The following is a 144179-nucleotide window of genomic DNA, read 5'->3' as shown; positions in this document are numbered from 1 at the left end:
GCCACCTGTCCCAAGGGCAGATGGACTTGCCCCAAGGTGCCATACCCGGAACTCGCAGAAACAACACCATGGAGAAATGGGCAGTCAGATGCCGTCTTCCACCAATATGTGGCAGTGTAGTGGGTGGCAGGGGGTGTGCCGGGGAAGGAGTTCAGACAGTCTCCCACAGTCCCCATCCCAGTGCTCGGGCCGTGTGTAGTGATCCTGTCGCCTCCTCTCTCCTGTAGTTAAGGCACTGGCCTAGACCCCGAGTCTGCCTGAGCGCCTGAGCAAAAGGCAAAGCCTTACCTAAGCCAGGAGATGGTCATAGGCATAGAGTGTCATGCTAGGCCACGCACGCTGCTGCAGGGTTGTGACTGTGTCTGCTTAGTTCGGCTTAGCAAGGTGAACCCAGGGCGCGAACTTGGGGCCTGGGAAAGCAAGGCCCAAGAGGCACCAGCTCTCACACAGCTCTTCTTCCCTGCCGCGACAGAGCGAACGACCAAAGCCTTGCTGAGGAAGCAGCAGCGAAGTGTGGTTTGCGCCAAGCTGAAAACCTCTGTGTAAGCAAAGCAGTCGCTGGGAAATCAGAGTCGGTTCTGGGGGCTGCTTTTGTTGCTTGCCTTAGCCTAGTATTCCCAGCACGATGGGAGAAACCCGCATAGAGCGAAAGCCTCTTTGCCGGGGCATCCCCTCTGGGAAAGCACAGCATTCTTTGGGAAATCAGAGTCGGGTGTGTGGGATGCTGCCTGCTGCTTGCTGGAGCTAGTGTCCACAGCACAGTGTGATAAACACACATGGAGCGAAATACTCTTGCCTGGGCATCTCCTCAGCCAGAGAGTGAAGCGTGGTGGCGCCTGTGGTAAGCCGTAAGGAAAGGGACACGTCTGTCACTGCAGAGCGTTGGAAGACTGGCTGCTAAGGAGACATGAAGGGAAGATGAGGGTAGGGGAAAGGGCTCCACTCTGAGGAAGGAGTCTGGGCAGAAAGCCTTTGGCGTCAAGGAGACAGCAGCTCCTTGGCTACCTGTCCGTGGTGGAGACATGGGCTTGGTACCAGGCGCCTACCCTGAAGTCGAGAAACAACTCCCAGAAAGAACTGGCGATCAGATGCCGTCTTCCTCCTGGTTGTGGATGCTTGGAGGAGACACGGGACTTAAGGGGAAGGGGGGGGGACAGTCCCCCAAAGCTCCCTATTCAGTGCAAAGGGCAGTGTGCAGGGATCCTGTCACCTTCCTTTCCTGTGGGGAAAGCACTGGCCTAGTCCGCGAGTCCTCCTGAGCGCCAGAGTAAAAGGCCACAAGCGATGCCTCCACCGGGAGAAGGTAGTGTGCATAGAGTGCCATACTAGGCTACGCACGCTACTGCACTGTTGTGGCTATATCTGCTTAGTTCGTCCTGGCAGGTTGAACCCAGGACGCGAACATGGAGCCCTGGAAAGCAAGGCCCAAGAGGCACCAGCTCTCCCGCAGCTCTTCTTCCCTGATGCGAATGAAGCCTTGCTAAGGAAGCAGCGGCGAAGTGATGTTTGCTCCAAGACAAAGCCTCTGCGAAAGCACAGGATTCGCTGAGAAGTGTTCTGCGGGCTGCTGCTGCTTGCCCGAGCCCAGTCTCGCGGTGGGAGAAACCCGCATACAGCGAAAGCCTCTTTGCCTGGGCATCTCCCCTGGGAAAGCACAGCATTCGTTGGGAAATCAGAGTTGGGTTTGGGGATGCTGCTGCTGCTTGCCTGAGCTATTCCCCGCAGCACGGTGGAAGACACCCGCATGTAGCGAAATACTCTTTGCCCTAGCATCCCTTCTGCCTGAGAGAGAATCGTGGTCGCACACGTCAGTCACCGCGCTCCCCAGGAGCAGGGTTGTGACTGTGTCTGCTAGTTCGGCTTAGCAAGGTGAACCACGGGGGCAAACTTGGAGTCCGGGAAAGCATGGCACAAGAGGCACCAGCTCTCCCACGGCTCTTCTTCCCTGCCGGGACAGAGCGAACGACCAAAGCCTTGCTGTGGAAGCAGCAGCGAAGTGCGGTTTGCGCCAAGCTAAAAACATCTGTGAAAGCATAGCAGTCAATGGGAAATCAGAGCCGGTTCTGTGGGCTGCTTTTGTTGCTTGCCTTAGCCTAGTATTCCCAGCACGATGGGAGAAACTCGCATAGAGGGAAAGCCTCTTTGCCAGGGCATCCCCTCTAAGAAAGCACAGCATTCTCTGGGAAATCAGAGTTGGGTTGGGGGATGCTGCTGATGCTTGCTTGAGCTAGTCTCCGCAGCACGGTGGAAGATACCCGCATGGAGCGAAATACTCTTTGCCCTAGCATCCCTTCTGCCTGAGAGAGAAGCATGGTCGCACACATCTGTCACCACGCTCCCCAGGAGCAAGTGTGGGGAAGGCGCCGCACGCCGCCTCCGGGGAAGAGAAGGAGCTGTTGGCCTTGGGGTCGGGAAAGCTTCAGGAAGCAGGATAGCCTGCTGTGCACGAACAGCTGGCCAGTGGCAAGACAAGTGTCACCCGCTCCCTGTGCGGAGAGATGGAAGCCTGGCTGCTAAGGAGACATGAGTGGACGACTAGGGCAGGGGCGCGTGCTCCACTCTGAGGAAGGAGTCTGGGCAGAAGGCAGGCCTGTCCTGTGCCTCTGGTCCCAAGGGGACAGCAACTCCTTGGCCACCTGTCCCAAGGGCAGACGGGCTTGCCCCCAGGTGCCATACCTGGAACTCGCAGAAACAACCCCATGGAGAAACGGGCAGTCAGATGCCCTCTTCCACCAATATGTGGCAGCGTTGTTCGTGGCAGGGGGTGTGCCGGGGAAGGAGTGGAGACAGTCCCCACAGTTCCCCATCCAAGTGCACGGGCCGTGTGCACGGATCCTGTCGCCTCCTCTCTCCTGTAGTGAAGGCACTGGCCTAGATCCCGAGTCTGCCTGAGCACCTGAGCAAAAGGCAAAGCCTTACCTAGGCCAGGAGATGGTCATAGGCATAGAGTGCCATGCTAGGCCACGCACGCTGCTGCAGGGTTGTGACTGTGTCTGCTTAGTTCGGCTTAGCAAGGTGAACCCTGGGCGCGAACTTGGAGCCCGGGAAAGCAAGGCCCAAGAGGCACCAGCTCTCCGACGGCTCTTCTTCCCTGCCGGGACAGAGCGAACGACCAAAGCCTTGCTGAGGAAGCAGCAGAGAAGTGTGGTTTGCGACAAGCTGAAAACCTCTGTGAAAGCATAGCAGTCGCTGGGAAATCAGAGTCGGTTCTGTGGGCTGCTTTTGTTGCTTGCCTTAGCCTAGTATTCACAGCACGATGGGAGAAAACCGCATAGAGCAAAAGCCTCTTTCCCAGGGCATCCTCTCTGGGAAAGCACAGCATTCTTAGGGAAATCAGAGTCGGGTTTGTGGGATGCTGCCTGCTGCTTGCCGGAGCTAGTGTCCACAGCACAGTGTGATAAACCCGCATGGAGCGAAATCATCTTGGACTGGGCATCCCCTCTGCCTGAGAGAGAAGCATGGTGGCACCTGTGGTAAGCCTTTAAGGAAAGAGACACGTCTGTCACGGCAGAGCGACGGAAGCCTGGCTGCTAAGGAGACACGAGGGGAAGATTAGGGCAGGGGAAAGGGCTCCACTCTGAGGAAGGAGTCTGGGCAGAAAGCCTTTGGGTTCAAGGAGACAGCAGCTCCTTGGCCACCTGTCCGTGGTGGAGACATGGGCTTGGCACCAGGCGCCTACCCTGAACTCGAGAAACAACTCCCAGAAAGAACTGGCCATCAGATGCCGTCTTCCTCTAGGATGTGGAAGCGTGGAGGAGGCACGGGGTTTAAGGGGAAGGGGAGGGGACAGTCCCCCAAAGCTCCCTATTCAGTGCAAAGGGCAGTGTGCAGGGATCCTGTCACCTTCCTTTCCTGTGGGGAAAGCACTGGCCTAGTCCGCGAGTCCTCCTGAGTGCCAGAGTAAAAGGCCACAAGCGATGCCTCCACCGGGAGAAGGTAGTGTGCATAGAGTGCCATAGTAGGCTACGCACGCTACTGCACTGTTGTGGCTATATCTGCTTAGTTCGTCCTGGCAGGTTGAACCCAGGACGCGAACATGGAGCCCTGGAAAGCAAGGCCCAAGAGGCACCAGCTCTCCCGCAGCTCTTCTTCCCTGATGCGAATGAAGCCTTGCTAAGGAAGCAGCGGCGAAGTGATGTTTGCTCCAAGACAAAGCCTCTGCGAAAGCACAGCATTCGCTGAGAAGTGTTCTGCGGGCTGTTGCTGCTTGCCCGAGCCCAGTCTCGCGGTGGGAGAAACCCGCATACAGCGAAAGCCTCTTTGCCTGGGCATCTCCCATGGGAAAGCATAGCATTCGTTGGGAAATCAGAGTTGGGTTTGGGGATGCTGCTGCTGCTTGCCTGAGCTATTCCCCGCAGCACGGTGGAAGACACCCGCATGTAGCGAAATACTCTTTGCCCTAGCAACTCTTCTGCCTGAGAGAGAATCGTGGTCGCACACGTCAGTCACCGCGCTCCCCAGGTGCAGGGTTGTGACTGTGTCTGCTAGTTCGGCTTAGCAAGGTGAACCACGGGGGCAAACTTGGAGTCCGGGAAAGCATGGCACAAGAGGCACCAGCTCTCCCACGGCTCTTCTTCCCTGCCGGGACAGAGTGAACGACCAAAGCCTTGCTGTGGAAGCAGCAGCGAAGTGCGGTTTGCGCCAAGCTGAAAACTTCTGTGAAAGCATAGCAGTCACTGGGAAATCAGAGCCGGTTCTGTGGGCTGCTTTTGTTGCTTGCCTTAGCCTAGTATTCCTAGCACGATGGGAGAAACTTGCATAGAGGGTAAGCCTCTTTGCCAGGGCATCCCCTCTAAGAAAGCACAGCATTCTCTGGGAAATCAGAGTTGGGTTTGGGGATGCTGCTGATGCTTGCTTGAGCTAGTCTCCGCAGCACGGTGGAAGATACCCGCATGGAGCGAAATACTCTTTGCCCTAGCATCCCTTCTGCCTGACAGAGAAACGTGGTCGCACACGTCAGTCACCGCGCTCACCAGGAGCAAGAGTGGGGGAGGTGCCGCACGCCGACTCCGTGGAAGAGAAGGAGCCATTGGCCTTGGGGTGGGGAAACGCTCGGGAAGCAGGATAGCCTGCTGTGCACGAACACCAGGCCAGTGGCAAGACAAGTGTCACCCGCTCCCTGTGCGGAGAGATGGAAGCCTGGCTCCTAGGAGATATGAGTGGATGACTAGGGCAGGGGCGCGTGCTCCACTCTGAGGAAGGAGTCTGGGCAGAAGGCAGGCCTGTCCTGTGCCTCTGGTGCCAAGGGGACAGCATCTCCTTGGCCACCTGTCCCAAGGGCAGATGGACTTGCCCCAAGGTGCCATACCCGGAACTCGCAGAAACAACACCATGGAGAAATGGGCAGTCAGATGCCGTCTTCCACCAATATGTGGCAGTGTAGTGGGTGGCAGGGGGTGTGCCGGGGAAGGAGTGGAGACAGTCCCCCACAGTTCCCCATCCAAGTGCACGGGCCGTGTGCACGGATCCTGTCGCCTCCTCTCTCCTGTAGTGAAGGCACTGGCCTAGACCCCGAGTCTGCCTGAGCGCCTGAGCAAAAGGCAAAGCCTTACCTAAGCCAGGAGATGGTCATAGGCATAGAGTGTCATGCTAGGCCACGCACGCTGCTGCAGGGTTGTGACTGTGTCTGCTTAGTTCGGCTTAGCTAGGTGAACCCAGGGGGCGAACTTGGAGCCTGGGAAAGCAAGGCCCAAGAGGCACCAGCTCTCCCACAGCTCTTCTTCCCTGCCGCGACAGAGCGAACGACCAAAGCCTTGCTGAGGAAGCAGCAGCGAAGTGTGGTTTGCGCCAAGCTGAAAACCTCTTTGTAAGCATACCAGTCGCTGGGAAATCAGAGTCGGTTCTGGGGGCTGCTTTTGTTGCTTGCCTTAGCCTAGTATTCCCAGCACGATGGGAGAAACTCGCATAGAGCGAAAGCCTCTTTGCCGGGGCATCCCCTCTGGGAAAGCACAGCATTCTTTGGGAAATCAGAGTCGGGTGTGTGGGATGCTGCCTGCTGCTTGCTGGAGCTAGTGTCCACAGCACAGTGTGATAAACACACATGGAGCGAAATACTCTTGCCTGGGCATCTCCTCAGCCAGAGAGTGAAGCGTGGTGGCGCCTGTGGTAAGCCGTAAGGAAAGGGACACGTCTGTCACTGCAGAGCGTTGGAAGACTGGCTGCTAAGGAGACACGAAGGGAAGATTAGGGTAGGGGAAAGGGCTCCACTCTGAGGAAGGAGTCTGGGCAGAAAGCCTTTGGCGTCAAGGAGACAGCAGCTCCTTGGCTACCTGTCCGTGGTGGAGACATGGGCTTGGCACCAGGCGCCTACCCTGAAGTCGAGAAACAACTCCCAGAAAGAACTGGCGATCAGATGCCGTCTTCCTCCTGCTTGTGGATGCTTGGAGGAGACACGGGACTTAAGGGGAAGGGGGGGGACAGTCCCCCAAAGCTCCCTATTCAGTGCAAAGGTCAGTGTGCAGGGATCCTGTCACCTTCCTTTCCTGTGGGGAAAGCACTGGCCTAGTCCGCGAGTCCTCCTGAGCGCCAGAGTAAAAGGCCAAGCGATGCCTCCACTGGGGATGGTAGAGTGCATAGAGTGCCATCCCAGGCTACGTACGCTACTGCACGGTTGTGGCTGTGTCTGCTTAGGTCATCCTGGCAGTGTGAACCCAGGACGCGAACATGGAGCCCGGGAAATCAAGGTCCAGGAGGAACCAGCTCTCCCGCAGCTCCTCTTCCCTGACGCGACTGAAGCCTTGCTGAGGAAGCAGCGGCGAAGTGCTGTTCGCTCCAAGACAAAGCCTCTGCGAAAGCCCAGCATTCGCTGAGAAGTTCTGGGGACTGCTGCTGCTTGCCTGAGCTCAGCCTCACAGTTGCAGAAACCCTCATACAGCGAAAGCCTCTTTGCCTGGGCATCTCCCCTGGGAAGCACAGCATTCCTTGGGAAATCAGAGTTGGGTTTGGAGATGCTGCTGCTGCTTGCCTGAGCTAGTCTCCACAGCACGGTGGAAGATACCCACATGGAGGGAAATACTCTTTGCCCTAGCATCCCTTCTGCCTGAGAGAGAAGTGTGGTCTCACACGTCTGTCACTGCGCTCCCCAGGAGCAAGTGTGGGGAAGGCGCTGCACGCTGCATCCGGGGAAGATATGGAGCCGTTGGCCTTGGGGTCATGAAACGCTCGGGAAGCAGGATGGCCTGCTGTGAATGAACAGCAGGCCAGTGGCAAGACAAGTGTCACCCGCTCCCACTGCGGAGAGATGGAGCCTGGCTGCTAAGGAGACATGAGTGGACGACTAGGGCAGGGGCGCGTGCTCCATTCTGAGGAAGGAGTCTGGGTAGAAGGCAGGCCTGTCCTGTGCCTCTGGTGCCAAGGGGACAGCATCTCCTTGGCCACCTGTCCCAAGGGCAGACGGGCTTGCCCGCAGGTGCCATACCCGGAAATCCCAGAAACAACCCCATGGAGAACGGGCATTCAGATGCTGTCTTCCACCAATATGTGGCAGCGTTGTGGATGGCAGGGGGTGTGCCCTGGAAGGAGTGGAGACAGTCCCCCACAGTTCCCCATCCCAGTGCACGGGCCATGTGCAGGGATCCTGTCGCCTCCTCTTTCCTGTAGTGAAGCCACTGGCCTAGGCCCCAAGTCTGCCTGAGCGCCTGAGCAAAAGGCAAAGCCTTACCTAGGCCAGGAGATGGTCATAGGCATAGAGTGTCATGCTAGGCCACGCACGCTGCTGCAGGGTTGTGACTGTGTCTGCTTAGTTCGGCTTAGCAAGGTGAACCCAGGGCGCGAACTTGGAGCCCAGGAAAGCAAGGCCCAAGAGGCACCAGCTCTCCCACAGCTCTTCTTCCCTGCCGCGAAAGAGCGAACGACCAAAGCCTTGCTGAGGATGCAGCAGAGAAGTGTGGTTTGCGCCAAGCTGAAAACCTCTTTGTAAGCAAAGCAGTCGCTGGGTAATCAGAGTCGGTTCTGTGGGCTGATTTTGTTGCTTGCCTTAGCCTGTATTCCCAGCACGATGGGAGAAACCCGCATAGAGCGAAAGCCTCTTTTCCGGGGCATCCCCTCTGGGAAAGCACAGCATTCTTTGGGAAATCAGAGTCGGGTGTGTGGAATGCTGCCTGCTTCTTGCCGGAGCTAGTGTCCGCAGCACAGTGTGATAAACCCGCATGGAGTGAAATCCTCTTGGCCTGGGCATCTCCTCTGCCTGAGAGAGAAGCGTGGTGGCGCCTGTGGTAAGCTTTAAGGAAAGGGACACGTCTGTCACTGCAGAGCGACGGAAGCCTGGTTGCTAAGGAGACACGAGTGGAAGATTAAGGCAGGGGAAAGGGCTCGCTCTGAGGAAGGAGTCTGGGCAGAAAGCCTTTGGACTCAAGGAGACAGCATCTCCTTGGCCACCTGTCTGTGGTGGAGACATGGGCTTGGCACCAGGCGCCTACCCTGAACTCGAGAAACAACTCCCAGAAAGAACTGGCCATCAGATGCCGTCTTCCTCTAGGATGTGGAAGCGTGGAGGAGGCATGTGGTTTAAGGGGAAGGGGAGGGGAGAGTCCCCCAAAGCTCCCTATTCAGTGCAAAGGGCAGTGTGCAGGGATCCTGTCACCTTCCTTTTCCGTGGGGAAAGCATTGGCCTAGTCCGCGAGTCCTCCTGAGCGCCAGAGTATAAGGCCTAGCGATGCCTACACCGGGAGATGGTAGTGTGCATAGAGTGCCATACTAGGCTACGCACGCTACTGCACTGTTGTGGCTATATCTGCTTAGTTCGTCCTGGCAGGTTGAACCCAGGACGCGAACATGGAGCCCTGGAAAGCAAGGCCCAAGAGGCACCAGCTCTCCCCCAGCTCTTCTTCCCTGATACGAATGAAGCCTTGCTAAGGAAGCAGCGGCGAAGTGATGTTTGCTCCAAGACAAAGCCTCTGCGAAAGCACAGCATTCGCTGAGAAGTGTTCTGTGGGCTGCTGCTGCTTGCCCGAGCCCAGTCTCGCGGTGGGAGAAACCCGCATACAGCGAAAGCCTCTTTGCCTGGGCATCTCTCTTGGGAAAGCACAGCATTCGTTGGGAAATCAGAGTTGGGTTTGGGGATGCTGCTGCTGCTTCCCTGAGCTATTCCCCGCAGCACGGTGGAAGACACCCGCATGTAGCGAAATACTCTGCCCTAGCATCCCTTCTGCCTGAGAGAGAATCGTGGTCGCACACGTCAGTCACCGCGCTCCCCAGGAGCAGGGTTGTGACTGTGTCTGCTAGTTCGGCTTAGCAAGGTGAACCACGGGGGCAAACTTGGAGTCCGGGAAAGCATGGCACAAGAGGCACCAGCTCTCCCACGGCTCTTCTTCCCTGCCAGGACAGAGCGAACGACCAAAGCCTTGCTGTGGAAGCAGCAGCGAAGTGCGGTTTGCGCCAAGCTGAAAACTTCTGTGAAAGCATAGCAGTCACTGGGAAATCAGAGCCGGTTCTGTGGGCTGCTTTTCTTGCTTGCCTTAGCCTAGTATTCCTAGCACGATGGGAGAAACTCGCATAGAGGGAAAGCCTCTTTGCCAGGGCATCCCCTCTAAGAAAGCACAGCATTCTCTGGGAAATCAGAGTTGGGTTGGGGGATGCTGCTGATGCTTGCTTGAGCTAGTCTCCGCAGCACGGTGGAAGATACCCGCATGGAGCGAAATACTCTTTGCCCTAGCATCCCTTCTGCCTGACAGAGAAGCGTGGTCGCACACGTCAGTCACCGCGCTCACCAGGAGCAAGAGTGGGGGAGGCGCCGCACGCCGCCTCCGTGGAAGAGAAGGAGCCATTGGCCTTGGGGTGGGGAAACGCTCGGGAAGCAGGATAGCCTGCTGTGCAAAACAGCAGGCCAGTGGCAAGACAAGTGTCACCCGCTCCCTGTGCAGAGAGATGGAAGCCTGGCTCCTATAGAAATGAGTGGACGACTAGGGCAGGGGCGCGTGCTCCACTCTGAGGAAGGAGTCTGGGCAGAAGGCAGGCCTGTCCTGTGCCTCTGGTGCCAAGGGGACAGCATCTCCTTGGCCACCTGTCCCAAGGGCAGACGGGCTTGCCCCAAGGTGCCATACCCGGAACTCGCAGAAACAACACCATGGAGAAACGGGCAGTCAGATGCCGTCTTCCACCAATATGTGGCAGTGTAGTGGGTGGCAGGGGGTGTGCCGGGGAAGGAGTTCAGACAGTCTCCCACAGTCCCCATCCCAGTGCTCGGGCCGTGTGTAGGGATCCTGTCGCCTCCTCTCTCCTGTAGTTAAGGCACTGGCCTAGACCCCGAGTCTGCCTGAGCGCCTGAGCAAAAGGCAAAGCCTTACCTTAGCCAGGAGATGGTCATAGGCATAGAGTGTCATGCTAGGCCACGCACGCTGCTGCAGGGTTGTGACTGTGTCTGCTTAGTTCGGCTTAGCAAGGTGAACCCAGGGCGCGAACTTTGAGCCTGGGAAAGCAAGGCCCAAGAGGCACCAGCTCTCCCACGGCTCTTCTTCCCTTCCCAGACAGAGCGAACGACCAAAGCCTTGCTGTGGAGGCAGCGGCGAAGTGCTGTTTGCCTCAAGACAAAGCCTCTGGGAAAGCACAGCATTTGCTGAGAAGTGTTCTGCGGGCTGCTGCTGCTTGCCCGAGCCCAGTTCTCGGTGGGAGAAATCCGCATACAGCGAAAGCCTCTTTGCCTAAGCATCTCCCCTGAGAAAACACAGCTTTTGTTGGGAAATCAGAGTTGGTTTTGGGTTGCTCCTGCTTGCCTGAGATAGTCTCCCCAGCAGGTTGGAAGATACCCGCATTCAGCGAAATAATCTTTGCCCTAGCATCCCCTCTGCTTGAGAGAGAAGCGTGGTCACACATTTGTGTCACTGCGCTACCCAGGAGCAAGTGTGGTGAAGGCGCAGCTCGGCGCCCTCGGGGAAGAGAAGGAGCCGCTGGCCTTAGGGTCGGGAAAATTGAAGAGCCCCATGCAGAAAAATGACATTCCATCATTTTCTTACACCATACATGAAAATAGACTGGAAATGGATGAAGAAGTATAATGTGAGAAAGGAATCCTTCAAAATCCTTGAGGAGAGAACAGGTAGCAACCTCTTTGACCTCAGCAGCAGCAATGTCTTCCTAGGAACATCGCTAAAGGCAAGGGAAGCAAGGGCAAGAATAAACTTTTGGGATTTCATCAGATCAAAAAGCCTTTGCACGGCAAAGGAAACAGTTAACAAAGCCAAAAGATGACTGTCAGAAGTTATCTGGGTGAAGATATTTGCAAATAACATACCAGATAAAGGGCCAGTATTCAAAATCTATAAAGAGCTTATCAAACTCAACACCCTAAGAACAAATAATCCAATGAAGAAATGGGCAGAGGACATGAACAGACATTTCTGCAAAGAATACATCCAAATGGCCAACAGACACATGAAAAAATGCTCCACATTACTCGGCATCAGGGAAATACAAATCAAAACCAGAATGAGATACCACCTCACACCTTTCAGAATGGCTAAATTGAACAAGTCAGTCAATGACAGATGCTGGCGAGGATATGGAGAAAGGGCAACCCTCCTACACTGTACGCAGGAATGCAAGCTGGTGCAACCACTCTGGAAAACAGCGTGGAGGTGCCTCAAAAAGCTGAAAATGAACTACCCTATGACCTAGTGATTGTAGTACTGAGTATATACCCTCCCAAATGTTTATAGCAGCAATGTCCACAAGAGTTAAACTATGGAAAGAACCTAAATGTCCTTCAACAGATGAATCAATAAATAAGATGTGCTATATATGTACAATGGAATACTATGCAGCCATCAAAAGAAATGAAATCCTGCTATTTGTGATGATGTGGATGGAACTAGAGGGTATTATGTTTGGCGAAATAAATCAAACTGAGAAAGACAACTATCCTATGAGCTCCCTGATATGATGAAGTAGAGATGCAACATAGGCGGTTTCCGGCGTACGAAAAGAAAAATAAAAGAAGATGGGATTGGGAGGGAGACAAACCATAAAAGACTGAATCTCACAAAACAGACTGAGGGTTGCTGGGGGGAGGTGTGTTGGGAGAGGATGGTGGGAGTATGAACATTGGGGATGGCAAGTGCTATGGTGAGTGATGGTGAGTGCTGTGAAATGTGTAAACCTGGTGATTCACAGACCTGTACCCCTAGGGATAAAAACACATTATATGTTTATAAAAAATTTTAAAAAACAATTTTAAAAATCCATTAAAGAAAAAACACATATTGCAAGCCCAGAGCTAATCTCATATTCAATCAAAAAAGTTTGAAAGTTTTCCCCTTAAAGATCAGAAAAAAGACAAGTGTGTCCACTTTCACTACTCTCATTTGACATAGTACTGGATGTCCTAGCCAGAGAAACAAGGAACACAAAGAAATAAGAGACTCCAAAAAAAAAAAAAAAAAAGGAAGAAGTAAAATTTTCTTTTTTTGGATAACATGAACTTACATGTTAAAAAATCCTAAAAACTTCACAAAAAAATTTGAATAAACAAATTTAGTAAAGCTGCCAAATACAAGATCAATATATAACAGACAAGAATTTTGTTTTGTTTTATTTTTTTTTTAATATGGAATGCTTCCCAGTTTTTCATGTCATCCTTGTTCAGTGATCACGCTAATCTTCTCTGCATCATTCCAATTTTAGTATATGTGCTGCCAAAGTAAGCACAAAGGAGCATTTTAACACTCTAATGATGAACTATCTGAAAAAATGAAGAAAACAATCTAATTCACAATAGCATCAAAAATAATACAATACTTAGGAATAGATTTAACTAAGAAGATGAAAGATCTGTACTCCATAAACTATGACATTGATAAAGCAATTGAAGGAGACACAAATGGAAAGATAGCTCATATTTATGAATGGTAAGAATTAACATTGTTAAAATGTCCATACTACCGAAAACCATCTGTAAATCCAATTCCTATCAAAAATCCAATGTTAGGGGCGCCTGGGTGGCTCAGTGGGTTAAGCTGCTGCCTTCTGCTCAGGTCATGATCCCAGGGTCCTGGGATCGAGCCCCGTATCAGGCTCTCTGCTCAGCAGAAACCTTCTTCCTCTTCTCTCTCTGCCTGCCTCTCTGCCTGCTTGTCATCTCTCTCTGTCAAATAAATTAATTAAAAATCTTTTAAAAAATCCAATATTATTTTTTTACAGAAGTAAGTAAAGAATCCTAAAATTTATATGACACCATAAAAGACAACAAATAATCAAAGCAGTTCTGAGAAAGAATGAAGAAGAGAAATTACACTTCTTGATTTGAAACTATACTACAAAGCCCTCATGCTCAAAACAATAAAGTATACTGGCATAAAAACAGACCAATAAACAAGTAGAACAGAATTGAGAGTCCAGAAATAAATCCTTTCATACAGTCACCTAATATTTGACAGGGGCCAACATATATAATGGGTAAAGATAGTCTGTTCAATAAATGATATTTGAAACTGAATAGTCACATAAAACAGTATGAAACTGGAAACCTTATATCACTCATAAGTCTTAACTTGAAATAGATTAAAGACTTAAAGGTGATGCATGAAACTACATTTCCTAAAGGAAAATATAGGAAAAATAATCCTTGACATTGGTCTTGCCAATAGTTTTCGGGATACCAGACCAAAAACACAAGCAAAAAAAGCAAAAATAAATAAATGGTACTACATCAAACTGAAGTTTTTGCATTGTCAAAAAAAAAGAGAGAGAGAATGAAAACACAATCCACAGAATGTAAGAAAATACTTACAAATCTTATATCTGAAAAGAGGTTAATAACCAACAGATACAAATAGAAAAAATATATATAATTTAAAAAATAGCAAAAGGATCTCAATAGACTTTTTTTTTTTCAAAAAAGTTATATACATGACCAACAGGAGCATTAAAGAGTGCTCAACGTAAAAAACTCAGGGCAAAGTCATTATGTTTTTGTTATTTACCTCTGAAAAACACAGCAAGATATTACTACCTATTAGAATATATACTACCAAAAAATTGAAACTAACAAATATTGGTAAATACTGGGGAAAATGGGAAACTTATGCACTGTGATGGGGATATAAATTTGTATGGAAAACAGTATGGAGATTATTCATATTATTAAAAGTAAAATTACCATATGATTCAGTAATCCCACTTCTAGGTATATATCTAGGGGAAACGAAGTCACTGTTCAAAGACATATCTGCACTCTTATGTTTATTATAAAATTATTAACTCTAAGCAAGAGATGGAAATAACTTCAGTATCCATTAATGGATGAATGAGTAAAATAAGTATGGTAAATATATACTATGGAATACCACTTAACCATGAAAAATTAAGAAATACTGCCATTTACAACAGCATGGATGGATCTTGAAGTTGTTATACTAAGTGAAATATTTCAAAGATTTTATGTATTTTTTTAATTTATGTATTATGATATCCCTTACATACAGAATCTGAGGAAAAGGCAAACTAATGGAAACTTAGAGTTGAGTTGAGAAGGGGTGAACCTGGGGTGGAGTAAGGTGGTCAAAAGGGTGCAAACTTGCAACTATAATATGAAAAAGTTCTGGGGATCTAATGTGCAGCATAATGATCATAGTTAATAAAATATACATACTTTTTTAAATTGTGCTTCCCTTTATTAAACTTTGCATATATCACATTCTTACAAGTTGAAAGTTTATAGCAATCTTGTATAAAAGAGGTCTGCTGCCACCATTTTTCTAACAACATTTGTTCATTTTGTCACATGTTGGTAATTCTTGCAATATTTCAAGTTTTTTCATTATTATTGTATTTGTTATGGTGATCTGTGATCAGTAATTATGACCCACTGAAAACTCAGAACTAGTTTACTTAAGGTATATACATTGTTTTTCTTTAAAAACATAATTCTTTGGAACAGTACAGTATAGTGTTTATTTTTTATATGCACTGGGAAACATAATTTTTTATATGCACTGGGAAACCAAAAGAAATAATAATGATTTGACTTAGTTTATTGAGATAATCACTTTATTGAGGCAGTCTGGAACAAAATCCACAAGACCTCTGAAGTTTATCTCTACTATACTATATACATAAAAGTTGCTAAGAGAATAGATCTTAAAATTCCTTACGATACATGCATAAAAAACAGTGGCAACCATACGAGATAGTAGATGTATTAACATTTTTATGTAGATTATATTGCAATAAAGATGTATACCAATTTATCAAATTGTACAAAATTTACACAATGTTAAAAGTTTGCAATGTTATAAGAAATCATTTCTTACATTTACAAATTATAATATGTCGAATTTTTCAATAAAGCTGGAAAAAACTTTTTGTAGAATTAATCTATTTTTCAAAAAAGGAAGTAAGGAAGTAGAAACTGCAACTAACTCTGAAATAATAGAATATAAAATCCATTTTCGTTATATACACTGTGACAAAAACTATTACTTAGTTTACAATGATGGAGTACTTATGAAGCATGAAGGATGGTCTATAAATAAGGCTGAAAGAGCTCAGTTTTAAGGTTTAAATTTAAAATCTTCTTTTGAAATACTAAACTGACCACCCAGTTTTCCAAACATAAATGTCTTACCTGCATGAATTTATTTCATACAACTCTATAATCTAGTTTCATAAGAAAGCAGCATGCAAATTTTGAATAAGACAGACTTGCTTAAGTTTCTTTATGTTCAACAGTAAAGGATACTTCCCTAAAAATAAATAGAAGAGAAATCAGCATATTTATTATGATAATTATTATTCATAATGAGATTCATATTGAATTAGGGAATATATATCCTCAGAGGGGGTAAAGTAAAATGAAATTTATTTTGGTAAATGTGTCTGTGAATAGTCAATACAATGCCTCAATAGAAATGAATATTACCATTTTGAACAATTTAATTACTATTATTAGAATTATTATAAGTATAAAAATAGCTATCATTTTAGCATGGAATTTGAGACTCTCATGCTCCATTCTTCATCACATCCACACAACAACTCTGCATAATAAGTATTATCATCACCATTTCATGGGTGAAAAAACTGAGGCTAACACATTTAGATAACTGGTTTATGATTACATGGCTAGTAAAGATGCATCACACTAATTTAGGCTTTATGATTTCAGAATTGTACTCTTTCCACTGCACATTCTATTACTCTGTAAATACTTGGCCTGTTTTCATTTAGTTCTTTAATTTTATTCATGGGGTGATGGCTTAAAGCTTCATTTAAAGGAAGCTTAAAAAATTCATTTAACCAAAAGCTCCCAAGAATTAAAAATGTCATGGATCTAATGTAGACATGGATATCATTGGTTAATGGGTAACTATATATTTTCCACTCTAGTGAGATAACAATCAGAGTATTTTTCTAAGTTTTAGTCTCTCAGTGTTCAAAAGGACTTTGTTAAAATAGAAATATTTAGACAAAGGTGATCAAAAGTCTGGATCAGGTCACCTTAAGATAAATATTAGGAAACTGAGGAAACAAATGGAGATTTGAACACTGAGCTATGGTATAATGAATGGTTTAAAGTATTTAGTAGAGTATAGAAAAGCCCTTTAAAGCCTGGTCTTAGCCTAGCATTGCAGCTTCTGGGATATCTGTCTATCTATCATCTATCTATCTAGATATAAGTTTGAAAACTTTTTTAACTTAAAGATTTTGAGAAATAGAACATAATCAGCACCATAGAAGATCTGTTTATGATAACAACCTAGCCCCTCCTCCCAGTATGTTAATATTCTCTCTTATTTAATGTAACATTGTGCAAATAGACCACTACTGATCTGCTGTTATGAATGAAATAGCTATAATCATCTGTTTGCATATCCTGGTGAAAATATTCATTTAGTTCCATGTTGTATTTCTAGGAATGGACCAAATCTTTATTTCAGTTTTTTTTAAGTTTTCTAAATATTGTCCAACTTACCTCAAATGTTTTTATTATGGGCACTTTCATTCTTTCACATTCTTGCAAGACAATATGGTAAGTGTGTAATAGTATGTCCTTTTAGGTTTTAATTTATTTTTAATTTAATTTAATTTAATTCCAGATTCATAATAAAGATAAACAGTTTTTATATATGAGTGGCCATTTGGATTACCCTTTCTGTAAAGTACATGCTCAAATCTTTTGATATCTTAACATGGTGTCATACTGACTTCTTTAATAGTAGATTTTCTGAATGAACTTTTAGCTGTGTAGGTCTTCTCTATTTTATTTTGAACTTGTTTTCATTTCAAAATCTTTATATTTATTTTCATAATCTGCTTTTATTTTGCTTTGTCTATTATCTATTTATCTATCTATCTATCTATGTATCATCTATCTATTTATTTGCAAGCAAGAGAGAGCGAGCAAGTGAGAGCGCAGGGAGGGATAGAAAAAGAAGGGAAAAGAATCTTAAGCAGGCTCCAGGCTCAGCACAGAGCCCAACTCTGGGCTCTATTTCACAACCCGGACATCATGACCTGAGCCAAAATGAAAGAAATAAAATACAATTAAGGCGTTAAAAAAAAAGGAAAAAGAATTGGAGGTTTAATTAAGTGAGCCACCCAGGCCCCCCTGTGGTATCTTAAATTAGCTTTCATATCTTTAAAGTTCTAGAGTATCCATTTGGTTCATTTATAAAAACTTTCTCAATATCATTTTTAGTTTCAGGTTTTTGTTCAATTTGCTTCCCCTCTCATTTCTTTGAGCAGAGTAACCAAGCATTTTTACAATCTTTATTGATCATTTTAACATCATACTTAATCCCATTTTGTCTATCTAATCTTGTTTATGGTTTTTCTTTGTGTGCTTTGTTACATTTTGCTATGTTCAAGACATTATATTTGAAACTCTTATTGAGTAGGGATAATTAAGAGCTATAATAATGGTATGGTCCTCCTTGGCAGGATTTTCTCTTATATCTGAGACTCTACAAGACAATCATACTCCAAATTCAGTGATTGACTTTCTCAGTTTACACAGAAGGCAAGGTAGGCTTTAGTCTTATTTCTGCTTCTCCTTGCGCTTTGGGGATCTCAACTTAAATTTGGGTTGTACCAAAGTCCTCAAATTTGCTCCTGGATTTTGAATTTTGTTTCTCTAGTATCAAGAGTCTATTAACAACACAGCTCAGTGTGTTTTAGCAGTTTCAAATGCTCTCATAGCTAAAATGGCTTCAGGGCATATATCTCTAGGCTCTCATTGTATTTCGTATTTTGGCCCAGTAATCCCACACTTAATTTTTATAATCATTCTGATATTTTTAATTTTGAAAGCTATTTTGTCTGGATTTTTAGTTGTCTTTAGTGGGAGTTTTTAGATCACCATTACTAGAATCAACAACAAATATACATGAAAATGTCTGCAGTAGTTTATCACAACTTTATGGCTTTGAACTTCCATAAGCTGAGGCATCCTTCTCTAATCACTTAGGCAAACTCCAATTTACCCTTTAAAACAACACAAGAATTGCTTCATTTAAGAACATGTTCAGGGATGACTCTTCCCCACTGTTCTTACCAACATTCCCACACACCCTTTTCTACCCACACCTTGTTTATGAACTTTCATTAGGTATATCAGCGTGACCAGAATTTTGCTCTATTGTATTTTTGTCCTTTAGAGCTTTAATTAAATATGAATTCCATAGAAAGTCTGTCCCTTTTCTTTCAAACCTGGGTTAGTTATTTCTTCTCATTCTTTGTCAGAAGTTACTTTATTAGAGAAACTTTTAGCTGTATTGTGACTTTGGAGCCTTTACAGTTTTTTGACTGGAAAAATCACCCATCCCTGAGATTTTTACGCAGCTTCCTAGCTGATATTATTTAGAAATTGTTCAAAACAGACTTTTTCAGGGAGGCCCTTTCGGACCACTCAGTTAAAAAGCCTCTTCTCTATCACTGCTCTTTTTAAAATGTGCTTATTTAGTTCAAATATGCATCACTATTAAAGAAACACCGGTACGATTTTTTTTTTTTTATGTTGCCTTACCTATTATCTATCTCTCCCACTAAAATGATTCCTCTGTGCTGGGGTTTTGTTGTGCTCATCTTAGGCCAGGCACTCAATACATTGTCTCTGAATGATTGAATTGTTTGACTCCCTTGCTAGATTCTCAACTTCATGAGGCCAAGGATTGTTCTATTCAGTCCTTCTTTATCCTCAATGTCTGTTATATTGCAGTCACTTACGTGACTAATGGGAAAAATCACAGAAAGAAAAGTTAAAACTACAGAAAAACCCTGTAGGTTCAATAACACAAAGCTTTCTAAAATTATTTAGCCCAGGAATTGAATACTGGCTGCACTTTTGATTTTTTTTAAATGGTATTGAATTTAATTTAAATGGAAATACTTGAATGGTAGAATAATAAAAAAAATTATAAAAGCAACTTGCTCCTTAAAGTAAGAATTATATAGGGCATCTCTTCTAGAAGCAAAATTTTCAAATGTCAAACATCTGAAAGCATAGAAGGAGAAGTAAGAGTGTGAATTGTACTTCAATGCTCTTTTCTTTATATTCAGCAAACAGCTTCATTCACACCTTTCCAATTTTTTCAACTCTTTTGACAAAGCCTTCAGAGGAGTTACTGCTGATGACAACCATCACAGCCTAACAGGAGAAATTTTATAAAGAAAAATAATAGCATGTTTTTCCCAAGTTGTTAAGGATATGGTGAAGCTCTGTCGGATTCAAAGGAGGAATGTGCAATTCCATGCTATATATCATAATAACTTATTTTAATAGTGGCTTTGCAATTTTTTCAGATATATCCTTTTACTGAAACCACTATGAAATAAACAAAACAAACAAATTAACAGGGGTTCGAGACAGAAGTTATCTAATCTAAAAATAGCACATGTTCACAGAATACACAACACATATCCCAAGTACTACTATAGGTTTCAAGTAATAGTCAAAACAATAGTAAACATGATTCAGACCCTACCAGTCAAATCATAAATGGGACCTTAACTGTAAATCCTTATCTTTAGATCAAAGCGGGTAATTGGGTGCTGAAGATACATTATAGAACTAATATGTTATAGAACTCCTCTGAAATGAGTCATTTATTCCATCACTTTTCCTGCACAGCTGCTGACCCATGTTTTGGTTCCTGGAAATAGCTGCTCCCCTGTCATACTTCTTAAAAGCACATATATTGATAACTCTACTCATTCCTCCATTCCTCTGTGACTGTCACTGTGTTAAAATGTGGAGTCAGCTGACTCACTTGTGGTGGTAATAAAGTAGATGAGTTTGCAAAGTATTTTGTTATTTCTAAAAATGCAAAAACCAAATTACATTGAAATCATAAGGGGTGTTTCAGGGAGAGCTGTAGGATGTGGTTTCTTGTGTAATCCACAGAGATTAGCTCCAACACATATTTAAACTCTCCTCTAGGAGCAACCTTAGTGGTAAAGCAAGAAGATAAACAGATGTATACGCACCCTGGCACAAAATTAGCACTTATGTTTGGCTTCCTAGTCTCCTCGTGTTACTTATTTATCTTAACTTCTCTCTGAAATCAGGGAACACAGAATCTCAATCAGTTGACATTTTTCTACTGAATTACCCAATAGTCTGATCATACCCCTAAGACTTTTTAAAATTATTTCACTCATAATCCCAAATCTGCTTTGCTTCCTCATCTTAGTACACTGTAATTTGATTTCAAAATGGGGACAGTTGTCAGTAATGCCACATTCATTAATCTATTTTACAATTCCATGTACTTATAACTATGAAGATATGTTAATAACATCCTTTCCAATAAGCCACCCTAAATTTATTATCATGAAACAAGACCTCAAGAAAGAGAATTCAAAATCATCCATGTATTTGCAACTTATTGCAATAAAGCCTTTATCAATAGACTTCCCTGTGCACATGGTGTTCAAATTGCTGGTGAAAACCAGCCAGATCTATTACAAGCTTTCTCATGGCTTCTAGGTAACCCAAGTGAGCCTTTATTGATACTGGGAAGGGATAAAGCAGGGAAGGGATAAACAGTGGTGTAAGAATTGGCTAGACAAAAGTAATGACTCTCCTTACAAAGTGAGTATTTTAAAGCAAAAGAGCCTGTTGGGAATATTGTTTTATAAAATAGTGCTTTTTTTAATTAACTTTTTAAAATTTAATTAGTTAACATATAGTGTACCATTAGTTTCAAATGTAGATTTCAGTTATTCATCCATAGCATATAATAGCTAATGCTCAGTACTTACTGTTATAGCTTCTTGAAATCAGAATTTTAACCCACTGAGCCACCCAGGCGCCCTTGAAAGCAGACTTTTAGATCACATTTTCTGATTACTTCCATGTAGTACAACACTTTCCTGCTAGCAACCTTCAAAACATACTGTTTGTTAGAGGAATTTCTTTAATAATAAATAAATAGGAATTTATTTAAATTTATAAATATATAAAATAAATAGGAATTTATTTAAATTTATTTAAATATTGCACACTGTTTCATTGTTCATAAATAAGGTGATGATATTATAGCCATTAGTTGGTAGCACTGATATATCACTTTCTTTTTACTTCTCAGTGCATTCTCTTTACACAAAATAGATATATATTTTAAAAGAATCTGAATCTGTGGCAAACTTTTAAAAAACCCTATACAGTAAAGTTTATCATTTTAAGTAATCTCAATTATCTTCCTCAATTGTGATAGTATAATCTTCTATCTAGGCCAGATATTGTATGAGGGATTTGAAGAGACATACTTTTCTAAATTTCACTTTTCTCATCTGCAAAATGCTTATCAGGATCCTACAATAAAATACACTTACAATTTTTTGATGGAAATTTATTTATTTATTTTAAGATTTTATTTCTTTATCAGAGAGAGTGGGCGAGAGAGCAAGCACAGGCAGACAGAATGGCAGGCAGAGGCAGAGGGAGAAGCAGGCTCCCGGCCGAGCAAGGAGCCCGATGCGGGACTCAATCCCCGGATGCTGGGATCATGACCTGAGCCAAAGGCAGCTGCTTAACCAACTGAGCCACCCAGGCGTCCCTTTTGATGAAAATTTAATCTGTATAAACAATATATTTGCTGTAATGCGTGGTTCATGGAAAACATCTTATTTAATTGTAAGCAACAACAGTATTAGAAATTAAGTAAATGTGTCTATAATATTTAAAGTTTTAACACATAATTCCAGTGCTTTGCCTTATTTTCTCAAATCCCTTTACCACTTTCACTGACAGAGTCAAATGTACTTTTTCTACTAGTAGCCAGCACTTTGTCTTTTGTCAGAAAGATGCCCTTGTGAATTATTTATAATAGAGATATTAGCAATAATAATAATAATAATAATAATAAGTAGCAATGAAAATGTTAAAAAAAGTTTTCTTAACTAATCAGGGTTCTTAGACATCAATTAGAGGAACCACCTCTGGCAAGCAAATTAATCTGCAAAACATTCCCAGAATTAACAAGTCAGTCAGATACAGGGTTGTCCGTAGACTGAAAGGTGAAGCAAAAGGACTAGGTTTGGAAAATAGGTAAGGACAGTGAAAAAAATGATCAAATTTTGGGGCAAAATAAATTCTTAGGTGTCCTTTCAATAGAGTCCTGGGCATTATGTAGCAGAAACTCTGGAGATTATCTCAATCCATTGGAGTCACCCCGTTTATTAGCTTGCTATTGACAAAGTTATTTACAAACTGTAGAGCAAGAGGTTGTAATGTAGAAAACTGATGGTAATGCACAAGATTCTTATTAACAATAATGCAAGTTAGTGATTTTTCATTAGAGAACATAAATTCTATAACCCAAATTATGGGCCCAGAGCACTTCTGCTGCACAACTCTGCTTATATCCCAAATAACCATGTGAACTAGTTTTAATATCTGCTTCTCTTATTAATTTTTGAATAAAAATTCTTGACACAAGTATTTTATAATTGTGTGATAATCATGCATTTAATTTCTTGGAGAACAAAACACACTTTAGCATAGCTAGGTTCGTTCACAGAACCAGCCTTGATAACACACTTCTATATGTTAGAAATGATGTAATAAATGTAGAATATTGGGCACTTGTTTGGTATTCTTTGCCATGTTTTGCACTATCTAAAAAGAGATCAGTGAACTTGGACTGGAGTTAGTAGACATGGAAGAAAATAAAATATTACAGAGAAGAATACTCTGTGGTCCACAACCTAAACGGGCTGGGATTCCCATCATTTGGATCCCTGTAGCTTTACAAAAGTCAATTAAATTTTTGTATCTCCGATTAAAGTTGATCCCCCAGTACTTTTTCAAACATCTCTTGTAAAGTATTGTTTCCCAGAAAAAAAGGGATTTTGCCTTTGTCTCTGCTCATGATCTCAGTCAGGATCCTGGGATCGAGCCCCATATCGGGCTTCCTGCTCATTAGGGAATATACTTCTCAGTCTCTCTCTGCCGCTACATCCCCCTGCCCCACTCATGCTCTCTCTCTCTCTCTCAAATAAATAAATACAATCTTTAATTTTTTAATTAAAAATAAGATAAATAAAATAAAATAAAAAGTCTGGTCTTACTGCCCCATTTAGCTCCTTTTTTTTTTTTGAGTTGTCTTTACAGCAGCATGAGAGAACATGAGGCTCTCAAACTTAAAAAAAAAGGAAAAAATTGAGTTTTGTTAGGATTTAAGATCTTGTCTGCTAGACAAAAATGTTGGCTTTGTTAACATGTGAAAATTAACAAAAGAGAATAAGATAGAATTCTAATAAGTTTTGTAGAAATTAAAAATTTCCTCCAACCCAATTACATACAGACCCATTAAGTAAATTCATTCCAATGTCCCAAACCGACCTTTTCTAATAGTAATGCATCCTTGTAAACAGGGTCAACCCAAGGAATAAATAAATATTATTATTTTTTCCTGTCTCTTCCACAGTCACATCTGGGTATATTGGTAGCAAGCCAATTATCTATCTTATAAGACACGATTTCATAAGGAAGAGTATTCTGTCGATTTGGAACAACTGAAAATCATTGTAATTTTATCTTGGTGCAGTAACTTGAGATGGCACAGTGTGGGTTATGAATATATTTTATTTCTTTTTTACTGGGAAGAAGAGATTATAGAGATATTGGTTATCCAAGAGAGACTGACAGGTATTGATATTTGCCAGGTCAATATCCATCTACTTTTTCCTTTAATATCAGAAAGCACTGAGGGATTGACAACAAGGAAACTTAAAACAACATCAAATATTTTATTGTCTCTTTTCTAGTTACATTGTAACCATATGACAAAGTATCAGTCGTACAAGATATCATTCTCTTTTACCTCTATCTTTCTGCCAGAAATGTGGACTTAATAGTGAGAACTCCAACAGCAATTTTTGCAACTGTGACTAAAAAGCCATGAAAACCTCTAAGATACTTCACTTGACTTTCTTAAGACTCTGAACCAACACCAGAAAACACTCTCTGTAGTCTTCTTGTTAAATGAAAAAATACGGTTAAACCACTTTTGACAGTCTACTACCTACAGCAAAATGTAAATCTTAATTGAAATATGTCCTCTCAGCTGTGCTTAAGCAACTGAGTCCTGAGCTTTTCAGGTTTTCAGTCTGAAAGAGTACACCTCTGGTGCTCTGAAAGGGAAGAGAAAGGACACCCTGTTCTCCATATAAATTAAAGAAGAGAAATCTGTGCATTTAAGTGGGCCATATAAAATTTATCAAGCAATTATCTCCTAACTCCTTCCTATCCAAATTACCTGATATGCTCTCCCTACTCCTTTAATCCACGTTACTGCCTTTTCCAGGATTCTGTATCACATCACAACATGTCTTCTGTTATTTCCTTCTTGCAAGCTAGTTTTGTTTTCTCCATCTAAAAAAGTCAACAATCATTGTGTATTTCAATTCCCATTTTCCTCAAATGCATTGATTCTTCTTATCTATTACTCTTTTCTCATACTCAGTGTCTTTGTCTTTATGGGGTTTGTACTTTGCTTTTCCCCATCCTTTACTGCCCTTATATAATCAAATCTAATAACTTCTTAGAGAAAGTTAAAAATTCCTGCATAGCCACACGTGAACACAAAGTCACTGATTTTTAGCAAACCTATAAGATAGTCAGACATCCATTCAATTTCTTTTTTTTAAGATTTTATTTATTTATTTATCTGACAGAGAGAGATGACAAGCAGGCAGAGAGGCAGGCAGAGAGAGAGGAGGAAGCAGGCTCCCTGCTGAGCAGAGAGCCTGATTTGGGGCTCGGTCCCAGGACCCTGGGATCATGACCTGAGCCGAAGACAGTGGCTTAACCGACTGAGCCACCCAGGCGTCCCTCCATTGAATTTCCTAACTGAGTCTCAAATGCATCCTGAGTTCTAACCTAAACCTAAGTTCTACTTCTTACACATTGTTCTATGACCAAATTCTTTCAGTTCAGTATTTTGTAACCTTTAAATATTAATCAATTGATGCTTTGTTTGTGTATTTCTATGAAAATAATTTGAATACTGTAGATTTATTGTTATATTTGTAGATTTATAATCAAAGTTTCATCAGTTGGAGTTTCTGGAAATTTCAGATATAATAATTAACCTAAAATGATACTGCCTCAAATCCCTCTGATATCAAGGCCCAACACCTGATTATAGCCAAACCTGTGGTGGATAGTTCCATGGGAAATTGCAGTTACTTAACACTGATAGCATCTCATGTTCTCTCTCTCATTTTAGAATGTCTCCAACACAACCCAAAAGTGTAGGAGAGTTAATGTCCTCTGAGGACAGCTCTCAGTGAAGTGGAAATAAGAACCATAGGTAAAATTGTCAGTTTTCAGGTCTTCATGAGGACAACTTAAAGAAGTTTCTCAGGACCTTTCAGTAAAAGCAAGCCTTCATTTTCTATCCACAACAATTATATCAACAATGTACCTCTTTGACAAAGTTGCTTCTTCACTGTATCACTTTCCCATTCTTTTCTACCTTGGGTAATCTCCCAGATAAACTAACAGTACTCAAACCCTTTGTCCTACTCTTTGCTCTCAGGATAAATGGAGCCAAAAGACTTAGATTAATATCAAGTTCTGAATGGGATCTTAGAGCTATTTCTGTCCAGATTTTCATAAACATAGGGACCTTTGAATTATCAGGCTATAAATAAGTTCTAAATGGAGGGGGCAAAAGCAAAAAGTAGAAATTTTTATGTTTGATTTTTAATCATGATTAATTGACTTTATTGATTATTAAAAATACTAACATTATAAAAGTGTGGATCTTTGTAAAACAATGTCATCATGTAAGAAATAAGTTGCCTAGTCCTTTGGAGAATATTAAACCAAGTGTTCAGGTGCCATCTAATTTCTTGTTTAATCCAGAACTTTGGTGTGCATTATCTTGAGGAATAGGATTTTGAAGTCCAGACAGACAAACAGAAAACTGATCCAAATGTGTGTGTTTATATTTCTGCTTTTGTTGTAAAAATCAAAGTGTGATTGCTGGTTTAAAATGGTAAAACTAATAATGTTCATGGACTCTATTATAAATTTTCTAATTGTATGTGAAGAATCCAATAAACATAGAATTAATTGATTTGCAAATCCTCATAGAGCTACAGGATCAGGTACTGGTATGTTCTGATTTAACAGCATCATAATGCAGCATTTTATATGTGTGGCTAATGGATATTTTCATGAATGTTTGCTAGCTAGTCAGCCAATACAGAGAAATATTAGGTAGGGTAATTACTCACCGTTGTGTTTAATAAAATGAGAGAAAATTATCAAATGACACTAATAATAATAATCCTATAGCAGGCTAAATAATTCAATGATAATTACAAGTATTAATCCAGCTTTCTTCCCTGATTATGACTCTTCTCTCCTTTATCTTAATGGGAGTAGCAGATTGTCTGCAATGAATTGTGAAAACCCAGCAGTGACGTTGGCATTGAAGGCCTCCCATCAATTTTGATAGGTTAAAATGATTCTGGTTGGTCTTGAGCAAATGTGTCAATTTCTTTTTTCTGTGTGTGTCATAAAAGAAAGAAGCAATAGTAAATTCTTGCTGTTATTCCATGGAGCCAATAAAATCATACTGCCAACAAGAGGCTGTTGACACCGTAAGTGTAGTTAACTATCTTGAAATACTAGGCCAGGAAATAAAATTCCAATATTTCACATAAACTCTTTTTTTTTAAAGAAAAAAACAAAACAAAACAAAACAACTATACTGCTTACATATAGGGCCCTGCTGTTGTGTAACTATTTTTGAACATGTCTACTGTAAGTGTATATATATATATTTTTTTTTTTTCTGTGCAATAAATTTATTTAGAGATAAATTTGGATTGCAAATTATTTTGGGGGAGGCATGGTATTTGTGGCTAGTCTTACAAGTAAAAAGGACTAAAAGAAAGAAGAAAAACATTTTTTATTACAGCATATTTACATCTGTCCAAAGTACTTATTTACTATAATACTGACTAATGTATAATACTGTACACAAAGAAAGAAGTTAAATGAGTTATAATTCAGTCGAAGTATAGCTGGCCATTTTAAAACTTACCACTGAATCTTTCTGGTATGAAATGTGATATCTGGCAATCTGGTCCAGTTCATTACATCAGGTCATTTGTATGTTCTTATTACCATTTTGATAGCATAGCACATTTTATAACCCAGACATTTTACAATGGAACTATGATGCATGTATTTTCAAAAGTATAGACATACATGAAGCTATGAGGTCAAAAAAGATGAATGTCCGTAGTACCATATAGACTCAACAAATAAAAGTGTCCAAGGCTCTGAGTGAGATTTATGAATATTGTATAAGATTAGGCCAACATGTGGTTTTGATATAAATAATCTGTTCTTAAATTAGAATTACAATCGTTGAGTACAGTGTTGAAAATGGCAGATAGATTTTAGCTATCTTTGCTCACTAGGGAAAATGGAAAAATTTTGAGTTTGGTCAGATTTTCACTTAACTTCTGAAAAATCTTACGTTTGAGAGAACCCTTCTGAAACAAGAATCCTTAAAGACATAACCCCTTTGGCACAAGTTTTCAAGAAACTTGTTGGTTGTTGTAGACAATTATATGGCACACGTACTGTTCTAGATGTTTCATGCCAATAATATGTAAGCCATACCAAGGCTACATATACATATAGAGATGTTCCTCAGCTTACAAGGGGGCTATGTACAGAGAAACACATAAAAAATTGAAAATGCATTTAATACCCCTAAACTATCAAATATCATAGCTTGCCTTAAGCTTATTTAAACATACTCAGAACACTTACATTTGCCTGCATTTGGGCAAAATCATCTTAAGCAAAGCCTATTTTATAACAAAGTATCAAATATCACATGCAGTTTATTAAATATTACACTAAAAAAAAGAAGAATGGTTATATATAGAATGCTTGTAAGAATATCAGGTGTTCACCCCTGTAATCTTCTAGCTGACTGGGAGCTGTGGCTCACTGCCGCTGCCCAGCATCACAAGATGGCACCATACCACATGTCACTGGCCCTTTTTATAAAGACCCAAATTCAAAATTCAAAGTACAGTTTCTACTGAATCACTTTCACTTTCACATCATTGCCAAATATATCATAAGTTGAATCATTGTAAATCAGGAGCCATCTTATTTGAAAGGTAAATCACAGTCACCCATATACACACAAAAAAAGGCCTTCATGTAGGGCCATCTATGGATCTCTAAACAACATAGCATGACATATCAACAGCAAAACATGGACGTGAAGGGGACAATTGCTCTGCGTCAGTACTCTGAGCAGTGACATACATGGCCTTACTCACCTAGCAGAACTCCAGAGCTAGCTGATGGCAAGGAATTTTACAAATGTTTGCTGAACAGATTAAGCACTATTCTTTTTAAATTAGTGTGCATATCTGTTTTCTAAAGATATGTTAATTTATTTTATTGACTTATTACAAAACCAAATAATTTCCTCTTATTTAAGTGGCAGGTAAATAGAATTCTTTTTAATTTAAATCAAATGGCTTTTTAGGGAAAATATACTAAAAATTCTGAAACTTGTATTGCTTATGAATCTTTTATTGGAATCCTTATCAAGTTGTATTTTTCAAGTTTTTCCTAAATAATCTTCAATAAATTGAAAATATTTTTTGGATTTTATTCAAGGCTATTAACACACAATTTCACTTTGTTAAATATAGTGCTAAACTTTCAACCAAAACGTTGTGTCTTTTTTTTTCCACTACCACATCCTCCATCTACTGACTGGATTCTCTCCCCAACTAGCACATATATACCATTGTCTATCTTTAGGATAAGTAAGGGTCATCTTTTGTCTTTATTCTATTCTTCGTATGCTTCTGAACTTGTTGAATTTTAATATAGTCACACCATAAGCATCACATATTTGATTCCCCTTTAAATAGTAAACAGTGCACAACCAGAGCATACCTTCAAAGCTATCAATATACTTACTCTGACATATTATTTTTGTATTTTTGTAAATTAAAATAATTAAATTATAGAACAAGAGTTTCAGGTGGTAGGTATTGTAAGTTTTACCCAAACTGACTTTTGTCAAACTCGTTTCTCTCATCATATATGTCAAGTAGTTTTCTCGGGTTTATTTTTAGAATCTCCTTGTATAATGAATATTTACACTGATATCTAGTATAAAAATCTTGCAATTTATTTTAGAAACATTAAGATATTGAAAATCAATCTATTTCTTTAATTCATTGAAGACATTTTTGGCTTGTTTCCAGTACTTTCTTACTGGTTAAAAAATAAATTTGAAGTAGTCTGAATTTCATTATCATATGGCACTTTCCCTTTGATGAATACAAAGACGATATTCTATATTAGCTATCTGAGAAGAATTTATTTTTTAATTTTATTTATTTGTAAGAGAGAGAGTGAGAGAGAGCACAAGCAGGCGGAGCAGCAGGGTGAGGGAGAAGCAAACTCCAGGCTAAGCAAGGAATCTGTTGCAGAACTGAGTTCCAGGACCCTAAGATCATGACCTGAGCTAAAGGTTCAGGCGTTTAACTGACTGAGCCACCCAGGTGTCCCAATCTGAGAAGAGTTCTGTATGTTATTCCTATTAATATGCAGTTTAAAGTCTCGGTAATTAACTTAATATTTTAGTGGCTATTACTTAGAGAGCATTATGTTCCAGGCAGAGGGTAAGAAAGAAATATTAAATCAACCATATTCTATGCATTCTAAATGAAAATAATTAATCAATCATAATAAATCCTTCTATTTATGGAATATCAACTTATAAGCTTTCCTCCATATGAACAATGCCAAATACCAGAATAAAGGGTCATCTAATACAAATAAAGGATAGAATTAAAGAATTCTGGTAAGCCATTTAATTTTGAAAAATGGTGTTCTATTGTTGCTGAGTTGTGGTTTTCAGTTACATAATATCTGATCAGTGTAGAAGTAACATGAGTGTTACGTGAGATGAGAAATGGTATATAATTAAGATATTTTTAAATGTACAGATAAATACAAATTTGTGAACGTAGCATTATGGAGGAATAAAAATAAATGATAGCTACACACTCTAAAGTGAATAAATCTTGGAAAGCTAATAGAGAAGTAAAACAAGGACAGTGCAAAAAGTATGGTACATTTTTATGAAGTTCAAACAAATTCTGTGAAACCATAGATGGACTTAAAGATACTATTATGTATCAAATATTGTAAAAATTAAGCAAGGAAATAGCAAACATAAAATAACCAAAGCATACAAACTTGGGTAGATACAATAGGTGTGATCATGTTCTACTTCATAAAGAGATGAGTTAATAGATAAATAGAAGTAACTAGACTTTTTAGAAGTTAATAAAACTTTGCCTGGTATTTCTTAGTAATATAAAATATATGGTTTTCTAACAAAAACGTTTATCTTAAAAATATTTAAAAATAAATTTCAGGATTCTCATAAGGTTATATTTACTTTTCCACTGAAGGAAAAGCTGGTTGTTGTAGTTGTAGTTGTTTGTTTGTTTTAGTCTCTTCCTAGTTTTTATTATTATAATGTGGAATGAGGAATGTTAGATTGAAAAGTGAATTATTTTATAGACAAAAATCATTACTTGATTCACCTCCTGGTACAGCAGATGGAACTCCTGAATATATGCCCTTTTGCCTTATGGAAGAGTAACAGTTATGCTTACTTCTGAAACATACTTGGTGGTGGCCCTAAATAGTGACACCATAGCAAACATTTTGAATATTTGCAATTAATTTTTATAGTCATAGAGCTCCAAAAGGCACTGCTGGTATCTTAGCAGATATTTCAATAAAGCTAAAAGTTGCCTGACTGTTTAAAAATATTAACAAGGCACAAAACATGGCAGAAGTATTGACCTCAGATATTATTTTTTCCATATGCTCCTGATTCCAGACATGACAAGTTATTTTTAAAAAATGTTTTTAATAAAAATTTTATTTATTTATTTGACAGAGATCACAAGTAGGCAGAGTCAGGCAGAGAGAGAGAGGAGGAAGCAGGCTCCCTGCTGAGCTGAGAGCTTGATGTGGGACTCCAACTATCCTGGGATCATGACCTGAGCCGAAGGCAGAGGCTTTAACCCACTGAGCCACCCAGGCGCCTCCATGACAAGTTATTTTTGATAGATATATATACAATATATTTTCCACTTATAAGAAAAATGGTTCTGCTATTTTTAACCTTTTTTTTTAATTACATAATTTTTAATTAAAATTTTATTTTTTAATGTTTTACTTTTCTTTTCTTTTGTTTTTTAAAGATTTTATTTATTTATTTGACAGACAGAGATCACAAGTAGGCAGAGAGGCAGGCAGAGAGAGAGGGAAGTAGGCTCCCTGCGGAGCAGAGAGCCCGATGCGAGGCTCAATCCCAGGACCCTGAGATCATGACCTGAGCTGAAGTCAGCAGCCCAACCCACTGAGCCACCCAGGCGCCCCAATGTTTGACTTTTCAATATACTACTTAGAATATAAAACCTATTCCATTGTGTAAGAAGTTTAACCATTTAAAAAATGGTAATTTTCTCATTGTGTCTTCCCCTTACATTGCTTTATTTTGAATAAAAAATTTCACAATAAACATAACTGATGCTTTCCTTCTGATGGTCCCTCTGTAGGTCATAGTGTATATGAGCCATGACAATTAGTTTTACAAAATTTATTGATGTTTGTTGATATGTTTTATCATAACTAATTTTCCCTCCCTTATCTAAATTCCCCAGCTTTCAGACAGGTGGACACTTCAATAAACCATACCCAAGGGATATATCAAGTACTTCTTAGACATTCTCTCAGATCCTTGAGGTCTCATTTTGCCTAGGGATTTGCAATAGGTTCTGCCAGAGGCACAACTGTGACAACTGATGTCCATGGTCTATCTCCTGCTAAGCTCAAGAGGTCACTGGTTTCCAAGTTTATCTATACAATTAATGCATTCCAGCAAGTTCTTTTTTTTAATATTAACAAACTTATTTTAAAGTTTATATGGAGAGGCAAAGACTCACAGTAGTCAACATAGTGTTGAAGGAAAACAAAGACTGAGGACTGAATTCAAAGTTTACCATAACGATGGGGTGCCTGGGTGACTCAGTGGTTTAAGCCTCTGCCTTCGGCTCAGGTCATGATCCCAGAGGCATGGGATCGAGTCCCGCATTGGGCTCTCTGCTCAGCAGGGAGCCTGCTTCACCTCATCTCTCTCTCTGTCTGTCTCTCTGCCCATTTGTGATCTCTCTCTCTGTCAAATAAATAAATAAAATCTTTAAAAAAAAGTTTACCATAACGATAATTGTAAGCAAGGTATTGTAATACCACAGAAAGACTAGAAAAAAGCAACAGAATATATATTATCAATTATATTTTATATTTAATATAAAAGCAAAAGCAATACAAGAGAGCAAAATACAATCTTTTAAATAAATGGTTCTGGAGTAATGGTGAAGCTAAATGTAAAAATATAAAATAAAATAAAATAAAATAATAAAATAAAATAAATCCAGGCAGATATCATACACTCTTCACAAAAATTAACTCAGATTGGATTATAAACCTAAACATGAAATATGTAGAAGGTAATATAGAAGAAAATTTAAATGACCTTGGTTTTGGCAATAACTTTAGCTACAAAAGCATAAGCACTGAATTTAAAAATGTCTACTCTGTGAAACACAATGCCAAGAGAATGAAAAGGCAAAGCACAGACTATGAGAAAAAATTTGCAAAATACACATCTGGCAAAGGACTGTGAATCAAAAATACACAAAGACCCCTTAAAACTCAACAATGGGGGAAAAACCTGATTAAAAATGAGCCAAAGACCTTAGCATATACCTCACAAAAGAAAATATTACAGATGGCAAATAAGCATATAAAAAGATGCTTCACATCATATGTCATCAGGAAAATGCAAATTAAAAGAAAAAAGAGACACCAGTACATACCCAGAATCCAGAGCACTGACAACAGAACATGAAATGTTGGTGAGGATGTGGAGCAACAGGAATGTTCTTCCATGTCTATTGAGAATAAAGAATGGAAAACAACTTGGCAGTTTCTTACAAAACTAAACATATTCTTGCCAGATGATTCAGCAGTAGCAGTTCTTGGTATTCATCCAAAGAAGATGAAATCTATACCCACAAAGATGTCTATAGTAGTTTTATTCATAACTGACAAAAGCTTGGAAGCAACCAAGATATCCTTCCATAGGTGAAAGGAAAAATAAAGTGTAGTATAGGCAAACAATGGAATATTATTTAATGCTAGAGAAATTAATTACCAAGCCATGAAAAGAGATGGATATAAATATTTAATAAATATTTGATTTTAGGCTTCTACCAGTCTATAATAGTATTAGTATATTTTAACAGTGAATGCTCAGCATTCATGAATTTACCTAATAAAATATTTTGGGCTCAATATTTTAAATACTTCAACCTCTATGATTATATTCCTAATAATTTTGAATTGGGGTAAATAAACCTTAATTTTTTGTAACTTGTTTCTTATTGCAAAAGAGCTCAATGAAATTTTAGAAAATAAAAATTTACAAAAAAAAGTTCAGTTTACTATTGCCAAATAATTTAAAACTTTATCTTATATTCAAATACATATATTTTTCTAAATTGATTTATATGCTACTAAAACCAAAAACTTTCAGTTATACTAGATTTCATATCATGCAATCAATGCCAGAAATCCATCTGGCAATGATTTGTCTTAAATAGAGTTAAGATGGGTGCTATTACAATGCAAGATGGAAACAAATATAGTATAACAATTGGTGTTACATAACTTTTCCGTTTGATCAAGTTACTAATCTACAAAACGCTTTTATCAGTGACAGACGTGGGAATTTAACAAAACTTTTAAACTAGCATGTACGACTCATTCCTAGAAAACAATACAATCAGTAACTCTTTATTTAGATTAAATCATGACTATTTCTCCATTTGAATAAAAAAGGGAGCAACCCCAATAAGTTTATTGAACATGAAAAGTTGAAATGCTATAATGCTCCTAAGGAATTAAATGATCCAGTCATGAATTACAAAAAAAGGATATAAATTACCAAAATGTTTGTATAATTGGAATGTACAACTGCCCATTATCGTTCAATAGTGTAGGCTTGTACAAGAACTCTATAAAAGAACTCCACTTCTAAACTGTGGATAATATGTTCCCTTTCCCCCTATATACAACTATTAAGCCATTCATTTAGCTTTTAAAATATCCACTTAATACAGGCTTTTTACACATTTGAACAGGCAGCAGGGCCCTATCTTATTACTTACATCTGAAGGATAGACTTCTAGCGTAAGAGGTAAAGCCCATAAAGGAGCCCAATAATAACAACAAAATACAGTTTAGTGAGCCCTTACAATCTGCCAGCTACCTTTCTGAGAATACTTCAATTAATAAAACATATAAAATACCTGACCACAAAGAGCTTACATTCTTTTGAAATATAATAGTGAAATAAACCAATAATAGAGGGGCACCTCGGTGGTTCAGTCCATTGAGTGACTGCCTTTGGCTTGGGTCATGACCTCAGGGTCCTGGGATGTAACTCCCCAGCAGGCTTTCTAGGCAGTGGGGTGTTTTCTTCTTCCTCTGCGCACCCTCCCAATTCTCTCTCTCTCTCTCTCTGTCTCAAATAAGAAAATAAACCAGTAATAGAATAATGATTGATGGTTGATGGTGATAAGTGTTACAAAGAAATACAAGAAAGGTAAAAGCCATTGCAGAATGCTGGGATGAAAGTTAATTTTATTTTGTGTTGGGTGGTTATATCTCATTTAGGAGATGTTTTTTGCACAAAGACCCAGGAAGTGAAGGAGAGTGTTATACAAATATTAAAGGAAAAGATTGCTCTAGGCAGAGCAAGTAAGTATATAGACTTTGTGTGAACAGCTGGTCTGTTACTTTTGAGGAAAAGCAAGGAGGCCAATGAGGAGTTCATAGTGGTGGAGAGAGGAAGAACGTATTGATGTATGACCTTCTAGTACATTGAAACGCCTTCAGTTTTTATTTAATATGAAAGGGGAAGATACCAAAAGAATAAAATCATCTGACTTGATTTTTAGGTTAAATTGCTGTACCAAAATAAATTTGCAGGGAGAAAGGAGTGCAGTATGTGTGGAAGTGGGTTATCAATCAAGTCAATAATTCAGGAACATATGATGGTGTTTTTAGCATGCTGGGTGGTAATAGAAGTGGTGAGGTATGGTTTTCATTTTGTATACATTTGGATGGTGAATATTCTGGTGAACAGGATGGGGTATGTGCAGGACAGACAATATCAACATTTGTTTTACCTGCACAAACAGAAGGGTGGAGTCTTCATTCCCTGATATGGAGAGAACTCTGAGTTCAAATGTTCTTCCTCATTAAATGGCATAGTGTTAATGAGGATTTAGTCAGACAGTGAAAGAGAGCAGTAAGCATAGTGTTAAGCGGTAAGACATTATAATACATTTGAACATCAAAAAACGTTGTGTTGGATTATCTGTTTATGTGAGTAAATAAATCAATAAAGCTTCCTGGGGTTCTGATAGAGGTAAAGAAGACTGCTATATGATCCAAAGGGGCACGTGCACCAAATGTTTATAGCAGTAATATCCACAATAGCCAAACTATGGAAAGAACCTAGATGTCCATCAACAAACGAATGATATATATATATATATATATATATATATATATATATATATATATATGATGGAATACTATGAAGCCATCAAAAGAAATGAAATCTTGCCATTTGCGTTGACATGGATGGAACTAGAGGGTATTATGCTTAGCAAAATAAGTCAACCAGAGAAAGACACTATCATATGATCTCCCTGATATGAGGAGATGGAGGTGCAATATGTGGGGTTTGGGGGACAGGAAAAGAGTAAATGAAACAAGATGGGATCGGGAGGGAGACAAACCATAAGAGACTCTTCATCTCACAAAACAAACTGAGAGTTGCTGGGTGGGTGGGGAGGGTAGGGAGAGGGTGGTGGGGTTATGAACATTGGGGAGGGTATGTGCTGTGGTGAGTGCTGTGAAGTGTGTAAACCTGGCGATTCACAGACCTGTACCCCTGGGGCAAACAATACATTATATGTTAATTTAAAAAAAGAAGAAGAAGAAGAAGACTACTATAAATCAAATGCTATGGTGTTCAGCAAAGAGTGTGTAATCAGGCATATTTTATTAATGTAACCAAGTAAAATGATGGTCAAAAATTGGAATAACAGAAAACATAAAAATCAGAGATTTTAAAAAGAGATATGGGACAGGGTAGAGGATATACTCAATGATATTACAATAGTGTTATATGGTGACAGATGGTGGCTATATTTGCAGTGATCATAGAATAATGTATGGAGATATTGAAAACCTGAAACCAATGCAACACTGAATATCAACTATACTTAAATTAAAAAATAGTAAAAATTAAACATTTTAATTTAAAAAGATAAAAAGAGGGACAAGAATTTGAAAAGTGAATTTCAAAAAGAGTAAAGATGAGGCTAAGACATACTCTGAACCTTGAGGAAAACACCATTTTGAAAATTCTTCCCATTTTGAGAAAACTCAAATGAATCAATACCATAAAAGAACCCATTTTAACTGAGAGATGTAATGAATGCTCAAGAAATAATTTTATGACAGGATAATTCTTCCCTCTGAAACAGCATACAGAAACCAGGGGAAACACCTGGAAGCAAAATAAACTATACTGAAAATAAGAATTAGGAAAAAGATAAATGATGAAAGATAAGAAAATTAGACCTGAGACAGAGACCTAGTGAAGAGAATTTTTAGCTTGTGGTTTAATGTTTTTGAGGATAATCGAGTTCATAACTGCCTTGAGGCAGGCTGGTTGTAGGCAGTTTAGGCAGACCCCTAAGACAGGCCTACTTTGGGCAGGTAGTGTTGGAGGAGGTCATTTGGCTGGACAAAGACAAATCCAACCATTTGACTAAAGTGTCTGAGAAATTGTTGAAGTAAGATGCAACAGAGAAAGACCTATCAAACCTAATCTCAGAAATGGAGATGATGAAGATGATTGGACAGCACAAGGACACCATCAACCTGCTGGGTCCTGCACACAGGATGGTCCTTCGTACACTCTCATGGAATATGCCTCCAAAGACAACATACAGGAGTACCTGCAGGCCCAGAGGCCTCCTGACCTGGAGTACTGTTACAATATCAGCCACAATGCAGCAGAGCAACTCTCCTCCAAGGACCTGGTATCCTGTGCCTACCAGGTAGCCTGAGGCATGGAGTACCTTGCCTCCAAGAAGTGCATACACCAAGACCTGGCCACCAGGGAAGTGCTGGTGACAAAGGACAACATGATGAAGATCTCTGACTTCAGCCTTGCCAGAGATATCACCACATCAGTTACTATGAAAAGACAACCGACAGTGGACTGCCTGTGAAGTGGATGGTCCCTAAGGCCATGTTTGACCAGATCTACATCCACCAGAGTGACTTCTGGTCTTTTGGGGTGATCCTGTGCAAAATTTTCACTCTGGAAGCCTCCCATATCCTGGAGTGCCTGTGGAGGTGGTTTTCAAGCTGCTGAAGGAGTCATTTGATGGATAAGCCAATAAGTGCACCAGAGAGTTTTACACAATAATGAGGGGTGGCTGGCATGTGGTACCTTCGAGCTGCTGGTAGAAGACCTGGATCATACTGTGGCCTTGACCTCCAACCAGGAGTACCCGGACCTGTCCTTGGCCCTGGAACAATACTGTCTATGCTTTCCCAACACCCAAAGAATTCCACCTTCTCTCATGTGCCGTTGCCCAGGGAGGCCTATCTGCCCTGACACCCAGCCCAGCTTGCCAATGGTGCACTCAAATGACTAGTATCCCTATTACTCCTGTCCAGATTCCGTCATAAGCTGTAACCCTTACCCCCCACCCTCCCTGAAAGACTCACTGCCTTCTCCTTTGTCGCTTTCCTACTGGCAGGAGCCAGCTGCCTACCTGAGGCCTTCACCCCTTGAAGTTCACCTCTCTTCCCCTTCCTCTTCCTCCTCCTTAAAACCTGCTCATGAAAGAAAGGAACAGAGAGGTAGGTACTTGCTCGTGGCTACTTCCTTCCCTCCCATATGTTGGACCAAGACCCCTCCCTGTCATCTGGTACTGCCTGGACGTCGAGGGAGTGGGAGATGAGGCATGCCAGTGAAAGCTGTCGGAGCTTTCCTGTTTTGGTTTTGTCTGCTTAGCATAACATGTAAGACTGAGTTCTGGTGGTAGGGACCTAGTCCTTGGGGCTATAGCACTAGCGAGGGGAGGTCAACTGCTCTGGGCCTTGGCTAAGAGCAACCCCTGCTCCAGAGATATGGTGCCAAGGGCTTATTAATTTTGATACTAATTTGCTTTGCTGACCAAATACCTGGTATCAGAAGATGGAAAGGCAAAGACTGGAAGCAGTGTTGTGACCATGGGGTCCAGCCCCAAACTATGAAGAAAACACAAAGTGTATAAATCTGAGTAAGTATATATTTACACACCTTTGTAAATAGGTTGTTATCAAAGATTTAATCAATGGGTAATAAGCTCCTCGTGGCTGGGAAGCATCAGTTGCCATATATTAAAAACAAAGAAAAGAGGTGTCTGGGTGGCTTCCTCCATAAGTGTCCCTTCTTTTCAGGGCATGATCCTAGGGTCCTGGGATGGAACCCCACATCAGGCTCTCTGCTCAGTGGGAAACCTGCTTCTCCTTTTCCCTCTGCCCTGCTTATAGTTCCTCTTCCTGTCTCTCTGTCTGTCAAATAAATAAAATATTTAAAAAAAATACAAGAAAGAAACAAAATGTTTTTAAAAGGTCTTTTTAGTTTTAATTTTCTAGGGGTGTCTGGATGACTCAGTTGTTTAAGCCGATGTTTGCCTTTGGCTGAGGTCATGATTCCAGTGTACAGGGATCCAGCCCTGCATGAGACTACTTGCACCCCAAGGAGCTTGCTTCTTCCTCTCCCTTTGCACGTGATTCCCCCTGCTTGTGTGCTTCTTCTTCTTCTCTCTCTCTCTCTCTCTCCTGCTGTCAATAAACAAAATAAAATGTTTTACTAAATAAATAAATAAATAAATAAATTTCTGAAGCTACTTTCATTTTAGGTCCCTTAACAAAAATTGCTACTGCTTTATTTAAAAACAAAAAGATAATATAGAAAGATGCTTCCAGAGTTAAAAAGCTGTTTTGTTTCTTTGTCAGAATTAAATATAGAAGTGCTTTAAAAAGTAAAAGAAAAAATATGCTATATTAACACTAATCACACTATAACTTTGGTGGTTATATCGAGATAATGAAAAGTGATTTTAAAGCAAATTTCATTATCAGACATAAAGATCAAGTCAAAATTACAGAAGAGTAAAAGGATGAAGTCATCAGGGAGTATAATAATTCTTGACTCTTACTACTTAATAACAGATTTGGGGATATATAGGGAAAAACTATGAACAAAAATCATAACTTCTTCCTTAGAAGAGAAATGGAAAAAAATTTCAACACCCTTATTTTAAGATTATATAGACAAATGGTCATCAAATTGGTAAGATATGTAAGACTTGAACAAAGTTATCAACTAACTAGATATGCTTGATATTACAGAACACTCCCAACACGCGCAGACTACCTATATCTTAAGCCATGATTTTCTTTGCAAAGGTCAACATTGTTAATGTTCTAGTCATACCTCCGTGTACCAGGAAAGAAGTAGCATATTTCTTGAAAGACACAGCTATCAAAGCTCCATTGAGAAACCGTAAAGAAGGAGAAGGGATTTGCAAATTATATATCTGATAATGGACATCTACTCTGATTATTAAAAAATGAATAAAAATAAAAAACCTTACTAATAACCAAACAGAGTATCCAATTTTACATGTGAAGAACATTATTGAAGAGACATGTCACCAAAAGGATATGGATGGCTTATAAGCACATGACAAATTTCTCAACATTTAGACATTAAAGAAATACAAATTAAAATCATAATGAGACATGCTTACATATCTATTAGAATGGCTAAAATTATAAAGGCTAATTGTATTTCGTCTGAGCTAGATTGGGAAGCAACAAAAAATCTAAACTGTTGTTGGCATATATCATGATACCACCACTTTGGAAAATAGTTTGAAAAATTTTTTAAATGCAAAATATGTTGCAGTTACACAAATAGCCATTTTACTTCTAGGCATTTAACCAAGAGAAACAAACCCTATGTTCATACAAGGACTTGTATATGAATTTCATAGCAGCTTTATTTTTAAGAATTGAAAACAGTGGAAATGTTCATCAATGTCCATCCATAGAGCAAAGACAAATTATGATCTATTCATTAAAGAGATTACTATTCAACATCAAAATGAACTATTTACAATTGGAGATTCTCAAAGTAATGATGCTTTTCTCAAAGAAAAGCCAGGCAATGAATAGTATATACTGTGTGATTCCATGACTATAAAAAATCAAGAAAATACAAATTTATATATAGTCACAGTCATCAAATATATTGGTGTGATTTTAGTGCCTTCTTCTGTGCTCCCATAGCTTCCTACACTTGGATCTCCGAGCATTTGTTACACCATGTGAAAATATGAACTCTTTTTCTTTATTCTGTCTTACTAGAATAAGAATCCTTGAAATTTTATGGACATTTGAACTCTCCGTTATTAGCAGAAATTCTATCACACAGTAAGTTTCCAAATATAAAAGCCAGAGTTTTACAATGACTTCTAAGCTTTTACATGATCTAGCCACTCATTTAACCTCTGTGACCTCTTTCCCTGCTACTCTTCAGTCACTCACAGTGGCCTCCTTGCTATTCCTCAGATATGCCAGGCATGATCCAACCTTATGGCCTTCAAGATAGCCAATTCCTTTGTCTGGAGTGACCTTATTGCTGATAGTTCTGGGCAAATTCATCACCTTTCCATACCTTTGTTCAATTGTCAGCTTCATTGTAACTACCCTGATCTTCCTATTAAAAATTTTAACTCCCCTTCCCCTGCCTAGCAACCTTGATTTTTCTCACCCTGATCGAATTTTTCTTTTTCCCCATTGTACTCATCATTTTTTAATGCACTATGCAATTTTCATTAAGGTTTATAGCTTTTAATTGTCTCACCCATGAAAATAAAAGATCTACAAAGCCAAGTATTTCATTTACCAGTGTAGTCTGAAGTAATATCTGCCATATAATAGGTTCAATAGACAATTGGTAAATTTCAGAATAAATTAATGTTGAGAGTATTCTGAATTTCATAAGTCATTTCAATAATTTTTTCCAAAAAATAACCTACGTAAAACATACCTTAAATTTACTTTCAAAATATTTTATAGCATATAATGGACAACATACATAAGCCTTAAAGAAACAATCATATAAATAACCATTTCATACCTACTTAAAAACTGCATAATACCACACTCCTAGATCCTCTCTGAATGCTCTAAAATAACCCTTCAAAGGAAATACATTTTTAAAAATAACAGATTTTTTGTCAAATAATTTAATAAAATAAAAGTTTCATTCATCTATGTAGATCATAATAAATGTTTTTAATAAGCATGAAATTATAACTCTGAAGTGTGCTAAAATGAAACCACCTGCAAAGGGTGAGAGAACAAAAATAAACATCATTTTTCCAAATAAGAGGAATTTATTACCTTTGAATCAAAGCATGTGGATTTGTTCAAACTGGCAATAAAGGAATATGGAGACACAAACCATAGAATGTCATATTTTAGATTTCTAAAAGACTTCCAAGTGAAGAGTATACATTCACTTCACACTTATTACCCCTACATATTCATGAATTTGAGAGAAAAAATAGGCCCTGTGTGTCTTAGCAACTAATGGGATATATTTTGATATTTACATGCTTACACATATTATGTGTTATAGTCTTCTCTTTTACATGCTGTAAAAAGGTTAACCCCTTTTCTGCAGAGATCTGAAAATGTGAAACAGTGCCTGAGTAGCTGAATTCATCTATTTCGAATTTCTTACAGGTCTAAGACCTATTGTTTTTCACTTGACTGCCTCCTTTTTGCACCCCAGCCCAGGCCCGGGCCTCAGGAGGGAGGGGGTCGGGGGCGGGTTGGAGGCGGCCCAAAGCAGGGGCTTTGCTAATTGAGGAGGCAGGAAGTGAGCTCAGGGAGGATGTGGCCGGAGAGTCTGGGAGGAGGTGGAGGGGCTGGCGGAGGAGGTGCGCGCAGCGCCAGGGTGCTGTGCTGCGGCCCAGTCGGGACTGCAGGACCCACAGGACTCGCGCCCATGTGCTCCTGCGTGAGGCCGCGCTGTCCTGCTCCTGCTGCCCCTCCCCGCCCCAAGGCTTCTCAGGACCACCCTCTTTGTACAGGTAAAGTGACAGGCGCCGCGCCCTCACCTGGAGCAGAAAAGCGGGGGTCGCGACCTGGGGGCGGGGAGGGGGGTTGTAGAGGCCCAGACTCCCGCGAACCCCAGGGCACCGGGACCACCCCGGACGCTGGGCCGAACCCGGGTCGGCATGGGGTCCAGCTGGGGACAGCGCCTTGCCAGGTGCCCCCCGCCAGCGGGCGCGCAAGCCCCCATCGGTCGGCACCCCCACACGCGCGTGCTGAGGACCCCCTTCCCTCCCCCGCCGTGGCCCCGCTGCTTTTGTTCTGGACTTGGGATCCCAGGTGGAAACTAGTCCCTCAGACCTCCCTGGCAGCAAGGAGGGCAGGGAGGGATTCTTGGTTTTCTGCCCTGGCTCTTCCTCTCTCACCATTCAAAAGCCTTCTGGCTTCCCTTTCCTCTCCTTGTCAGTTTTATTAAATGGTTTTCTTCTGCATGTTGACCCGAAGAGCTATTTCATGAATGAATATACACGAAACTGAGTCGGAGCCCACCTGTGAGAGCCCACCTGTAGAGGCCTTTCATTAGAATGGTCTCTGGTTCTAGCCTCAGTTCAGAATACTGCATGTACCTGAGGACCTAGTCCAGATGTTTCTTTCATCTCTGACTTGAATTTGAAATCCTCCTCAGACTTCAGCTTCCAGGATTTCTCCAGTCCTTGCTCTCCCATGGTCTTGGTGGGGATCCGCCATGAGTGTTGAACCCAGGAAGGAATGAATGATATATACCCCAGATCGCTGGGGCTTTGTCTTGTTTTGCTGAGGTTGGAAAGGCTTGGGAGAGACCCCCTGTATGCAGATACAGAGCTGCATGCAATTGCTTAGATAAACGTGTTCCCCACTTAATTGCTTGGGCATTGAACATTTCGTCCTTAACCTGTGGCTTGAGCAGTTAGCAGACAATCTGGAGGTGAATCAGAAGATGGCTGAATCCACATGGTGGTGGTCTGGGTTTGGGAGATTTTCCTGGAGATTCAAAGGAAAGATCTAAATTCTTCCAGTGGGGAGTGGTAAACATTTTATGGATGGGAGATGGAAAATAAATGGTCTGGTTAACCTTTCCCTCCCCCTCAAAACCCATTATTTGAAAAAACAAAAAGGGAAGTGAAGGGAGAAATCCTCCCACTCCCATCCCCACTCACCTCCATAGCCACCTCCTCTTCCAAGAACCGAACAGACAAGGTGCCAAGAAGTGTTAGGTACCAGCAGTGGTCTCAGATCTCATTCAAGGATCATGGTGAAAGGCATTCAAAGAGATTGTGGGGGCACAGGGATCCAATTAAGGGGGACAAGTTTAAGGTTTGCCTGGTCCCCTAAAAATTAATGGCACTAGAGAAGATGAGCTTTGGGAACTATAGCTTAATGGATACAATGTGTAAAAAGCTTCAGTGAGTTATGGTGGGAAGAGGCCATGAGGGCAGCAAATACAGTCTTAGATGATGTTATTAATAGCACTACAGGCTCTAGAATTCCTGTGGTGGCAAGACTAGCTCGGCCAAAGTGGATACTCACAACTGGAACAGAGGGTCTTGTAGATCCCAGCACGTGAGGTATGATGAGAGGGTAAAATGATAGGAGGTGTCCTTTGGGAGGACTGTCTCCTTGACTTTAAGAGGGAGAACCCAAATCTGTAGGTGAAATCTTTTTGGCTACAAAGAAGGCCGAGGCCTCCTAAGGTCAAGGTCTCCTCGTCACTTGCAAAGATGTCGAAGAACATATTCAGACATTTCAAAGATGTCCTCATGTCCATTGGTTCCCACTCTGGAATTCTATCAATAAGGTGAGAGTTCCTCTAGTTGAAAAAAAGATCTAAAAAGACGTCCCTTTCTCATGTAATTTCTGTAAATTCCAGGACACACCCACCTCCCCCTTCCAGCTCTGTAATGAAGCCACAGCTGGTGCCAATTTGTGGAACTCTTTAAAGGCTATTCTCCCTTATATACCCCCGGACCAAGTTCCCATGCTCCCTCACCTGATTTCCTGCACTCACCTCCCACCTGGCGTGTTCACACCTGCAAGTGCCTTTTACCAACCCCTTTTCCAAAAGGCAGCCAGAGTGACCTTTCAAAGACCTATCAGTTCCTGGCATTTGTCTCCAGAGAAATCTGCACTGATCTTCTAACAAATTCTCAGTCCTCCAAAGGCACCCATAATCCTCCCATCAGTCTCTTCATACCCCTCCAACTGACTGATGCCTGTTCTGCCCCATCTCTCTGCCCTTCAACCACACTGCCTCCCTCTTCCTGTGGAGACCCCTCATGGCGCCTGCCTCCAAGCACAGGTGATTCCCATTGATGGGAAGACCCTCTTCCTCTCCCCCATCTCCCCACTCCAGTTACTCCCACTTATTCGTGAGCTCACAAGCCCCATGGTACACACTCTCCATGCAGCCTGCTCTCTCTTTTCTAGCACTGGCCTCCGTTTCTAGCTGTGGTTGTGTCATGGATGTCCCTCCCCAGCCAGCCTCCAAGCTGGCTGCAACACCTGACACAGTGCCTGGCACGTAGTAAGCCCTGGCTAGCTTCTAAGAGCCTCACTGAGGGACTGAAAGCATTTTAAAAACGTCACCACGTAGGCTCCAAACTGTAGGCAGAAAAAGCTTTGCCTGGATTGACATTTTAGAGACGTATTCGTCAAGTTGGATGTGTTCACTGACTTTACCTTGTAAAATTAAAAAAAAAAAGGAACTCTGTATCACTTCGCATCTAACGAAGGCACATGTATACTATTAGACCAGGTTATGAGCTTAATGGAAGGAGACAAGATGTTTTCGCTAAGAAAATGTATAAGACTGTTGAGGTCAAGTGGGAGGAAACAGTCCGTTTGTTGGAGCATTGCTATCTTACTCTATCACAGCCACTCATAAAAATCTGACATGGGGTGAGTCAGAATTGTCTGTCAGAGATGAGTTAGATCTGGCTCATGTTCCTACAGACATGAAAGCCAGGAACGAAGAAGGAGGCTTTGAAAGCCTGGGTTGAGGAGGCGGTGTGGTTCACTGTGATGAGCTAAGTGCCCAGGGCCACCGGAGGACATGCGGGCCTGTGTCCTTCCTTTGTTCTGGGGTCCCTCTTCACCATGTGGTGAGGCTGGTGTCTGGGAGCAGCTCAGGACAGAACCCGGTGGCATCTTACCTCTCCCACCCTCCTGTGGGCTCCAGTGGGCTCCAGTAGGTCCCAGGGGACAGCCTGCCTTCCCTGCAAAGCCCAGTAGCACTGGGAGCAGAAACTGGGACCAAAGAGTGAGCACCCTGTTTGACAAGCTGGACCAGCCACCTCTTCTTCAGATGCAGGGGGAGCCCTGCCATGCTGACTCCTCCCTTCTCCCTTTCCCCTTTCCTCTCTTCCTCCCTCTTCCCTTCCCCTCTCTCCTTCCCTGGTGGTGCCCTTTCCCAATGCCCACTTCATCCCTTTTCCTTTCTACATGCCTGTCTTCTAGAGTTTCTTCTCTTTCCTCCCCATTACTTCCCTTCCTCTGAATATCCTCTTTGGTCCCTTTGTCCCAGCTCTCTGCTCCTCCTCCCCTTCCCTGGCCCCTGTTCTGCTCCATCCCAACTGCAGGCAGAGCTGGACTAACATGCTCACTTGCTAGCTCAGCCACCCTCCAGAGAAGTCACTCTTCGGTGGCCACCTTCCTGACCCCCTGGTCCCTTCTCCACTTGTTCAGATATTGCTCTGAAGTCTGAGGAGGACAGAGCGGGGCTGCCACAGAATCCTGCCAGAGGAGAAACCAAACCATGTGTCCACACTGTCCCCCAGCACTGCTGTTCTGAGAGCTTTCAGAGTCCTCAACAGGGTTAGGATTTAGGGGCTTCTTCAGGACCGGGAGTGAAAACAACCATAGGTCAAAAGAAAAGCTATGGCCCCCACACAAAAATAATAATCACAAATGAAAACTATGTTAACTCTGAAGTCCCAAAGTCGAAGAACTGCCTTGAATCTGTCACTAGAAAGCACCCAAGGCCTCACTCTTTGGGTTCTGGGTGCCCTGGGAATGGCAGGAGGCTCTGACAGGCGCGTGCCAAATGATGGGGGCTAGCCTGCCCGCTGGCAGGGGGTGGGGGTTACCTCGTGCAGCGCTGTCCCCGGCCCGACCCCTGGCGGACAGGGTGCAGCGAGTCGTCCGGGGTGTTCCCGGTGCCCTGGGGTTTGAGGGAGGCTGGGCCCCGACAACCCCCCCCCCCCGCCCCGCTCGTGCTCATGGACCGTGTTTTCTGCTCCAGGTGAGGGCGCGGCGAGGTGTCACTTTACCTGTGAGCAGAGGGTCCTCCAGAGAAGCAATTGGGCGGGGAGGGGCAGCAGGCAGCGGGAACAGGACAGCGCGGCCTCAGGGGCTAGGCTCCAGCGCGGGAGCGCCAGGGCGGCGAGTACTGTGGGTCCTGCAGTCCCGACTGGGCCACAGCACAACACCCTGGCGCTGCACGCCCCTCCTCCGCCAGCCCCTCCACCTCCTCCCAGACTCTCCTCTGCGTCCTCCGCGAGCTCACTTCCCCCCTCAGGAATTAGCAAAGCCCCATCTCCCGGCCGCTCCCGCCCCGCCCCCGCCCCCCTCCCTCCTGAGTCCTCCGCGAGCTCACTTCCCGCTTTGGAAATTAGCAAAGCCCCTTCTCTGCGCCGCCCCCGCCCCCCTCCCTCCTGAGGCCCGGGCCGGGCTGGGGTGCAGGGCGCAGCCCAGGCGGGCTGCGAGCGTTGCCAGCGCCGGCGCTGGGCAGCCTCCTAGCCTGGCTCCCAGAGCCGGTGTCCTCGCGCGGCCTGGCTGCAAAAAGATCATCAGTCCTAAATGCGGGCTGCACTCTTGTGTCATTTGCTGGCTTCCAGATTGCACCCAAAGCCAGGAACCAGCTTCCCCAGCACAGGCCTGGGCTGAGATGCCTGCCCAGGATCTGTCTGAGCAGTCTCCTCTTCTCCAGGCAGGGATGGCACTTCGACCTGGATGTTTGGCTTTTTTGGTCATTGGTTATTACATGACCTCCAGGGTAGGTGCTCCACAAAGGGAGTGAAAACAGGACGCCTGATATAGGCATAGGGCCATTCTAGAAAAATAGCTTGGGGTTCTCTCAGAAACGCGGCATTGGTCCTTCCACTATGGTTTAATAGAAAAGGGATTATGCACCAAGTTACTTAAATGAGCATAGGTTGAAATCGTTTACTGAGAGTAAATATGTAAAATAGTTATATTTTAACTAAATCTATCATCAATCATAAATCGATTACATGAAGGTTACAGGCAATTTAAATGCAAGAGCACTCATCAGGGTTTTAAATAATCCGTGTCTGTCTTGGCACATGAGAAGGCAAAGATAGGAAATGGTTTGTAAAAGATCATATAATAGCTTTTACTCATTCTATTTATTTGACAGACAGAGATCACAAGTAGGCAGAGAGGCAGGCAGAGAGAAAGATGGGGAAGCAGGCTCCCCGCCAAGCAGAGAGCCTGATGAAGGGCTCGATCCCAGGACCCTGAGATCATGACCTGAGCCCAAGGCAGAGGCTTAACACGCGGAGCCACCCAGGCGCCCCCAGATGAAATACATTTCTGACTTAGAAACTTCATATAGAATTTTTTTGGCCATGATGACAACTGAAGAAAATGTGTCATCCCTAAACCTAACCTTAACCCCTAACAACGCTGAAACCTAAGCTGACCTTAAAGCCCAAACTAGAACCCTGAATCCCAAACCTGAAATGGAACCCAAAGCCTGTACCTGAGCCCTGGATCCAAGCCCTGAACCACGAACCCAAACCCTAAACCAGACCTCCAAGTCATGAACCCTGAACCCAAATCTCAGCATGAAGCCAAACCCCAAATTTGACCTTGAACTTTATCCCCTAAGTCCTGACTCTTAAAGCCTAAATCATAAACTTAAAGCCCTAAACTATAACTCTGTTCCCTTGTCCTTCACTCTAAATCCTCACCCTAACACTAAACCCAAAGCCTGATCTAGAACTGACTAAAACCTGACCCTGAATCCAAATTCAAACCCTTCACCACACTTTGCTTATGCACTTGCCATTGATGGATATTTGAAGTTTCTACCTTTTGATTCTTGTGAACATTGTTTGGGTTGGGGGCTAGGGTTAGGGTCTTGGATTAGGGTAGGGACCAGGCTTGAGACCAAGTTGAGGTCAGAGTGTAGGTCTGCATCAGGGCCATGTTCAGTGCCACTGAACGGGTCAAGGACTGTTGTAATTCCACATTGTTTCCAATTCATTGTTCCTTAGCTATTTGGGGGGAAGTTGGGGGGTATTGGGCTCCATGCAGCTTGAATTTCCGGAATGAAATGGCGTCAGCTGGACCCCCGGAGGGAGCAGGACCTTCCACTGAAGGGTGAGCTCCCACAGTCCTGCACTGCCTTCCACCGCCTGCAGAAGGTGCCAGACCGCAGCTCCTGCCCTGAGCCCAGGCTGTGCAGCCACAGCTGGGACCGGAGCCCCGCCTCTTCAGGACCCACTGTGGAGACTTCTGGAGAATGTGGGGCGCCTCCCACCCTGACAGGACAAGCTGAGGAGGGTGTGGCTCTGCAGCCACACTGACTGGACCCGTTGTGGAGGACGCACCCACACTGGCAGCCGTCCGACCTCCTAAGGACCAGACGCTGGAGGAGGTGAGGAGAAGCCGCCTGAGTGGACTGTCAAGGGGTTCGTGGTCTCAGGACCCCACAGAGGAAGGGCGCCCTGTGTAGACACTGGGGCTTCCGTCGTTTTGTGTGAGGAGACGTGGCCTGCTGTGCTGTGCGCAGGGCTGTGGGGTCCCCTCTTTCTGGGCTCGGGTGCTCCTCGGTCCTCATATGTGTTTGTGTGCTCGCGGATTCGGTTCCTGGGGCTCCTCAGATGGTCTGCAGTCAGGGAGCGTCCGCCTGCTTCGGTGCTTGTGCTCCCCCCACCTCAGCCCTGCAGGGTCCTTCCCGTGTCCACACCCACTCCAGGCTTGTGCCGAGTCCCGAAATTCAGGAGCCAGAGTGAGGACTCTGTAGACGGTTTTGGGGAGAGTAGGTATTTTCCCAGTGTGGGTTCTTCCCTGAGCACAGTGCCTCCCCATCTCCGTGTGTCCCCCTCCCTGTCTGTCGTCATTATTGCAGGGCTGTCAGAGGACAGGTCTGTCACCTTCTTGGTTCAGGGGCCTCCCGGGTATCTTGCTGTCTTGGATGCAGGTGTAAATGAGATCGTTCTCTGTAGTCTCTTTCTGATGGTTCCTTCCGAGCACGTAGGAGTGCCACTAATTTGTGCATATTGATTTTGTTCCTTGCAAGTTCTTGAATTTATTAGTTCGATTTGCCTTAAACTCCATCTGCCAGTTATTTGACCAGCAGCATGGGTTTATTTGGGAAGAGCAGAGAATGGCAGTCTGGGCTGAGCAAGCTACGGTCCCATCACAGGCAAGTGCAAAAAACAAAGGAGAGGAACATTATTTCATGGAGCAGGAAGAAGTTGGGAAGGGTGCTTGAAGGAAAGTCCCCTGGAGAAAGGCAGGGTGATGGAGAATTCTCACCAGCTGAGCTGCAAAGCTCCTACAAAAGGTCAGGAGATAAACCTCCAGCTTCCCCTGTGGGGGTCACTGAATGTAAAATTAAGATGGAACATCAAGGGTAAGGATGAAGGGATTCTGGCTAAACCATCTGGACAGTAATATTGTTGAAGGAAGGCTAGGGTCATAAACTATTGAGATCAGGGGATAAGGAATTTTTTAAAAGACTTATTAATACATTTTAGAGAGAGGGAGCAGGGGTAGGGGTAGAGGGAGAGGGAAAGAGAATTTTAATCAGACTCTTCACTGAGCATAGAGCCTGAGGTGAGGCTAAATCTCAGGACCGTGAGATCATGACCAGAGCAGAAACCAAGAGTCAAACGTTCAACCAGATGCACCAACCAGGTGCCCTGGGAATAAGGGATTTGATCAGATATTAAGCGTTATAGATACTGAAGCACCTGGGTGGCTTAGTTGGTTAAATCTCTGGCTTTGGCTTAGGTCATGATCTGATCCCAGGATCAAGCCTGGCACTGGGCTTGCTGCTCAGTGGGGAGTCTGGTTCTCTCTCTCCCTCTGCTATTCCCCCTGCTCAGGCTCTCTCTCTGTCAAAATAAATAAATCTTAAAAAAAAAAAAAAGAGTGGTAAGATACCAGGGGTGAGAGATAAGGAATTTGATCAGATATCAAGAGTAGGATAGGAGATTGCTGAAAAATTGACTAAGCAGATTTCTTGCTAAAACTGGGCTAAGTGGGTGGAGCCTGAGGTCAAGGCTGGACAGAAAGAGGACTCAGAGGAACTTGACTCCAGTCTGGTCAAGGAGAAAATCTTCATCATCCATGACCATTGTATTTTCTGCAGTCACACATTTTACTAATTCTTTTATCAGACATTCAGTGAACGAGAAACATGAATACAGCAGCAATAATATAACAAATATAAGCGCTCTAGCAGAGACAAAGGCAGTATAGGAATCCACTTCATCAGATTTAGAATATGCATGACTCCATGACTGAATTACTACCACTGCTTGACTGTTGAGGTTAAGATGTAGCACAGAGGATCAGAGGGAAGGAAGGGAAATCTGAATGGGAGTCATCAGAAACGGAGACAAACCATGAGGCACCTTTAACTATAGGAAAGAAACTGAGAGTTGCTGGGGGGAGGGGAGTGGGAGACATGGAGTAACTGGGTGATAGGCATTAAGGAGGACACGTGATGTGATGAGCACCAAGGGTTATCCACAACTGATGAGTTACTAAATTCTCTGAAACCAATGATGTACTATCTAATGGCTAATTGAATTTAAATATCTAAAAAAGACACTTCAAAAAAAGATGTAGCATAACTCACAATATCCTTTGAGTGGAAGAATGTGCGGACTTTCCACACCTCTGCTGTCCAAGTCCCATGGCTAGTAGCCACATGTGGCTAATGACCACTTAAAAGGTGGCCAGTTCAAATGGAGAAATGCTGTCAAAGCAGAATAAACACTGGCTTTCAAAGACATATTGTAACCAAAGGTCAGAGAGTATTGCCACCCTCACATCACAAACATCGCATGACTTCTACAGCTAATGAGAGTGGGACCCAAGATGGGAGAGGTCAACCTGAAAGTCCAGGATGTCAGAAGGAACATGGGGAAGAAAGAGTCACAATCCTGGAGTGGATGGGCTGAGGAGTGTCAGAATGCCTTTTTTTTTTTTGGTGATTCTGTCTGTATATGGACAAGGAGAATTCACTGGAGATGACATCTGTATGCCTCACCTTTTCAAGGGAAAATTATGAAAATGCATATACACCCCCAGCCATAGTTTAATTATATTTGAAATGTATTCAGAACTACTCCAGTCAGTAAATTGCATATTTTCACATTTAGCTTCTCAATTTTCTCTTCGGCACCTCCCATTCGTGAAATGCCAACACAAATCCCATCTCTTGATAAGGACCATAAACTACCTCACTATCAAAGGCTACAGTTCATTCATTCATTTGATTCATTCAAAGCAGCCTAATCTTGAGTGATGTCTTAGGCGCTCTTCTAGGGACTGGTGACATGGTGAACAAAATAGGTAAAGATCTCACTTTCATGGAGCCTATCTGGTCTTTTGGGGAAAATCTTTCCTTATCAACATAAAAAGACTTATTATGGATGTTGCTTAGAATTTCAGTTTTTTTTTTTTTCTTGACAGTATCTCAGGTGATCATCTTTGAGGGGGTTCTCCTGAAAAATACCTTTGGGGGGTGCTGACTCGACTTTCTGAGTCAGACACTTTCCTAAAGACAGGGGTCACAGAAAAAGTGACAACTGTCATTCTTGCAGTAAGAACAAGGATCACAGTACTTGAAACAGAGATATGCTGCTCAGCTGTCAGAAAGTCCACAAGGCTCCAAATGTGTGTGGCCAGCTAATGGAACCTGTAACTCAGAGGTTGTCATCCTGAGAGCAATGGGAAATCCCTCTATTTAAGGACTCTCCTTGACGGAAGCTTGACAATGGCCTTGATTTACTTACTATGATGTTTAGGTGATTATATACATTAAGAAAAGTGCACAAGGCACTTACATTTCCATGATACCATCAAAGATATTGTTGTTTTATTAAAATGTTACATCTAGAGCTGCAACATATAGAGTAGTTAAGTCAATCAGTATGTGGTACAGGTGAGACTATTGTAACAGCCATACTTCCATAAAAAAGAAATTTTTTTTGTAGTTTCTGATCTAGGAATCAGCCAGTGAATAATTCTATATCAGTGTCCAGTTACCAGGCTAAACATGTAATCTATTTATATTTCTGAGGGTAAGCTGAATTGTGATCACTGAGCCAGCTGTGTTCTAGTAACTACTCATTTACCCAACATAACAGATATAAGAAGGTAAAAGGCTTCTAAGGAGACTGGTTACTTATATTTTGAACTACATTTTGGCAGGTATAACTTGCAACTTGTGCTTAGTGGTAAGATTTCTGATATTTACTTTCTACTTCCTTTGGCATGTCAAGTTAGTTAAAAAGTAATTAGAGTTGAGTCCATTGTTTTTCTTAAATGTTTACAGAGATATAGAACTCTCAAGTTTCTTTACTAGACAGGATTAGATCACATTAGTGATAAAGATCAGAATGATTTACATTGCTAAAACGAGAACTTCCTGTGAGTTTGGAGAAAGCTCATTTTTATAACCAACATATTGGCTGGGCTAGAGATTAATGAGTGCTATGGGTGGGGTGATGAAAGTGATATATTCATTGACCTGTGGAATTTGTTCTGTAATTTCCCGAGCACTGCCCATAACTACATTCAGAAAATCACTCTCCAAAAATAGTTATTTCTTTTGCCTTTTTGATAATTTTTTAAAACATTTGATTCATTTACTTGTCAGAGAGAGGGAATGAGAGCACAAGCAGGGGGAGCAGCAGAGGGATGGGGAGAAGCAAGCTTCCTGCTTGGTGGGATTGCAGAAGGGCTGAAGAAGACAGAATAGAATGGGAAGGGGACAAGGAGAATAGTGGGTTTCAGATTCTTGGGAACAAAGCCCACATCTATTTCTATGTTTATCTCACTGCTCTAAACCCAGGTCACAGCACAGTGCCTGCAGCAGAGTCATGGAAGTGTTCCAGAACTGATAACTATTGCTATTTATGCTACTAAAATTCCTCCACAAAGGGCCAAGTGTCATAGCTTCTCCCAGTTCCCCACACTGAACGCAATGAAGAATCAAACTATCGGGTTAAGGATGGCGAGGGGCATTTAACAGGACCCAGATCACAGGAGCCATATTGTATTGCAGGACCAGGGGTCTTACCAGTGACTTGGTATTCACTCCTCTTGAGAGGCTAGCTCCTTGGATCTCCCTCTTCAATCCTCTGAACCCATGTCTGGCATCAGAAACAAAATAAACATAACGTATTGCCCTCGTTTATTTTTTACTATTATTTGTTACAGAGGAAGAGAGAGATCACAAGCAAGGGGAGCAGCAGGCAGAGGGAAGGCCAGGCCGCCCAGTAGAGCCTGGTATGGGATCCAATCCCAGGACCCAGGGATCATGACCTGAACCAAACGTAGATGCTTAACTGAGTAAGCTACCCTTACTTATTGTCCCTTATTGTCCTTCTTTAAAATGTAATGTATTCTCTCTCCCTCTCTCTTTGTCCCCACTCTGTCACTCATACTCACACAATCACAGAGTCACAGACAATAGCAAGGTATTTCCCATTCTAATTCGCTAAGGCACTATGAGCTTAAGCTCAACAGAATCACTTAAGCTCAGCAGAATCACTGCTGCTCTACCGTGCCCTGATCCCTTCTCTATCCCCAAGCTCGATCTGTAACTCAAGTGTCATGGTGGTGGCTCTTTCTGCCCTCCCTCCACAAGGCTGTCATCAGCACACTCTTCCCCGTGGCTCCACTCCCCGGCACTGGCTGCCTTTGGTCTACTGGTATGCCCTCTCCTAGAGCTTTTCCACTCTCCCTGAGGGGAAGACAACCCTTACTTCTCCCCTGTGGCTGTCACGTGTCCGCTATATATTGTGACGATCAGCCCAATTAAGAGATTGGGAACTAAAAGACCGGCTTCTGCTTATGGATAAAACTAACTCTGGGGTTTGGGACACATGACAGCAGCACATGGTGGTAGAACTGAGATGGTTAGGGAGTTAATCTGCATTTTCACATCTGGTCAGCAGCAGAACAAAGAGGACACCCCAGATCTCCTATCTCCCAGAACAGTACTCTTCAGGTAACTTACAGCACCATCCTTCTCCAGCTTTGGAAGTGGCACTTTTCCAACCCCAAAGTCTTGATTCTAGGCAGCACTCCGAGAGATACTCCCTCCAGAATCACCCCTGGCTGGAAGTAGTGGTTGGCCAAGGCCTCCCAAATATCTTCCCTTCAGAGTTGCGCTTGCATCAAACTCAAAACTGTGGCACGTACGGGACTTTCCTGTCGGCCTCTAGCTCTAATGACCTATTGGACTTCAGAGGTGCTCTTTTATACCCACTTATAACATCAACGTGTGACTCCTCTAGAATTCTCTCCATGGTTTTTCTCCTGTACTAATTGTTATGGACTGAATTGTGTCCCCACAAAAGTCATATGAAGAATTCCTAATCTCCAGTGTGACTGCATCTGGAGATAGGGCCTACCTAGAAGGAGGTACTGAAGGCTTGGTGAGGTCACAGGAGTCCTAATCTGCTAGGACTGGTGTCCTCATAAGGGGGAAGCACATGAATGCACTCCCCCTACCTCCCCTCTGGGGGCCCACAGAGAAGAGGTCATCTGAGGGCACAGTTGAAAAGATAGTGATCTATAGACCAACAGGAAAAGGCTCACTGTTGACCAACCTTGCTGGCACCTTGATCTGGAACTTCTGGCCTCCAGATCTGTGAGAAAATACATTTCTGCCATTTAAGCCCTCCAGCCTGTGTTTGGTATAGCAGCCTGAGTAGACAAAAATATACTGATAAAGCCTTCTTTCAAGCTTGGGAGAAACTTTCTATACACTGTGCTCCATGCTTTTGGGTCTAACCCTTCTCTCCATAGCCATTGCTAATATTTGAGCCAGAGAAGTCATAAATACTAGCAATGTTGGAATTGGATAGGGGATCAATAACCATCTAACTCAGTATCCCCAGCTATGAAGAATTAACACACAGACACACACACACACACACACACTACAAACATGGTTATCCCACTTAATTACATTGGTGATTTCTTGATACCCAAGCCCACATGCCAGCTCCCCTTTGGAGTACTAACCTCACTATCTCCCTGTGACCTACCCACCTCCATGCAGACCTAGGACCTTATACCTCAACTCCTGCCAAGCTAACGACAAAAGTTTATGATTCCGTTCCTATCTCTCCTGCTTTATTCATGACCTCTTAAAGTCTAGTGACCCATCCTCCTCTTCTTTCTAAAAAACAAAACAAAACAAAACAAAACTCACTGCTTCCTGGGAACCTTTCAGATTTTTTAAAAATTTAAAAAATTTTTTATTTCTTTTCAGCGTAACAGTATACAGAGTTTTTGCACCACACCCAGTGCTCCATGCAATACGTGCCCTCCCCAGTACCCACCACCTCGTTCCCCCTACCCCCCCACCCCTTTTAAATCCTCAGATTGTTTTTCAGAGTCCATAGTCTCATGTTTCACCTCCCCTTCCAATTTCCCTCAACTCCCTTCTCCTCTCCATCTCCCCTTGTCCTCCATGCTATTTGTTATGCTCCACAAATAAGGGAAACCCTATGACCATTGACTCTCTCTGCTTGACTTATTTCACTCAGCATAATCTCTTCCAGTCCCATCCATGTTGCTACAAAAGTTGGGTATTCATCCTTCTTTCAGATGTTTTTTACCTCTGTAATCTACTGGAGGATAACAATGTACCAGAACCCTTGAGTGACCATTAATGCCTATTGGTCACATCGTGTATGCTACGTAGGACCCTATTCTGTGTTCTTAACAATCATGGCTTCGACTCGTTCTGAAGGTGGACTTTAACTGGAGTCTATTGTGCAAATACCTGAAGCAGGAAGTCCCCTGCCCAGTGAATGAGGCATGCAGACTTCCAGAGGTCTTGAGGTCCTCTCTTCAAATATACACATTCACTTTGAGAAATCAGGATTCCCACCCAAACGAGAGACAAAAGAAAAGAAAAAAAGTAAAAAAAGAAAAGAGGAAAAAAGAGAGAGAGAGAGAGGAAAGAAAGGGAAGATGAAAAATAAGGTTCAGCCCAGATGGGCCCCAAGGTAAGATTAATGAAGTAGACAAACAAAAAGAGATAAAAAGACTGATACAAGTATATGACAAGAGAAATAAATATATATATATATGTATATATATATACATATGCAAATAAAGAAAGAACCTCGTCAAAAAGAACCATAAGTGTAAAATTTATATGCTATCAGGACAAACACAAAAAACAGAAACACTCGTGGAAGAACATGGGAAAGTTCTTATAAATTCTCAGTGTGTGCGAGGAAGGTTGTTTTGATTCTTCCTGGATGTATCTTGATATCTTTGTTAAAGGACTCAACTTTCCTAAGATAATGGGGATTAAAAATTGGTTTACCTATAGGGGTAGTATTGATTGGGGAAAGGGGATTACTTTGAAGTTTAACTCTATATGAATATTAGAGGATAAAACTAAAAAGGAATAAACTAGACTAAACTAAAATTTAAAAAAGGGAATTCAAAAAATAAAAATGCAAAAGAAAAACATAGATGTATGTATCAAAAAGTTAGGTTAAAAAGGTATTTGGGGGGCGCCTGGGTGGCTCAGTGGGTTAGGCCACTGCCTTCGGCTCGGGTCATGATCTCAGGGTCCTGGGATCGAGTCCCGTGTCCCGTATCGGGCTCTCTGCTCCACAGGGAGCCTGCTTCCTCCTCTCTCTCTCTGCCTGCCTCTCTGCCTACTTGTGATCTCTCTCTGTCAAATAAAAAAATAAAAAAATCTTTAAAAAAAAAGGTATTTGGGATTTGATGTACTGTACAACTCGCTGTGATGGTAAATAGGTTTAAAAAATTACCTATGTGTAAAAAAAAAAAAAAAAAAAGAACCGGAATAGTGGGAAAAAGTGAACAATACAAGTTTTCCTATGAGGTAATGGTTGTTCTCTTGTAGTCCTTTTTTTTTCTTTCTTGGTTTGTTTTCTCTGGGAGGGGCCTGCCACGTGGATTGTCAGTCCATTATGAGTGGCTGCCTTCGGCTCAGGTCATGATCCCAGGATCCTGGGATCGAGTCCATCTTCAGTCTCTCTGCTCAGCAGAGAGCCTGCTTGTAACTCTCCCTTTGCCTGAAGCTCTGCCTACTTGTGCTCTCTCTGTCAAATAAATAAATAAATAAAATCTTTTTAAAAAACTGGAAGGGCTTCTCAGTCACTCTTTCCTACTATCCCCATTTGTACATAAGGAAAGGCAGTGCAAACCTGGAGGGAGGATCCAAGAATAAAAATGAAAGAAAGATAGAGAGAAAGACAGAAAGAAAGAAAGAAAATGAAAAAGAAAGAAAATGAAAGGAGAACTGGATGAGAGACTAGAACCAGAGCTTCACCAAAGTATAGCCTTCCAGGAAGTAGAAAATGGGATGTTTGCTTCCAGCTTGGAGAGTATTGGAGCTTGGGTAAAAGAAACAAGCAAAATCCCAATGATTACGAGGCTCTGGAGGAATGGGGTGGGGTACCCAGGTGACCAGTAGGTTACAAACCCTGATTCTACCCATTTTCATTAAAAAGAAAAAAAAATACCCTGCAGTTCATCCTCTTCATGCCCCTCCCTCCTGCAAAGAGAGTACAAAGCAGTGACTCTCGAGGTACATAAAAATGAGTGAGACATAAACCAACAATCACAAATGTTTCAGAAAAATCAAGCCACGGAAAAAAATAACAGCTTTAATATGTTTTATCCTTTCTTTCAAGAGAGAATATGCACCTAAGGGGGGGGGGAAGTGTTAGACATTAACATCAATGTAATTAAATTAATCATATGGATAAGCCAGAATATCTTATCATGAAATGAGAGCAGGCAGTTATAAAAAAAATTAACCAATATCTTGGACACAGATAGCAACAGAAGTAAAAAGAAACCTTTCAAAGAGATGGGTTGAATAGCAGAATGAGCACTGCTTAAAACCAAACCAGAGAGATGGAATATCAAGCTAAGGAATTCTCTAAGAAGGCAACCCAAGGAAGTAAAAGAAAAAACCTCTGAGTGACAGGTAAGAAATTACAGAAGACAGACCTAAAAGTTCCAGTAGAAGTCTACAGACATCCCATTGGTTTGTTATCCTTTCTGATTAACTTCTCAGCCAAAAGTAAAGCACCTTAGCGCGGTTGGACTTTTTCCCAGTTATTGTTGGCTTCTGGCTCAGAGGCTCAAGTGCTGGTTTGGGCCCCAGTTTTCCCCCAGGATTCCCCTACCAGCACCTGTGACTTTTTCAGACAGCCTCTTCAGAAAGCCCAGGACAACCAGCAGCTTCAGCGCTACCCAGTCCCTAGCACTGTGCCTCCTAAGCTAACACTTCGTTACACTCTACCCGTCAAGAGCCGGTCCGAGGCGATGCCCCAGGACTCCAATGAGTCCAGCTGCCAGATGCCAATCCAGCGATGAGAAAGCTCCTGAGCTCCAGAAAGCCACATGAGGACGCTGAGCCCCAAGGCCCCTGCATCATGGTTCTGCCCCTCCATGCAGACCCCGCCCCTTTATCAGCCAGGCTCTGTTGGAGTGCGGGGCCTTGTGGGAGTTGTGGTCCCCCCAGGGCCTCCAGCCTCCTGCAGGAAGGTGGGACTGGCAGCTGGAAGAACCCGGGAACCACAGCTGCGAAGGACGAAGGATGCCTCTGCCTTTCTGGGAACTCAGGCTCTATGGCGGCCAATTAGGCAGGACCACGTGAGTCTCCAAAACAAAGAGCAGGAGCAGGCTGGGTGCCTTCCCCTAGGCCAGCCGCCCTCCCGTCCTCCCACCCTCTCGCACTCCCTCACTCCCATGAGCCCCCTCTCAGGTTTGGGACTTGATGAGGGAGCAGGAGGCTGACTGAGGAAAAAGCAAAAGCTGGCACCTTGCACCCCCTCTCCACCCGCTCCCCTCTGAAATATGTGTAACATTCCTCAGGCACCCCTGACCACCTTAAACTAGAAACAAAGAGTTAACTTGCAGAGCTCACAATCCTGCAAGACAGGCATCGCCCAACTATCTTGATGTTAATGGCTTGGTAAAAGACAACTCCTCTTTAGCATATGAAAACTCCCTTGAAACCTCCCTTACCCTTACCTTCCCCCAACCACAGATTACTTAACCTGCAGCTCTTCCTGCCCACAGGTGCTGTCCCCATGCCTCAATAAACCACCCTTTTGCAGCCAATAGGTCTCCAGAATTCTTTCTTGCTCATCAGCGCCGGACCTCAGCCCACTGAACCTCGACATTAAAGAAATACAAATTAAAATCATAATGAGACATGCTTACATATCTATTAGAATGGCTAAAATTATAAAGGCTAATTGTACTTGGTCTGAGCTAGATTGAGAAGCAACAAAAAATCTAAACTGTTGTTGTCATATATTATGATACAACCACTTTGGAAAATACTTTGAAAATATTTTTAAATGTCTACTAATATCACCTACATTATTTTAAAGCCTGTTTAAGGCTTCTGAGATGCATAGGTTTTGTAAACACTTATTAAGCATCTTGTATATATCAAACACTTTAAAAATCTCTGCTTTAAAAACAAAACAAAAAAACTCTACCTCAATGGAACTTTGAGTCTGAAAAAGATACAGGCAATATACAAGGCAACAGATAGAATAATTACATATTTGATTATATACTCCGAGGATGTCACATTAAATTGATATGAAAATGATGAGAAGGATGTGGATTTCTTGTCACAATTTTTTGCCTTAAAAAGAAATTGATATTTAGGCAAAGTTGTTACTGAAAGAGGTCCTGTGTCAACGAAAAATGTTAAACCATGATCTGACTAAATTTTCCAGTTGTGATCATTGTTTTGTTTAGCTGTCTTATATTAAAACTGAATTTAGTAATTCAGTCTCAAATTTCAGTAAGACTTTTTTAATGATTTTATTTATTTATTAGAGAGAGAGAGGGAGGGGCAGAGGGAGAGGAAGAACCAGACTCCTTGCTGAGCAGGCAGCTGATGCAGGACTGGATCCTAGTACCCTGGCATCGTCGCCTAAGCTGAAGGAAGACACTTAACCAACTGAGCCACCCAGGCACTCTAGACTGTAAACTTCTTAAAGGTAAAAAAGTTTATTCTTCTAGTAGTTCCACAGACATTTCTAACATCCATAAGAAAGCATGTACTGATGTAAAATGCCAGCAAATCCAATTATTTAGAAAAGAAAGAAAGAAAGAAAGAAAGAAAAGATATATCTGGATAAAGAGAAAAACAGAAAATCTAATAATACATTGAATTATTAGAGCAAAGAGTGGAGGAAGAGAAAATAAATATGAAATAGAGATTTCCACGAAAAGAAAAAAGTTGAATAAGGCAGGAGATTTAGAAAATTATTATGACAGACTTGAGAAAAAAATAAAATAGGAATTTTTGGAAAATAGCAATGGATGAAAAGGTAAATTGTTCCTACCTCTATAATATTAGCTGTTTGTTGTTGTTGTTGCTAATTTACATATTTAAGCTAATAAACAAAGAAAGGTTTCATTTAGGGATAAGTTTTCTATATATATATATTTTGTTTTTCCATTTAGTTTTAAGGTATATATATATATATATATATATATATATATATTAATTTTCATTGTTAGAAAATATGTCACAGAAAGTGTTTAAACTTTAAGATACAGATGCAACATGTAACGAACTACGTTGTTTGAATGTCCAATTTGTAAATGCTATTAGAGGAAACTTGGTGGAAATGTCCTTATGTGGTTGTGTTTCTGGAACTAAGTATATTTATTAATGAGGAATAGTTTAAAATTATGAAATGACCATGAGTGGACAATTTTCCTAATCCTATCAGCTCTTTGCAGCTCTTTTATTAGCCCCCTTCAGGAATATCAGCTTTATTTATCTAATTAAATTTTATATTAATGTTCTTTTGACTTTTGGCCTTTCTCTTCCTTCTGCTCTTTTTTTTCTCCTAAGTTACATGTTTCTGTTTAACAGCTACTATTAATTTTTTGATATGAATTCTCAGCATCAATTTACTAACTCCAGAGATGAAGCAGCATCAATATTTAGAAGCGAAGAATACAAAGCCTTGGGCATCTGGATGGCTCAGTCAGTTAAGCATCTGCCTTCGACTCAGGTGGTGATCCCAGGGTCGTGGGATGGAACCCCAGGTTGAACTTTCTGCTCAGCTGGGAGCCTACTTCTCCCTCTCCCTCTGCCTGCAGCTCCCTTTGCTTGCGTTCTCCCTCTCTTTGTCAACTAAATAAAATAAAATAAAATAATGTAAATAATACAATTATTTATTTATTAAAATGCATTTATTACACAATACATAATGTATTGCATAATTATAATAATGATTAAATAATTTATTAAATATTTATATTAAATATATCGATTTAATTAAATAAATATTTTTTAGAATTTAAAATATTTCAAATTTAGATTGTTAAATATTAAATCATTAATTTAATAAATATCTAAACATAATTAAATGAAATAATTTATTTATTAAAATGAATAAAATAATGTTGTCATTATCTGAGCATGTATTTTTAAATAGTCTAAAAAAAACCATCTAATAAATTCTAATTACATTGAGTTCAGAAATTTATACAAGTTAACCCAGACACTCAACCCACAGACAGTTTCAAAACATTTGTTTTTATCTACTACTCAAAATACGATTGTAATGTATTTATTTATAACTTTGACATAGCAAGGAAACTTGGAGGAAAAGGAGACATTTGCTTTTAATACTTGAAAATTATTCTGTTGATTTAAAAAAAATAAAAGCCTTAACACATGAGCATTTTTTCTTAAAAAACTCTGTGAAGTTTCTGAGTCCCATTCTATTAAAAGTGCTGATAAAATGGCCTCAGTTACTCATTTAAATTATCAGCTGAATGGGTAACACATGAAGTAGAGAGCTTTTTAATTATTTATGAATGTATTGCTTGTGGATGGATTGCCACATAGTGTTACCTCTCTTTTTGGCTTTGTTTTGTGAGCAGCAGTGGAATCTATGAATGAGATTAAACATAAGGACATTCACAGAATTCTAAATGAACTTCTGGGGAAGGGCAATAAGTGCAAGGAAAAACTGCAGCAAGACTAATTACAAATTTCAAGTGGTCATCGCTTAATTATAGAAGCTTTTAAGTTCAAGTAATATATCTTTTTTATGAGCCTATCATATTGTATTAATTACCACAAACTGCACTCTTGAACACTTATCTTTTCACATATTTCTTAGTCTTAGTACTTAAAATTACCCTTATGATTGATAAGTAAATGGATTTTACTGACAATGCATTTATTTACATAAATAAATAATGCTGTTTATATATATAAAAACAATTGAATATGTGTATGTGTTCAATAAATTTTTTTTTTTCAAATTAACATCTTAATTCTACCACATTGGTTACAAATAGATATAGACTTTATAGATTCATCAAACATTCTATTCTCAAATTTATATCTCCTTTGTGAAGTAAATGAAACTGTATATATTAAATATAATCCTATCACATGTAACAGTTACTAGTGCATCCCAGGACATACATAGGTCAGGTCCTACTCAAGGCATCACGGATAACTGGATTTAACTTCCTATCCTAGGAGTCTTCTGTATATTTCTGTGGCTTTTATACTACAATCAGGAGGAAGAATTCTTTTGTTAAAAGCTTCCAAATCACTATGAGAGTAGATTATTTGTAGACTAGTGATATAATATTATAGTTTAATATGTAAAGCATGATAAAATAAAATGCTATTGCCATATTTAATTTGTTCAGTAAAGCATTCATTTAGTTATCAAGCATTCATTTGCTTTTTTAAAAGATTTTATTTATTTATTTGACAGACAGAGAGCACAAGTAGACAGAGAGGCAGGCAGAGAGAAAGGAAGGGAAGCAGGGTCCCTGCTGAGCAGAGAGCCTGATGTGGGGCTCTATCCCAGGACTCTGGGATCATGACCTGAGCAGAAGGCAGAGGCTTTAACGCACTGAGCCACCCAAGAGCCCCAAGCATTCCTTTTCTTTATACAGAAGAGATAGAACAATATTATATAGTAGAAAATACAGTAAATAATCTAGAAACCTTGATCATTTTGTTTTGGCAATTTTAGAACATAAAATTAGCTAAAGCTAAAGCAAGTTATATTTGTATCATAGGAGGAAAAGTTAATTAAAAGTTTGTTTATTACCATAGTTTAACACTTCAACAAAATGATAACGAGTCAAAAATTAATGAATATATGAAGTATACAATAAAAACAATAATCTTGAGTGTATGTGACTCACTGTAGGTATTGATAGGCTAGAAATCAAAGGGAAAGTATCTATAGGGTTTGTTCAGTTCCATGCTCATCAGATTAATAGGCTTTCTCATATTGCTTCCTTCACCACATTAATTTGTCTAATGAAGTTTTCAAGAGTTAAATACAGTGATAGGTTCATGGCTGGAGAGAAGGTACAGAATCTAAGATAGTTCAGCAGTGCTTATTATTTAAGAGAAAGACAGCATGGGAGGTGAGGGGTGGAAGGAAAGGGATAAGAAGAGAGAATCTTAAGCAACCTCCTTGCCCAGCACAGAGCCTCTAGGGGCTTCATCTCATCGCCCTGAGATAACAACCTGAGCTGAAATCAAGAGTCAGATGCTTATCTAATTGAGTCACCCAAGTGCACCATTTTTTTCCCTGTATCTTTATTTTCATCTCTTTCTGTAACTGAGTTTCCCTTCAAAATCAGGACTTGCATACACAACCTAAATAATTATTTGGGGATTTGATCACGTGGAAGAAGAGAGAATGAGAAGAGCTAAGTGGTCCAGGAGAAACATATAGGAGTTCAGACTGAGTGGATTATGATTGTGGACAACTGAGCATCAATCCTAATGCACAGAATACACCTCAGAATTATTTTCCTGAAACAAGAAAGAATCTGTTTAACCCACTGGCTTCTGCATCCTATCCACAGTGGTTAAAATTCATCCCAGAAGTAATTAATGTTCCTGACATTTCTATTACTGGGCATGAGAGAGAAGCTGAGTGGGCTTGGTCAGTGTCCCACCTAATGAAAGGCAGAGCAGATTCAGGCAAAAAAAAAAATTATTAGTTCTTTCCAAATTAGATTTAATGGGATTCTATTTTTCATTCATGAATTCATTTTACATTTTATATTTTATCGATTTTTCTAAGCTTTGACCAATATTCACTGCATTTTTGAATAGCTTTTACCTGTTATTGTAAATCATTTTTCTGCTACATTTGTTTAGTCATGGTTATCCATTTCTTCTTCCAAGTTTTTCAGATATGTGATATCAATTTCCAAATAAATTATTTAAAATGTTTATTTTTTATACTAAACTTCTATGAAAAACATTGATACATGTATTATGGCATATTGTTCCCCTTTCAACTTATTTTTTTAAATGTGAATGTGCCTTGGCAAATATATATTGTTTCTTTTTATGTTTATGTAGATTTTTCATAATTTTCCCAAGTTCATTGGCTTATGGTTTCTATTTTTTTAATAATTTTCCTCCTGCCAATTAATAGATTTTTTTCCATTACATTGTCTAAGTTGCTATTGCCATTAAAAGTAAAAAGCATCTGGCAATCTATATCCCTGTCCAGTTTCCTCAAATCACTCATTATTTTCAGGATCTAGTTGGATTTTCTTACAAGTTCCAGGTGGACAAGCTTTTGAACTGGTGCTAATTATTATTTCTGTTTCTGGCTTCCTGCATTTACCAGCTTTGGGATCATTTTTAACAATTATGATGAAATGAGGCATCATATTCTTATTCTCAACTTCATTAATAATGATATTAGTGTAACATGTCCTACAAGATAATAATAGATACATGTAAAATAATTTCATTGACCAAAAAAGTGGTGGAAAATGTAAATAAAACACAGTGGCAACCAACTAGTTATTTCAAGTTGAGCTATTTCTTCACCCTTTATCTCCCTGTCTCTTTAATTTCCTGTAGCACATTCCTACAAAGTATTTTAAGGTGTTTTATATGCACATACATAGAGATCATCATGGAGTCTAAATCTAATAATTCCTTGTCAGTTTTAAATATTTTAAGTATTGTTCATTCCTAGGTCAGTCGTCTATTAACTTTTTCTCCACACTGCACTTAATTGCAAGAAAATATTTAATTTTAATATAAATTAATTAATCACTTTAATAAATATTTTTACCTCATGGATTAATCTTTGATGCTTATTTCTTAATTTTTTTAACTTTTAAAATTTTATTTGTTGAGAGAGTGAGAGAACAAGTGCAAGCAGGGGAAGCTGCAGAGGTAGAGGGAAAAGAAGAAGCAGGTTCCCCACCAAGCAGGGAGTCAAGCTCAGTCTCAGGGCCTTGGGATCATGATCTGAGGTGAAGGCAGAGGCTTAGCTGACTGAGCCACTGAGTCTAATTGTTATCTTTGATATTTAAGGAAATACTTTATCATCTCTAATTGAACCCTATGTCACAAATACAGTTTTCTCTATGGTGCTATTAATTTTATTGTCTTCAAATTAGACTCTTTTTCTAGAAGCATTTTTAATCAGTCTCTTAGGTCTATAATTTAGTTTTTATACATTTCATTTAGTATTTTATTTTATCTTCATCATCTCTGAGTATTCCTGACCAGTAATCATTGGTCAAATCTTTCTTATAAATCTATTCCAAAACTTTGTTTGTTTCTATAATATTTTGTTATTACTGCTGTCGTTTTAGGTTTTGCCTTTATATTCTTTTCGTTTTGTTTTGTTGTTTTATGCTTTGGTGTTTTTGTTGTATTGCTTTGGTTTTCTTTTGAATTAATACAATTAAACCTTTAGATTTCCTTCATACCTTTAATTATTGTCACTTATTTTCACAAATGATATTACCATAGTAGAGTAATTCTAAATATTTCTGAATTAGCTGTATTATTTCCTTTTAGGTATAAAGTTAACTTCCAGTTACATGGACTCAATATTTTGGTCATTCTCTTCTAGTTTTATTGCCTTATCATTGGAAAATATAGCCTGATACTTAACTCTAGGGAATGATGTGGGAGAGCTAGGTTCTTGTCTCTTGGAGTCAAAGAAGGAATCTCGTGGACAATGGAGAGTGAGGAAGTGACAGAAGTTTGTCAAGTGAATATACAGAAAAAGCTCTCACAACTAAGAGGGGTCCCCACACAGTTAACAATGAGTGCCTTCAGGGTTTATTTTTTATAAAAAGGTAACCAGGCAACTTTAATCCTTTTAACATCTCTATCAATAACTGCTGCAATGGCTTACCTCCTTTTTAGGGTCTGATTATTCTTTTTTGGTTACAGGTGTTTATCATAGAGACACCCACCCCACATGACCCACCCCATACACCTAGGGCAGGGTGGTCCTCCATCCCACATGCCTAGATCAGGGTGCTCTTCCCTGGGGTAGGGTGGTCCAATTTATCTCTTTACTTTGGTTTTCCCACACCACATTTTGGGGATTTCTGAGAGCCTGTTCACAAAGTTCCCTATGGATCTCTTCCTTTCTAGCCCCACCTGTCCGTTACTCATTTTGAGAGTTGATATTACCAAGTATTGTAATTCTAAAAATTTCTGAATTAGCTGTATTATTTCTTTTTAGGTATGAAGTTAACTTCCAATTATGTGAATTTAATATTTTGGTCATTGTTTTCTAATTTTATTGCCTTATTCTTGGAAAATATAGCCTGATATTTAACTCTTGGAATTTATTGGCATATACTTCTGGCCTAAATAATGGCCTGTTTGTGTAAATGTTCAACTTATGCTTATATACTTACTGAAGACTATTGTTTTGGGGTCAGGATGGCTACATTTATTAATAGATCAGGACTATTAGATTCTCTAAATTTTGATGTCTCTTAATTTAATCTAATTAAATTATCAGTTAATGAAAGAAGTTAAATTTTTTATGTACTACTGCATCTAAACTTATCAAAGTCTTTTGCTATAATTAGACAAGTATGTCATCCTGTTTTTATACCAAGTCTTACATTTAAAAAAATCATACTATCTAAAATATTTATTATTTTTATTATTATTAAAGATTGTATTCATTGGGGTACCTGTGTGGCTCAGTCAGTTAAGTGTCTACCTATAGCTCAGGTCATAATACCCGGGTCCTGGGATAGAGCCCTGCAGGGGGTTCCCTGCTCAGTGGGGTGCTTCTCCCTCTCCCTCTGTTATTCCCCCTGCTGTGTGCATGTTTTCCTTTTCTCACTCTCTCTCAAATAAATAAGTAAAATTTAAAGATTATCTCTCTCAAATAAATAAGTCAAATTTTTTTTCTCAATGGGAGGGAGAAGCAGACTCTCCACTGAGCAGGGAGCCTGATGCAGGGCTCAATACCAGGACCCTGGGATCATCACCTGAGCTGAAGGCAGACACTTGAACCGACTAAGTCACCCAGGCACTCCAGTTGTTTATTTATTTATTTATTTTTATTATGCATATGTTTTATCTCTCTTTTCTTCAAGTCTTTTTTTCGATCTTTTTACTTTTTTCATAAAACTGAATTATTTCAAGATGACTTGGTCATCCTCTTTTCCCCAACCCCATAGGTCATAGAGTACTTTTTAACTGTTAAAATAATATTAGTATTTAAGTGCTGCCTACACAAATTAAGGCAAATTATCTGTGGTCTGTATTCCTGAAAATATTTTTTTTTTTATTATGCCTTCCTATTCCAATGAAAGTTTATAAGGATCTAAATGTTTACATTTGTGATTATTTTTTTCAAGATAATAAAGCTATTACTTCATTCTTTTTATATCTGATGTTATTTAAAAAATTTCTGTCAGTCTGATTCTTGTTTTTTTTATTAATGAATTATTTTTTTTTCTCTCTAACACTTATGATTTTTTTTTGTCTTTGATATGTATGCCCTAGTTTGGGATTCATAGAGTCAACTATAGTTATGAATATTTTCTTTCTTTTCTTGTATGTAAGTTTTAATCCAGTGTCTTGACTATTTTATGCTTGAGAAATAGATGTCCATTAATATTCAAATATTTCTTTCCTTTTTCTTCTTTCATTTAAAAAAAGTCATTTATTTTATTTTATTTAAAAAATATTTATTTATTTATTTGGAGTAGAGAGAGAGGGTCATGAAGAGTGGCTGATTATATACTTTCAATTTGGGAGGAGGTTAGGGATAACACAAGCCTCCAAGGTATTTTATAAACAAGGTTTCCAGGACCTTGAGGGGGCTAGCTATTGTTAGGGAAAGGTCATTTATTACTATTTAGTAAAAACTCAGGGAAGAGACTCTTCTGATGTGTATCAGTGGGTATATGCTTGGGAGATGATTGCCAATGTATATCTTGAGGGCAGGGTTGGGGAGTAGACATAAAGAAGTTTCCAAAGTAATTTTTACATGTGAAAGTAGATTTTCAGTATCCTGGGGGGGTGGACTAAGAATGCTTTTTGCCCTGAGTGGATGTGTCCACATGGAAGCAGCTGAGTCCCCAGAGGAACTTCAAGGACTTGTCAACAGGCTATGAGTAGTAAGGAACTCTAATTTTTTCTCTAGCTTTTGTTCCACACACATCACCTACATCTTACACCTCTTTTATATTGATAATTTTAATGCTTTTCTGGTATCCAGATGACTATATCCTTAAGTGACTTCTTATCTCTATTGAATCCATTATGTATTCTATCCATTGTATTCTTAATTCAACTAGATTACATATATTTAATCTATTAGTACCACTAGGTTCTTATTCTTGTTTTTATTTCAAAATCTTTCCTTATTTCCTTACATTATTTATTGGGTATATTTTAAATCCCTGATATACTCGCTTATTATATATAAGCTGTCAACCTTATTCTTATTTTGAGGTAGCTATATCTTTTTGGGTTTTAGGACATCATACCAACAATGCCAAATAATTTTCAGACAACAGCAGGATCTCCAAGAATTCAACTCCATTCTGACACTATCTACCTGAGCATAGCGTAAGATTTCATCAGTTAAGGGATCAGTCCTCCAAGACTATCTCCAACCCCATCTCAGATGCCAGTCTCACTGTAGGCCCCTGGTTATTACCTGTGCTTGTGACTGAGCAACTACAGGTTGGTCTAACTGTTCTGCCAGTGGCCTACTTCTTAGGTTCTTTTAATTTGCTACAGGGACTCACAAAACTCAGAAAAATACTTACTTTCTGTTTGCCAGCTTATTAAAAGATATAATAGAAGATTTAAATCAATAGATAGATAAAGAAGTGCACAGGGCAAGGTATGGAGAATGGGCACAGAGCTTCTATTACTTTCTGTAACACTGCCACTCTTCCTGCCTTTTCATACATTTAACAAACTAAAAGCTTTCTGAACCCAGTCCTTTCAGGTTTTTGGGGAGGCTTCATGACATAGTCATGACTGATTAAATCATTGTCATTTACTGATCTAATATCCAGCTCCTCTTCCCTCCCCAGATAATCCTGAATTGGGAGGAAGGAAAGGCATGTTGGGCAAAAAGTTATGAAGGCTTTCACCAAGTGGTTGGTCCTTCAGGCAAACAGCCCTTGCCTTGAGTGAGGTCTGAAGGTCACTTCATTAACATAACAAAACACACCTCTCTCACCCTTATCACAGGAAATCCCAAGAGTTTTAGGAGCTGTGAGTCAGTAGCCATGGTTGAAAACCAAATATTCAGATGAACAAAATATATTTCTTGTAAACCACTATATTACACTACATGCTTAAGAATTTAATTATGTGATCTTTTAAACTAATATTTTTCTAAGAGTCTAAACTGTTCTGTCAGTAATCTGGATTGGGGAGTGATGTATTGCCAAATTTCTGTCATTTCAGTCCAGGAAGTCAAAGAGAAACAACAGGAGAGCCTTTTGGGACAGGAAGTTCAAAGTAACAATGTTGACTACTACTCCCTTTTCTTGATTATTTTTTAAACAAGCAAATCATCTCTTCAGAGTTGCAGTTTAAAGCCAAGAACATGCAGAATTGGGAGAAAAAAATAGTTAAATTTGGAGACTTGCAGAGGTAGAATCAGCGTAGTGAAAGCCATTACAGTAACGGAACTAACTGAGGTCAGTCTTTGGTGAATCACAGAAACAGGTGGAGTTGTCAAACAAAGGAATCTTTGTTTACAACATACAAGGAGATCACAGGGAATAAGTTCCAAAGCCTTGACTGATTGAACAGGAGAGAGATTTTTATTTAGTATTTAAGATGAATACTCAGAAGGGAGAGTTTTATTATCCCGTGTATGGTTGGTCATAAGGTTGTGGATGCATGCACATCCACATATGTATTTGTGCAATATGTATTGCATGTTCACCTGAATGAAGCTTGTATTCCAGCGAGGGCAGAAACTTCAACGTTAGAATAAAGCAGAGGTAACTGTTGAACAAGGGAAAGGGACTCTGCAGGCTTCAAGAGCAAATATAAACTAGATGGGGTCTTGGGCTCATTTTCTGGGACAAGGAAAGCAAGGCCTTGATTACTTTTGAAATAGCACTAGGAGTTTTACCACTGATTTATTGTCTCAATAGCTTAGGCTATTTCCTGGTCTGGTGGTGACTGTGAGTTTTCCCATTGCCTTGTTCCCACAAAATCCTTAACTAGTGAGGTTTTGCATTTCTTTGTAAGAACCTCCCAGGGAGTTTTGGAAGAAGTGTGCTTGGGCAAGTACACAGTTGAGGTATAGATCATTGAAAATAGCTGGGGACTGGGACGCCTGGGTGGCTCAGTTGGTTAAGCAGCTGCCTTCGGCTCAGGTCATGATCCCAGCGTCCTGGGATCGAGTCCCACATCGGGCTCCTTGCTCCGCAGGGAGCCTGCTTCTCCCTCTGACTCTGCCTTCCACTCTGTCTGCCTGTGCTCGCTCTCGCTCGCTCTCTCTCTGACAAATAAATAAATTAAAAAAAAAATCTTTAATAAAAAAAAAAAAAAAGAAAATAGCTGGGGACAAAAAATGACTTTTATTATGTCAGGAAAACTATATCTCATCTTTAATTTTCTGGGAACCTCTAACTCTTTCTGCTGATGTTACCAGCAGGCATCTGAGATATTACTGATTGTTCTCTTAAACCTAAGGAAAAGGAAATGTAGAAAGCAAAAGGCAAAACTTTAAAATCTATCCTGCAACTCATCAATTCACTGCAGCCACCTCTCTGTCTTTCCCTTTCTCTTTTTCTCTCTTTCTCTTTCTCTCTCACTTTCTCTCTCACATACGCACAACACACGCAAATCAACTTAAAACAATTTTTAATTTTCCCTATTCCATTTTAATATACTTGAGGCATGATCATTTTCTTAGTAAATACAAGAAAAAAAAATCTAGGATTCCATCATTCTGTGTGATTAAAGTATTGAGGAATTTATTTCCAATAGCACTTATAAAAACATATTTTATTTAAGTAATATTATATAATCAGGTGCCTGCATTTTTCTTATTCTCCAACCAGTGTTATTTGGCAATTAATATTTTGTCCATCAATATTCCCCTATATCTGAATGTGTGGGCAGTGAGAGATGAGTTAGAGGCAAGGATGGTGAACACTCCCAACAACTGCAGACTACATATATCTTAAGCCATGATTTTCTTTGCAAACGTCAACATTGATAATGTTCTAGTCATACCTCCGTGTACCAGGAAAGAAGTAGCATATTTCTTGAAAGACACAGCTATCAAAGCTCCATTGAGAAACCGTAAAGATGGAGAAGGGATTTGCAAATTATATATCAGATAATGGACATCTACTAACCCCAGAACAGAGGAATCATTTTAGTGGGAGAGATAGATAATAGGTAAGCCAACTTAAAAAAAAAATCGTACTGGTTTTTCTTTAATAGTGATGCATATTTGAACTAAATGAGCACATTTTAAAAAGAGCAGTGATAGAGAAGAGGCTTTTTAACTGAGTGGTCCAAAAGGGCCTCCCTGAAAAAGTCTGCTTTGAACAGATTTCTGAATAACATCAGCTAGGAAGCTGCGTAAAAAATCTCAGGGATGGGTGATTTTTTCAGTCAAAAAAGTGTAAAGGCTCCAAAGTCACAATAGAGCTATAAGTTTCTCTAATAAAGTAACTTCTGACAAAGAATGAGAAGAAATAACTAACCTAGGTTTGAAAGAAAAGGGACAGACTTTCTATGGAATTCATATTTAATTAAAGCTCTAAAGAACAAAAATACAATAGAGCAAAATTCTGGTGATGCTGATATACCTAATGAAAGTTCAAAAACAAGGTATGGTTAGCAAAGAGTGTGTGGGAATGTTGGTAAGAACAGTGGGGAAGAGTCATCCCTGAACATGTTCTTAAATGAAGCAATTCTTGTGTTGTTTTAAAGGGTAAATTGGAGTTTGCCTACGTGATTAGAGAAGGATGCCTCAGCTTATGGAAGTTCAAAGCCATAAAGATGTGATTAACTACTGCCGACATTTTCATGTATATTTGTTGTTGCTTCTAGTAATGGTGATCTAAAAACTCCTACTTAAGACAACTAAAAATCCAGACAAAATAGCTTTCAAAATTAAAAATATCAGAATGATTATAAAAATTAAGTGTGGGATTACTGGGCCAAAATACAAAATACAATGAGAGCCTAGAGATATATGCCCTGAAGCCATTTTAGCTATGAGAGCATTTGAAACTGCTAAAACACACTAAGCTGTGTTGTTAATAGACTCTTGATGCGAGAGAAACAAAATTCAAAATCCAGGAGCAAATTTGAGGACTTTGGTACAACCCAAATTTAAGTTGAGATCCCCAAAGCACAAGGAGAAGTAGAAATAAGACTATAGCCTACCTTGCCTTCTGTGTAAACCGAGAAAGTCAATCACTGAATTTGGAGTATGATTGTCTTGTAGAGTCTCAGATATAAGAGAAAATCCTGCCAAGGAGGACCATACCATTATTATAGCTCTTAATTATCCCTACTCAATAAGAGTTTCAAATATAATGTCTTGAACATAGCAAAATGTAACAAAGCACACAAAGAAAAACCATTAACGAGATTTGATAGACAAAATGGGATTAAGTATGATGTTAAAATGATCAATAAAGATTGTAAAATGGCTTGGTTACTCTGCTCAAAGAAATGAGAGGGGAAGCAAATTGAACAAAAACCTGAAACTAAAAATGATATTGAGAAAGGTTATATAAATGAACCAAATGGATAATCTAGAACTTTAAAGATATGACAGCTAATTTAAGATACCACAGGGGTGCCTGGGTGGCTCACTTAACTAAACCTCCAATTCTTTTTCCTTTTTTTTTTTAACACCTTAATTGTATTTTATTTCTTTCATTTTGGCTCAGGTCATGATGTCAGGGTTGTGAAATAGAGCCCAGAGTTGGGCTCTGTGCTGAGCCTGGAGCCTGCTTAAGATTCTTTTCCCTTTTTTTTCTATCCCTCCCTGCGCTCTCACTTGCTCGCTCTCTCTTGCTTGCAAATAAATAGATAGATGATACATAGATAGATAGATAGATAGATAGATAGATAGATAATAGACAAAGCAAAATAAAAGCAGATTATGAAAATAAATATAAAGATTTTGAAATGAAAACAAGTTCAAAATAAAATAGAGAAGACCTACACAGCTAAAAGTTCATTCAGAAAATCTACTATTAAAGAAGTCAGTATGACACAATGTTAAGATATCAAAAGATTTGAGCATGTACTTTACAGAAAGGGTAATCCAAATGGCCACTCATATATAAAAACTGTTTATCTTTATTATGAATCTGAAATTAAATTAAGTTAAATTAAAAATAAATTAAAACCTAAAATGACATACTATTACACACTTACCATATTGGGCAACAGTAAAATTGTCTTGCAAGAATGTGAAAGAATGAAAGTGCCCATAATAAAAACATTTGAGGTAAGTTGGACAATATTTAGAAAACTTAAAAAACTGAAATAAAGATTTGGTCCATTCCTAGAAATACAACATGGAACTAAATGAATATTTTTACCAGGATATGCAAACAGAAGATTATAGCTATTTCATTCATAACGGCAGATCAGTAGTGGTCTATTTTCACAATGTTACATTAAATAAGAGAGAATATTAACAAACTGGGAGGAGGGGCTAGGTTGTTATCATAAACAGATCTTCTATGGTGCTGATTATGTTCTATTTCTCAAAATCTTTAAGTTAAAAAAGTTTTCAAACTTATATCTAGATAGATAGATGATAGATAGACAGATATCCCAGAAGCTGCAATGCTAGGCTAAGACCAGGCTTTAAAGGGCTTTTCTATACTCTACTAAATACTTGAAACCATTCATTATACCATAGCTCAGTGTTCAAATCTCCATTTGTTTCCTCAGTTTCCTAATATTTATCTTAAGGTGACCTGATTCAGACTTTTGATCACCTTTGTCTAAATATTTCTATTTTAGCAAAGTCCTTTTGAACACTGAGAGACTAAAACTTAGAAAAATACTCTGATTGTTATCTCACTAGAGTGGAAAATATATAGTTACCCATTAACTAATGATATCCATGTCTACATTAGATCCATGACATTTTTAATTCTTGGGAGCTTTTGGTTAAATGAATTTTTTAAGCTTCCTTTAAATGAAGCTTTAAGCCATCACCCCATGAATAAAATTAAAGAACTAAATGAACACAGGCCAAGTATTTACAGAGTAATAGAATGTGCAGTGGAAAGAGTACAATTCTGAAATCATAAAGCCTAAATTAGTGTGATGCATCTTTACTAGCCATGTAATCATAAACCAGTTATCTAAATGTGTTAGCCTCACTTTTTTCACCCATGAAATGGTGATGATAATACTTATTATGCAGAGTTGTTGTGTGGATGTGATGAAGCATGGAGCATGACAGTCTCATATTCCATGCTAAAATGATAGCTATTTTTATACTTATAATAATTCTAATAATAGTAATTAAATTGTTCAAAATGGTAATATTCATTTATATTGAGGCATTGTATTGACTATTCACAGACACATTTACCAAAATAAATTTCATTTTACTTTACCCCCTTTGAGGATATATATTCCCTAATTCAATATGAATCTCATTATGAATAATAATTATCATAATAAATATGCTGATTTCTCTTCTATTTATTTTTAGGGAAGTATCCTTTACTGTTGAACATAAAGAAACTTAAGCAAGTCTGTCTTATTCAAAATTTGCATGCTGCTTTCTTATGAAACTAGATTATAGAGTTGTATGAAATAAATTCATGCAGTTAAGACATTTATGTTTGGAAAACTGGGTGGTCAGTTTAGTATTTCAAAAGAAGATTTTAAATTTAAACCTTAAAACTGAGCTCTTTCAGCCTTATTTATAGACCATCCTTCATGCTTCATAAGTACTCCTTCATTGTAAACTAATAGTTTTTGTCACAGTGTATATAACGAAAATGGATTTTATATTCTATTATTTCAGAGTTAGTTGTAGTTTCTACTTCCTTACTTCCTTTTTTGAAAAATAGATTAATTCTACAGAAAGTTTTCTCCAGTTTTATTGAAAAAAAATCGACATATTATAATTTGTAAATGTAAGAAATGATTTCTTATAACATTGCAAACTTTTAACATTGTGTAAATTTTGTACAATTTGATAAATTGGTATACATCTTTATTGCAATATAATCTACATAAAAATGTTAATACATCTACTATCTCGTATGGTTGCCACTGTTTTTTATGCATGTATCGTAAGAAATTTTAAGATCGATTCTCTTAGGAACTTTTATGTATATAGTATAGTAGAGATAAACTTCAGAGGTCTTGTGGATTTTGTTCCAGACTGCCTCAATAAAGTGATTATCTCAATAAACTAAGTCAAATTATTATTATTTTTTTTTTGGTTTCCCAGTGCATATAAAAAATTGTGTTTCCCAGTGCATATAAAAAATAAACAGTATGCTGTACTGTTCCAAAGCATTATGTTTTTAAAGAAAAACAATGTATATACCTTAAGTAAACTAGTTCTGAATTTTCAGTGGGTCATAATTACTGATCACAGATCACCATAACAAATACAATAATAATGAAAAAACTTGAAATATTGCAAGAATTACCAACATGTGACAAAATGAACAAATGTTGTTAGAAAAATGGTGGCAGCAGACCTCTTTTATACAAGATTGCTATAAACTTTCAATTTGTAAGAATGTGATATATGCAAAGTTTAATAAAGGGAAGCACAATAAAAAAAGTATGTATATTTTATTAACTATGATCATCAGAATTTTTCATATTATAGTTGCAAGTTTGCACCCTTTGACCACCTTACTCCATCCCAGGTTCACCCCTTGTCAACTCAACTCTAAGTTTCCATTAGTTTGCCTTTTCCTCAGATTCTGTATGTAAGGGATATCATAATACATAAATTAAAAAAATATATAAAATCTTTGAAATATTTCACTTAGTATAACACCTTCAAGATCCATCCATGCTGTTGTAAATGGCAGTATTTCTTAATTTTTCATGGTTAAGTAGTATTCCATAGTATATATTTACCATACTTATTTTATTCATTCATCCATTAATGGATATTGAAGTTATTTCCATCTCTTGCTTAGAGTTCATAATTTTATAATAAACATAAGTGTGCAGATATATCTTAGAACAGTGACTTTGTTTCCTTTAGATATATACCTAGAAGTGGGATTACTGAATCATATGGTAATTTTACTTTTAATAATATGAATAATCTCCATACTGTTTTCCATACAAATTTATATCCCTATCACAGTGCATAAGTTTCCCATTTTCCCCAATATTTACCAAAATTTGTTAGTTTCAATTTTTTGGTAGTATATATTCTAATAGGTAGTAATATCTTGCTGTGTTTTGCAGAGGTAAACAACAACAACAACAACATAATGACTTTGCCCTGAGTTTTTTACGTTAAGCACTTTTTAATGCTCCTGTTGGTCATTTATATAACTTTTTTGAAAAAAAAAAAGTCTATTGAGATCCTTTTGCTATTTTTTTAATTATATATATTTTTCTATTTGTATCTGTTGGTTATTAACCTCTTTTCAGATATAAGATTTGTAAGTATTTTCTTACATTCTGTGGATTGTGTTTTCATTCTCTCTCTCTTTTTTTTGGCAATGCAGAAACTTTAGTTTGATGTAGTACCATTTATTTATTTTTGCTTTTTTTGCTTGTGTTTTTGGTCTGGTAACCAGAAAAATATTGGCAAAACCAATGGCAAGGAGAATTTTTCCTATGTTTTCCTTTAGGAAATGTAGTTTCATGCATCACCTTTAAGTCTTTAATCTATTTCAAGTTAAGACTTATGAGTGATATAAGGTTCCAGTTTCATACTGTTTATGTGACTATTCCGTTTTAAATATCATTTATTGAACAGACTATCTTTACCCATTACATATGTTGGCCCCTGTCAAATATTAGGTGACTGTATGAAAGGATTTATTTCTGGACTCTCAATTCTGTTCTACTTGTTTATTGGTCTGTTTTTATGCCAGTATACTTTATTGTTTTGAGCATGAGGGCTTTGTAGTATAGTTTCAAATCAAGAAGTGTAATTTCTCTTCTTCATTCTTTCTCAGAACTGCTTTGATTATTTGTTGTCTTTTATGGTGTCATATAAATTTTAGGATTCTTTACTTACTTCTGTAAAAAAATAATATTGGATTTTTTAAAAGATTTTTAATTAATTTATTTGACAGAGAGAGATGACAAGCAGGCAGAGAGGCAGGCAGAGAGAGAAGAGGAAGAAGGTTTCTGCTGAGCAGAGAGCCTGATACGGGGCTCGATCCCAGGACCCTGGGATCATGACCTGAGCAGAAGGCAGCAGCTTAACCCACTGAGCCACCCAGGCGCCCCTAACATTGGATTTTTGATAGGAATTGGATTTACAGATGGTTTTCGGTAGTATGGACATTTTAACAATGTTAATTCTTACCATTCATAAATATGAGCTATCTTTCCATTTGTGTCTCCTTCAATTTCTTTATCAATGTCATAGTTTATGGAGTACAGATCTTTCATCTTCTTAGTTAAATCTATTCCTAAGTATTGTATTATTTTTGATGCTATTGTGAATTAGATTGTTTTCTTCATTTTTTCAGATAGTTCATCATTAGAGTGTTAAAATGCTCCTGTCTTGTGCTTACTTTGGCAGCACATATACTAAAATTGGAATGATGCAGAGTAGATTAGCGTGATCGCTGAACAAGGATGACATGAAAAACTGGGAAGCATTCCATATTAAAAAAAATGAAACAAAACAAAATTCTTGTCTTTTATATATTGATCTTGTATTTGGCAGCTTTACTAAATTTGTTTATTCAAATTTTTTTGTGAAGTTTTTAGGATTTTTTAACATGTAAGTTCATGTTATCCAAAAAAAGAAAATTTTACTTCTTCCTTTTTTTTTTTGGAGTCTCTTATTTCTTTGTGTTCCTTGTTTCTCTGGCTAGGACATCCAGTACTATGTCAAATGAGAGTAGTGAAAGTGGACACACTTGTCTTTTTTCTGATCTTTAAGGGGAAAACTTTCAAACTTTTTTGATTGAATATGAGATTAGCTCTGGGCATGCAATATGTGTTTTTCTTTAATGGATTTCTAAAATTATTTTTAAAAATTTTTTATAAACATATAATGTGTTTTTATCCCTAGGGGTACAGGTCTGTGAATCACCAGGTTTCCACATTTCACAGCACTCACCATCACTCACCATAGCACTTGCCCTCCCCAATGTCCATACCCCCACCATCCTCTCCCAACACAACTCCCCCCAGCAACACTCAGTCTGTTTCGTGAGATTCAGTCTTTTATGGTTTGTCTCCCTCCCAACCGAACTTCTTTTATTTTTCTTTTCGTACGCCCGAAACCGCCTATGTTGCATCTCTACTTCATCACATCAGGGAGCTCATAGGATAGTTGTCTTTCTCAGATTGATTTATTTCGCCATGCATAATACCCTCTAGTTCCATCCACGTCATCACAAATAGCAGGATTTCATTTCTTTTGATGGCTGCATAGTATTCCATTGTACATATATACCACATCTTATTTATTGATTCATCTGTTGAAGGACATTTAGGTTCTTTCCATAGTTTAACTATTGTGGACATTGCTGCTATAAACATTTGGGAGCATGTGCCCCTTCAGAATGCCACGTTTGTATCTGTAGGGTATATACTCAGTACTACAATCACTAGGTCATAGGGAGATCTATTTTCAGCTTTTTGAGGCACCTCTACGCTGTTTTCCAGAGTGGTTGTACCAGCTTGGATTCCCACGTACAGTGTAGTAGGGTTGCCCTTTCTCCACATCCTTGCCAGCATCTGTCATTGACTGACTTGTTCATGTTAGCCATTCGGAAAGGTGTGAGGTGGTATCTCATTCTGGTTTTGATTTGTATTTCCCTGATGCCGAGTAATGTGGAGCATGTTTTCATGTGTCTGTTGGCCATTTGGATGTATTCTTTGCAGAAATGTCTGTTCATGTCCTCTGCCCATTTCTTCATTGGATTATTTGTTCTTAGGGTGTTGAGTTTGATAAGCTCTTTATAGATTTTGGATACTGGCCCTTTATCTGGTATGTCATTTGCAAATATCTTCACCCAGATAACTTCTGACAGTCATCTTTTGGCTTTGTTAACTGTTTCCTTTGCTGGGCAAAAGCTTTTTGATCTGATGAAATCCCTATAGTTCATTCTTGCCCTTGCTTCCCTTGCCTTTGGCGATGTTCCTAGGAAAAAGTTGCTGCTGCTGAGGTCAAAGAGTTTGCTACCTGTTCTCTCCTCAAGGATTTTGATGGATTCCTTTCTCACATTATGCTTCTTCATCCATTTCCAGTCTATTTTCATGTATGGTGTAAGGAAATGGTCTAATTTCATTTTTCTGCATGTGGCTGTTCAATTTTCCCAACACCATTTGTTGAAGAGGCTGTCTTTTTCCATTGGACATTCCTTCCTGCTTTGTTGACGATTAGTTGACCATAGAGTTGAGGGTGTATTTCTGGGCTCTCTATTCTGTTTCATTGATCTATGTTTTGGGGACATTTCCCTACTATCTTGATGATGACAACTTTGTAATAGAGCTTGACGTCTGGAATTGTTATGCCAACAACTTTGGCTATTCGAGGTATTTTCGAGGTATTTTCTGGTTGAATATATTTTTAGGATTATTCGTCCCATTTCTTTGAAAAAAAATGGATGGGATTTTGATAGGCATTGCATTAAATGTGTAGATTGCTTTAGGTAGCATAGACATTTTCACAATATTTGTTCTTCCAATACAGGAGCATGGAACATTTTTCCATTTCTTTGTGTCTTCTTCAATTTCTTTCATGAGGACTTTAGAGTTTTCTGAGTATAGATTCTTTGTCTTTTTGGTTAGTGTTATTCCTAGGTATCTTAGGGTTTGGGGTGCAATTGTAAATGGGATTCACTCCTTAATTTCTATTTCTTCAGTCTTGTTGGTTTAAAAAAATGCAACCAATTTCTGTGCATTGATTTTATATCCTGAAACTTTACAGAATTCCTATACAAGTTATAGCAGATTTGGAGTGGAGTCCTTTAAGTTTTCCACATACAGTATCATATCATCTGAAAACAGGGATAGTTTGACTTCTCTTTTGCCAATTTCGCAAAATTTGGATGCCTTTAATTTCTTTTTGCTGTCTGATTGCTGAGGCTAGGCTGAAGCTAGGACTTCTAGTACGATGTTGAATAGCAGTGGTGATAACAGACATCCCTGCCGTGTTCCTGACCTCAGCGGAAAAGTATTCAGTTTTTCTCCATTGAGAATGATATTTGCAGTGGGTTTTTCATAGATGGCTTTGATAATATTGATAATATGTGCCCTCTATCCCTACACTTTGAAGAGTTTTAATCAGGAAGGGATGCTGCACTTTGTCAAATGCTTTTTCAGCATCTATAGAGAGTATCATATGGTTCTTGTTCTTTCTTTTATTGATGTGTTGTATCACATTGATTGATTTGCAGATGTTGAACCAACCTTGTAGCCCTGGAATAAATCCCACTTGGTCGTGGTGAATAATCCTTTTAATGTACCGTTGAATACTATTGGCTAGTATTTTGGTGAGAATTTTCGCATCTGTGTTCATCAAGGATATTGGTCTGTAGTTCTCTTTTTTGATGGGATCCTTGTCTGGTTTTGGTTCAAGGTGATGCTGGCCTCAGTAAAAAAGAGTTTGGAAGTTTTCCTTCCATTTCTATTTTTTTTGGAGCAGTATCATGAGAATAGGAATTAATTCTTCTTTAAATGTTGGTAGAATTCCCCTGGGAAGCCATCTGGCCCGGGGCTTTTGTTTGTTTGGAGATTTTTGAGGACTGTTTCAATCTCCGTACTGGTTATGGGTCTGTTCAGGTTTTCTATTTCTTCCTGGTTCAGTTGTGGTAGTTTATATGTCTCTAGGAATGTATCCATTTCTTCCAGATTGTTGAATTTGTTGGCGTAGAGTTGCTCATAGTATGTTCTTATAATTGTTTGTATTTCTTTGGTGTTGGTTGTGATCTCTCCTCTTTCATTCATGATTTTATTCATTTGGGTTCTTTCTCTTTTCTTTTTGATAAGTCTGGAAAGGCGTTTATTAATCTTATTAATTCTTTCAAAGAACCAGCTCCTAGTTTCATTGATTTGTTCTATTGTTCTATTGTTTTGTTTTTGTTGGTTTTTTGGTTTTTTTTCTTTGTTTATTTGTTTCTATTTCATTGATTTCTGCTCTGATCTTTATTATTCCTCTTCTCCTGCTGGATTTAGGCGTTCCTTGTTCTTTCTTCAACTCCTTTATGTGTAGGGTTATGTTGTGTATTTGAGATCTGAGAGAGAAGCGTGGTTGCACACGTCTGTCGCTGCGCTCCCCAGGAACAAGTCTGAGGAAGGCGCAGCACGCCTCCCCCAGAGAAGAGAAGGAGCCATTGGCCTTGTGGTCGGGAAAAGGTAGGGAAGCAGGAGAGCCTGCCCTGGCAGGAACAGCAGGCCGGTGCAAGAAAGTGTCACCCGCTCCCTGTGCGGAGAAGCCTGGCTGCTAAGGAGACATGAGGGGATGACTAGGGCCGGGAGCGTGCTCCACTCTGAGGAAAGAGTCTGGGCAGAAGGCAGGCCTGTCCTGTGCCTCTGGTCCCAAAAGGACAGCATCTCCTTGGACAACTGTCCGTAGTGCAGACTTGGGCTAGCTACCTGGCGCCATACCCAGAACTCGCAGAAACAGCTCCCTCGAGAAATGCGCATCAGATGCCATCTTCCTCCAAGATGTGACAGCGCTGTCTGTGGCAGGGGGTGTACGGGAAAAGAGTGGGGACAATCCCCGAAAGCTCCCCATTACAGTAAAAGGCAGTGTTCAGGGATCCTGTAGCCTCTCCTCTCCAGTGAGGAAGGCACTGACCTAGTCCGCGAGTCAGCCTGAGGGCCAAGGCCAAAGGCCAAGTATGCATTGAGTGCCATCCTAGGCCAGGAACGCTGCTGCAGGGTTGTGGTTGTGTCTGTTTAGTTCGGCCTGGAAGGAGAACCCAGGGCGCCAACATGGGGCCCAGGAAAGCAAGGCCCAAGAGGCACCAGCTCTCCCAAGGCTCTTCTTCCCTGCCGCGACAGAGCGAAGGACCAAAGCCTTGCTGAGGAAGCAGCAGCGATGAGCGGTTTGCGCCAAGCTGAAAACCTCTGTGAAAGCATAGCAGTCGCTAAGAAATCAGAGTCGGTTCCGTGGGCTGCTTTTGTTGCTTGCCTTAGCCTAGTATTCCCAGCACGATGGGAGAAACCCGCATAGAGCGAAAGCCTCTTTGCCAGGGCATCCACTCTGGGAAAGCACAGCATTCTTTGGGAAATCAGAGTCGGGTCTGTGGGATGCTGCCTGCTGCTTGCCGGAGCTAGTCTCCACAGCACGGTGTGATAAACCCATATGGAACGAAATCCTCTTGGCCTGGGCATCTCCGCTGCCTGAGAGAGAAGCGCGGTGGCGTCTATGGAAAGAGCCTTAAGGAAAGGGACAGGGCTGTCACTGCAGAGCAACGAAAGCCAGTCTGCTAAGGAGACACAAGGGGAAGATTAGGGCAGGGGAAAGGGCTCCACTATGAAGAAGGAGTCTGGGCAGAAAGCCTTTGGGCTCAAGGAGACAGCAGCTCCTTGGCCACCTGTCCGTGGTGGAGACATGGGCTTGGCACCAGGCGCCTACCCTGAACTCGAGAAACAACTCCCAGAAAGAACTGGCCATCAGATGCCATATTCCTCCAGGATGTGGAAGCTTGGAGGAGGGAGGGGTTTAAGGGGAAGGAGAGGGGACCGTCCCACAAAGCTCCCTATTCAGTGCAAAAGGCAGTGTGCAGGGATCCTGTCACCTTCCTTGCCTGAAGGGGAAAGCACTGGCCTAGTCCAGGAGTCCTCCTGAGCGCCAGAGTAAAAGGCCCAGCGATGCCTCCACCGGGAGATGGTAGTGTGCATAGAGTGCCATCCTAGGCTACGCACGCTACTGCACGGTTGTGGCTGTGTCTGATTAGTTCGTCCTGGCAGGGTGAACCCAGGACGCGAACATGGAGCCCGGGAAAGCAAGGCCCAAAAGGAACCAGCTCTCCCGCAGCTCTTCTTCCCTGAAGCGACTGAAGCCTTGCTGAGGAAGCAGAGGTGAAGTGCTGTTCACTCCAAGACAAAGCCTCTGCGAAAGCACAGCATTCCCTGAGAAGTGTTCTGCGGGCTGCTGCTGCTTGCCTGAGCCTAATCTCGCGCTGGGAGAAACCTGCATACAGTGAAAGCCTCTTTGCCTGGGCATCTCCCCTAGGAAAGCACAGCATTACTTGGGAAATCAGAGTTGGGTTTGGGGATGCTGCTGCTGCTTGCCTGAGCTAGTCTCCGCAGCACGGTGGAAGATACCCACATGGAGCGAAATACTCTTTGCCCTAGCATCCCTTCTGCCTGAGAGAGAAGCGTGGTCGCACACGTCTGTCACCGCACTCCCCAGGAGCAAGTGTGGGGAAGGCGCGGCACGCCGCCCCCGGGGAAGAGAAGGAGCGGTTGGCCTGGGGGTCAGGAAACGCTCAGGAAGCAGGATAGCCTGCTGTGCACGAACAGCAGGCCAGTGGCAAGACAAGTGTCAACCGCTCCCTGTGTGGAGAGATGGAAGCCTGGCTTCTAAGGAGACATGAGTGGACGACTAGGGCAGGGGTGCGTGCTCCACTCTGAGGAAGGAGTCTGGGCAGAGGGCAGGCCTGTCCTGTGCCTCTGGTTCAAGGGGACAGCATCTCCTTGGCCACCTGTCCCAAGGGCAGACGGGCTTGCCCCCAGGTGCCATTCCTGGAACTCGCAGAAACAACCCCATGGAGAAACGGGCAGTCAGATGCCGTCTTCCACCAATATGTGGCAGTGTAGTGGGTGGCAGGGGGTGTGCCGAGGTAGGAGTGGAGACAGTCCCCCACAGTACCCCATCCCAGTGCACGGGCCGTGTGCAGGGATCCTGTCGCCTCCTCTCTCCTGTAGTGAAGGCACTGGCCTAGACCCCGAGTCTGCCTGAGCGCCTGAGCAAAAGGCAAAGCCTTACCTAGGCCAGGAGATGGTAATAAGCATAGAGTGCCATGCTAGGCCATGCACGTTGCTGCAGGGTTGTGACTGTGTCTGCTTAGTTCGGCTTAGCAAGGTGAACCCAGGGCGCAAACTTTGAGCCCGGGAAAGCAAGGCCCAAAAGGCACCAGATCTCCCAGGGCTCTTCTTCCCTGTCGCGACAGAGCGAACGACCAAAGTCTTGCTGAGGAAACATCAGCGAAGTGCGGTTTGCGCCAAGCTGAAATCCTCTGTGAAAGCATAGCAGTCGCTGGGAAATCAGAGTTGGTTCTGTGGGCTGCTTTTGTTGCTTGCCTTAGCCTAGTATTCCCAGCACGATGGGAGAAACCCGCATAGAGCGAAAGCCTCTTTGCCGGGGCATCCCCTCTGGGAAAGCACAGCTTTCTTTGGGAAATCAGAGTCGGGTCTGTGGGATGCTGCCTGCTGCTTCCCGGAGCTACTCTCCACAGCACAGTGTGATAAACCTGCATGGAGCGGAATAATCTTGGGCCTGCCATCCCCTCTGCCTGAGAGAGAAGCGCCCTGTCGCCTGTGGAAAGCGCCGTAAGGAAAGGGACAGGACTGTCACTGCAGAGCGACGGAAGCCTGATTGCTAAAGAGACACCAGGGGAAGATTAGGGCAGCGGAAAGGGCTCCACTCTGAGGAAGGAGTCTGGGCAGAAAGCCTTTGGGCTCAAGGAGACAGCAGCTCCTTGGCAACATGTCCATGGTGGAGACATGGGCTTGGCACCAGGCGCCTACCCTGAACTCGAGAAACAACACCCAGAAGAACTGGCCTTCAGATGCCGTCTTCCTCCAGGATGTGGAAGCTTGGAGGAGGCACGGGGTTTAAGGGGAAGGGGAGGGGACAGTCCCCCAAAGCTCCCTATACAGTGCAAAGGGCAGTGTGCAGGGATCCTGTCACTTTCCTTTCCTGTGGGGAAAGCACTGGCCTAGTCCTCGAGTCCGCCTGAGCGCCAGAGTAAAAGGCCAAGCAATGCCTACACCGCAAGATGGTAGTGTGCATAGAGTGCCATCCCGGGATACGTACACTACTGTACGGTTTTGGCTGTGTCTGCTTAGTTCGGCCTGGCAGGGTGAACCCAGGATGCGAACATGGAGCCCGCAAAGCAAGGCCCAAGAGGCACCAGCTCTCCCGCAGCTCTTCTTCCCTGATGCGAATGAAGAAGCCTTGCTGAGGAAGCAGCGGCGAAGTGCTGTACGCTCCAAGCCAAAGGCTCTGCGAAAGTACAGCATTCGCTGAGAAATGTTCTGCGGGCTGCTGCTGCTTGCCTGAGCCCAGTCTCCCGGTGGGAGAAACCCGCATACAGCAAAAGCCTCTATGCCTGAGCATCTCCCCTGAGAAAGCACAGCTTTTGTTGGGAAATCAGAGTTGGGTGGGGTTGCTCCTGCTTGCCTGAGCTAGTCTCCACAGCAGGTTGGAAGATACCCGCATGCAGCGAAATAATCTTTGCCCTAGCATCCCCTCTGCTTGAGAGAGAAGCGTGGTCGCACACTTGTGTCACTGCGCTACCCAGGAGCAAGTGTGGGGAAGGCGCAGCTCACCGCCCTCGGGGAAGAGAAGGAGCCGCTGGCATTAGGGTCGGGAAAATTGAAGAGCCACGTGCAGAAAAATGACATTGGATCATTTCCTTACACCATACATGAAAATAGACTGGAAATGGATGAAGAAGTATAATGTGAGAAAGGAATCCATCAAAATCCTTGAGGAGAGAACAGGTAGCAACCTCTTTGACCTCAGCAGCAGCAACTTCTTCCTAGGAACATCGCTAAAGGCAAGGGAAGCAAGGGCAAGAATAAACTATTGGGATTTCATCAGATCAAAAAGCCTTTGCACGGCAAAGGAAACAGTTAACAAAGCCAAAAGATGACTGTCAGAAGTTATCTGGGTGAAGATATTTGCAAATAACATACCAGATAAAGGGCCAGTATTCAAAATCTATAAAGAGCTTATCAAACTCAACACCCTAAGAACAAATAATCCAATGAAGAAATGGGCAGAGGACATGAACAGACATTTCTGCAAAGAATACATCCAAATGGCCAACAGACACATGAAAAAATGCTCCACATTACTCGGCATCAGGGAAATACAAATCAAAACCAGAATGAGATACCACCTCACACCTTTCCGAATGGCTAACATGAACAAGTCAGTCAATGACAGATGCTGGCGAGGATATGGGGAAAGGGCAACCCTCCTACACTGTACAAAGGAATGCAAGCTGGTGCAACCACTCTGGAAAACAGCATGGAGGTGCCTCAAAAAGCTGAAAATAGAACTACCCTATGACCTAGTGATTGTAGTACTGAGTATATACCCTCCCAAATGTTTATAGCAGCAATGTCCACAATAGTTAAACTATGGAAAGAACCTAAATGTCCTTCAACAGATGAATCAATAAATAAGATGTGGTATATATGTACAATGGAATACTATGCAGCCATCAAAAGAAATGAAATCCTGCTATTTTTGATAACGTGGATGGAACTAGAGGGTATTATGCTTGGCGAAATAAATCAATCTGAGAAAGACAACTATCCTAAGATTTCCCTGATATGATGAAGTAGAGATGCAACATAGGCGGTTTCCGGCGTACGAAAAGAAAAATAAAAGAAGATGGGATTGGGAGGGAGACAAACCATAAAAGACTGAATCTCACAAAACAGACTGAGGGTTGCTGGGGGGAGGTGTGTTGGGAGAGGATGGTGGGAGTATGGACATTGGGGAGGGCAAGTGCTATGGTGAGTGATGGTGAGTGCTGTGAAATGTGGAAACCTGGTGATTCACAGACCTGTACCCCTAGGGATAAAAACACATTATATGTTTATAAAAATTTTAAAAAATAATTTTAAAAATCCATTAAAGAAAAAACACATATTGCAAGCCCAGAGCTAATCTCATATTCAATCAAAAAAGTTTGAAAATTTTCCCCTTAAAGATCAGAAAAAAGACAAGTGTGTCCACTTTCACTACTCTCATTTGACATAGTACTGGATGTCCTAGCCAAAGAAACAAGGAACACAAAGAAATAAGAGACTCAAAAAAAAAAGGAAGAAGTAAAATTTTCTTTTTTTGGATAACATGAACTTACATGTTAAAAAATCCTAAAAACTTCACAAAAAAATTTGAATAAACAAATTTAGTAAAGCTGCCAAATACAAGATCAATATATAAAAGACAAGAATTTTGTTTTGTTTCATTTTTTTTAATATGGAATGCTTCCCAGTTTTTCATGTCATCCTTGTTCAGTGATCACGCTAATCTTCTCTGCATCATTCCAATTTTAGTATATGTGCTGCCAAAGTAAGCACAAGACAGGAGCATTTTAACACTCTAATGATGAACTATCTGAAAAAATGAAGAAAACAATCTAATTCACAATAGCATCAAAAATAATACAATACTTAGGAATAGATTTAACTAAGAAGATGAAAGATCTGTACTCCATAAACTATGACATTGATAAAGAAATTGAAGGAGACACAAATGGAAAGATAGCTCATATTTATGAATGGTAAGAATTAACATTGTTAAAATGTCCATACTACCGAAAACCATCTGTAAATCCAATTCCTATCAAAAATCCAATGTTAGGGGCGCCTGGGTGGCTCAGTGGGTTAAGCTGCTGCCTTCTGCTCAGGTCATGATCCCAGGGTCCTGGGATCGAGCCCCGTATCAGGCTCTCTGCTCAGCAGAAACCTTCTTCCTCTTCTCTCTCTGCCTGCCTCTCTGCCTGCTTGTCATCTCTCTCTGTCAAATAAATTAATTAAAAATCTTTTAAAAAATCCAATATTATTTTTTTACAGAAGTAAGTAAAGAATCCTAAAATTTATATGACACCATAAAAGACAACAAATAATCAAAGCAGTTCTGAGAAAGAATGAAGAAGAGAAATTACACTTCTTGATTTGAAACTATACTACAAAGCCCTCATGCTCAAAACAATAAAGTATACTGGCATAAAAACAGACCAATAAACAAGTAGAACAGAATTGAGAGTCCAGAAATAAATCCTTTCATACAGTCACCTAATATTTGACAGGGGCCAACATATATAATGGGTAAAGATAGTCTGTTCAATAAATGATATTTGAAACTGAATAGTCACATAAAACAGTATGAAACTGGAAACCTTATATCACTCATAAGTCTTAACTTGAAATAGATTAAAGACTTAAAGGTGATGCATGAAACTACATTTCCTAAAGGAAAATATAGGAAAAATACTCCTTGACATTGGTCTTGCCAATAGTTTTCGGGATACCAGACCAAAAACACAAGCAAAAAAAGCAAAAATAAATAAATGGTACTACATCAAACTAAAGTTTTTGCATTGTCAAAAAAAAAGAGAGAGAGAATGAAAACACAATCCACAGAATGTAAGAAAATACTTACAAATCTTATATCTGAAAAGAGGTTAATAACCAACAGATACAAATAGAAAAAATATATATAATTTAAAAAATAGCAAAAGGATCTCAATAGACTTTTTTTTTTTCAAAAAAGTTATATACATGACCAACAGGAGCATTAAAGAGTGCTCAACGTAAAAAACTCAGGGCAAAGTCATTATGTTTTTGTTATTTACCTCTGAAAAACACAGCAAGATATTACTACCTATTAGAATATATACTACCAAAAAATTGAAACTAACAAATATTGGTAAATACTGGGGAAAATGGGAAACTTATGCACTGTGATAGGGATATAAATTTGTATGGAAAACAGTATGGAGATTATTCATATTATTAAAAGTAAAATTACCATATGATTCAGTAATCCCACTTCTAGGTATATATCTAGGGGAAACGAAGTCACTGTTCAAAGACATATCTGCACTCTTATGTTTATTATAAAATTATTAACTCTAAGCAAGAGATGGAAATAACTTCAGTATCCATTAATGGATGAATGAGTAAAATAAGTATGGTAAATATATACTATGGAATACCACTTAACCATGAAAAATTAAGAAATACTGCCATTTACAACAGCATGGATGGATCTTGAAGGTGTTATACTAAGTGAAATATTTCAAAGATTTTATGTATTTTTTTAATTTATGTATTATGATATCCCTTACATACAGAATCTGAGGAAAAGGCAAACTAATGGAAACTTAGAGTTGAGTTGAGAAGGGGTGAACCTGGGGTGGAGTAAGGTGGTCAAAAGGGTGCAAACTTGCAACTATAATATGAAAAAGTTCTGGGGATCTAATGTGCAGCATAATGATCATAGTTAATAAAATATACATACTTTTTTAAATTGTGCTTCCCTTTATTAAACTTTGCATATATCACATTCTTACAAGTTGAAAGTTTATAGCAATCTTGTATAAAAGAGGTCTGCTGCCACCATTTTTCTAACAACATTTGTTCATTTTGTGTCTCTCAGTCACATGTTGGTAATTCTTGCAATATTTCAAGTTTTTTCATTATTATTGTATTTGTTATGGTGATCTGTGATCAGTAATTATGACCCACTGAAAACTCAGAACTAGTTTACTTAAGGTATATACATTGTTTTTCTTTAAAAACATAATGCTTTGGAACAGTACAGTATAGTGTTTATTTTTTATATGCACTGGGAAACATAATTTTTTATATGCACTGGAAAACCAAAAAAAATAACAATGATTTGACTTAGTTTATTGAGATAATCACTTTATTGAGGCAGTCTGGAACAAAATCCACAAGACCTCTGAAGTTTATCTCTACTATACTATATACATAAAAGTTGCTAAGAGAATAGATCTTAAAATTCCTTACGATACATGCATAAAAAACAGTGGCAACCATACGAGATAGTAGATGTATTAACATTTTTATGTAGATTATATTGCAATAAAGATGTATACCAATTTATCAAATTGTACAAAATTTACACAATGTTAAAAGCTTGCAATATTATAAGAAATCATTTCTTAAATTTACAAATTATAATATGTCGATTTTTTTTCAATAAAGCTGGAGAAAACTTTCTGTAGAATTAATCTATTTTTCAAAATAGGAAGTAAGGAAGTAGAAACTGCAACTAACTCTGAAATAATAAAATATAAAATCCATTTTCGTTATATACACTGTGACAAAAACTATTACTTAGTTTACAATGAAGGAGTACTTATGAAGCATGAAGGATGGTCTATAAATAAGGCTGAAAGAGCTCAGTTTTAAGGTTTAAATTTAAAATCTTCTTTTGAAATACTAAACTGACCACCCAGTTTTCCAAACATAAATGTCTTAACTGCATGAATTTATTTCATACAACTCTATAATCTAGTTTCATAAGAAAGCAGCATGCAAATTTTGAATAAGACAGACTTGCTTAAGTTTCTTTATGTTCAACAGTAAAGGATACTTCCCTAAAAATAAATAGAAGAGAAATCAGCATATTTATTATGATAATTATTATTCATAATGAGATTCATATTGAATTAGGGAATATATATCCTCAAAGGGGGTAAAGTAAAATGAAATTTATTTTGGTAAATGTGTCTGTGAATAGTCAATACAATGCCTCAATATAAATGAATATTACCATTTTGAACAATTTAATTACTATTATTAGAATTATTATAAGTATAAAAATAGCTATCATTTTAGCATGGAATATGAGACTGTCATGCTCCATGCTTCATCACATCCACACAACAACTCTGCATAATAAGTATTATCATCACCATTTCATGGGTGAAAAAAGTGAGGCTAACACATTTAGATAACTGGTTTATGATTACATGGCTAGTAAAGATGCATCACACTAATTTAGGCTTTATGATTTCAGAATTGTACTCTTTCCACTGCACATTCTATTACTCTGTAAATACTTGGCCTGTGTTCATTTAGTTCTTTAATTTTATTCATGGGGTGATGGCTTAAAGCTTCATTTAAAGGAAGCTTAAAAAATTCATTTAACCAAAAGCTCCCAAGAATTAAAAATGTCATGGATCTAATGTAGACATGGATATCATTAGTTAATGGGTAACTATATATTTTCCACTCTAGTGAGATAACAATCAGAGTATTTTTCTAAGTTTTAGTCTCTCAGTGTTCAAAAGGACTTTGTTAAAATAGAAATATTTAGACAAAGGTGATCAAAAGTCTGGATCAGGTCACCTTAAGATAAATATTAGGTAACTGAGGAAACAAATGGAGATTTGAACACTGAGCTATGGTATAATGAATGGTTTCAAGTATTTAGTAGAGTATAGAAAAGCCCTTTAAAGCCTGGTCTTAGCCTAGCATTGCAGCTTCTGGGATATCTGTCTATCTATCATCTATCTATCTAGATATAAGTTTGAAAACTTTTTTAACTTAAAGATTTTGAGAAATAGAACATAATCAGCACCATAGAAGATCTGTTTATGATAACAACCTAGCCCCTCCTCCCAGTTTGTTAATATTCTCTCTTATTTAATGTAACATTGTGCAAATAGACCACTACTGATCTGCCGTTATGAATGAAATAGCTATAATCATCTGTTTGCATATCCTGGTGAAAATATTCATTTAGTTCCATGTTGTATTTCTAGGAATGGACCAAATCTTTATTTCAGTTTTTTAAGTTTTCTAAATATTGTCCAACTTACCTCAAATGTTTTTATTATGGGCACTTTCATTCTTTCACATTCTTGCAAGACAATTTTACTGTTGCCCAATATGGTAAGTGTGTAATAGTATGTCATTTTAGGTTTTAATTTATTTTTAATTTAACTTAATTTAATTCCAGATTCATAATAAAGATAAACAGTTTTTATATATGAGTGGCCATTTGGATTACCCTTTCTGTAAAGTACATGCTCAAATCTTTTGATATCTTAACATTGTGTCATACTGACTTCTTTAATAGTAGATTTTCTGAATGAACTTTTAGCTGTGTAGGTCTTCTCTATTTTATTTTGAACTTGTTTTCATTTCAAAATCTTTATATTTATTTTCATAATCTGCTTTTATTTTGCTTTGTCTATTATTTATCTATCTATCTATCTATCTATCTATCTATCATCTATCTATTTATTTGCAAGCAAAAGAGAGCGAGCAAGTGAGAGCGCAGGAAGGGATAGAAAAAGAAGGGAAAAGAATCTTAAGCAGGCTCCAGGCTCAGCACAGAGCCCAACTCTGGGCTCTATTTCACAACCCTGACATCATGACCTGAGCCAAAATGAAAGAAATAAAATACAATTAAGGTGTTAAAAAAAATGGAAAAGAATTGGAGGTTTAGTTAAGTGAGCCACCCAGGCACCCCTGTGGTATCTTAAATTAGCTGTCATATCTTTAAAGTTCTAGAGTATCCATTTGGTTCATTTATATAACCTTTCTCAATATCATTTTTAGTTTCAGGTTTTTGTTCAATTTGCTTCCCCTCTCATTTCTTTGAGCAGAGTAACCAAGCCATTTTACAATCTTTATTGATCATTTTAACATCATACTTAATCCCATTTTGTCTATCAAATCTCGTTAATGGTTTTTCTTTGTGTGCTTTGTTACATTTTGCTATGTTCAAGACATTATATTTGAAACTCTTATTGAGTAGGGATAATTAAGAGCTATAATAATGGTATGGTCCTCCTTGGCAGGATTTTCTCTTATATCTGAGACTCTACAAGACAATCATACTCCAAATTCAGTGATTGACTTTCTCGGTTTACACAGAAGGCAAGGTAGGCTATAGTCTTATTTCTGCTTCTCCTTGTGCTTTGGCGATCTCAACTTAAATTTGGGTTGTACCAAAGTCCTCAAATTTGATTGCTGATGGATTTTGAATTTTGTTTCTCTCATATCAAGAGTCTATTAACAACACAGCTCAGTGTGTTTTAGTAGTTTCTAATGCTCTCATTCCTAAAATGGCTTCAGGGCATATATCTCTAGGCTCTCATTGTATTTCGTATTTTGGCCCAGTAATCCCACACTTAATTTTTATAATCATTCTGATATTTTTAATTTTGAAAGCTATTTTGTCTGGATTTTTAGTTGTCTTAAGTAGGAGTTTTTATTTCACCATTACTAGAAGCAACACCAAATATACATGAAAATGTCTGCAGTAGTTTATCACATCTTTATGGCTTTGAACTTCCATAAGCCGAGGCATCCTTCTCTAATCACTTAGGCAAACTCCAATTTACCCTTTAAAACAACACAAGAATTGCTTCATTTAAGAACATGTTCAAGGGAGCGCCTGGGTGGCTCAGTGGGTTAAAGCCTCTGCCTTCGGCTCGGGTCATGATCCCAGGGTCCTGGGATCGAGCCCCACATCGGGCTCTCTGCTCTGCGGGGAGCCTGCTTCCTCCTCTATCTCTGCCTGCCTCTCTGTCTACTTGTGATCTCGGTCTGTCAAGTAAATAAATAAAAATCTTTAAAAAAAAAAAAAAAGAACATGTTCAGGGATGACTCTTCCCCACTGTTCTTACCAACATTCCCACACACTCTTTGCTACCCACACCTTGTTTATGAACTTTCATCAGGTATATCAGTGTGACCAGAATTTTGCTCTATTGTATTTTTGTCCTTTAGAGCTTTAATTAAATATGAATTCCATAGAAAGTCTGTCCCTTTTCTTTCAAAACTGGGTTAGTTATTTCTTCTCATTCTTTGTCAGAAGTTACTTTATTAGAGAAACTTATAGCTCTATTGTGACTTTGGAGCATTTACACTTTTTTGACTGAAAAAAATCACCCATCCCTGAGATTTGTACGCAGCTTCCTAGCTGATATTATTCAGAAATCTGTTCAAAACAGACTTTTTCAGGGAGGCCCTTTCAGACCACTCAGTTAAAAAGCCTCTTCTCAATCACTGTTCTTTTTAAAATGTGCTCATTTAGTTCAAATATGCATCACTATTAAAGAAACACCAGTACGATTTTTTTTTTTAAGTTGGCTTACCTATTATCTATCTCTCCCACTAAAATGATTCCTCTGTGCTGGGGTTTTGTTGTGCTCATCTTAGGCCAGGCACTCAATAAATTGTCTCTGAATGACTGAATTGTTTGACTCCCTTGCTAGAGTCTCAACTTCATGAGGCCAAGGATTGTTCTATTCAGTCCTTCTTTATCCTCAATGTCTGTTATATTGCAGTCACTTACGTGACTAATGGGAAAAATCACAGAAAGAAAAGTTAAAACTACAGAAAAACCCTGTAGGTTCAATAACACAAAGCTTTCTAAAATTATTTAGCCCACACATTCAGATATAGGGGAATATTTAGGAACAAAATATTAATTGCCAAATAACACTGGTTGGAGAATAAGAAAAATGCAGGCACCTGATTATATAATATTACTTAAATAAAATATGTTTTTATAAGTGCTATTGGAAGTAAATTCCTCAATACCTTATTCACACAGAATGATGGAATACTAGATTTTTTTTCTTGTATTTACTAAGGAAATGATCATGCCTCAAGTATATTAAAATGGAATAGGGACAATTAAAAATTGTTTTAAGTTGATTTGCGTGTGTTGTGCGTATGTGAGAGAGAAAGTGAGAGAGAAAGAGAAAGAGAGAAAAAGAGAAAGGGAAAGACAGAGAGGTGGCTGCAGTGAATTGATGAGTTGCAGGATAGATTTTAAAGTTTTGTCTTTTGCTTTCTACATTTCCTTTTCTTTAGGTTCAAGAGAACAATCAGTAATATCTCAGATGCCTGCTGGTAACATCAGCAGAAAGAGTTAGAGGTTCCCAGAAAATTAAAGATGAGATATAGTTTTCCTGACATAAGAAAAGTCATATTTTGTCCCCAGCTATTTTCAATGATCTATACCCCACCTGTGTACTTGCCCAAGCACACTTCTTCCAAAAATCCCTGGGAGGTTCTTACAAAGAAATGCAAAAACCTCACTAGTTAAGGATTTTGAGGGAACAAGGCAATGGGAAAACTCACAGTCACCACCAGACCAGGAAATAGCCTAAGCTATTGAGACAATAAATCAGTGGTAAAACTCCTAGTGCTATTTCAAAAGTAATCAAGGCCTTGCATTCCTTGTCCCAGAAAATGAGCCCAAGACCCCATCTAGTTTATATCTGCTCTTGAAGCCTGCAGAGTCCCTTTCCCTTGTCCAACAGTTACCTCTGCTTTATTCTAACGTTGAAGTTTCTGCCCTCGCTGGAATACAAGCTTCATTCAGGTGAACATGCAATACATATTGCACAAATACATATGTGGATGTGCATGCATCCACAACCTTATGACCAACCATACACGGGATAATAAAACTCTCCCTTCTGAGTATTCTACTTAAATACTAAATAAAAATCTCTCTCCTGTTCAAACAGTCAAGGCTTTGGAACTTATTCCCTGTGATCTCCTTGTATGTTGTAAACAAAGATTCCTTTGTTTGACAACTCCACCTGTTTCTGTTATTCACCAAACACTGACCTCAGTTAGTTCCATTACTGTAATGGCTTTCACTACTCTGATTCTACCTCTGCAAGACTCCAAATTTAACTATTTATTTCTCCCAATTCCGCATGTTCTTGGCTTTAAACTGCAACTCTGAAGAGATGATTTGCTTGTTTAAAAAAAAAAATCAAGAAAAGGGAGTAGTAGTCAACATTGTTACTTTGAACTTCCTGCCCTAAGGATTTGGAGGAAACAAAATTTTCTCTTTGACTTCCTGGACTGAAACGACAGAAATTTGGCAATACATCACTCCCCAATCCAGATTACTGACAGAACAGTTTAGACTCTTAGAAAAATATTAGTTTAAAAGATCACATAATTAAATTCTTAAGCATGTAGTGTAATATAGTGGTTTACAAGAAATATATTTTGGTCATCTGTATGTTTGGTTTTCAACCATGGCTACTGACTCCTAATACTCTTGGCTCCTAAAACTCTTGGGAATTCCTGTGATAAGGGTGAGAGAGGTGTGTTTTGTTATGTTAATGAAGTGACCTACAGACCTCACTCAAGGCAAGGGCAGTTTGCCTGAAGGACCAACCACTTGGTAAAGCCTTCATAACTTTTTGCCCAACATGCCTCCCCTTCCTCCCAATTCAGGATTATTTGGGGAGGGTAGAGGAGCTGGAGATTAGATCAGCAAATGACAATGATTTAGTCAGTCATGACTATGTCATGAAGCCTCCACAGAAAACCTGAAAGGACTGGGTTCAGAAAGTTTTTAGTTTGTTAAATGTATGAAAAGACAGGAAGAGTGGCAGTCTTACAGAAGGTAATAGAAGCTCTGTGCCCATTCTCCATACCTTGCCCTGTGCACTTCTTTATCTATCTATTGATTTAAATCTTCTATTATATCTTTTAATAAGCTGGCAAACACAAAGTAAGTATTTTTCTGAGTTTTGTGAGTCCCTGTAGCAAATTAAAAGAACGTAAGAAGTAGGCCACTGGGACCTCCAACCTGTAGTTGCTCAGTCACAAGCACAGGTAATAACCTGGGGCCTACAGTGAGACTGGCATCTGAGATGGGGTTGGAGATAGTCTTGGAGGACTGATCCCTTAACTGATGAAATCTTACGCTATGCTCAGGTAGATAGTGTCAGAATGGAGTTGAATTCTTGGAGATCCTGCTGTTGTCTGAAAATTATTTGGCATTGTTGGTATGATGTCCTAAAACCCAAAAAGATATAGCTACCTCAAAATAAGAATAAGGGTGACAGCTTATATATAATAAGTGAGTATATCAGGGATTTAAAATATACCCAATAAATAATGTAAGGAAATAAGGAATGATTTTGAAATAAAAACAAGTATAAGAACCTAGTGGTACTAATAGATTAAATATATGTAATCTAGTTGAATTAAGAATACAATGGATAGAATACGTAATGGATTCAATAGAGATAAGAAGTCACTTAAGGATATAGTCATCTGGATACCAGCAAAGCATTAAAATTATCAATATAAAAGAGGTGTAAGATGTAGGTGATGTGTGTGGAACAAAAGCTAGAGAAAAAATTAGAGTTCCTTACTACTCATAGCCTGTTGACAAGTCCTTGAAGTTCCTCTGGGGACTCAGCTGCTTCCATGTGGACACATCCACTCAGGGCAAAAAGCATTCTTAGTCCACCCCCCCAGGATACTGAAAATCTACTTTCACATGTAAAAATTACTTTGGAAACTTCTTTATCTCTACTCCCCACCCCTGCCCTCAAGATATACATTGGCAATCATCTCCCAAGCATATACCCACTGATACACATCAGAAGAGTCTCTTCCCTGAGTTTTTACTAAATAGTAATAAATGACCTTTCCCTAACAATAGCTAGCCCCCTCAAGGTCCTGGAAACCTTGTTTATAAAATACCTTGGAGGCTTGTGTTATCCCTAACCTCCTCCCAAATTGAAAGTATATAATCAGCCACTCTTCATGACCCTCTCTCTCTACTCCAAATAAATAAATAAATATTTTTTAAATAAAATAAAATAAATGACTTTTTTTAAATGAAAGAAGAAAAAGGAAAGAAATATTTGAATATTAATGGACATCTATTTCTCAAGCATAAAATAGTCAAGACACTGGATTAAAACTTACATACAAGAAAAGAAAGAAAATATTCATAACTATAGTTGACTCTATGAATCCCAAACTAGGGCATACATACCAAAGTCAAAAAAAAAAAATCATAAGTGTTAGAGAGAAAAAAAATAATTCATTAATAAAGAAACAAGAATCAGACTGACAGAAATTTTTTAAATATCATCAGATATAAAAAGAATGAAGTAATAGCTTTATTATCTTGAAAAAAATAATCACAAATGTAAACATTTAGATCCTTATAAAATTTCATTGGAATAGGAAGGCATAATAAAAAAAAAATATTTTCAGGAATACAGACCACAGATAATTTGCCTTAATTTGTGTAGGCAGCACTTAAATACTAATATTATTTTAACAGTTAAAATGTACTCTATGACCTATGGGGTGGGGGAAAAGAGGATGACCAAGTCATCTTGAAATAATTCAGTTTTATGAAAAAATACAAAGATCGAAAAAAAGACTTGAAGAAAAGAGAGATAAAACATATGCATAATAAAAATAAATAACTAAATAAAGAACTGGAGTGCCTGGGTGACTTAGTCGGTTCAAGTGTCTGCCTTCAGCTCAGGTGATGATCCCAGGTCCTGGTATTGAGCCCTGCATCAGGCTCCCTGCTCAGTGGAGAGTCTGCTTCTCCCTCCCATTGAGAAAAAATATTTGACTTATTTCTTTGAGAGAGATAATCTTTAAATTTTACTTATTTATTTGAGAGAGAGTGAGAAAAGGAAAACATGCACACAGCATGGGGAATAACAGAGGGAGAGGGAGAAGCACCCCACTGAGCAGGGAACCCCCTGCGGCGCTCTATCCCAGGACCCGGGGATTATGACCTGAGCTATAGGTAGACACTTAACTGACTGAGCCACACAGGTACCCCAATGAATACAATCTTTAATAATAATAATAATAATAATAATAAAGTAATAATAATAATAAATATTTTAGATAGTATGATTTTTTTTAATGTAAGACTTGGTATAAAAACAGGATGACATACTTGTCTAATTATAGCAAAAGACTTTGATAAGTTTAGATGCAGTAGTACATAAAAAATTTAACTTCTTTCATTAACTGATAATTTAATTAGATTAAATTAAGAGACATCAAAATTTAGAGAATCTAATAGTCCTGATCTATTAATAAATGTAGCCATCCTGACCCCAAAACAATAGTCTTCAGTAAGTATATAAGCATAAGTTGAACATTTACACAAACAGGCCATTATTTAGGCCAGAAGTATATGCCAATAAATTCCTAGAGTTAAATATCAGGCTACGTTTTCCAAGAATAAGGCAATAAAATTAGAAAACAATGACCAAAATATTAAATTCACATAATTGGAAGTTAACTTCATACCTAAAAAGAAATAATACAGCTAATTCAGAAATTTTTAGAGTTACAATACTTGGTAATATCAACTCTCAAAATGAGTAACGGACAGGTGGGGCTAGGGAGGAAGAGATCCATAGGGAACTTTGTGAACAGGCTCTCAGAAATCCCCAAAATGTGGTGTGGGAAAACCAGAGTAAAGAGATAAATTGGACCACCCTACCCCAGGGAAGAGCACCCTGATCTAGGCATGTGGGATGGAGGACCACCCTGCCCTAGGTGTATGGGGTGGGTCATGTGGGGTGGGTGTTTCTATGATAAACACCTGTAACCAAAAAAGAATAATCAGACCCTAAAAAGGAGGTAAGCCATTGCAGCAGTTATTGATAGAGATGTTAAAAGGATTAAAGTTGCCTGGTTACCTTTTTATAAAAAATAAACCCTGAAGGCACTCATTGTTAACTGTGTGGGGACCCCTCTTAGTTGTGAGAGCTTTTTCTATATGTTCACTTGACAAACTTCTGTCACTTCCTCACTCTCCATTGTCCACGAGATTCCTTCTTTGACTCCAAGAGACAAGAACCTAGCTCTCCCACATAATTCCTTAGAGTTAAGTATCAGGCTATATTTTCCAATGATAAGGCAATAAAACTAGAAGAGAATGAACAAAATATTAAGTCCATGTAACTGGAAGTTAACTTTATACCTAAGAGGAAATAATACAGCTAATTCAGAAATATTTAGAATTACTGTACTATGGTAATATCATTTGTGAAAATAAGTGACAATAATTAAAGGTATGAAGGAAATCTAAAGGTTTAATTGTATTAATTCAAAAGAAAAACAAAAAAATACAACAAAAACACCAAAGCATAAAACAACAAAACAAAACGAAAAGAATATAAAGGCAAAACCTAAGAACGACAGCAGTAATAACAAAATTATTATAGAAACAAACATAGTTTTGGAATAGATTAATAAGAAAGATTTGACCAATGAATACTGGTCAGGAATACTCAGAGATGATGAAGATAAAATAAAATACTAAATGAAATGTATAAAAACTAAATTAAAGACCTAAGAGACTGATTAAAAATGCTTCTAGAAAAAGAGTCTAATTTGAAGACAATAAAATTAATAGCACCATAGAGAAAACTGTATTAGTGACATAGGGGATCAATTAGAGATGATAAAGTATTTTCTTATATATCAAAGATAACAATTAGACTCAGTGGCTCAGTCAGCTAAGCCTCTGCCTTCACCTCAGATCATGATCCCAAGGCCCTGAGACTGAGCTTGACTCCCTGCTTGGTGGGGAACCTGCTTCTTCTTTTCCCTCTCCCTCTGCAGCTTCCCCTGCTTGCGCTTGTTCTCTCTCTCTCTAACTCTCTCTCTCAATAAATAAAATTTTAAAAGTTAAAAAAAATTAAGAAATAAGCATCAAAGATTAATCCATAAGGTAAAAATATTTATTAAAGTGATTAATTAATTTATATTAAAATTAAATATTTCCTTGCAATTAAGTGCCGTGTGGAGAAAAAGTTAATAGACAACTGACATAGGAATGAACAATAACTTAAAATATTTAAAACTGACAAGGAATTATTAGATTTTGACTCCATGATGATCTCTATGTATGTGCATATAAAACACCTTAAAATACTTTGTAGGAATGTGCTACAGGAAATTAAAGGGACAGGGAGATAAAGGGGGAAAAAAATAGCTCAACTTGAAATGACTCGTTGTTTGCCACTCTGTTTTATTTACATTTTCCACCACTTTTTTGGTCAATGAAATTATTTTACATGTATCTATTATTATCTTGTAGGACATGTTACACTAATATCATTATTAATGAAGTTGAGAATAAGAATATGATGCCTCATTTCATCATAATTGTTAAAAATGATCCCTAAGCTGGTAAATGCAGGAAGCCAGAAACAGAAATAATAATTAGCACCAGTTCAAAAGCTTGTCCACCTGGAACCTGTAAGAAAATCCAACTAGATCCTGAAAATAATGAGTGATTTGAGGAAACTGGACAGAGATATAGATTTCCAGATGCTTTTTACTTTTAATGGCAATAGCAACTTAGACAATGTAATGGGAAAAAATCTATTAAATGGCAGTAGGAAAATTATTAAAAAAATAGAAACCATAAGCCAATGAACTTGGGAAAATTATGAAGAATCTACATAAACATAAAAAGAAACAATATATATTTGCCAAGGCACATTCACATTTAAAAAAATAAGTTGAAAGGGGAACAATATGCCATAATACATATATCAATGTTTTTCATAGAAGTTTAGTATAACAAATAAACATTTTAAATAATTTATTTGGAAATTGATATCACATATCTGAAAAACTTGGAAGAAGAAATGGATAACCATGACTAAACAAATGTAGCAGAAAAATGATTTACAATAATAGATAAAAGCTATTCAAAAATGCAGTGAATATTGGCCAAAGCTTAGAAAAATTGAAAATATAAAATGTAAAATGAATTCATGAAAGAAAAATAGAATCCCATTAAATCTAATTTGGAAAGAACTAATAATTTTTTTTTTGCCTGAATCTGCTCTGCCTTTCATTAGGTGGGACACTGACCAAGCCCACTCAGCTCCTCTTTCATTCCCAGTAATAGAAAATTCAGGGACATTAATTACTTCTGGGATGAATTTTAACCACTGTGGATAGGATGCAGAAGCCAGTGGGTTAAACAGATTCTTTCTTGTTTCAGGAAAATAATTCTGAGATGTATTCTGTGCATTAGGATTGATGCTCAGTTGTCCACAATCATAATCCACTCAGTCTGAACTCCTATATGTTTCTCCTGGACCACTTAGCTCTTCTCATTCTCTCTTCTTCCACGTGATCAAATCCCCAAATAATTATTTAGGTTGTGTATGCAAGTCCTGATTTTGAAGGGAAACTCAGTTACAGAAAGAGATGAAAATAAAGATACAGGGAAAAAAATGGTGCACTTGGGTGACTCAATTAGATAAGCATCTGACTCTTGATATCAGCTCAGGTTATCTCAGGGCGATGAGATGAAGCCCCTAGAGGCTCTGTGCTGGGCAAGGAGGTTGCTTAAGATTCTCTCTTCTTATCCCTTTCCTTCCACACCTCACCTCCCATGCTGTCTTTCTCTTAAATAATAAGCACTGCTGAACTATCTTAGATTCTGTACCTTCTCTCCAGCCATGAACCTATCACTGTCTTTAACTCTTGAAAACTTCATTAGACAAATTAATGTGGTGAAGGAAGCAATATGAGAAAGCCTATTAATCTGATGAGCATGGAACTGAACAAACCCTATAGATACTTTCCCTTTGATTTCTAGCCTATCAATACCTACAGTGAGTCACATACACTCAAGATTATTGTTTTTATTGTATACTTCATATATTCATTAATTTTTGACTCGTTATCATTTTGTTGAAGTGTTAAACTATGGCAATAAACAAACTTTTAATTAACTTTTCCTCCTATGATACAAATATAACTTGCACTTGAGCTTTAGCTAATTTTATGTTCTAAAATTGCCAAAACAAAATGATCAAGGTTTCTAGATTATTTACTGTATTTTCTACTATATAATATTGTTCTATCTCTTCTGTATAAAGAAAAGGAATGCTTGGGGCTCTTGGGTGGCTCAGTGCGTTAAAGCCTCTGCCTTCTGCTCAGGTCATGATCCCAGAGTCCTGGGATAGAGCCCCACATCAGGCTCTCTGCTCAGCAGGGACCCTGCTTCCCTTCCTTTCTCTCTGCCTGCCTCTCTGTCTACTTGTGCTCTCTGTCTGTCAAATAAATAAATAAAATCTTTAAAAAAAAGCAAATGAATGCTTGATAACTAAATGAATGCTTTACTGAACAAATTAAATATGGCAATAGCATTTTATTTTATCATGCTTTACATATTAAACTATAATATTATATCACTAGTCTACAAATAATCTACTCACATAGTGATTTCAAAGCTTTTAGCAAAAGAATTCTTCCTCCTGATTGTAGTATAAAAGCCACAGAAATATACAGAAGACTCCTAGGATAGAAATTTAAATCCAGTTATCCGTGATGCCTTGAGTAGGACCTGACCTATGTATGTCCTGGGATGCACTAGTAACTGTTACATGTGATAGGATCATATTTAATATATACAGTTTCATTTACTTCACAAAGGAGATATAAATTTGAGAATAAAATGTTTGATGAATCTATAAAGTCTATATCTATTTGTAACCAATGTGGTAGAATTAAGATGTTAATTTGAAAAAAAAATTTCATTGAACACATACACATATTCAATTGTTTTTACATATATATAAACAGCATTATTTATTTATGTAAATAAATGCATTGTCAGTAAAATCCATTTACTTATCAATCATAAGGGTAATTTTAAGTACTAAGACTAAGAAATATGTGAAAAGATAAGTGTTCAAGAGTGCAGTTTGTGGTAATTAATACAATATGATAGGCTCATAAAAAAGATATATTACTTGAACTTAAAAGCTTCTATAATTAAGCGATGACCACTTGAAATTTGTAATTAGTCTTGCTGCAGTTTTTCCTTGCACTTATTGCCCTTCCCCAGAAGTTCATTTAGAATTTCTGTGAATGTCCTTATGTTTAATCTCATTCATAGATTCCACTGCTGCTCACAAAACAAAGCCAAAATGAGAGGTAACTCTATGTGGCACTCCATCCACAAGCAATACATTCATAAATAATTAAAAAGCTCTCTACTTCATGTGTTACCCATTCAGCTGATAATTTAAATGAGTAACTGAGGCCATTTTATCAGCACTTTTAATAGAATGGGACTCAGAAACTTCACAGAGTTTTTTAAGAAGAAATGCTCATGTGTTAAGGTTTTTATTTTTTTTAAATCAACAGAATAATTTTCAAGTATTAAAAGCAAATGTCTCCTTTTCCTCCAAGTTTCCTTGCTATGTCAAAGTTATAAATAAATACATTACAATCGTATTTTGAGTAGTAGATAAAAACAAATGTTTTGAAACTGTCTGTGGGTTGAGTGTCTGGGTTAACTTGTATAAATATCTGAACTCAATGTATTTAGACTGTATTAGATGGTGTTTTTAGACTATTTAAAAATACATGCTCAGATAATGACAACATTATTTTATTCATTTTAATAAATAAATTATTTCATTTAATTATGTTTAGATATTTATTAAATTAATGATTTAATATTTAACAATCTAAATTTGAAATATTTTAAATTCTAAAAAATATTTATTTAATTAAATCGATATATTTAATATAAATATTTAATAAATTATTTAATCATTATTATAATTATGCAATACATTATGTATTGTGTAATAAATGCATTTTAATAAATAAATAATTGTATTATTTACATTATTTTATTTTATTTTATTTAGTTGACAAAGAGAGGGAGAACGCAAGCAAAGGGAGCTGCAGGCAGAGGGAGAGGGAGAAGTAGGCTCCCAGCTGAGCAGAAAGTTCAACCTGGGGTTCCATCCCACGACCCTGGGATCACCACCTGAGTCGAAGGCAGATGCTTAACTGACTGAGCCATCCATATGCCCAAGGCTTTGTATTCTTCGCTTCTAAATATTGATGCTGCTTCATCTCTGGAGTTAGTAAATTGATGCTGAGAATTCATATCAAAAAATTGATAGTAGCTGTTAAACTGAAACATGTAATTTAGGAGAAAAAAAAAGAGCAGAAGGAAGAGAAAGGCCAAAAGTCAAAAGAACATTAATATAAAATTTAATTAGATAAATAAAGCTGATATTCCTGAAGGGGGCTAATAAAAGAGCTGCAAAGAGCTGATAGGATTAGGAAAATTGTCCACTCATGGTCATTTCATAATTTTAAACTATTCCTCATTAATAAATATACTTAGTTCCAGAAACACAACCACATAAGGACATTTCCACCAAGTTTCCTCTAATAGCATTTACAAATTGGACGTTCAAACAACGTAGTTCGTTACATGTTGCATCTGTATCTTAAAGTTTAAACACTTTCTGTGACACATTTTCTAACAATGAAAAAAAAAAATATATATATATATATATATATATATACCTTAAAACTAAATGGAAAAAAAGTATATATATATATAGAAACCTTATCCCTAAATGAAACCTTTCTTTGTTTATTAGCTTAAATAGGTAAATTAGCAACAACAACAACAACAAACAGCTAATATTATAGAGGTAGGAACAATTTACCTTTTCATTCATTGCTATTTTCCAAAATTTCCTATTTTATTTTTTTCTCAAGTCTATCATAATAATTTTCTAAATCTCCTGCCTTATTCAATTTTTTTCTTTTCGTGGAAATCTCTATTTCATATTTATTTTCTCTTCCTCCACTCTTTGCTCTAATAATTCAATGTATTATTAGATTTTCTGTTTTTCTCTTTATCCAGATATATCTTTTCTTTCTTTCTTTCTTTTCGAAATAATTGGATTTGCTGGCATTTTACATCAGTACATGCTTTCTTATGGATGTTAGAAATGTCTGTGGAACTACTAGAAGAATAAACTTTTTTACCTTTAAGAAGTTTACAGTCTAGAGTGCCTGGGTGGCTCAGTTGGTTAAGTGTCTTCCTTCAGCTTAGGCCATGATGCCAGGGTACTAGGATCCAGTCCTGCATCAGCTGCCTGCTCAGCAAGGAGTCTGGTTCTTCTTCTCCCTCTGCCCCTCCCTCTCTCTCTCTAATAAATAAATAAAATCATTATAAAAAGACTTACTGAAATTTGAGACTGAATTACTAAATTCAGTCTTAATATAAGACAGCTAAACAAAGCAATGATCACAACTGGAAAATTTAGTCAGATCATGGTTTAACATTTTTGGTTGACACAGGACCTCTTTCAGTAACAACTTTCCCTAAATATCAATTTCTTTTTAAGGCAAAAAATTTTGACAAGAAATCCAGATCCTTCTCATCATTTTCATATCAATTTAATGTGACATCCTCGGAGTATATAATCAAATATGTAATTATTCTATCTGTTGCCTTGTATATTGCCTGTATCTTTTTCAGACTCAAAGTTCCATTGAGGTAGAGTTTTTTTGTTTTGTTTTTAAAGCAGAGACTTTTAAAGTGTTTGATATATACAAGATGCTTAATAAGTGTTTACAAAACCTATGTATTTCAGAAGTCTTAAACAGGCTTTAAAATAATGTAGGTGATATTAGTAGTCATATCAAACAATTTGTAGGTTTCAGTGATGTAAATAAGTACATTTCTCAGAGACAGAGAAGCATACAAATGATCTGGGTCCAGTAGGATAATGCTAGCATGTGTTGTAAATTCTCTTATATTGACTTTATTCTTGCAAGAATTGGTTATGTGGCAGAAAAAAAGGTATCACTATCTTATATTTTATTATTTAAAGAGATTTATGGAAGTTGTTAATTTCTTACACTACCCCTTTGTTTCAGTGGACCCAATTTCCGTGGTAATGGTGAGAGGAATGTAGGCAATTTAGGCAGCAGCAAAAATCTTTTACAAGGCACTATAAAATAAGGCTTGTTCTAGATCATGTGTCTGTCCAAAGGGGAATGTTAAGGGGTAGAATGGATGATGGATGCATTGTGGACTTATAACTATAAGATTAATACTGTTATGCCCCAATAATGGGTCTATGATTAAAGGAGCGAGACTGATGTAAAGCGAAGGTCAAGCAAAGCTTTATTTCATGCCAAGCATCAAGAATCTAAACGAACGTTCGGGGCCACACCTCTTATGAGAGAAGGCAACCCTTCGCTGTTTCACAGTCTAGCTTTTAAGGGCAAAGGCCATGCAGTCAGGCCTGGCCACGCACAGGTGACCAATGTGATTTTATCACACACAGGAAACTCCACAGTGAGGCTAGGTGACCAATTGAGGTTCAATTTACCCTAGTATAGACATTTGACCCAGCCTATTACACCTTGATTAGGATTGGTGCCAAAACGGTTCCCAAAGGGCGGAGGAGTGGGGCATACTCCTTAGTATCTAGGGAGACAATATGCAAACACCGCCCCCCCCACCGCTGATTGATGTCTCCACCTGGCCTGACCCACCCTTGTATATGGGCTTTGTTACCTGGAGCTGATTTCCAGGACTTGTTTTTAAGTGAATCCCCTGGGGGAAGGGGAGCAAGGACAGTTTAAGGGTTAACCTCAATGAAAGCCTCTTGCTAAAATATAAAAATATAAAATAGGTCCTTACATTACAACAACTCAGTAGGGAAAGTCCCAGTGTGGTGATAAAAGAAGTGATGTAACTTGCATCACGCATTTTATTTTTAAAACGTGTAAGTTGTATTTTTCCCTGCCATGATATCATACTTTATCTTCATCTCTGTCTACTAGTTTAAAACTAGTTAAACAAACTCAACAATTTTTTTAAAAAATATTTTATTTATTTATTTAAGAGCAAAAGCCAGAGAGAGAGAGAGAGAGAGAGAGAGCATGAGCAATATGGGGCTTGATCCCAGGACTCTTGAGATCATAATCTGAGCCAACGGCAGACACTTAACTGACTGAGCAAATGAGACTCCCACAAACTCAACAATTTTTTTTAAAGATTTTATTTATTTATTTGACAGAGAGAAATCACAAGTAGATGGAGAGGCAGGCAGAGAGAGAGAGAGGAGAAAGCAGGCTCCCTGCCAAGCAGAGAGCCCGATGCGGGACTCGATCCCAGAACCCTGAGATCATGACCTGAGCCGAAGGCAGCGGCTTAACCCACTGAGCCACCCAGGCGCCCCAAACTCAACAATTTTATAAAATTTTTATTTGTTGGAGTGCCTGGCTGGATCAGTCAGTAAAATATGTAACTCTTGATCTTGGGGTTGTACGTTTGAAATCCACCTTGGGTGTAGAGGTTTTTAAAAATAAAATCTTAAAAAAAATTTTTTTTTCATTTTTTATTTAAGCCATTGTATGGCAGTGTTGAGCACTATATTGTACACCTGAAACTAATATTCACCTTATTTTAACTAACTGGAATTTAAATAAAAACTTTAAAAATAAAATAAAAATAATAATCATAAAAATAAAAAAGAGGAAAAATTATTTGGCAGGCAATTTTCTTAATTGCATTATTATTTATTATTATCATAGTCTGTGTGTGTTGGTGGGAAGTGGCTGGTATTCCAGTGAGTTCCATATCTGTGTTACACTGAGGTCCATGTCTGTAGTCAGTCCTTTTTTTTCTTTTAATTTATTTTCAGTGATCCAAAATTCATTGTTTATGCACCACACCCAGTGCTTCGTGTAATAAATTCCCTCCTTAATACCCACCACTGGGCTCACCCAACCACCTGCCACCCTCCTCTTCAAAACCCTCAGTTTGTTTCTCAGAGTCCACAGTCTCTCATGGTTTGTCTCTCCCTCCGATTTCCCCCAGCACACTTCTCTCCATCTCCCAGTGTCCTCCACATTATTCCTTATGTATTGAGTCTTATAAAAACTTTTATTTCTTTCCCTATTCTGCTTTGCATATGCTTACCTTAGATGTTAAAATGTTATAAACCTCTCCTGCCTGGTCCATTTTCTCTCTCTGCTCTCATGATTTCTCATGCTCTTCCTGCCAACCCCACATGCCTTACAATATCTGGATATGACTAATTTCTTCCTGATCTACTTTATTCTACTCTGCCATATGGTTGACCTTCCCTCTTCTGTACCATAACTTCTATCCCCTGCATTTTTGCTTTAACAATACCTAATTCTTTTCACTACATCTGTATCTTTGAGGTCAATACTCAGTAGTGCAATCGCTGGGTCATAGGCTAGCTCTATTTTACTGGAAAGAAGGGCCATATGCACCCCAGTGTTCATAGCAGCAATGTCCACAATAGCCATTCTGTTGAAAGAGCCAAGATCCCTTTCAACAGACAAACGGATAAAGAAGATGTGATCTATGGATACAATGGAATATCACTCAGCCATCAGAAAGGATGAATACTCAACTTTTGCATCAACATGGATGGGACTGGAGGAGATTATGTTAAGTGAAATAAGTCAAGCAGAGAAAGTCAATCATCATATGGTTTCACTTATTTGTGGAACCTAAGGAATAGCATGGAGGACATTAGGAGAAGGAAAGGAAAAATGAAGTGCGGGGATTGGAGGGGGAAATGAAACATGAACAACTATGGACTCCAAGAAACAAACTGAGGGTTTTAAAGATGAGAAGGATGTGGGGATGGGTGAGCCTGGTGATGGGTATTAAGGAGGGCACATATTGCATGGGGCACTGGGTGTTTTACACAAACAATGAATCATGGAACACTACTTCAAAAACTAAAGATGTATTGTATGGTAACTAACATAACATAATTTTAAAAAAAGGAGGGGGACAATACCTAACACTCAATATTTGCTAGTTTCTTGTTTACCTCCTTTTAAGAGTAAGCTCATTAGTGGTTTTTTGTTTGTTTGTTTGTTTTTGTCTCAACTAAAAGAAGAAAAATAATACACATTATTTTGAAAACTTTTTTTTTAAATTTTATTTATTTATTTGAAAACGGAGATCACAAGTAGGCAGAGAGGCAGGCAGAGAGAGAGAGAGAGGGAAGCAGGCTTCCTGCGGAGCAGGGAGCCCGATGCGGGGCTCGATCCCAGGACCCTGAGATCATGACCCGAGCCAAAGGCAGCAGCCCAAACCACTGAGCCACCCAGGCACCCCATATTTTGAAAACTTTTTGAACAGTGTACAAACGTTAGTCAAGTCCACTATGTCTCATCTCTTCTTCCTCCTAACATGGCTAAGATGAAAAACCCTTTATCTGGGAAAAGATCTTTCTCCTGCCACCTTGTGTAAGATTTTGGCTTTAGCTTAGATTATCCTTTCTTTCCTTTTCTGAAAATAAGTTGAAAATATTAATAGCCTCCGTTTCTTTTTCCAAAATATGACTGCTTCTTTACCAAGTGCAAAAGCAACCCATTTTGACCATAGTAAACAGCTTGGACCTACTTTTTTTGGCTCACTGTTTTAGTGAGACAAGTGGAGTGGAGATGACACACCATTTCCAAATGTATTAATAATTGGTAAACCATACTTCTAAATTGAAGTTTTGTTGCCATTAAACTATGACCAGACTCGCTATAATTACAGAGGTAAATTCTTTATATTTACTATATTTGAAATTACCATATAATACCAAAATAAAATTATGATTATGTGAAGAGTCTGTAATATTAAGAAGATGACTTTGAAATTATTGCTTATCTAAATGAAATTTCCCATTTTATAATCTTGTATAAGCTTCCGTTGTCATTTCCTATTTAAAATCTATTAGAAGGCACTCTTATTTTCCCTTAAGTGGGAATTCAAATGTGGAACAAATTCATCCCAAAGGAACTGATTCTATATTCCACTGAAGACCGGGTGGCTTCCATGTGGCATTTTGCCTCTTGCATATTGTTCATCTCCTACAACAAATGGGGGTATGCTCTTTAGTAAACTAATTCAACTCAATTAGAGACATTGTCTTCAAGGGATAACATCATAGAGACTAGAATCAGAATCATACTTTTGGGAAAATTGGGCCCAGGTTTTTTGTTTTGTTTTGTTTTAAGATTTTATTTATTTATTTGACAGACAGAGACCACAAGTAGGCAGAGAGGCAGAGAGAGGGGGGGAAGCAGGCTCCCTGCTGAACAGAGAGCCTGATGCAGAGCTCGATCCCAGGACCCTGAGATCATGGCCTGAGCCGAAGGCAGAGGCTTAACCCACTGAGCTACCCAGGCGCCCCTGGGCCCAGGTTTTGATGGCTTCTTTCCTCAATCTTATAAAACCTATTTGAACTCTACTGGATGCCAGAACTGCTTAAAAATATTTGGTCCCTTGTAATTTTAACCTTCCAGTATTCAATGCACCTGATCCATGTAATATCCTATAGTATTTTTGTCAAATGAAGACTCTCAAAGTGTGTTTCTTGGGAGACACTTTTCAATTGGTTGCTTACATTTCTGCATTTATTATTTGTTCTGGACCATCCTTTGAAGATGGTTGTATTGAATAGACTTAGAAGACAGAAATAGTATCTTTTTTTTTAACTTAACCTGTTGTGTTTGCAGATATTATCTGCCTCTCTTTTGATTCTTCTTGTGGGAACTGAGGCTCAGAACTGATATATAACTCCCACCCCTACACACACACACACACACACACACACACACACACACACAAACACACAAACACACACACACACACAAATACTGTTAATATTCTGGCTACCTCTATTGCTGTGAATAATAAACTATATTATTTCTGAACCATGAGTCTGCGTCTTCTATCAACACCCAAGAAACCACGGCAGACTCATACACCAGCTTTCAAATAAGGGAAAATAATCTCAGATGCTTTATATTTTTTGATAGTGTTACCTACTTATGAACGTATGACTGAACACATATAAAGCTGGAGCCATGACCATTTAGAGCTTCTTCTGTGGAAGAACTATGCATTCACTAGTAAACAAAAGTAGTTTCATCTTTTTTTTTTTTTCCTCCTGGACACCATTTCCTCTCTCACACTGTTGCTCAAATTGGATGGAGTCTAAGGTCCTTTGAGGAAATATTTGTTTAATGACTCAAAATAAAATAGGGAGAGTCTAAAGTGCTAAAAATAATTCTAGATAAAAGGTATAAGATCATGCCAGAAAGGATAGTAATTTTATCTAACAACTGCCTGTTCACCCCTTATTTGTTCATTAACTAATCTCCAAATTCCTGACTAAATCCCTTTTGTAAGCCAGAATGTGAGCTAAAAACTGGGATTTTAAGAAAGTTTTCATTTGAAATCCAGTTAGTTAACATATATGGTTGTATTAGTTTCATGTGTACAATATAACATTATAGCACTCAGTGCTCATCATGACAAGTGCTCTAATTAACCCCCATCACTTATTTAATCCATCACTCCTTTCAGATCCCCTCAAGTAACCATCAGTTTGCTCTCCATAATGAAATGTCTGTTTCTTGCTTTGTTTCTCTTTCTATGTCTTTTTATTTTCCCCTTTGCTTGTTTGTTTTGTTTCTTTTATTCCATATATGAGTAAAGGTATTTGTCTTTCTCTGACTGACTTATTTCACTTTTAGCATTATACTGTCTAGTTCCATCCATGTTATTGCAAATAGCAAGATTTCAGTCTTTTTTATGGCAGAATAATATTCCATTGTATATACATACCACTTATTCTTTATTTATTCATCAATTGATGGATACTTGGGCTCTTTCCATATCTTAGCTTTACAAATAATGCTGCTATAAACATAGGGGTGCTAGCATCCCTTTGAATAAGCTTTCTTATATTCATTGGGTAAATACACACCAACAGGATTTTTGGATCACAAAGGACTTCTATTTTTAAATTTTATGGAAATTCCATACTGTTTTCAAATATGGCTGTATCAGTTTGCATCACCACCAACAGTTCACAATTGTTACTTTTTCTTTTTTTTTAAGATTTTATTCATTTGACAGAGAGAGATCACAAGTAGAGAGAGAGAGGAGGGAGCAGGCTCCATGCGTGGCAGAGAGCCCGATGTGGGACTTGATCCCAGGACCCTGAGATCATGACCTGAGCTGAAGGCAGAGGCTTAACCCACTGAGCCACCCAGGAAGCCCCCACAAGTGTTACTTTTTCACATCCTCTCCAACACCTTTTGTTTCTTGTAGTGTTGATTTTAGCCATTCTGACAGGTGAGAGGTGGTATGTCTTTCTAGTATTGCTTTGCAATTTCCTGATGATACATGATGATGGACATCTTTTCATGTATCTACTGAACATTTGAATGTGTTCTTTGGGGAAACACTTGTTCATGTCTTCTATCCATGTTTTTATTGGATTATTTGTTTTTGGATGTTGACTAAAAACTGGATATTAAGTAACACACAAGACAGGTTTCCTTGAGCTTCAATTTTATTTGCATGAGTATCATTAACAGGAAAAAATATGCATATGTGTATGTATAAGTATGTTTACGTATATATCTATCTATCTATCCTCTATCCCCTGTCTTCTAATTGTGGTAAATCCTGTAAGGTGGGGAATGGGATAGTCTGAAGAAATGTGCTGCTGGATATGTTGGGTAAGCAAATTTAATTGCACTCAGATGCATTGGATATAAGTGAATCACTCAAATAAATTATTTAATATTATATAGAAACAAATTAAAAATTTATGAAGTTGAAAATAATAGGTAGTTAAAATAATTTTTGTTGTTTGTTGTTTTTGTGTCTTTTTTTGTTTATATATACTATGGTGTGAATGTTTATGTCCCCCAAAATCATATTATGAAATCTAACTCTGGAAGTGATAGTATTAAAACATAGGGGCCTTTGGGAGGTGATTAGGTCATAAGTGGGATTACAGTCCTTCTAAAGGAGACCCCAGAGAGTTCTCTTGATTCATTCATCATGTACGTTTACAGTGAGAAGATAGCCATCTAGGAGGAAGTGGGCTCTCCCTGGATCTGCCCATTCCTTAATCTTGAACTTCTCAGTTCTAGAACTGTGAGAAATAAATTCCTGTTCTTTATAAGCTATTCAGTCTATATCATGTCTGTTATAGCAGCCTGCATGCAGAAGGACACTATGACCTAAAAGGAGAGCAATAAATATAAAGTTTCAGTAAAGTCAGTTGGTACAATGTGTTTTTACTTAGAGAAGACATGCTGCTTCATGTTAAACCTTGATATTGTATATGTTTCTTGAAGGGCCACTTCTTACTCCTTTGTGTGTTCTCCACAAAGTCCAGGATGATGCCTTACATAAAGGTAATATTTTATAAACACTGTTGGAAATATATACTACTCTAAAATCTTATTTTGCCTACAGATTACTTGGATCCACTTTGCCTTGTGTAGAATATTTGAAATATATTAAGAACAGAATGTCTCTCTAAATAACATTTAGAATCATCATTAGTTTATGACTCCTGACTCATTTGTTTATGCAGTGATACTTACTGCAAGAACACTGAAGTTTGTAATATAATTTTTGAATTAATCACCAAGCTAGTTTATTATAACTTATGAAAAAATAATTTCTCATGTTGGTTTAATTCTGCTCTTATGTTATGGTCATGACATTTTCATTAAAATAAAGTAGAAAATAGAAGTAAATAATAAATGAAAAATAAAAAATAATAACTAAAAAAATAAAAGTAAAACTCTTGTGAAATGTTAAACTTTTCTTACTTATTTTGTTTTGCTTTTCCTCTACCATACTGGCAAAGCTGTATTTTGCAGATAGATACAATTTTCTAGTTGCTAGGTTTGTTACTTTTGCTAAAATTTTCAAAATATAAGAAGTTGAATAGTCATGGATTGTTTATTAAACTCCTTATCTACACATATAAAAATAAAACAGTGATGGTGACCTGGGTATTTCTAAAATTGTATTCTGTTTTTCCATATTATGTTTTACAATGTAATTAATAAAGATTCTGCATATATTAACACCCATCCCCTTCTATCTCATCTGTATGTCCATTACAGAGCATGTATGATTTCTATTCATTGCTATGTTGTGGTGAAGAGATTGTCTGAAGTAGTCCTATATTTATGCAGGTAGATCTTAAGCTACGGTGCTCTTATTTATTTGCTTGTTCCTGATCAGTATGTCTGAAAGATGCTAACTATTGCATCAGGTATGACGATTAAAAAATATTATTGGTGCCTGATACACTGTGATGAAATAGGTAAGTCGATTCACAATTTGTTAATTAAATTAGAAAAAAAATTCCTTTGGATTTGTCCTTTATTAAGAGTTTTTTTTTTTTTAACAAATTCCTTGGGATGTTTCTTGTGTAATATATATCACATGCCTCAACCTTTAAATTTGAATGTAGAAAAGAGTTATCAGAATGAGCCTAGAAAATATTGTTATGAAATATTTTTGTTCTGTTATATTATGTTAACTTAGGAAATAATGGTAGTTATTTTTATTAGCATTTCCTACTTTCCACATGCCCTTACAGATGAGATATCATGGTTTTCCTATTCTTTTTATTATCGTGGTTGTTATATTCTTCATGATCAATAACAATCAGGGAAAATTCATATCATTAATTTTCTTTGGGAAAGTGATATTTTAGCAAGAATCCATGACCAAAAATTTTAGCTGTTGTTCTTCCAGGAGATGAGACTATCAATGTTCCCGAAATTTCAAGAAATAGAAGTTATTAATTGTGTTGGTTGATGTTTATTGTCTCTGAACTTAGAGGTGCATAATTCACTTTGAAATTTATTTTGGGGGCGCCTGGTAGGCTCAGTGGGTTAAAGCCTCTGCCTTTGGCTCAGGTCATGATCCCAGGGTCCTGGGATCGAGCCCCGAATCGGGCTCTCTGCCTAGCAGGGAGCCTGCTTCCTCTTCCCTCTCTCTCTGCCTGCCTCTCTGCCTACTTGTGATCTCTATAAGACAAATAAAATAAATAAAATCTTAAAAAAAATGGAGTGGACCTAATGGGGGGTACTTATCTGAAATTGAGGGACATTATAAAAAAAATAAAAAATAAAATTTATTTTGAATTGAAAACAACATCTTACTGAAGTTTAGGCATCCCACTTTATATCAGGCCTCCAGTACATTCTAATTTATTTAAAGAAAATATCATAAAAATGAATGTCACTTTTCATATTGCATTTATACTGAAACTGCAATGACTCAAAGATGTCAGATCTGTAAAGCAGTACCTTTCTATAATTTCTGTTTCCTAGGAGGAATGGATATACCATTTTAGCACAATTATCGAACAGTATTCAAAACCACCATGAATTTTAAAACATAGTTATTACATCTTAAAAATTAAGTATGAAAATGTATAAACAACCAAATCTCTATCTGTAAATGAAATACTCCCACACAGACGGGTTTTAAAACTTTCTAACTTAAGGAATTTGATAGCACAGACTCAGGGTAGTAGTTTCAGTGCCTACAGTATACTTTCAGGGAGAGAGTAATGTAGGCTCTGAGTCACTTTCTGCTTAGAGATGACCTAATAGTGGTTCTGCCATTGTTTGTTTGTTTTTGAAAATACGTTCCTGGGCGTCATTCAGAAAATGCAGAGTTTGGCAATCTATATAAATTAAGGGTGATCTTTTTGAATGTTTGTCTTTCACTACATTAAATTAACATAATTGGACAGAAATTCCTCTAAATTAAGCATTGTTAGGAAACGTGTAAATTTGAGCTGTTCAAATTAGTTGCTCTTTGAACTATGTGCTGTTGGTTCAGGATTAGATAAGGAGTTTGAAGGAAAACCTAAATCATTGCTTCCCTTTTTGAGAGAGTCTTAGCATATTTTCTTAGAATTAGCTGAAATAAACAATGTGTTTAGTCGCAAAGTGATTTGCATTTTTGCACAAACTCCCTATCTCCTTGAGAATTATAACAAATATTTCATGAAACATCATTGATCTTTACTTTGTGACACTGCTGTAAAGTACATTCAGAGTTGTTAGTGTTGAGATGAAATGTCATGCATTTTTCTTCACTTCCATGCAAATGAACACAGTAATTTATTAAGACACAATGAAGAAAAAAAAAATTGACAATGAGTTCCAGATTTTAAAAATCACTTGCCATTCAATCCAAATTGTGAGTTTGATCGGTTACCGAACACTTTATAATGCACCCCGGTAATTTTACAGAGATTATTTTTTTCTTACCAATTCTTGATTATTCTGTCTTGCAATGCAGAGAAAGCTAACTAATTTAAAATAAACTTCCGTTAATTTTGATTGTTATAAACTTAAAATTGATTAATTTCCATATACAGAGTTGAAAATGTTCACAATTTACATTAAATATATATTCTGTGTATACCTTGGAAAATTATACTGAAAATTGAAATTAAAATGATGTTGTATATAGCTGCAAGAAGCCACCTGTCCCATTTCATCTTACTATATAAGTTGTGTCAGGTAATTTATAAAATCCCTACTGCATAACAAGTCTATTTTTTGTTGGTATGGGTAGTAATGTTTCCTCTTATTTCTAAATAAGAGTTGGTCTATGAGTGCATCTGCAACTGTATTTTTCCTAAGTGGCTTCATGGTCTTGAACTGAGAAAGCTCAGAACATTAAACATCAAAATAATATATTTTGACATAATTAGACATCAAGGAAATGCAATTAAAATGACACTGAGATATCACTACACACTTACCAGAATGGCTAAAATAAAATATAATGACAAGACCAAAAGAAAAAAATATACCATTTGATGATACACAATGGCAAGTTGTACCATCACTTAATCATCTCAGACTAGTGTAGTGTTTAATTTGTTTTTCTAAGCAATGTTTTGGGTCACTTACCACTTTTCAAGGATATAAAGTGCTACCATTTTACTTAAAACTGTGAAATTTGGTCAGATTTAAATTTCGATTTATGTTAAAACATTCTGTAAACTGTGTTAAACTTTGACATTTGTTCCCTCTGTTCAGTGAATAACACTATATCATATACTGAAAAATACGCTAATTTTCATTTTGAAAAATATCCCTTTTTCCTCTTATGGCAATTATTAATACGAATTAATAGTAGAATTTGATATGGTTCCATATGCCCATAAATACTTTATTGTATATTATCAAATTTAATAATGAATATAATGTACTTCTTTGAACAATTTTTAAAGACCAGTCTACTCTTAAAACAAAAAAATGGAGACGCACTTCTTTAGTTCACACAAATTTCATTTTATTATATATAACCTCAGATAAATTTCAACAAATCATATTTTATTAAAATTATGTCTACTTAAAAATCTCATAGAAGTGTAAAACCATCAAAAATAAAAATAAACACACACAACACACACACATCACCCATGTATTGGCAAATCACAATTGCTGTAACAATACATTAGGCATTCCACAGTTAAGGGCTATCAAAATTTCCATCAGTGGCAAAAAGATTTGTATCCAAATGGACTGATTTTCCAGAATCCAAGAAAAAGTCTCCTAGGGTTTATTTAAAGATAAATATTTGAACAAATACTTCTTAAATTTAGGAAATTCAGAACATACGATTAAAGAATATTTGCAGTGCAGACTATATTCAATCCTTCCTTCAAAATGTGCCTTTGAGTACATAATTCTGTTTTCTCTACCTAATTTGAGCTGTCCTCCAAGGAAGTTTTCTAAAATGTGTGTCTCTGTGTGATAAATGTTCTAAGGCCTAACATGCTTCATTGTATTTTTACTGTGCTCACAAATTTAATCAATAATTTGGCTTGATGTATAATATCTAATTTCAAATATCTTTTCCATCTATACAAACCCCCAGCTGTCTCCTTTATATGCTATTACTATTGAGAATTCTGCTGTCATTATTATTCTTGTACATTTTAGGTGATCTGTTCTTCTCTTGGGCATCATTTATGCTCTTCTCTGTTTTTGATATTCTTAAAACTCACCATAATGTATATGAGTGGTTTTTTGTCTGTGTGGTTTTTGTTTTGTTTTGTTTCTGATTTCTCATGTTTGGCATCATTTTAAGTCTGGTATCTTTTATCTTTCTTTAATTCTCCAAAATTTATCTCAGTACTTATTTAAATATTTTCTTTATTTTTTTTTACTCTTCTGCTGCATTTGGGCAGAAGTCATTTGTTTGTTTGTTTGTTTTTCCCAACTCATTTATTCATTTTAAAGCTATATTCATCTTAGTCTCCATTTATTGTATTCTTTATTTCAACAATTTTCACTTAATTTATATTCACAGTATAGTATCTTTTCTTTGTATATGTATATCATTATTTTATCATATACTTTTATGCTATTTTTAAAAATATTTTATTTATTTATTTGACAGTGAGAGATCACATGTAGGCAGAGAGGCGGGCAGAGAGAGAGGAATGGAAGCAGGCTTCCTGCTGAGCAGAGAGCCTGATGCAGGACTTGATCCCAGGACCCTGAGATCATGACCTGAGCTGAAGGCAGTGGCTTAATCCACTGCGCCACCTAGGCGCCCCTAAGCTATTTTTTAAATTCCTGTTCCAATAACACTTGGATTGCCATATAAAGTTAACCACATCATCTTTTTTAGGTAAGTAATTGTACTTTTTATGTGCATAGTTATTTTGGTCCATGAGTTCCGCTTCTCTTAGGATCATCAAATCTCTGTAAAGTCTGGGTATGCTAGGATTTTCTAAGCAACAATAAAATACATTGAAACCTGGTAGCTTAATTATAATAATGTTTTCTTTCTCAATCATTCACAATAGTATTACATTCTCAGTAGCTTCCTTCTATTTTGCAGCTATAGTGTTTGGAAAAACTTGAATTGTGATATCACTGTGATAATGTGAATTAGTCAGGGTTTTTCAGAGAATCGGGAAGAGAAAAAAAGGAAGATATTCTCCAGGGCCAACTCTAGAAGTGACTATTAAAACATCTGTCCAAATTCAATTGAACAAAACTCAGAAATGCCAACTCCAGTGAAATACAAAGAAGATTATATACAGTTCTGGGCACACACATCTCATTTGACCCAATGATGTACATCAATGAAAGACTGAAGGCCAATCACCACTCCATGGGAGTATTTAAAAATAAATTTACTAATGAGGCCAAGAATTCAGAATCACAAATACTTCAGAACTAATAGTAACTGCCTTCACTTGATGTTATTCTATAAGATAAATCCTACGATCAAGTTTCAATTTTAAATTCTTACAATTTTAAATTCTTAAATCCTTATGAAGAAGCATCATTTGGAGGGAGCAGTTTTCATAATTTATCATCCATCAGCCTTTTTTTAAGATTTTATTTATTTATTGGACACAGAGAGAGAGAGAAAGAGAGAGAGAGAGAGAGATCACAAATAAGCCAAGAGGCAGGCAAGCAGGGAGGGAAGCAGGCTTCCTTTTGAGCAGAGCCCGATGTGGGGCTGGATCCCAGGACCCAGAGACCATGACTTGAGATGAAGGTAGAGTCTTGAACCACCACCCACGTGATGAGAGAGCCACTCAGGTGCCCCTCATCCATCAGTCTTAATTAATTGGAGGAAAATGTGTGGAGGAATAATGCCTTAGGGAGCTAATCTCTCTAAAGAATTTCCAAGTCTTTACCCCTTCAAGGTTTTTGTACAGTTCTGATAGCCTCTAAACATCCAGCTGATTTCTACAGTGACAGGCCTGTTAAAACCTGTCTTCAAACCAGGAATAGAGCTTGAAACATACAGTCAAGAGCAACTTTGAGTCTTTTAAGGAATTTATCATCATTTCTTTGTTTTTGGTTGCTATCTGAAATAGTTCCATATTACAGTTGCATAATATTTCCTCAGCTGACTTTGAAGGAGGCATTCAGTTTCAGCTAGTTCCATATTTTGGCAAGAACTATAATTCTATATTAAAAAAAAACATATTTAAGGCGCCTGGGTGGCTCAGTGGGTTAAAATCTCTGCCTTCGGCTCAGGTCATGATTCCAGGTTCCTGGGATTGAGTCCCACAGTGGGCTCTCTTCTCAGCAGGGAGCCTGCTTCCATTCCTCTCTCTCTGGCTGCCTCTCTGCCTTCCTGTGATCTCTGTCAAGTAAATAAATAAGATTTTTTAAAAAACATATTTTATACCAGTTATTCATGTTTATTAACTAAGATATCACAATACAAATAATACAAACAGTTGCTCTTTATTAATACCTTCAACCAAGATCAAAAAATATGTCATATTTTCTCCAAAAATTTTATATCATCTGATAGGTCAGATATATATAAAATTACATTTAAAGTTTTAAAAATATAAGCAAATATTTTCATTTAAATGCAAATTTGATAAAAAATCTACTTTTCCAAACACGACATTTTATCCTAATTTTTTTGAATTTTGTCGACAACTGATAAAATGTTTAGCGAGACTATAAATGTTAGATCAAAAAAAAAGATTAATACATGTAGGTTCAAATTATTATGTTCCATTACAAATGATTTAGTCTTTGATGAACATCTGTTTGGTAATATGTTGTATCCAGATATAGTAAATTAATGATATATATAAAATTATAGGAAAATGACACCTTCCGTTCCATTATGAGTAGAGCTTTTAAAATGCTATTTGTCACAACCTGTCATCTTGTCATTATGTAGCATTATGTAGCATTTAAAAAATGTATACTCTTCACTTCGAAGTCTTTTAGAAATCTAAAATATGACTTTCTATGGTTTGTGTCTCCATATTCCTTTATTGCCAGTTTGAACAAATCCACATGCTTTGATTCAAAGGTAATAAATTCCTCTTATTTGGAAAAATGATGTTTATTTTTGTTCTCTCACCCTTCGCAGGTGGTTTCATTTTAGCACACTTCAGAGTTATAATTTCATGCTTATTAAAAACATTTATTATGATCTACATAGATGAATGAAACTTTATTTTATTAAATTATTTGACAAAAAATCTGTTATTTTAAAAAATGTATTTCCTTTGAAGGGTTATTTTAGAGCATTCAGAGAGGATCTAGGAGTGTGGTATTATGCAATTTTTAAGTAGGTATGAAATGGTTATTTATATGATTGTTTCTTTAAGGCTTATGTATATTGTCCATTATATGCTATAAAATATTTTGAAAGTAAATTTAAAGTATGTTTTACATAGTTTATTTTTTGGAGAAAATATTGAAATGACTTATGAAATTCAGTATACTCTCAACATTAATTTATTTTGAAATTTACCAGTTGTCTACTGAACCTATTATATGGCAGATATTACTTCAGACTACACTGGTAAATGAAATACTTGGCTTTGTAGATCTTTTATTTTCATGGGTGAGACAATTAAAAGCTATAAACCTTAATGAAAATTGCATAGTGCATTAAAAAATGATGAGTACAATGGGGAAAAAGAAAAATTCGATCAGGGTGAGAAAAATCAAGGTTGCTAGGCAGGGGAAGGGGAGTTAAAATTTTTAATAGGAAGATCAGGGTAGTTACAATGAAGCTGACAATTGAACAAAGGTATGGAAAGGTGATGAATTTGCCCAGAACTATCAGCAATAAGGTCACTCCAGACAAAGGAATTGGCTATCTTGAAGGCCATAAGGTTGGATCATGCCTGGCATATCTGAGGAATAGCAAGGAGGCCACTGTGAGTGACTGAAGAGTAGCAGGGAATGAGATCACAGAGGTTAAATGAGTGGCTAGATCATGTAAAAGCTTAGAAGTCATTGTAAAACTCTGGCTTTTATATTTGGAAACTTACTGTGTGATAGAATTTCTGCTAATAACGGAGAGTTCAAATGTCCATAAAATTTCAAGGATTCTTATTCTAGTAAGACAGAATAAAGAAAAAGAGTTAATATTTTCACATGGTGTAACAAATGCTCAGAGATCCAAGTGTAGGAAGCTATGGGAGCACAGAAGAAGGCACTAAAATCACACCAATATATTTAATGACTGTGACTATATATAAATTTGTATTTTCTAGATTTTTTATAGTCATGGAATCACACAGTATATACTATTCATTGCCTGGCTTTTCTTTGAGAAAAGCATCATTACTTTGAGAATCTCCAATTGTAAATAGTTCATTTTGATGTTGAATAGTAATCTCTTTAATGAATAGATCATAATTTGTCTTTGCTCTATGGATGGACATTGATGAACATTTCCACTGTTTTCAATTCTTAAAAATAAAACTGCTATGAAATTCATATACAAGTCCTTGTATGAACATAGGGTTTGTTTCTCTTGGTTAAATGCCTAGAAGTAAAATGGCTATTTGTGTAACTGCAACATATTTTGCATTTAAAAAAATTTTCAAACTATTTTCCAAAATGGTGGTATCATGATATATGCCAACAACAGTTTAGATTTTTTGTTGCTTCCCAATCTAGCTCAGACGAAATACAATTAGCCTTTATAATTTTAGCCATTCTAATAGATATGTAAGCATGTCTCATTATGATTTTAATTTGTATTTTTTTAATGTCTAAATGTTGATAAATTTGTCATGTGCTTATAAGCCATCCATATCTTTTTGGTGACATGTCTCTTCAATAATGTCCTTCACATGTAAAATTGGATACTCTGTTTGGTTATTAGTAAGGTTTTTATTTTGATTCATTTTTTAATTATCAGAGTAGATGTCCATTATCAGATATATAATTTGCAAATCCCTTCTCCATCTTTACGGTTTCTCAATGGAGCTTTGATAGCTGTGTCTTTCAAGAAATATGCTACTTCTTTCCTGGTACACGGAGGTATGACTAGAACATTATCAATGTTGACCTTTGCAAAGAAAATCATGGCTTAATATATAGGTAGTCTGCCCGTGTTGGGAGTGTTCTGTAATATCAAGCATACCTAGTTAGTTGATAATTTTGTTCAAGTCTTACATATCTTACCAATTTGATGACCATTTGTCTATATAATCTTAAAATAAGGGTGTTGAAATTTTTTTCCATTTCTCTTCTAAGGAAGAAGTTATGATTTTTGTTCATAGTTTTTCCCTATATATCCCCAAATCTGTTATTAAGTAGTAATAGTCAAGAATTATTATACTCCCTGATGACTTCATCCTTTTACTCTTCTGTAATTTTGACTTGATCTTTATGTCTGATAATGAAATTTGCTTTAAAATCACTTTTCATTATCTTGATATAACCACCAAAGTTATAGTGTGATTAGTGTTAATATAGCATATTTTTTCTTTTACTTTTTAAAGCACTTCTATATTTAATCCTGACAAAGAAACAAAACAGCTTTTTAACTCTGGAAGCATCTTTCTAAATTATCTTTTTGTTTTTAAATAAAGCAGAAGCAATTTTTCTTAAGGGACCTAAAGTGAAAGTGGCTTCAGAAATTTATTTATTTATATTTATTTATTTAGTAAAACATTTTATTTTGTTTATTGACAGCAGGAGAGAGAGAGAGAGAGAGAAGAAGAAGCACACAAGCAGGGGGAATCACGTGGAAAGGGAGAGAAAGTAGCAAGCTCCTTGGGGTGCAAGTAGTCCCATTGCAGGGCTGGATCCCTGTACACTGGAATCATGACCTCAGCCAAAGGCAAACATCTGCTTAAACAACTGAGTCATCCAGACACCCCTAGTAAATTAAAAAAAAAAAAGACCTTTTAAAAACATTTTGTTTCTTTCTTGTATTTTTATTAATATTTTATTTATTTGACAGACAGAGAGACAGGATGAGGAACAATAAGCAGGGCAGAGAAAAAAGGAGAAGCAGGTTTCCCACTGAGCAGAGAGCCTGATGTGGGGCTCCATCCCAGGACCCTGGGATCATGCCCTGAAAAGAAGGGACACTTATGGAGGAAGCCACCCAGACACCTCTTTTTTTTTGTTTTTAATATATGGCAACTGATGCTTCCCAGCCACAAGGAGTATATTACCCATTGATTAAATCTTTGATAACAAACTATTTACAAAGGTGTGTAAATATATACTTACTCAGATTTATACACTTTGTGTTTTCTTCATAGTTTGGGGCTGGACACCATGGTCACAACACTGCTTCCAGTCTTTGCCTTTCCATCTTCTGATACTAGGTATTTGGTCAGCAAAGCAAATTAGTATCAAAATTAATAAGCCCTTGGCACCATATCTCTGGAGCAGGGGTTGCTCTTAGCCAAGGCCCAGAGCAGTTGACCTCCCCTCGCTAGTGCTAGAGCCCCAAGGACAAGGTTCCTGCCACCAGAACTCAGTCTTACATGTTATGCTAAGCAGACAAAACCAAAACAGGAAAGCTCCGACAGCTTTCACTGGCATGCCTCATCTCCCACTCCCTCGACGTCCAGGCAGTACCAGATGACAGGGAGGGGTCTTGGTCCAACATATGGGAGGGAAGGAAGTAGCCACGAGCAAGTACCTGCCTCTCTGTTCCTTTCTTTCATGAGCAGGTTTTAAGGAGGAGGAAGAGGAAGGGGAAGAGAGGTGAACTTCAAGGGGTGAAGGCCTCAGGTAGGCAGCTGGCTCCTGCCAGTAGGAAAGCGACAAAGGAGAAGGCAGTGAGTCTTTCAGGGAGGGTGGGGGGTAAGGGTTACAGCTTATGACGGAATCTGGACAGGAGTAATAGGGATACTAGTCATTTGAGTCCACCCTTGGCAAGCTGGGCTGGGTGTCAGGGCAGATAGGCCTCCCTGGGCAACGGCACATGAGAGAAGGTGGAATTCTTCTCTGAGGAGCAGGTGGAGCTTTGGGTGTTGGGAAAGTATAGAGAGTATTGTTCCAGGGCCAAGGACAGGTCCGGGTACTCCTGGTTGGAGGTCAAGGCCACAGTATGATCCAGGTCTTCTACCAGCAGCTCGAAGGTACCACATGCCAGCCACCCCTCATTATTGTGTAAAACTCTCTGGTGCACTTATTGGCTTATCCATCAAATGACTCCTTCAGCAGCTTGAAAACCACCTCCACAGGCACTCCAGGATATGGGAGGCTTCCAGAGTGAAAATTTTGCACAGGATCACCCCAAAAAACCAGAAGTCACTCTGGTGGATGTAGATCTGGTCAAACATGGCCTTAGGGACCATCCACTTCACAGGCAGTCCACTGTCGGTTGTCTTTTCATAGTAACTGATGTGGTGATATCTCTGGCAAGGCTGAAGTCAGAGATCTTCATCATGTTGTCCTTTGTCACCAGCACTTCCCTGGTGGCCAGGTCTTGGTGTATGCACTTCTTGGAGGCAAGGTACTCCATGCCTCATGCTACCTGGTAGGCACAGGATACCAGGTCCTTGGAGGAGAGTTGCTCTGCTGCATTGTGGCTGATATTGTAACAGTACTCCAGGTCAGGAGGCCTCTGGGCCTGCAGGAACTCCTGTATGTTGTCTTTGGAGGCATATTCTATGAGAGTGTATGAAGGACCGTCCTGTGTGCAGGACCCAGCAGGTTGATGGTGTCCTTGTGCTGTCCAATCATCTTCATCATCTCCATTTCTGAGATTAGGTTTGATAGGTCTTTCTCTGTTGCATCTGACTTCAACAATTTCTCATACACTTTAGTCAAATGGTTGGATTTGTCTTTGTCCAGCCAAATGACCTCCTCCAACACTACCTGCCCAAAGTAGGCCTGTCTTAGGGGTCTGCCTAAACTGCCTACAACCAGCCTGCCTCAAGGCAGTTATGAACTCGATTATCCTCAAAAACATTAAACCACAAGCTAAAAATTCTCTTCACTAGGTCTCTGTCGCAGGTCTAATTTTCTTATCTTTCATCATTTATCTTTTTCCTAATTCTTATTTTCAGTATAGTTTATTTTGCTTCCAGGTGTTTCCCCTGGTTTCTGTATGCTGTTTCAGAGGGAAGAATTATCCTGTCATAAAATTATTTCTTGAGCATTCATTACATCTCTCAGTTAAAATGGGTTCTTTTATGGTATTGATTCATTTGAGTTTTCTCAAAATGGGAAGAATTTTCAAAATGGTGTTTTCCTCAAGGTTCAGAGTATGTCTTAGCCTCATCTTTACTCTTTTTGAAATTCACTTTTCAAATTCTTGTCCCTCTTTTTATCTTTTTAAATTAAAATGTTTAATTTTTACTATTTTTTAATTTGAGTATAGTTATATTCAGTGTTACATTGGTTTCAGGTTTTCAATATCTCCATACATTATTCTATGATCACTGCAAATATAGCCACCATCTGTCACCATATAACACTATTGTAATATCATTGACTATATCCTCTACCCTGTCCCATATCTCTTTTTAAAATCTCTGATTTTTATGTTTTCTGTTATTCCAATTTTCGACCATCATTTTACTTGGTTACATTAATAAAATATGCCTGATTACACACTCTTTGCTGAACACCATAGCATTTGATTTATAGTAGTCTTCTTCTTCTTCTTCTTTTTTTAAATTAACATATAATGTATTATTTGCCCCAGGGGTACAGGTCTGTGAATCGCCAGGTTTACACACTTCACAGCACTCACCACAGCACATACCCTCCCCAATGTTCATAACCCCACCACCCTCTCCCTACCCTCCCCACCCCCCCGGCAACTCTCAGTTTGTTTTGTGAGATGAAGAGTCTCTTATGGTTTGTCTCCCTCCCGATCCCATCTTGTTTCATTTACTCTTTTCCTGTCCCCCAAACCCCCCACATTGCACCTCCATTTCCTCATATCAGGGAGATCATATGATAGTGTCTTTCTCTGATTGACTTATTTTGCTAAGCATAATACCCTCTAGTTCCATCCATGTCAACGCAAATGGCAAGATTTCATTTCTTTTGATGGCTTCATAGTATTCCATCATATATATATATATATATATATATATATATATATATATATTTCATTTGTTAATGAACATCTAGGTTCTTTCCATAGTTTGGCTATTGTGGATATTACTGCTATAAACATTTGGTGCACGTGCCCCTTTGGATCATATAGCAGTCTTCTTTACCTCTATCAGAACCCCAGGAAGCTTTATTTATTTATATACTCACATAAACAGATGATCCAACACAACGTTTTTTGATGTTCAAATGTATTATAATGTCTTACCGCTTAACACTATGCTTACTGCTCTCTTTCACTGTCTGACTAAATCCTCATTAACACAATGCCATTTAATGAAGAAGAACATTTGAACTCAGAGTTCTCTCCATATCAGCGAATGAAGACTCCACCCTTCTGTTTGTGCAGGTAAAACAAATGTTGATATTGTCTGTCCTGCACATACCCCATCCTGTTTACCAGAATATTCACCATCCAAATGTATACAAAATGAAAACCATACCTCACCACTTCTATTACCACCCAGCATGCTAAATACACCATCATATGTTCCTGAATTATTGACTTGATTGATAACCCACTTCCACACATACTGCACTCCTTTCTCCCTGCAAATTTATTTTGGTACAGCAATTTAACCTAAAAATCAAGTCAGATGATTTTATTCTGCTGTTGAAAGTCTTTTGGTATCTTCCCCTTTCATATTAAATAAAAACTGAAGGTGTTTCAATGTACTAGAAGGTCATACATCAATACGTTCTTCCTCTCTCCACCACTATGAACTCCTCATTGGCCTCCTTGCTTTTCCTCAAAAGTAACAGACCAGCTGTTCACACAAAGTCTATATACTTACTTGCTCTGCCTAGAGCAATCTTTTCCTTTAATATTTGTATAACACTCTCCTTCACTTCCTGGGTCTTTGTGCAAAAAACATCTCCTAAATGAGATATAACCACCCAACACAAAATAAAATTAACTTTCATCCCAGCATTCTGCAATGGCTTTTACCTTTCTTGTATTTCTTTGTAACACTTATCGCCATCAACCATCAATCATTATTCTATTACTGGTTTATTTTCTTATTTGAGACAGAGAGAGAGAGAGAGAATTGGGAGGGTGCGCAGAGGAAGAAGAAAATACCCCACTGCCTAGAAAGCCTGCTGGGGAGTTACATCCCAGGACCCTGAGGTCATGACCCAAGCCAAAGGCAGTCACTCAATGGACTGAACCACCGAGGTGCCCCTCTATTATTGGTTTATTTCACTATTATATTTCAAAAGAATGTAAGCTCTTTGTGGTCAGGTATTTTATATGTTTTATTAATTGAAGTATTCTCAGAAAGGTAGCTGGCAGATTGTAAGGGCTCACTAAACTGTATTTTGTTGTTATTATTGGGCTCCTTTATGGGCTTTACCTCTTATGCTAGAAGTCTATCCTTCAGATGTAAGTAATAAGAATAGGGCCCTGCTGCCTGTTCAAATGTGTAAAAAGCCTGTATTAAGTGGATATTTTAAAAGCTAAATGAATGGCTAAATAGTTGTATATAGGGGGAAAGGGAACATATTATCCACAGTTTAGAAGTGGAGTTCATTTATAGAGTTATTGTACAAGCCTACACTATTGAACGATAATGGGCAGTTGTACATTCCAATTATAAAAACACTTTGGTAATTTATATCCTTTTTTTGTAATTCATGACTGGATCATTTAATTCCTTAGGAGCATTATAGCATTTCAACTTTTCATTTTCAATAAGCTTATTGGGGTTGCTCCCTTTTTTATTCAAATGGAGAAATAGTCATGATTTAATCTAAATAAAGAGTTACTGATTGTATTGTTTTCTAGGAATGAGTCGCACATGCTAGTTTAAAAGTTTTGTTAAATTCCCAAGTCTGTCACTGATAAAAGCGTTTTGTAGATTAGTAACTTGATCAAAACGGAAAAGTTATGTAACACCAATTGTTATACTATCTTTGTTTCCATCTTGCATTGTAATAACACCCATCTTAACTCTATTTAAGACAAATCATTGCCAGATGGATTTCTGGCATTGATTGCATGATATGAAATCTAGTATAACTGAAAGTTTTTGGTTTTAGTAGCATATAAATCAATTTAGAAAAATATATGTATTTGAATATAAGATAAAGTTTTAAATTATTTGGCAATAGTAAACTAAACTTTTTTTTGTAAATTTTTATTTTCTAAAATTTCATTGAGCTCTTTTGCAATAAGAAACAAGTTACAAAAAATTAAGGTTTATTTACCCCAATTCAAAATTATTAGGAATATAATCATAGAGGTTGAAGTATTTAAAATATTGAGCCCAAAATATTTTATTAGGTAAATTCATGAATGCTGAGCATTCACTGTTAAAATATACTAATACTATTATAGACTGGTAGAAGCCTAAAATCAAATATTTATTAAATATTTATATCCATCTCTTTTCATGGCTTGGTAATTCATTTCTCTAGCATTAAATAATATTCCATTGTTTGCCTATACTACACTTTATTTTTCCTTTCACCTATGGAAGGATATCTTGGTTGCTTCCAAGCTTTTGTCAGTTATGAATAAAACTACTATAGACATCTTTGTGGGTATAGATTTCATCTTCTTTGGATGAATACCAAGAACTGCTACTGCTGAATCATCTGGCAAGAATATGTTTAGTTTTGTAAGAAACTGCCAAGTTGTTTTCCATTCTATATTCTCAATAGACATGGAAGAACATTCCTGTTGCTCCACATCCTCACCAACATTTCATGTTCTGTTGTCAGTGCTCTGGATTCTGGGTATGTACTGGTGTCTCTTTTTTGTTTTAATTTGCATTTTCCTGATGACATATGATGTGAAGCATCTTTATATATGCTTATTTGCCATCTGTAATATTTTCTTTTGTGAGGTATCTGCTAAGGTCTTTGGCTCATTTTTAATCAGGATTTTCCCCCATTGTTGAGTTTTAAGGGGTCTTTGTGTATTTTTGATTGACAGTCCTTTGCCAGATGTGTATTTTGCAAATTTTTTCTCATAGTCTGTGCTTTGCCTTTTCATTCTCTTGGCATTGTGTTTCACAGAGTAGACATTTTTAAATTCAGTGCTTGTGCTTTTGTAGCTAAAGTTATTGCCAAAACCAAGGTCATTTAAATTTTCTTCTATATTACCTTCTACATGTTTCATGTTTAGGTTTATAATCCAATCTGAGTTAATTTTTGTGAAGAGTGTATGATATCTGCCTGGATTTATTTTATTTTATTATTTTATTTTATTTTATTTTATTTTATATTTTTACATTTAGCTTCACCATTACTCCAGAACCATTTATTTAAAAGATTGTATTTTGCTCTCTTGTATTGCTTTTGCTTTTATATTAAATATAAAATATAATTGATAATATATATTCTGTTGCTTTTTTCTAGTCTTTCTGTGGTATTACAATATCTTGCTTGCAATTATCGTTATGGTAAACTTTTTTTAAAGATTTTATTTATTTATTTGACAGAGAGATCACAAATAGGCAGAGAGACAGACAGAGAGAGAGATGAGGAGAAGCAGGCTCCCTGCTGAGCAGAGAGCCCAATGCGGGACTCGATCCCAGGCCCCTGGGATCATGACCTGAGCTGAAGGCAAAGGCTTAACCCACTGAGTCACCCAGGCACCCCATCGTTATGGTAAACTTTGAATTCAGTCCTCAGTCTTTGTTCTCCTTCAACACTATGTTGACTACTGTGAGTCTTTGCCTCTCCATATAAACTTTAAAATAAGTTTGTTAATATTAAAAAAAAGAAAGCCAACGTTGGTGGCATCACAATTCCAGACTTCAAGCTCTATTACAAAGCTGTCATCATCAAGACAGCATGGTACTGGCACAAAAACAGACACATAGATCAATGGAACAGAATAGAGAGCCCAGAAATAGACCCTCAAATCTATGGTCAACTAATCTTCGACAAAGCAGGAAAGAATGTCCAATGGAAAAAAGACAGCCTCTTCAATAAATGGTGCTGGGAAAATTGGTCAGCCACATGCAGAAAAATGAAATTGGACCATTTCCTTACACCACACACAAAAATAGACTCAAAATGGATGAAGGACCTCAATGTGCGAAAGGAATCCATCACAATACTTGAGGAGAACACGGGAAGCAACCTCTTCGACCTCTGCCACAGCAACATCTTCCTAGGAACAACGCAAAAGGGAAAGGAAGCAAGGAAAAAAATGAACTATTGGGATTTCATCAAGATCAAAAGCTTTTGCACAGCAAAGGAAACAGTTAACAAAATCAAAAGACAACTGACAGAATGGGAGAAGATATTTGCAAACGACATATCAGATAAAGGACTAGTGTCCAGAATCTATAAAGAACTTAGCAAACTCAACACCCAAAGAACAAATAATCCAATCAAGAAATGGGCAGAGGACATGAACAGACATTTCTGCAAAGAAGACATCCAGATGGCCAACAGACACATGAAAAAGTGCTCCATATCACTCGGCATCAGGGAAATACAAATTAAAACCACAATGAGATATCACCTCACACCAGTCAGAATGGCTAAAATCAACAAGTCAGGAAATGACAGATGCTGGCGAGGATGTGGAGAAAGGGGAACCCTCCTACACTGTTGGTGGGAATGCAAGCTGGTGCAGCCACTCTGGAAAACAGCATGGAGGTTCCTCAGAATGTTGAAAATAGAACTGCCCTATGACCCAGCAATTGCACTATTGGGTATTTACCCTAAAGATACAAATGTAGTGATCCAAAGGGGCACATGCACCGGAATGTTTATAGCAGCAATGTCCACAATAGCCAAACTATGGAAAGAATCTAGATGTCCATCAACAGATGAATGGATCAAGAAGATGTGGTATATATACACAATGGAATACTATGCAGCCATCAAAAGAAATGAAATCTTGCCATTTGCGACAACATGGATGGAACTAGAGCGTATCATGCTAGGCGAAATAAGTCAAGCAGAGAAAGACAACTATCATATGATCTCCCTGATATGAGGAAGTGGTGATGCAACATGGAGGCTTAAGTGGGTAGGAGAAGAATAAATGAAACAAGATGGGATTGGGAGGGAGACAAACCATAAGTGACTCTTAATCTCACAAAACAAACTGAGGGTTGCTGGGGGGAGGGGGGTTGGGAGAAGGGGGTGGGATTATGGACATTGGGGAGGGTATGTGCTTTGGTGAGTGCTGTGAAGTGTGTAAACCTGGTGATTCACAGACCTGTACCCCTGGGGATAAAAATATATGTTTATAAAAAATGAAAAATAAAAAAAAAATTAAAAAAAATAATAAAATAAAAGTGCTGATAAAAAAAAAAGAACTTGCTGGAATGCATTAATTGTATAGATAAACTTGGAAACCAGTGACCTCTTGAGCTTAGCAGGAGATAGACCATGGACATCAGTTGTCACAGTGATGCCTCTGGCAGAACCTATTGCAAATCCCTAGGCAAAATGAGACCTCAAGGATCTGAGAGAATGTCTAAGAAGTACTTGATACATCCCTTGGGTATGGTTTATTGAAGTGTCCACCTGTCTGAAAGCTGGGGAATTTAGATAAGGGAGGGAAAATTAGTTATGATAAAACATATCAACAAACATCAATAAATTTTGTAAAACTAATTGTCATGGCTCATATACACTATGACCTACAGAGGGACCATCAGAAGGAAAGCATCAGTTATGTTTATTGTGAAATTTTTTATTCAAAATAAAGCAATGTGAGGGGAAGACACAATGAGAAAATTACCATTTTTTAACTGTTTAAACTTCTTACAAAATGGAATAGGTTTTATATTCTAAGTAGTATATTGAAAAGTCAAACATTGGGGCGCCTGGGTGGCTCAGTGGGTTGGGCTGCTGCCTTCAGCTCAGGTCATGATCTCAGGGTCCTGGGATTGAGCCTCGCATCGGGCTCTCTGCTCCGCAGGGAGCCTGCTTCCCTCTCTCTCTCTCTCTCTCTCTCTGCCTGCCTCTCTGCCTACTTGTGATCTCTGTCTGTCAAATAAATAAATAAAATCTTTAAAAAAGAAAAGAAAAGAAAAGTAAAACATTAAAAAATAAAATTTTAATTAAAAAATTATGTAATTAAAAAAAGGTTAAAAATAGCAGAACCATTTTTCTTATAACTGGAAAATATATTGTATATATATCTATCAAAAATAACTTGTCATGGGGGCGCCTGGGTGGCTCAGTGGGTTAAAGCCTCTGCCTTCGGATCAGGTCATGATCCCAGGATCCTTGGATCGAGTCCCACATCAGGCTCTCAGCTCAGCAGGGAGCCTGTTTCCTCCTCTCTCTCTCTGCCTGACTCTGCCTACTTGTGATCTCTGTCAAATAAATAAATAAAATTTTTATTAAAAAATTTTTTTAAATACCTTGTCATGTCTGGAATCAGGAGCATATGGAAAAAATAATATCTGAGGTCAATACTTCTTCCATGTTTTGTGCCTTGTTAATATTTTTAAATAGTCAGGCAACTTTTAGCTTTATTGAAATATCTTCTAAGACACCAGCAGTGCCTTTGGGAGCCCTATGACTATAAAAATTAATTGCAAATATTCAAAATGTTTACTATGGTGTCACTATTTAGGGCCACCACCAATTATGTTTCAGAAGTAAGCATAACTGTTACTCTTCCAAAAGGCAAAAGGGCATATATTCAGGAGTTCCATCTGCTGTACCAGGAGGTGAATCAAGTAATGATTCACTTTTCAATCTAACATTCCTCATTCCACATTATAATAATAAAAACTAGGAAGAGACTAAAACAAACAAACAACTACAACTACAACAACCAGCTTTTACTTCAGTGGAAAAGTAAATATAACCTTATGAGAAGCCTGAAATTTATTTTTAAATATTTTTAAGATAAACGTTTTCGTTAGAAAACCATATATTTTATATTACTAAGAAATACCAAGCAAAGTTTTATTAACTTCTAAAAAGTCTAGTTACTTCTATTTATCTATTAACTCATCTCTTTATGAAGTAGAACATGATCACACCTATTGTATCTACCCAAGTTTGTATGCTTTGGTTATTTTATGTTTGCTATTTCCTTGCTTAATTTTTACAATATTTGATACATAATAGTATCTTTAAGTCCACCTATGGTTTCACAGAATTTGTTTGAACTTCATAAAAATGTACCATACTTTTTGCACTGTCCTTGTTTTACTTCTCTATTAGCTTTCCAAGATTTATTCACTTTAGAGTGTGTAGCTATCATTTATTTTTATTCCTCCATAATGCTATGTTTACAAATTTGTATTTATCTGTACATTTAAAAATATCTTAATTATATACCATTTCTCATCTCACGTAACACTCATGTTACTTCTACACTGATCAGATATTATGTAGCTGAAAACCACAACTCAGCAACAATAGAACACCATTTTACAAAATTAAATGGCTTACCAGAATTCTTTAATTCTATCTTTTATTTGTATTAGATGACCCTTTATTCTGGTATTTGGCATTGTTCATATGGAGGAAAGCTTATAAGTTGATATTCCATAAATAGAAGGATTTATTATGATTGATTAATTATTTCCATTTAGAATGCATAGAATATGGTTGATTTAATATTTCTTTCTTACCCTCTGCCTGGAACATAGTGCTATCTAAGTAATAGCCACTAAAATATTAAGTTAATTACCAAGACCTTAAACTGCATATTAATAGGAATAACATACAGAACTCTTCTCAGATTGGGACACCTGGGTGGCTCAGTCAGTTAAACGCCTGAGCCTTTAGCTCAGGTCATGATCTTAGGGTCCTGGGACTCAGTTCTGCAACAGATTCCTTGCTTAGCCGGGAGTTTGCTTCTCCCTCACCCTGCTGCTCCGCCTGCTTGTGCTCTCTCTCACTCTCTCTCTTACAAATAAATAAAATTAAAAAATAAATTCTTCTCAGATAGCTAATATAGAATATCGTCTTTGTATTCATCAAAGGGAAAGTGCCATATGATAATGAAATTCAGACTACTTCAAATTTATTTTTTAACCAGTAAGAAAGTACTGGAAACAAGCCAAAAATGTCTTCAATGAATTAAAGAAATAGATTGATTTTCAATATCTTAATGTTTCTAAAATAAATTGCAAGATTTTTATACTAGATATCAGTGTAAATATTCATTATACAAGGAGATTCTAAAAATAAACCCGAGAAAACTACTTGACATATATGATGAGAGAAACGAGTTTGACAAAAGTCAGTTTGGGTAAAACTTACAATACCTACCACCTGAAACTCTTGTTCTATAATTTAATTATTTTAATTTACAAAAATACAAAAATAATATGTCAGAGTAAGTATATTGATAGCTTTGAAGGTATGCTCTGGTTGTGCACTGTTTACTATTTAAAGGGGAATCAAATATGTGATGCTTATGGTGTGACTATATTAAAATTCAACAAGTTCAGAAGCATACGAGGAATAGAATAAAGACAAAAGATGACCCTTACTTATCCTAAAGATAGACAATGGTATATATGTGCTAGTTGGGGAGAGAATCCAGTCAGTAGATGGAGGATGTGGTAGTGGAAAAAAAAGACACAACGTTTTGGTTGAAAGTTTAGCACTATATTTAACAAAGTGAAATTGTGTGTTAATAGCCTTGAATAAAATCCAAAAAATATTTTCAATTTATTGAAGATTATTTAGGAAAAACTTGAAAAATACAACTTGATAAGGATTCCAATAAAAGATTCATAAGCAATACAAGTTTCAGAATTTTTAGTATATTTTCCCTAAAAAGCCATTTGATTTAAATTAAAAAGAATTCTATTTACCTGCCACTTAAATAAGAGGAAATTATTTGGTTTTGTAATAAGTCAATAAAATAAATTAACATATCTTTAGAAAACAGATATGCACACTAATTTAAAAAGAATAGTGCTTAATCTGTTCAGCAAACATTTGTAAAATTCCTTGCCATCAGCTAGCTCTGGAGTTCTGCTAGGTGAGTAAGGCCATGTATGTCACTGCTCAGAGTACTGACGCAAAGCAATTGTCCCCTTCACGTCCATGTTTTGCTGTTGATATGTCATGCTATGTTGTTTAGAGATCCATAGATGGCCCTACATGAAGGCCTTTTTTTGTGTGTATATGGGTGACTGTGATTTACCTTTCAAATAAGATGGCTCCTGATTTACAATGATTCAACTTATGATATATTTGGCAATGATGTGAAAGTGAAAGTGATTCAGTAGAAACTGTACTTTGAATTTTGAATTTGGGTCTTTATAAAAAGGGCCAGTGACATGTGGTATGGTGCCATCTTGTGATGCTGGGCAGCGGCAGTGAGCCACAGCTCCCAGTCAGCTAGAAGATTACAGGGGTGAACACCTGATATTCTTACAAGCATTCTATATATAACCATTCTTCTTTTTTTTTAGTGTAATATTTAATAAATTGCATGTGATATTTGATACTTTGTTATAAAATAGGCTTTGCTTAAGATGATTTTGCCCAAATGCAGGCAAATGTAAGTGTTCTGAGTATGTTTAAATAAGCTTAAGGTAAGCTATGATATTTGATAGTTTAGGGGTATTAAATGCATTTTCAATTTTTTATGTGTTTCTCTGTACATAGCCCCCTTGTAAGCTGAGGAACATCTCTATATGTATATGTAGCCTTGGTATGGCTTACATATTATTGGCATGAAACATCTAGAACAGTACGCGTGCCATATAATTGTCTACAACATCCAACAAGTTTCTTGAAAACTTGTGCCAAAGGGGTTATGTCTCTAAGGATTCTTGTTTCAGAAGGGTTCTCTCAAACGTAAGATTTTTCAGAAGTTAAGTGAAAATCTGACCAAACTCAACATTTTTCCATTTTCCCTAGTGAGCAAAGATAGCTAAAATCTATCTGCCATTTTCAACACTGTACTCAACGATTGTAATTCTAATTTAAGAACAGATTATTTATATCAAAACCACATGTTGGCCTAATCTTATACAATATTCATAAATCTCACTCAGAGCCCTGGACACTTTTATTTGTTGAGTCTATATGGTACTACGGACATTCATCTTTTTTGACCTCATAGCTTCATGTATGTCTATACTTTTGAAAATACATGCATCATAGTTCCATTGTAAAATGTCTGGGTTATAAAATGTGCTATGCTATCAAAATGGTAATAAGAACATACAAATGACCTGATGTAATGAACTGGACCAGATTGCCAGATATCACATTTCATACCAGAAAGATTCAGTGGTAAGTTGTAAAATGGCCAGCTATACTTCGACTGAATTATAACTCATTTAACTTCTTTCTTTGTGTACAGTATTATACATTAGTCAGTATTATAGTAAATAAGTACTTTGGACAGATGTAAATATGCTGTAATAAAAAATGTTTTTCTTCTTTCTTTTAGTCCTTTTTACTTGTAAGACTAGCCACAAATACCATGCCTCCCCCCAAATAATTTGCAATCCAAATTTATCTCTAAATGAATTTATTGCACAGAAAAAAAAAATATATATATATACACTTACAGTCGACATGTTCAAAAATAGTTACACAACAGCAGGGCCCTATATGTAAGCAGTATAGTTGTTTTGTTTTGTTTTGTTTTTTTCTTTAAAAAAAAAAGTGGTTATGTGAAATATTGGAATTTTATTTCCTGGCCTAGTATTTCAAGATAGTTAACTACACTTACGGTGTCAACAGCCTCTTGTTGGCAGTATGATTTTATTGGCTCCATGGAATAACAGCAAGAATTTACTATTGCTTCTTTCTTTTATGACACACATAGAAAAAAAAATTGACACATTTGCTCAAGACCAACCAGAATCATTTTAACCTATCAAAATTGATGGGAGGCCTTCAATGCCAAAGTCACTGCTGGGTTTTCACAATTCATTGCAGACAATCTGCTACTCCCATTAGGATAAAGGAGAGAAGAGTCATAATCAGGGAAGAAAGCTGGATTAATACTTGTAATTATCATTGAATTATTTAGCCTGCTATAGGATTATTATTATTAGTGTCATTTGATAATTTTCTCTCATTTTATTAAACACAACTGTGAGTAATTACCCTACCTAATATTTCTCTGTATTGGCTGACTAGCTAGCAAACATTCATGAAAATATACATTAGCCACACATATAAAATGCTGCATTATGATGCTGTTAAATCAGAACATACCAGTACCTGATCCTGTAGCTCTATGAGGATTTGCAAATCAATTAATTCTATGTTTATTGGATTCTTCCCATACAATTAGAAAATTTATAATAGAGTCCATGAACATTATTAGTTTTACCATTTTAAACCAGCAATCACACTTTGATTTTTACAACAAAAGCAGAAATATAAACACACACATTTGGATCAGTTTTCTGTTAGTCTGTCTGGACTTCAAAATCCTATTCCTCAAGATAATGCACACCAAAGTTCTGGATTAAACAAGAAATTAGATGGCACCTGAACACTTGGTTTAATATTCTCCAAAGGACTAGGCAACTTATTTCTTACATGATGACATTGTTTTACAAAGATCCACACTTTTATAATGTTAGTATTTTTAATAATCAATAAAGTCAATTAATCATGATTAAAAATCAAACATAAAAATTTCTACTTTTTGCTTTTGCCCCCTCCATTTAGAACTTATTTATAGCCTGATAATTCAAAGGTCCCTATGTTTATGAAAATCTGGACAGAAATAGCTCTAAGATCCCATTCAGAACTTGATATTAATCTAAGTCTTTTGGCTCCATTTATCCTGAGAGCAAAGAGTAGGACAAAGGGTTTGAGGACTGTTAGTTTATCTGGGAGATTACCCAAGGTAGAAAAGAATGGGAAAGTGATACAGTGAAGAAGCAACTTTGTCAAAGAGGTACATTGTTGATATAATTGTTGTGGATAGAAAATGAAGGCTTGCTTTTACTGAAAGGTCCTGAGAAACTTCTTTAAGTTGTCCTCATGAAGACCTGAAAACTGACAATTTTACCTATGGTTCTTATTTCCACTTCACTGAGAGCTGTCCTCAGAGGACATTAACTCTCCTACACTTTTGGGTTGTGTTGGAGACATTCTAAAATGAGAGAGAGAACATGAGATGCTATCAGTGTTAAGTAACTGCAATTTCCCATGGAACTATCCACCACAGGTTTGGCTATAATCAGGTGTTGGGCCTTGATATCAGAGGGATTTGAGGCAGTATCATTTTAGGTTAAGCATTATATCTGAAATTTCCAGAAACTCCAACTGATGAAACTTTGATTATAAATCTATAAATATAACAATAAATCTACAGTATTCAAATTATTTTCATAGAAATACACAAACAAAGCAGCAATTGATTAATATTTAAAGGTTACAAAATACTGAACTGAAAGAATTTGGTCATAGAACAATGTGTAAGAAGTAGAACTTAGGTTTAGGTTAGAACTCAGGATGCATTTGAGACTCAGTTAGGAAATTGAATGGAGGGACGCCTGGGTGGCTCCGTGGGTTAAGCCACTGTCTTCGGCTCAGTTCATGACACCAGGATCCTGGGACCGAGCCCCAAATCAGGCTCTCTGCTCAGCAGGGAGCCTGCTTCCTCCTCTCTCTCTGCCTGCCTCTCTGCCTGCTTGTCATCTCTCTATGTCAGATAAATAAATAAATAAAATCTTAAAAAAAAGAAATTGAATGGATGTCTGACTATCTTATAGGTTTGCTAAAAATCAGTGACTTTATGTTCACGTGTGGCTAGGCAGGAATTTTTAACTTTCTCTAAGAAGTTATTAGATTTGATTATATAAGGGCAGTAAAGGATGGCGAAAAGCAAAGTACAAACCCCATAAAGACAAAGACACTGAGTATGAGAAAAGAGTAATAGATAAGAAGAATCAATGCATTTGAGGAAAATGGGAATTGAAATACACAATGATTGTTGACTTTTTTAGATGGAGAAAACAAAACTAGCTGGCAAGAAGGAAATAACAGAAGACATGTTGTGATGTGATACAGAATCCTGGAAAAGGCAGTAACGTGGATTAAAGGAGTAGGGAGAGCATATCAGGTAATTTGGATAGGAAGGAGTTAGGAGATAATTGCTTGATAAATTTTATATGGCCCACTTAAATGAACAGATTTATCTTCTTTAATTTATATGGAGAACAGGGTGTCCTTTCTTTTCCCTTTCAGAGCACCAGAGGTGTACTCTTTCAGACTGAAAACCTGAAAAGCTCAGGACTCAGTTGCTTAAGCACAGCTGAGAGGACATATTTCAATTAAGATTTACATTTTGCTGTAGGTAGTAGACTGTCAAAAGTGGTTTAACCATATTTTTTCTTTTAACAAGAAGACTACAGAGAGTGTTTTCTGGTGTTGGTTCAGAGTCTTAAGAAAGTCAAGTGAAGTATCTTAGAGGTTTTCATGGCTTTTTACTCACAGTTGCAAAAATTGCTGTTGGAGTTCTCACTATTAAGTCCACATTACTGGCAGAAAGATAGAGGTAAAAGAGAATGATATCTTGTACGACTGATACTTTGTCATATGGTTACAATGTAACTAGAAAAGAGACAATAAAATATTTGATGTTGTTTTAAATTTCCTTGTTGTCAATCCCTCAGTGCTTTCTGATATTAAAGGAAAAAGTAGATGGATATTGACCTGGCAACTATCAACACCTGTCAGTCTCTCTTGGATAACCAACATCTCTATAATCTCTTCTTCCCAGTAAAAAAAATAAAATATATTCATAACCCACACTGTGCCATCTCAAGTTACTGCACCAAGATAAAATTACAATGATTTTCAGTTGTTCCAAATCGACAGAATACCCTTCCTTATGAAATCGTGTCTTATAAGATAGATAATTGGCTTGCTACCAATATACCCAGATGTGACTGTGGAAAAGACAGAAAAAAAAAATAATATTTATTTATTCCTTGGGTTGACCCTGTTTACAAGGATGCATTACTATTAGAAAAGGTCGGTTTGGGACATTGGAATGAATTTACTTAATGGGTCTGTATGTAATTGGGTTGGAGGAAATTTTTAATTTCTACAAAACTTATTAGAATTCTATCTTATTCTCTTTTGTTAATTTTCACATGTTAACAAAGCCAACATTTTTGTCTAGCAGACAAGATCTTAAATCCTAACAAAACTCAATTTTTTCCTTTTTTTTTAAGTTTGAGAGCCTCATGTTCTCTCATGCTGCTGTAAAGACAACTCAAAAAAAAAAAAAAGGAGCTTAATGGGGCAGTAAGACCAGACTTTTTATTTTATTTATCTTATTTTTAATTAAAAAATTAAAGATTGTATTTATTTATTTGAGAGAGAGAGAGAGCATGAGTGGGGCAGGGGGATGTAGCGGCAGAGAGAGACTGAGAAGTATATTCCCTAATGAGCAGGAAGCCCGATATGGGGCTCGATCCCAGGATCCTGACTGAGATCATGACCAGAGACAAAGGCAGATACATGTGCAAAATCCCTTTTTTTCTGGGAAACAATACTTTACAAGAGATGTTTGAAGAAGTACTGGGGGATCAACTTTAATCGGAGATACAAAAATTTAATTGACTTTTGTAAAGCTACAGGGATCCAAATGATGGGAATCCCAGCCCGTTTAGGTTGTGGACCACAGAGTATTCTTCTCTGTAATATTTTATTTTCTTCCATGTCTACTAACTCCAGTCCAAGTTCACTGATCTCTTTTTAGATAGTGCAAAACATGGCAAAGAATACCAAACAAGTGCCCAATATTCTACATTTATTACATCATTTCTAACATATAGAAGTGTGTTGGTTCTGTGAACGAACCTAGCTATGCTAAAGTGTGTTTTGTTCTCCAAGAAATTAAATGCATGATTATCACACAATTATAAAATACTTGTGTCAAGAATTTTTATTCAAAAATTAATAAGAGAAGCAGATATTAAAACTAGTTCACATGGTTATTTGGGATATAAGCAGAGTTGTGCAGCAGAAGTGCTCTGGGCCCATAATTTGGGTTATAGAATTTATGTTCTCTAATGAAAAATCACTAACTTGCATTATTGTTAACAAGAATCTTGTGCATTACCATCAGTTTTCTACATTACAACCTCTTGCTCTACAGTTTGTAAATAACTTTGTCAATAGCAAGCTAATAAACGGGGTGACTCCAATGGATTGAGATAATCTCCAGAGTTTCTGCTACATAATGCCCAGGACTCTATTGAAAGGACACCTAAGAATTTATTTTGCCCCAAAATTTGATGATTTTTTTCACTGTCCTTACCTATTTTCCAAACCTAGTCCTTTTGCTTCACCTTTCAGTCTACGGACAACCCTGTATCTGACTGACTTGTTAATTCTGGGAATGTTTTGCAGATTAATTTGCTTGCCAGAGGTGGTTCCTCTAATTGATGTCTAAGAACCCTGATTAGTTAAGAAAACTTTTTTTAACATTTTCATTGCTACTTATTATTATTATTATTATTATTATTGCTAATATCTCTTATAAATAATTCTCAAGGGCATCTTTCTGACAAAAGACAAAGAGCTGGCTACTAGTAGAAAAAGTACATTTGACTCTGTCAGTGAAAGTGGTAAAGGGATTTGAGAAAATAAGGCAAAGCACTGGAATTATGTGTTAAAACTTTAAATATTATAGAC

The 144179-nt window shown here is 38.2% G+C and overlaps 1 protein-coding gene and 2 long non-coding RNA genes across 3 annotated transcripts; all 3 read left to right on the top strand.

The window, feature by feature from the left end:
• Positions 1 to 46179: 46179 nt before the first annotated feature.
• Positions 46180 to 134909, top strand: LOC309857085 (uncharacterized protein; the record flags this gene model as incomplete). The annotated part of the gene is made up of 3 exons (XM_082749967.1): positions 46180 to 47762; positions 131262 to 131336; positions 134784 to 134909. Exons 1-3 carry the CDS (start codon positions 46878 to 46880, stop codon positions 134907 to 134909), a joined length of 1086 nt encoding a protein of 361 aa, XP_082606093.1. The 5' UTR covers positions 46180 to 46877.
• LOC309857083 lies at positions 57324 to 58340 on the top strand. The gene is made up of 2 exons (XR_014307471.1): positions 57324 to 57577; positions 57792 to 58340. It is a non-coding gene; the product is annotated as an uncharacterized lncRNA (long non-coding RNA).
• LOC309857081 lies at positions 114304 to 122822 on the top strand. Its single transcript, XR_014307469.1, has 3 exons — positions 114304 to 114434; positions 115062 to 115121; positions 122777 to 122822. It is a non-coding gene; the product is annotated as an uncharacterized lncRNA (long non-coding RNA).
• Positions 134910 to 144179: the final 9270 nt, after the last annotated feature.

The sequence above is a fragment of the Mustela nivalis genome, assembly GCF_964662115.1.
Source record: "Mustela nivalis genome assembly, contig: HAP1_SCAFFOLD_330, whole genome shotgun sequence".
Taxonomy (NCBI): Eukaryota; Metazoa; Chordata; class Mammalia; order Carnivora; family Mustelidae; genus Mustela; species Mustela nivalis.
Note: the sequence above shows the minus strand (reverse complement) of the source record. Positions and strands in the feature narration are given on the sequence as shown.